Here is a 144,179-nt window from a genome sequence, read left to right on the forward strand (position 1 = left end):
GCCATCCTCTTGGGGGAGGCTGTGCCTGGAACATGTCATGCACAGTACTCTGCCGCAGGATAAAGGCATCGTGGCTGCTGCCTGGGAAGCTGGCATTGACTGCCATGATGCGCTGCTTGTGGTCACAGACCAGCTGCACATTCAGAGAATGGTAGCCCTTCCTGTTGCGATACTGCTCGCCATGCTCCAGAGGGGCCCGCAAAGCCACATGCGTACAGTCAATGGCGCCCTGCACCAAGGGGAATTCCCCGAGTCTGGAAAATCCCAATGCGCGCTGATGCTGGCTCTCCAGGGCCATGGGGAAGGAGATGAATTGGCTTCTCCTTCTGAACAGTGCTTCGGTCACCTGGCGGATGCAGCGATGCGCGCCGTACTGGGAGATGTTTGCTATGTCCCCAGCAGCGTATTGGAAGGAGCCGGTGGCATAGAAGTTCAATGCCACTGTCACCTTCACTTCCACCGACAGAGACGTCCTGCACCTGAGCTTTGGCCGCAGATCTCGGCGAAGCAGGTGGCAGATCTCTGCAATCACCCCCTTCCGGAATCGGAGCCTTTTAACACATCGCGCGGCACTCATGTTTAGGTAGGAGCGCTGCTGGCGGTATAGCCTGACTGGGTAAGGCCTACGTGGCCGACGCCTGTAGCCCCCTCTGCCTCTAGCCAGGGCTGCCCCTCTCACAATGCGTCTGCGAGCCCTACGGACATGGAGCTGCAGCTCCGCGTTGGCACCCCATGCAACCCCCATCAAATCCTGGCAAACACTCTAATTTCCAAATGGCCACTTGCAGCGCTGTTGCCTGAGTCCAAAAATACCTGGCTCTTGCTGCTTGAAACCAGTTAGCTATCCTCCTTGTTGTGTCTCCAGAAATGCGTTGCACAAGACTGTTTTCTGAAATAATGGATGGCCTTTATACTGGAGAGGACGTTCCCTTTAATTAGCGCCCCCCGGGGCCCGCGCTGGTTGTGTTGCGTTCCTTTTTCCAAACGCTCCGGCCGCCCGCCGCACAATGGGGCGGTCCGACTGAAGTTTGCAATCGGGGCGGCCAAAGGGCGTTGCACGAGGATGTGACGTCATTTTCTGCGCGCGCATCCGGGCGGGCGCTAAACTTTGCGCCGGCGCTAACGGGCAACTTAATTTGGGGCGGGGCGCAAACTGCGCTGCGCCCGGGCGCTACACGCATAGCGCCCGGAAATCACTTCTCTTAAGGCGCTAACTGCTGGCGCAAGCAACTGAAAATCTAGCCCTTGATGCCTTACCCCATTCCTTTTCATAAATCTTCGAAACTCTTCGGACACAAACTGTGGTCCGTTATCAGAGCAAATCTGCTCTGGCAAGCCGTTCCTGGCAAAAATGGTCCGTAGGACTGCAATAGTTTTCTCCGTGGTGGTGGAGGACATTTTGATCACCTCAGGCCAATTCGAGTGTGCATCCACGGCTATTAAAAACATTGAGTCCATGAATGGACCAGCAAAATCAATATGCACCCGTTGCCATGGAGATGAGGGCCACTCCCATGGGTGTAGAGGGGCATGTGGTGGTGCATTTTGGACCTTCTGGCATCCTGAGCAGCTCTTTGTCAGATCCTCGATTTGCTGATCGATCCCCGGTCACCACACATAAGCCCTAGCAAGGCTTTTCATTTTCACCCCTCCCAGATGACCTTCGTGAAGCTCATTGAGCGCTCTCTCCCTTAACTTGGGTGGAATTACCACTCGGGATCCACACATCAAGGTCCCCTGGCATACTGACAGCTGTTCTCTTCTGGATGAGAATGCTGGCAACAGTGAGTCACCATGTGCTGGCCATCCCTTCACCGTCAAATCATATACCCGAGACAGTGTCGGGTCATTTCGGGTCTCCTTCTCTATGCCAGTGTTAGTTACTGGCAAGCATTCAATTATAGTCGAATGAAATATTTCAACAGAATCCACTGCTGGTGCTTCCTCCGCAGTAGGCAGTGGCAGGCGTGATAGCCCATCAGCGTTTCCATGCTGTTTCGTGCCTTTATACTCGATTTCATATTGGTGCGCCCCTAGAAAAAGGGACCATCTTTGTAGCCGTTGCGGAGACAAGTGGTTGGTGGTCAGTCAGCAAGGTGAACTTCTGCCCGTGCAGATAGTGGTTGAACTTTTTCACTCCCCACACTAGGCTGAGGGCCTCCCTGTCAATCTAGGCGTAGTTACGCTCGGCTGAGGTTAGTGACCGAGACGCAAAGGCTACTGGCCTCTCCGAACTGTCCAGGAATTTGTGCGACAGCACCGCTCCAATGCCATAGGGTGATGCATCACACGCCAACCCAATTGGTAGTGCTGGGTTGAAATGAGCCAACACCTCTTTTGATGTGATCAATTCTTTGCTCTTCTGGAAAGCTCATTTACATTCGTCATTCCACTTCCATGGTACCCCTGTTTGCAGTAGGGTGTTCAGTGGGTGTAGTACTGTAGACAAATTCGGCAAGAACTTATGGTAGTAGTTCACCAGCCCGAGGAACGACCTCAGTTGTGACACATTTTCTGGTGCCGGAGCCTTGACTACTGCCTCAATCTTTTCAGGGGACTTATGTAACCCCTCTTTATCAATAACGTGGCCACAATACGAGATCTGCTTCTGGAAAAACTCGCATTTGTGGCGATTAGCTCAGAGCCCATATTCCTTCAATCTAGTGAGCACCTGCTCCAGGTTGGCGAGGTGATCACTGTCATTTTCGCCCGTGACCAGGATGTCGTCCAAATAACACTGGGTCCCTGGAATCCCTTGCAGGACTTGATCCATTGCCCTTTGCCAAATAGCCAGAGCTGATGCTACCCCGAACACCAGCCGGTTGTATTGGTAGAGACCTTTATGAGTGTTGATCGTGAGGTACTGTTTCGAGGCTTCTTCTACCTCCATTTGCAGGTGCGCCTGGGCCAGATCAATCTTAGTGAAGTGTTTCCCTCCAGATAGCGAGGCGAAAATATCTTCAATCCGCGGAAGCGGATATTGTACAGTGTGAAGGACTGGGTTCACTGTCACCTTAAAGTCCCCACAGATGTGAACCTTCTTTGGTTCCCCAGGCGTATTACTCAACGATCTCTTCATTACAGGAACGATGGGTGTAGCCCACTCGCTCCAGTCCACTTTGGACAGTACTCCTGAATGTTCCAAACCTTCCAGCTCTGCTTCGACGGCTGGACGGATCACATAAGGTACTGGTCTGGCCTTAAAAAACTTTGGGCTTGCATTTTCCTCTATTTTGATCATCGCTGTTATGCCTTTTAGTGTTCCGAGTTCCTGCTGGAACACTTCTTGTACGTCAGTTAGCATTTTTGACAGTCGTCTAGGTGTGACGTCGTCATCCTTTTTGGCATCTACAGTCAGTGCTTGTATGGAATGCCAATCTAGCTGTATCTTCCGGATCCATTCACGTCCTAGTAGTGGTGGTCCTCCACCTGGCAATACATATAGGTCCATTTTTGGTGTTTCCTTGCCGTTATATATAACGTTCACCCTTATTTTTCCTTTGGGGGTAGATTTTTTGCCCCATGTACGTCGTCAAGACAATCTTTGTATCTCTCAAGGGTATATGTGAGAATAGCCGCTTGTAGTCCCTTCGGTTTATGACTGTTAGGGCTGATCCTGTGTCCAATTCCATTTTCACTTGGACTCCTGCTATCTTGAGCACGACCCAGATAGTTTGGTGATCCTCCGTTTTGATCACATTATGTAGTTTCAGACAACCCAGCTCCTTGCTTCCGGAGTCTGTATCACTTTTCTGTTCGTCTGAACTACTCTCCGTCACCTTATGTACCTTCTTGTTCTTCTCCTGTGGAGATTTCTTGCTGCTGGTTTTCTTTCCCGACCTGCAGACTCTTGCTATGTGTCCTACTTTTCCACACTGTCTGCACACTTTGTCCTTGAACCAGCAATCCTTATGGTCGTGTGTTGTTCTGCCGCAGCGATAGCACTTCACTGTTCCGTATGACATTTCATTTGTGCCATATTCTTGCGGTCTCCGTTGTATCTCTGCTGCGCCCCGTGCTGCTGCTTCATGTGATACTGCCATGCTGAAAGCCTTGTCCAGCGTAAGATCCTTTTCTGATAGAAGCCATTTCTGGGTTCCTTCACTTTGAAGCCCACACACAATCTTGTCCCTTAAAGTATCTACTAGTCCCGTTCCAAACTGGCAGTGTTTCGATAGCTTGCACAGTTCCGTTAAATACTCAGCATTACTTTCATCTTTATGCTGGTTCCTTTTGTGAAACTTAAATCTTTCCGCTATCAGCAGCGGTATGGGGTCTAAGTGGTCCTGTAGGATTGACACTATGTTTTCAAAATCCTTTTCCACTGGCTTCTCTGGGGTTACTAGGTTTCGCAGTAAGCCATACGTTTTTGCACCCACTGAATTCAACAATACCAGCGCTTTCCTGTCATCTGGCACTTCATTTGCCTTGCAGTACACTTCCATGCGTTCGACATATGTCGTCCAATCTTCGACTTCATTGTCGAACGCTGTGACACTGCCACTCTTCGGCATCCCTGGGTGTGGTTAGACTGGCTCAAAATGGCGTCTCCCGCGCTCTCCCTTCTTCCCCGCTGCGGCTCAAAATGGCGTCTCCCACGCTTTCCTTTCTTCCCCGCTGACGCTGCTCGGCCCTTGAACACCGGCTGCGCTCTGCGCGTTTTCCTGCGCGCCTCTCTCTCCCGTTGACGCTGCTCAGCCCTTGAACACCGGCTGCGCTCTGTGTGCTCTACCCTCTCTCTCTCCCCTGTCGACGCTGCTCGGCCTTTTTCTGTGCCGTCAGTCGGCTCTAGCCGCCGCTGTCCGGGAAGGGTCTGCGCAGTACCTGTTGCCAGCCCGTTTCGCTGGACCACCATGCTGGAAAGCCAAGCCTGGCTCTCGACAGCCTCCCCTGCGATGCTCAATCTCCGCTGGATGACTGGGGGGTTTCCCGTGGTCGACGCCCGTGCTTCTGGACTCGGCCTTCTTCCACTGTTCTCCAGGAGAGAATCCCTGGGAGGTGATGCAGAGTTGCAGGTAGGTTTGGATCTGCTCGTCGCCAATGTTAGATCCGTGTATCTTGATGTTGTGTCCTTCAATAATTAGACAAGAGACTGCAGGGAACAATCAACAGGTGTTTACTGAATGAGGGTTACTCTAGAACTAACTGTACAGATCCCTACTCAGGGTTTATATACAGGTGTGGTCACTGCCGGTACTACAGTATACAGGAGCTGTAAAAAGGAGTTCTCCCCTTAAAGGTACATACATTACAACTTGTGCCTTGTAGATGGTGGAAAGGCTTTGGGGAGTCACGAAGTGAGACACTCACCGCAGAATACCCAACCTCTGACCAGCTCTTGTTGCCACAGTATTTATGTGGCTGGTCCAGTTAAATTTCTGGTCAATGGTGTCCCCCAGGATGTTGATGGTGGGGATTCGACAATGGTAATGCCGTTGTATGTCAAGGGGCGGTGGTTAGATGCTCTCTTGTTGGAGATAGTCATTGCCTGGCACTTGTGTGGTGCAAATGTTACTTGCCACTTATCAGCTCAAGCCTGAATGTCATCCAGGTCTTGCTGCATGCGGGCATGGACAGCTTCATTTTCTGAGGAGTGGCAGATGGAACTCAACAGTGTGCAATCATCAGCGAAATTCCCCACTTCTGACCTTATGATGGAGGGAAGGTCATTGATGAAGCAGCTGAAGATGGTTGGGCCTAGGACACTGCCCTGAGGAACTCCTGCAGCGATGTCCTGGAGCTGTGATGATTGGCCTCCAACCACCACAACCATCTCCCTCTGTGCTAGGTATGACTCCAGTGGAGAATTTTCCCCCCGATTCCCATTGACTTCAATTTTACTAGGACTCCTTGATGCCACACTTGGTCAAATGCTGCCTTGATGTCAAGGGCAGTCATTCTCACCTCACCTCTGGAATCCAGCTCCTTTGTCCATGTTTGGACCAAGACTGTAACGAGGTCTGGAGCCACGTGGTCTTGGCGAAACCCAAACTGGGCATCAGTGAGCAGGTTATTGGTGAGTAAGTGTCGCTTGATAGCACTGTCGATGACACCTTCCATCACTTTGCTGATGATTGAGAGTAGACTGATGGGGTGGTAATTGACTGGATTGCATTTGTCCTGCTTTTTGTGGACAGGACATACCTGGGCAGTTTTCCACATTGTCGGATAGATGCCAGTGTTATAGTTGTACTGGAACAGCTTAGCTAGAGGCGCGGCTAGTTCTGGAGCACAAGTCTTCAGCACGACAACCGGAATGTTGTCGGGGCCCATAGCCTTTGCTGTATCCAGTGCGCTCAGCCGTTTCTTGATATCATGTTGAATGAATCGAATTGGCTAAAGAATGGCTTCTGTGATGGTGGGGACCTCAGGAGGAGGCCGAGATGGATCATCAACTCAGCACTTCGGGTTGAAGATGGTTGCAAATGCTTCAGCCTTGTCTTTTGCACTCGTGTGCTGAGCTCCGCCATCATTGAGGATGAGGATATTCATGGAGCCTCCTCCTCCTGTTAGTTGTTTAACTGTCCACCACCATTCACAACTGGATGTGGCAAGACTGCAGAGCATTGATCTGATCCGTTGGTTGTGGGATCGCTTAGCTCTGTTTATAGCATGCTGCTTCCACTGTTTAGCATGCATGTAGTCCTGTGTTGCAACTTCCCCAGGTTGGCACCTCATTTTTAGGTATGCCTGGTGCTGCTCATGGCATGCTCTTCTACACTCCTCATTGTACCAGGGTTGGCCCCCTGGCTTGATGGTAATGGTAGAGTGAGGGATATGCCAGGCCATGAGGTTACAGATGTGGTGGAATACAATTCTGCCACACAACACAATGGAGGGTGTCCTCAGTGTGAAGATGGGTCTCCACAAGGACTGTGCGGTGGTCACTGTTACCAATGTTGTCATGGACTGATATATCTGTGACAGGTACATTGGTGAGGACGAGGTCAAGTAGATTTTTCCATCGTGTTGGTTCTCTCACCACCTGCCACAGGCCCAGTCTGGCAGCCATGACCTTCAGGACTTGGCCAGTTCAGTCAGTAGTGGTGCTACCAAGCCACTCTTGGTGATGGACATTGAAGTTCCCCACCCAGAGTACATTCTGTGTCCTTGCTACTCTCAGTGCTTCTTTCAATTGGTGTTCAACATGGAGGAGTACTGATTCATCAGCTGAGGGAGAGCGGTAGGTGGTAATCCGCAGGAGGTGTCCTTGCCCATGCTTGACCTGAAGCCATGAGACTTCATGGAGTCCAGACTGAGGACTTCCAGGGCCACTCCCTCCAGACTGTTTACCACTGTGCCACCACCCTTGGTGGGTCTGTCCTGCCAGTGGGACAGGGCATACCCAGGGATGGTGATGAAGGAGCCTGGGACATTAGCTGAAAGGTATGATTCTGTGAGTATGACTGTGTCAGGCTGTTGCTTGACTAGTCTGTGGGACAGCTCTCCCAATCTTGGCACAAGTCCCCGGGTGTTGGTGAGGAGGACTTTGCAGGGTTGACTGGGCTGGGTGTGCCGTTGTCATGTCCGTAGCCGGTGCCGAGTGGTCCGTCCGATTTTATTCTTATTATTGTTTCCTGTAGTGATTTGTTACAACTGAGTGGCTTGCTGGGCTATTTCAGAGGGCAGTTAAGAGTCAACCACATTGCTGTGGGTCTGGAGTCACATATAGGCCAGACCGGGTAAGGGCGGCAGATTTCCTTCCCTGAAGGACATTAGTGAACCAGATGGGTTTTTACGACAATCCGATAGTTTCATGGTCACCATTACTGACACTAGCTTTTTATTCCAGATTTATTTAATTGAATTTAAATTCCCCAGCTGCCGTGGTGGGATTTGAACTCACGTCTCCGGATCATTAGTCCAGGCCTCTGGATTACTAGCCCAGTAACATTTTACATCCACCTGAGAGGGCAGACGGGGTCTTAGTTTAACATCTCATCTAAAAGACGGCACCTCTGACAGTGCAGCTCTCCCTCAGCATTGCACTGGAGTGTCAGCCTGGATTTTTGTGCTCAAATCTCTGGAGTGGGACTTGAACCCACAACCTCCTGACTCAGAGGACTGCCATGCAGAGGAGCGGTTGCAGCTACAGAGCGAGACCATTGACTATGACTGCCCTAATGTGCAATCTGAGAATGCTGATACTCACTGACATGGTGAGGCTGCGTAATATTATCCAACTGGGCTGGATGCAGTCAGTGTAGTAGGTGGTCCATCTGCTGATCATATGAGTGCAAAACCAGCAGCCTGTTCCAGGTTACCCTGAGATCTACCCATTCACGGGTCCCTTGAGTCATTTTGATGGCCTTTCTGGGGAAGGGGTTTATAGCATTCAATTCTTCTCTGGCTCAAGTGGCTCCCCCATCCAGGGTACCCCTCTGCCCCTCTTTGAGCACGAGGCCAAAACCCGTTCCTTTACTTAGTAAAAGTCCGACAGAATATGTGTACAAAACTTAAGTGTGGTTTGCCTTGTAAGCACATAGAAATCAGAGGGCAAAATGAAAAGGACAAAAATGGGACTGCACACAAGCAAATTGCTGTAATGCCCTTGGACACTTGAGGGTACTGAGGGAAATAGCGGTTCTCATTGTGTGCTTAGAGTAGGTCATTAAAGACTATTGGGTAATTTAAAAACTGTATCTGTGATGGAAAGTGGAAAAGTACCCTTACAAAGAAAGGGCAACTTGAAATGTAACTTCTCAGCTAAGGTAATATTTTCAGTCACTTATCAGTTGATCTTAATGTGGAAAAAAATCGTCATGGAAAGCCAAAAACGTCCCGTGTCTTTCTTGTATAAGATCTTATCTTCCTCACTTGGCAGCTCATCAGGTGGTGATGTACTGATTACTGGAGGACAGCAAATTATTGATTTAATGAGACATGAAGTAACATGAAGTGTCAGCTGTGGCTCAGTGGGTAGCACACTTGCCTCTGAGTCAGAAGGTTTTGGGTTCAAGTCCCCCTCCAGGGACTTGAGCACATAATCTAGGCTGACACTCCAGGGCAGTGCTGCGGGAGTGTTGCACTGTCGGAGCTGCCGTCTTTCGGATGAGATGTTAAACCAAGGCCCCGTCTGCTCTCTCAGGTGGACGTAAAAGATCCCATGGTGCTATTTCGAAGAAGAGCAGGGGAGTTCTCCCCGGTGTCCTGGCCAATATTTATCCCTCAACCAACATAACAAAAACAGATTATCTGGCCATTTATCAAATTGCTGTTTGTGGGAGCTTGCTGTGCGCAAATTGGCTGCTGCGTTTCCCACTTTGCAACAGTGACTCCACTTCAAAAGTACTTCATTGGCTGTAAAGTGCATTGGGACATCCAGTGGTCATGAAATGCACTATAGAAATAGAAGTCTTTCTTTCTCCTTACAATTGTCTGTCTGTCCATCAGACTGTTGTAGTTTCACTACTTTATCCAATAAATGGGAAGAAAAAAAAATGGATCTTAATCTGTCCACATTGAATTATCTTTCTCTTTATTTGCTTGTGTTCGCTCACTTGACACTGATAAACTTACAAAGACAGACGGGAAAAGATCATCTGGTCCATCAACCACCCAGACATCGTTCAGTCCATGTACAACATCAACCTCACCCCACCCCGTCACGCAATGTCCTGGGGAAGGTGAGCAAAACCTTAGACTGTTGCACCCTACAACAGAAGGGGAAGAATTGAAAAGCCTATAATAGGATTCTCCTGAGATCTCCCACTTGCTGCATGTTTCTGAAACCCTTTCTCCTCTTCTTAGGTTATCCCATTTCATGTCCCAGACATCCTTCCTCTTCCCTATATCTCTAAATCCTCCACCTTTTATTGACTGCCTCTGAGATCTCACCAACCATACTTCCTCCTACTAACTGAAAACCAAAGGAAATAGTCTTTCCCTATTCACACCCCTTCATAAATTTAAAAACCTCAATTGAATCTCTTCTTAGCCATGTCTTCTCCAGTGGCAATAGTAGGCAGTATCTCAGTCTCTCTTCATAACTCTCTGCTCTTTTAAGTAGTGATCTGTAGTAACATCCACTTGAAAAACAGGCAGAAGGGACTTCCATTGAGCTACCACCGAGCCATGGCTAACATAAAGCATATTGCTTTGGAAAAGCATGCTTGCTCCTAGAGCTTGTCAACTGAGCAGCTTGGGAATGCCCCAATTTCAATTTCTAGCCCAATGTTGCGTTAGCTGATCTCGAATGGGGACAGTAGGAATGCTACAGTTGCCCTCGGAGACCCTGGGAAAGGAGAGTCGGGCGGGGTATAAAATGGGCAGCCAATCCACTACCACCAGTCTTCCGTCTGGCGGTGAAAGTTACGATCTACCCCGTGTTGTCCTTGTTGTAGCCTCCATCGTACGAGTTTTGTTTGAGGGAGGACATAGCGTCAGGAGGACACAGAAAAATGTAACATGTCAGAGATCTTTTTACTCTTGTGTGTCAGCTATGACTTAATTGGTAGCACTCCTGCCTCGGAGTCAGAAGGTTGTGGGTTCAACTCCCACTCTAAGGAGTTGAACACATAATCCAGGCTGATGCTCCAGTGTAGTGTTGAGGGAGTGCTGCACTGTCGGAGGTGCCGTCTTTTGGATAAGACGTTAAATTGAGGCCCTGTTTGCCCTCTTAGGTGGATATAAAAGATCCCATGGCACTATTTCGAAGTTCTCCTCGGTGTCCTGGCCAATATTTATCCCTCAACCAACACCTAAAAACAGATGATTTGGTCATTTTCACATTGCTGTTCGTGGGAGCTTGCTGTGTGCAAATTGGCATTTCCTACATTACAACAGTAACTACACTTCAAAAATATGTACTTCACTGGCTGTAAAGCACTTAGGGATGCCCTGAGGTCATGAAAGGTGCTATATAAATGCAAATTCTTTCTTTATTACCTGAGAGTGTTTGCTTCTGAAGCTCAGTGCCAGGAATGGATTACTCAGCATTAACGCCCTTAACCTTGATGAGCATAAAAACATATATTTGCCTCCCTCTGGGAGTTGAGATGTGTCACTGACCATGTTCAGGCACATTATTTGCAATGCAGTAACACAGTCGCGCGAAGAGGTTCGGTGGGCCTATTTTTATCTCAGCGAGGTACGTGTCCTATAGTGACTGCAAAGTCAGGAACAAATGGTCCTGATTTGCATCCATATGCAAAAACACCATTTTGCGATTGCAAAGCAGAAAACGATTAGTGAATTGGATTGCCTCAAGGTTAATTGGCCACCAATTGGTTGTACCTTTAGAAACCTTATATGTAGAACCCCTTTATGAAACTTTTTCTGGAAATCCAAGTACACAGGCCCGTTGAGCTACCTTTTAATTTAGTCACCTCCTGAAAGAATGCCAGTAGAATTGTGAGGCATGACCGATTCTTTGTGTCCCTAATCACCCTGGCTGCTTTCTCTGGGAATCATTCCCTTAAGGTGAACGTCTTGTCCTTGGGATGTGTGCAGGACAAGAAGCAGGCTGATGTGTAGTTAAAGGAGACATGCCAATGGGTTAATAGGATATCTTAAACTGCAACAGCAAAGACCCAACAATGTCATCTGAATTGCGCGATGTGTTGTGTCCTTGAAGCACAGTCAAGTGAGGCTGTTTCGTTTTGCTCTCACCACTCTTTCCCCCCAGTGGTGAGTGTCATGGTGGACAGTTTGACCATTGGTAATCCCTCACAATTAAATCACATGATTCGAGGTGATATCGGGCTTAATTTCATTGTGTTGTATCAGATTATTTTGTTGTTCAAGGTCAAACATTTTTGAGATATATTGTGTGACTTTTTATATTCAGAAGGACAATGGTGCATTGGAGCTCATCCAAAACTCTGCTGCCCGTGTCCTAACTCGCACCAAGTCCCGTTCACCCATCACCCCTGTGCTCGCTGACCTACATTGGCCACCAGTCCAGCAACGCCTCGATTTTAAAATTCTCGTCCTTGTGCTCAAATCCCTCCATGGCTTCACCCCTCCCTATCTCTGTAAGCTCCTCCAGCCCAATTCCTGTTCCTATGTATTTTCCTATGTTTCTTTTTCTTGCCTCTCCTCTCATGAAGGTGCTAACACATACTCCGAGATCTCTGCGCTCCTCCATTTCTGGCCTCTTGTGCATCCCCCACATCCTTTGCACCACCATTGTCTGGGCCCTAAGCTCTGGAATTCCCTCCCTAAACCTCTCCGCCTCTCTATCTCTCTTCCTTCCTTTAAATCGCTCCTTACAACCTACCTCATCACCTGTCCTAATACCTTTTTATGTGGCTCAGTGTCACATTTTGTTTGGTAATGTGGTAAACCACTGTTATCGTTCACAACCGTTCACTATTGTTACACTGTTGTTATCACTGTTTACACTGTTGTTATCACTACACAAGGTTACCTCTTGCCACGCACGCTGTTATACCTAGGCATACCTCAGCTGACTCCGCCCATGGCTCCGCCTGCTTGCCCAGGTATAAAGGTGACTGATTGGCTAGTATTCTTCCTTGTTGGAACCGATCACCCACGAGGGTGGGCTCTGTTATTTAGCCAATAAAAACCTATAGTTACTATCTTAACTCGTCGCTTTTCATGGAATGAATTGATAGGTATATCAATTTTATTGGCTAAATTTTGAAATGAATGGACTGGAGCAGCCAAACGACCAGCCAAACGGCCAGCTACAACAGCCCCAGCAGCCGACTTGGCTGTGAGCCCTCCAACCGCCGTACCTGGATCTAAATCCACAGGCAGCGAATTCAGCCCTCGACTTCGATCACTGGCTGAGCTGCTTTGAATCCTACCTGGTAGCCTCCGGCGTGCCATCGGAAGCTGACAAACTAAGAGTTCTGACCGCCCAGGTGAGCCCTAAAGTATTTGCACTCATCCGGGACCTTGCTACATATGAGGAGGCCCTTGACCTGCTAAAAGAGCAGTACCGGAGCCCAGTAAATTCAATGTATGCCAGACATCTCCTAAGATCCCGCTCGCAACAGCCAGGAGAGTCTGTAGATGAATTTTTACGGGCGCTACAAACACTCGGCAGGGACTGTGACTTTAAAGCTGTATCGGCTGCACAACATGCTGAAGGAAATATCCGTGATGCCTTCGTGAAAGGCCTTCGGTCCGACTACTCACGGCAAAGACTGCTCGAATCAAAGGACCTCGGCTTGAAAGCAGCTGCAGCCCTCGCTCGCTCCCTGGAAGTGGCCCATCGGGACCTCGAGGCGTACTCCGGGTACAGTGCTGCGCGACCCTGGGACTCGGGCCCGACTTCGGCCGCAATACCCCTCGCACCGCCGCCCCTGGGACCTACTACGGCGTCGGTGTCCCGGAATCGATCGGGACCGCCACCCTCGGGACCTGCTGCGGCAGCGGAGCCCCGCGATCGGGCCGCCAGCTGCTATTTCTGTGGCCAGGCGAGACATCAAAGGGCGCGCTGCCCTGCAAGGAATGCGACCTGCTCCGGATGCAAAAAAAAAGGCCACTTCGCAAACGCCTGCAGGAGGAAAGCCACAGACGCCAGCAGTGCCTCATGTGAGTCGTGGGGCGGCCATCTTTGATCAAGGCCACAGACGCCAGCAGTGCCTCATGTGAGTCGTGGGGCGGCCATTTTGATCAAGGCCACAGACGCCAGCAGTGCCTCATGTGAGTCGTGGGGGCGGCCATCTTTGATCAAGGCCACAGACGCCAGCAGTGCCTCATGTGAGTCATGGGGGCGGCCATCTTCTCCGCCATTTTGTTCAACTTCGACCTCGTGGGGATCCGCGTCATGGGCGCCGCCATTTTGTTCGCCGCACTCGGCCGCCATTTTGTCTCCAGACCCGACCACCGCCTCACCTGCCGACTACAGCAGCTCACTCAGCCATACACTGGCCTCCGTCACGCTTGACCAAGCTCTCCCGCATCATCTGTCCAGGTCCATGATGGACATCGAAGTAAACGGCCACGCCATGACCTGCCTGTTCGACAGCGGGAGCACGGAGAGTTTTATTCACCCAGACACGGTGCGCTGCTACTCCCTCACTGTCCGGCCAACGCGCCATCGGATCTCGATGGCGTCGAAGTCCCATTCAACAGACGTCAGCGGCTACTGTGTGGTGACCCTGTCGGTTAAGGGCACGGAATATAAAAACTTTAAACTTCTCGTCCTGCCCCAGCTCTGCGCTGCCATCCTACTAGGGCTGGATTTCCAATGCCACCTTCAAAGTGTCACTTTGGCATACGGTGGATCCCTCCCCCCACTCACAGTCTACAACCAGCAGTTTTTAAACCGCCCGCCGCGTACCACCTGCGGCCTCTCCACTCTCAAAGTCCCGCCCCCCTCCTTGTTCGCTAACCTCACCCGCGACTGTAAACCCGTCGCTACCAAGAGCAGGCGGTACAGCGCCGGGGACAGAGCTTTTATTAGCTCTGAGGTGCAGCAACTCCTGAAGGAGGGCATCATCGAGGGGAGCACCAGCCCCTGGCATGCCCAGGTCGTAGTCGTTAAGACCGGCAATAAACACCGCCTGGTCATCGACTACAGCCAAACCATAAACCGGTACACCCAGCTGGACGCATACCCCCTTCCCCGCATATCTGATATGGTCAACCAGATTGCACAGTACCGGGTATTCTCCACCATCGACCTCAAGTCGGCCTATCACCAACTCCCTATCCGCCCTGAGGACCGCCAGTATACCGCCTTCGAGGCGAATGGCCACCTCTACCACTTCCTTAGGGTTCCCTTCGGCGTCACCAACGGGGTTTCGGTCTTCCAAAGGGAGATGGACCGGATGGTTGACCAGAACGCGCTGCAGGCCACGTTTCCTTATCTAGATAATGTCACCATCTGCGGCCACGACCAGCAGGACCATGATGTTAATCTGGAGAAATTCCTCCGTACGGCCCAACGGCTGAATTTCACTTACAATAAGGAGAAATGTATGTTTAACACCTCGCGCCTTGCCATCCTCGGCTGCGTAGTAGCGAACGGAGTCATCGGCCCCGACCCCGAAAGAATGCGCCCCCTCATGGAGCTTCCCCTTCCCCACTGTCAAAAGGCACTGAAGAGAACCCTGGGGCTCTTCGCTTACTATGCCCAATGGGTGCCCAATTATGCGGACAAAGCCAGACCCCTCATGAAGTCCACCTCCTTCCCCCTGACAGCAGAAGCATGCGCAGCCTTCTCCCTCATAAAAGGAGACATTGCGAAGGCTACAATGCATGCAGTGGATGAGTCCATCCCTTTCCAAGTGGAGAGCGATGCATCCGACTTCGCCCTAGCTGCAACCCTTAACCAGGCGGGGAGACCTGTGGCCTTCTTCTCAAGGACCCTCCAGGGCCCTGAGATCCGACACTCTTCTGTCGAGAAGGAGGCCCAGGCGATTGTGGAAGCGGTACGACGCTGGAGGTATTACCTGGCAGGCAAACGATTTACCCTCCTCACCAACCAGCGTTCGGTTGCTTTTATGTTTAATAACAAGCTGAGGGGCAAAATCAAGAACGACAAGATCTTGAGGTGGAGAATTGAGCTCTCCACCTACGATTACGATATCTTGTACCGGCCTGGTAAACTCAACGAGCCCCCAGATGCTCTATCACGAGGTACATGCGCCAACGCGCAAGTTGATAGACTGCGGACCCTCCACAACGACCTCTGCCACCCCGGGGTCACTAGACTTTACCACTTCATTAAGGCCCGCAACCTGCCCTACTCCATCGAGGAAGTCAGGACCATGACCAGGAACTGCCAAGCCTGTGCCGAATGCAAACCGCATTTCTATAGGCCGGACAGAGCAAGCCTGATCAAGGCCACCCGCCCCTTCGAGCGCTTGAGCATCAATTTTAAGGGGCCCCTCCCGTCCTCTGACCGTAATGTGTACTTCCTCAACATTATTGACGAGTACTCCCGTTTCCCCTTTGCCATCCCCTGCCCAGACATGACCAGTACCACGGTCATCAAATGCCTGAATGACCTATTCGCCTTGTTCGGGTTCCCGAACTACATACATAGCGACCGGGGCTCATCCTTCATGAGCGAGGAACTTCGCCAGTTCCTGCTCGCGAGAGGTATTGCTGCGAGCAGGACCACCAGCTACAACCCCCGGGGGAACGGCCAGGTGGAAAGAGAGAACGCGACAGTTTGGAAGGCCGTCCTCTTAGCCCTAAAGTCTAAGGGCCTCCCAACCTCTCGCTGGCAGGAAGTCCTCCCGGCAGCGCTCCATTCCATCTGGTCACTGCTTTGTACTGCCATTAACGCCACCCCCCATGAGCAAATGTTTGTTTTCCCCAGGAAGTCGACTACGGGAACCTCGCTACCAACATGGCTGACTTCTCCGGGGCCCGTCCTGCTGTGGAAGCACGTGAGGACCCATAAAATGGACCCCCTGGTCGAGAGGGTGAACCTCCTGCACGCCAACCCCCAGTATGCCTATGTGGCATACCCAGACGGGCGGGAGGACACAGTCTCCTTGCGAGACCTCGCACCCTCGGGCACCCCTGAGATACCACCGTTATCCCCCACCACTCCCCCAAATCCAGCTCCTGTAGGCGGCATGCCGGAACCCCAGGAGCCTTCGTCGACCACGCAGACACCAGCATTAACATCGGATACTGCACCACCGCCGCCGCTGCTGCGCCGATCAGAAAGGCTTACGAGGCCTCCCGATAGACTGACATACACGAACTGGTAGTACACTTCACCCCGCCAGACTCAATTTTAAACAAGGGGTGAATGTGGTAAACCACTGTTATCGTTCATAACCGTTCACTATTGTTACACTGTTGTTATCACTGTTTACACTGTTGTTATCACTACACAAGGTTACCTCTTGCCACGCACGCTGTTATACCTAGGCATACCTCAGCTGACTCCGCCCATGGCTCCGCCTGCTTGCCCAGGTATAAAGGTGACTGATTGGCTAGTATTCTTCCTTGTTGGAACCGATCACCCACGAGGGTGGGCTCTGTTATTTAGCCAATAAAAACCTATAGTTACTATCTTAACTCGTCGCTTTTCATGGAATGAATTGATAGGTATATCAGGTAACGCTCCTGTGAAGCGCCTTGGGATGTTTTACTATGTTAAAGGTGCCATATAAATGTAAGTTGTCGTTGTTGGAGTGAAGTCAGACACACATGAATGGTGGAGTTCCATAATAAAATCTCTTTGTTTTTTCCCCCTGAACCTCAGCAACAGTTACCTTCAACACCTGATCAGTTAAATGGCTTTTTCTCGCCAGGAGTGCATGTCGGGAATTTGAGCGTGTTCCTGAATTGCCGATACGTGTTGCGGTTAGCACAGCTCTATGCCATGAGGACCCCATGCATTTCAAAACCAACGGCAATTAGTTTGTTAATATACAAGGCGCAAGGTACAGGAAGGAAGATCTTGCATTCATCGACCATGGCTCAATGAGTAGCACTCTTGCCTCTAAGCCTGATGGTCGTGGGTTCTGAGTCCCACTCCAGAGACTTGAGCACAATATCCAGGCTGACACTTCACTTCAAATACCTCCCTGCTTTTCAAAACTCCTTTCCAGCTATAGAGACATCACTCATGCTCATTGCCATAAACTAGATAGTTATGTGCAATTCTGCACCTCCCTCGCTAAATAAACGTCTGTCAATGAAGCATTATAAGATGGAATATAATGTAAAATATTGTGTAGGCTGCATACTTCCTGTCCACAAGCCTTATTTACTAAAACTTTTCTGGAGATGGGAGATTTACGGAGGTGGAAGTAGGTGGTCTTGGTGATGGAGCGGCTATGGCAACTGATGCCATCTTGTACGTTTTTAAGAGAGAGCCTTTGTCAACTGACTGTGGTCAACACGACAGGCAATTTACTTGTTAAAAGGAATTTTATGAGCTTCAATCGATAAGTAATAGGAGTTTATTGTATAAAGAGCCTGATAACAAAGATGCAAATTGGTACGTGTACTGAAGGACGGTTACGGTGTCAGCTGTGGCTCAGTTGGTAGCACACTCGCCTCTGAGTCAGAAGGTTGTGAAGTTCAAGTCCCACTCCAGGCTGACACTCCAGTGCAGTGCTGAGGGAGTGCTGCACTGTTGGAGGTGCCGTCTTTTGGATGAGACGTTAAACCGAGGCCCCGTCTGCTCTCTTAGGTGGACGTAAAAGATCCCATGGCACTATTTCGAAGAAGAGCAGGGGAGTTATCCCCGGTGTCCTGGCCAATATTTATCCCTCAATCAACATAACAAAAACAGTTTATCTGGTCATTATCACATTGCTGTTTGTGGGAGCTTGCTGTGCGCAAATTGGCTGCCGCATTTCCCACATTACAACAGTGACTACACTTCAAAAGTACTTCATTGACTGTAAAGCGCTTTGAGACGTCCGGAGGTCGTGAAAGGCGCTATAGAAATGTAATTCTTTCTTTCTTACCCTAATTACTCAAGGCATCCTATTGACTTTAGCTGAGCTTCAATGGCAGTATAGTGACCAAGCTTGACCTCTGAGCTTGATTTTTCAATGTGGCACCGAGCAGAATATCTGGGTGAGGCAGTGTCCCTGAAGAGCAATGATTAGTATAAGGGCAATTGATTAACAGGGCCAGGCTGCAGGGAACACTGAACCGGAACACAAGCAGACAAAGTCCCTTGTTACTTTTCACATGTCCTTAAGTGACCTGCTGGAAGCTGTCAGACTGTCAAAAAGAGTCAATGAGAGTTCAGCAAATTTGAATGGAAAATTAATCAATTTTATCAAAAAAAATGATCTGTATCTACTCGACCCTGACCTTTTATCACATAGAATATCAGTGGAAACTCTCAGGTATTTAACATAAAAGCAAAAGCTGTGAGTGGTAAAACACTTTGCCATCAACTGTCCGTCTTGGTTATCTCATTTGCCATCCACACCCCTCTCCCAATATTCCTGTCAGTTTGTCTCATTTAAATTCCACTCTTCTCCCTTCCGTTACATAGTATTGTGGTAAACCACTTTTATCGTTCACTATCGTTACACTATAGTTATCACTGTTATATCGTTACTCTATGGTTATCACTGTTCACACTGCTGTATCACTATACGAGGTCGCCTCTTGTCACGCTGTTATACCTGGGCTGACCACTGCTGACTCCGCCCACGGCTCCACCTACCTGCCCAGGTATAAAGGTGGTCGACTGGCTGGTATTCCTCCTTGTTGGATCCGATCACCCACGAGGGTGGGCTCTGTTATTTAGCCAATAAAAACCTATAGTTACTTTCTTAACTCGTCGCTTTTCATTGGATAAATTGATAGGTATATCAAGTATTACATAGAATCTACAGCACAGAACCAGGCCATTCGACCCAACTGGTCTGTGCCAGTGTTAATGCTGCACATGATCCTCCTCCCACCCCCTCTTCTCACCCTATCAGCATATCCTTCGATTCCTTTCTCCCTCATGTGTTTATCTAGCTTCCCCTTAAATGCATCTCTGCTGTTCACCTCAACCACTCCCTGTGGTAGCGAGTTCCACATTCTCACCACTCTCTGGGTAAAGAAGTTTCTCCTGGATTCCCTATTGGATTTATTAGTGACTATCTGATATTTATGGCATCTACTTCTGGTCTCCCCCCCCACCCCCACCCCGCGTCTACCCTATTGAATCCCTTCATAATTTTAAAGACCGCTATCAGACACCCTTTTCTTATCTAGAGAAAAGAGACTCAGCTTGATGTAAGACTTGTAATTCTATAGATGGACAGAGTCATTTGGATGGAGGAGAAAATCGTGTCCCGTAGCAAAATGCTAGTTTTTATAATTCTATGGCTAAAATAAAATAAATAGAATAAAAAAATGTTTTTTTCCAGTTTTATCCCCTTACACCTCTCCTCCTCAAAGTGGTGATTGATGCTGGTGTGCTGTTCCATGGGCACCAGTAGCCTGCCAGTACCCCAGTCAAATGGATACTCTTCATTACACTGGTTTCCAGTGGGGTTCCGCAGGACTCAGTACTACCCTAGGCCCCTGCTTTTTGTGATATATCAATGATTTAGATTTCAATGTAGGGGGCATGGTTAAGAAATTTGCAGATGATACAAAAATTGGCCGTGTGGTTAATAGTGAGGAAGAAAGCTGCAGACTGCAGGAAGATATCAATGGACTGGTCAGGTGAGCAGAAAAGTGGCAAATGGAATTTAATCCAGAGAAGAGTGAAGTAATGCATTTGGGAAAGCCTAGATAGAGTAGATAGGAAGGACCTGTTTCCCTTAGCAGAGAGGTCAATAACCAGGGGGCATAGATTTAAAGTAATTGGTAGAAGCATTTGAGGGGAGTTGAAGAGAAATTATTTCACCCAGTAGGTGGTGGGGGTCTGGAACTCACTGCCTGAAAGGGTGGTAGAGGCAAAAACCCTCATCGCATTTAAAAAGTACAGTACTTGGATATGCACTACAGGGCTACGGACCAAGAACTGGAAAGTGGAATGAGGCTGGATAGCCCTTTTTCAGCCGGCACAAACACGATGGGCTGAATGGCCTCCTTCTGCGCCGTAAATTTCTATGATTCTATGATTCATGGGTGAGCTGGATAGCGAGTGTTGGAAGTTTACTGAACCTTGTGGGACACCAGTGCTGATCCTGACCCTTCCTAGCGTCCATGCACTTGCACTTGCCAACAAAGGGGGTCACTGGATAGTGATCAGGACCGGGAATATTGATGAATTTTCCCCTCCCCAGTTTTGGGACACAAAGACCAATTCCATTTCACATCGGTTCGTACCCCTCACAGCAACAGACTGAGGAGGCTTTCATCCATCAACCGGGGCTGAAATTGAGTCCAGCTCCTGAAACTATTCATTTCTTCTTGTAACCCCATCATTATGATTTGGTGACATGCCTGCTATTGCCCCATACTAGAATACATCCTTGACCATCAGCACGGACTGAGATAGTTCAGGAAGCCTTCGCTTTGTCTGAGAGAAAGACAAGAAAAAGCTGGTTATCTGACAGGCAAATTCTTCTCTCTGACTGACGACAATTTTTTCGTTCTCTGTTTTATCAACAACAACAACAACAACTAGCACCTTTAACATAGTAAAATGTCTCAAGGCGCTTCACAGGAGTGTAATCAAACAAAACTTGACACCGAGCCACATAAGGAGATATTAGGGCAGATGACAAAAGGCTTTCACAGATGACGAAGTGAACTCTTCCCAAATTATCATTAGTAGTTTGGTGGTTGATTTTTTTTTTAATTCATTGATGGGGTGTGGGCGTCGCTGCTAGGCCTGCATTTAGTGCCCATCATTGCCTTTGAGAAGATGGTGGTGAGCCGCCTTCTTGAACCGCTGCAGTCCATATGGTGTAGGTACACCCACAATGCTGTTAGGAAGGGAGTTCCAGGATTTTGGCCCAGCGACAGTGAAGGAACGGCGATACAGGTCCAAGTCAGGATGGTGTGTGGCTTGGAGGGGAACTTGTAGGTGGTGATGTTCCCATGCGTCTGCTGCCCTTGTCCTTCTAAGTGGTAGAGGTCACGGGTTTGGAAGATGCTGTTGAAGGAGCTTTGGCGAGTTGCTGCAGTGCATCTTGTAGATGGTGCACACTGCAGCCACAGTGCGCCGGTGGTGGAGGGAGTGAATGTTGAAGGTGGTGGATGGAGTGCCAATCAAGTGGGCTGCTTTATCCTGAATGGTGTCAAGCTTCTTGAGTGTTGTTGGAGCTGCACTCATCCAGGCAAGTGGAGAGTATTATATCACACTCCTGACTTGTGCCTTGTAGATGGTGGAAAGGCTTTGGGGAGTCAGGAAGTGAGACACTCACCACAGAATTCCCAGCCTCTGGCCTGCTCTTGTAGCCACAGTATTTATATGGCTGGTCCAGTTCAGTTTCTGATCAATGGTAACCCCCAGGATGTTGATAGTGGGGGATTCAGCGATGGTAATGCCATTGAATGTCAAGGGGAGATGGTTAGAGTCTCGCTTGTTGGAGATGGTCATTGCCTGGCACTTGGGTGGTGCGAATGTTACTTGCCACTTGTCAGCCCAAGTCTGAATTTTGTCCAGGTCTTGCTGCATATGGACACGGACTGCGTCAGTATCTGACGAGTCTCGAATGGTGCTGAACAGTGTGCAATCATCAGCGAACATCCCCACTTCTGACCTTATGATGGAGGGAAGGTCATTGGTGAAACAGCTGAAGATGGTTGAGCCTAGGACACTGCCCTGAGGAACTCCTGCAGTGATGTCATGTGATTAAGATGAATGACCTCCAACAACCACAGCCAACTTCCTTTGTGCTAGGTATGATTCCAACCAATGGAGCGTTTTCCCCTTGATTCCCATTGACTTCAGTTTTGCTAGGGCTCCTTGATGCCACACTCGATCAAATGCTGCCTTGATGTCAAGGGCAGTCACTCTCACCTCACCTCTTGAGTTCAGCTCTTTTGTCCATGTTTGGACCAAGGCTGTAATGAGGTCAGGAGCTGAGTGGCCCTGGCGGAACCCAAACTGGGCGTCAGTTAGCAGGTTATTGCTGAGTAAGTGCCACTTGATAGCACTGTCGACGACACCTTCCATCACTTTGCTGATGATTGAGAGTAGACTGATGGGACGGTAATTGGCCGGGTCGGATTTGTCCTGCTTTTTGTAGATAGGACATACTTGGGCAATTTTCCACATCTGCTGAACTTTGCTTTCTTGTTCCTCTTAAACTCTCAATGTACCATTTTATTTACTCGTTCTCGTCCCTCCATCCTCACTGTTTGAAATCCTTTCAATTGACAGGTTTTTAAAGCCCAAGTTTGGCATCATCGACTCACTACTTCAAGGTATGGCTTGTTTTCTGTTCTGCTCTTATCAACACTTAGTTACGTCTTGTGTTATGGGCCTTGGCCCTTTGCCTAGTATTCTCAATTCACAAATTGTGGCTTGATGCCTGCTTGCTGAACGGCCCCACGAGCAAAAGGTGCGGTAAGTATTGCCGAAATCTGCAGGCTTCACTAGATCACCTGACCTGCCAGAACCTTTGACCTCACACAACAAATATGCCATCTTACCTCAGTAGAGGCAGAATGACAACAACTTTACATTGCATAATTTATGTACAGTACCTATCAAACGAATGAACTAGTACTTAATAACAGTATATTATACAAATTACCAACTAGAAGGGGGTAAGTGGGCTAGCAGTTTAACTGATTTCTGGTTTCAAGCCTCCAAGAGTAGGAAGAGCGATCCAAAGTATTGAGTGTGGGGGAGGTTGGACTGTCACTGATCAGCACATACCATTGGCCACAGGGGCTACTGATAGTGGGTACCACATCAATAGCTAACATTTTCCCCCAGCCTTTTTTCTGTTACAAAATATCTCCTCTTTGTGGCTTGAGTTAAGGGTTCCCTAAATAAGCATTGACTTGCTGCTGAGTTCCTTTTCTAGAAGATTAATATCAAAGTTACATTTTTTTGTGATTTCCCCATTGGGCTGATTGATGAATGTTCCTCCCCCTCCGCCCCCTCCTCCATCAGTGTGGAACTCAACTCTATGGACCAGGAACATTTAAGAAGTGTCAACAACTGTCTTCTTGTCCCTCCAGTGACCATACCTTCTGGTCCGTGTCACTCATCCTCTGTGAATCCTCCTTTCTGTCCCTTTCCCATCCTGATGGTTCAGTTGCCCTTTTCAGATGTCCTTAAAAGGAAGTTGAGCTGATTGGCACACTTCTTTCCGCTCACCCCATGAATTGCACAATAGTGGAAAGTCAATAAATTATTAACAAGATTCTAAGTGTTGGCAACACCGGTGGTTAAAGGCGAGAGATTAGAGAAGGATCACTTATGACGCATGTTTTTTTTAATCTTGTATCCTTGGTCTGGAATATGAGAAAGGTGCTGGAGGAGCCTTCTGGATATGGGAACAGTATTCAAGTCTTGAATGGGCTTAGTGTTATTGAGACTTAAGAGTTGCTGAAGGGGAAAGATGTGTTTGGCACAAAAGAGTAAGCCAAGTTTCCTGAAGGCAGCTTTAGCAATGGAGGAGATGGGTGAGTTCCAATTGGGATCAGAGGAAGTTGTGAGGTCTTGAATGCCAATAGATGAAGAAGTACATGTGTGTACCCATGACATGATTACTGTATTTAAAGAGTAGATGTGAAGTATGTTTATTATTCCATCCTATTTAAATAGTTTGGAGACTGGTTTTAGAATTTACAGTACTCATTTATTGAACAGGATTTTACAGTGGCTAGGCTCTACCAGGTGAACAAATAGAGTAAAGATTTACAATGCAGCTTGGATAAAAACATTAATTGTAAATTATTCACAATTTTGAAGCTGCATTCTCAATTTGCATCATAAAAATCAAATTTTGATTCAGGTTCTTACAACCTTCCCACGGCATGATGATCAAACTCTTAAATGGAAATAATTACCTGATGTTATTTTGATTTTAGAGTGTGACACAATCATAGACAACAATTCACCAACACATTCACACCAAATAATATTCTGGGACATATATAGGAGCTCATGGTACATTATAAGTTAGGTGACATATAGTGTCCCATCTCCCTGTTCAGGTGAATGTAAAAGATCCCAGGGCACTATTTGAAGAACGGCAGAGAGTTCTCTTAATGTCCTGGCCAACATTCTTCCCTGAACCAACACAAATTATCTGGTCATTCATCTCATTTGCTGTTTGTCAGACCTTGTTATGGGGAATTGGCTGTGCCCTATGCATAACAACAGCGACTGCACCTTAGAAGTAATCCATTGGCCGTAAAGCGCTTTGTGACCTCCTGAGGATGTGTAAGGCGCTATAGAAATGCAAGTTCTTTCTTTGTTTAGTGGAGCTTGGTGACAACAAAATTCAAAAACAGTTATTGAAATATAATAGAAGCCTCACTAACTTGAGGCTGGGAAATGCAGCAAAAAAAAAGTGGTATATGGGAAGAAGAACAGTTAACGTGTTGCATGAACTTAGGTTATAGATTATAGTGTTGGTCAAATCCTCGTGAAGCTATTGATGTAAGTCAATATCAATTATGCTAGTTTCCCTCATCCTTTTGTTGCGAACGGATTAAAATTCAGTCCTCACTGCATAAATCTTGTCTCCTGAAGAGGTATTACACATGGAACAAAAGGAGTATTAGAGCAGATTTCAGAGCCTGCAGGCTTTGAACATCAGGATAATTTTACCCATATCAGTGCTGAACCAGCAAGATTTTGCTTAATTCCACAAACATCTGAACAATCTTAGTTGAAACAGACACACACAAGAAAAGGCATTTGGATACAAGGCAAGTTTTTTTTAATTGTTTTCAATCTTCCAAAGACATTACCTTTACAGAGAAGGTTATACCACACATTACACAAACAACAGGCTACATCCGAATGTTTGAAGTGCTTCTACAATCCCTTCGTTATAACAGAAAGATGTCATTCATGCTGCGATCACGCTGTACAAACACGAGCCTTGTTTTTAATGTACCCTTGCAATCAAATGCAGATGGAGGTAGCGCCGTCCTGGGAGAATTTATGAGAGGACCAGGTCAACAAATTCTGTAAAATAAGATCGTCGTTAAACGCTGAGACTTCTCTGGTTCTTAAATTCAGTGGAATGCACCAGTTTTTCTAAATACATGCATTGCAATAGCATAAACAAATATAAAGAAAGAAAGGATTTATATAGCATTAATGAAGCACTCAATGCCAGAAACAAAATGATCACAAATGATTTTTGACTTTTAATGTTGTGAATTAAAGTCCCATCTCTGTTACAGCCAGCAGCTCCCCTTCAGAAGAGTTCAATCATGTTTTAAAATATAGTTCGGCAAAGATTCATCGACATACCATCAGTACCAAGTCTCCCATCACCATCTTTATCTCCCCTGGCGATGAATGACTTGGTCTCATTATCACTCAGGACTCTGGCCCCAGCAGAGAACCTCTGCAGGAAGTACCTGGAAGTGCAAAGCCAGTTAAAGGGTGAATTCAATGTTTTCTTCAAATGAGGATAATTGGCTATTTGAGAACATAACCTTCCCCACATGTACCCAAACCCACCCAGCATCTATCAGTACATTAGAGTTTGCTTTCAATGATATCTGATCTTATTTCCAAATTCAATGAAATAATTATCTTTTCCTCCACTGTTGGTACAGATCTCTACTAAAGAAGATTTTTGCATTGATTAGAGAGGATACTGCATTCTTGTGTTAATTCATTTGACATTTTTTAATCATAAAACTATTTTTTAAAATTTAGAATACCTTAATGGAATGATCAAAACATTCAATATTCCATCTGGTCACAAAGCAGAGCAATACTGTCACTGGAACTAGTCTATACTGACATATGGTGAACAATTCTTTACCCAGAGGGTGGTGAGAATGTGGAACTTGTTACCACAGGAAGTAGTTGAGGTGAATAGCATAGCTGCATTTAAGGGGACGCTGGATAAGCACATGAGGGAGAAAAGAATAGAAAGTTATGCTGATAGGGTGAGATGAAATTTAATGGAGTGCGGAGGCGCATGTGGAACATAAACACCATCATGGACCAGTTGGGCTGAATGGCCGGTTTCTGTGCTGCACATTCTAAGTAAGTAATTCATACACCCAATGATGTCCCGCTAATTGTATCCGTTATCTCTGATTCCGTACACAAAAAGGTATAGCACCAGGTAACACAGATGAGGAAAATCCCAGGTCTATGCTGAGTTAGATGATGTCTGCCAGGGTGGCAGTGATGGTTGTACAATTAGTTTGGTCTCCCCAAGCAAGGGAAAGGGGGAAATAAACGAATTAGCTAAGGAGTGGTGCTGTCCCATCACCCATGCTGGAAAGTTGTTGGTTGAGAAGAGGATTGGGTGTGGGGTAGGGGTTAGCTGCTGATATGTTTCCTGCCCCTATCTCTCATTTGAATACCCTGCCCACACCCAGTGTCTGGGCATGACATGACGGATGGCCATTTTGGACCAGGTACGGAGAGAGGGCTTGTTGTCACCTGTGGAATTATACCCCAGTATCAGTCACTTCCATGAGAAGACTGTGTGAGCCGAGGAATGGGTCTTCATAAGCGCTGAGGAGTCATTTTCTCACGAGTTATTGAAACAGGCTAATGGGTTAAAAAAAGCTGTAGGAAAGCAGTAAACACGAAAGAGTACTGCACTAAAAGAATGGAGAAGGAAAGAATTAGCATTTATATAGCACCTTTCAATGATCTCAGGCTGTACCAAAGCACTTTACATCCAGTGAAGTACTTTAAGTGTAGTCATTGTTGTAATGTGGCAGCTAATCTGTGCACAGCAAGCTCCCACAACAGCAATGTGATAATCATATGTTTTTAGTGGTGTTCGCCAAGGCACTGGGGAAAACTCTCCTGCTCTTCTTCGAATAGTGCCGTGGGATCTTTTACATGCACCTGAGAAGGCAGAGGAGACCTCAATTTAAGGTCTCATTCAAAAGACGGCACCTCCGACAGTGCAGCACTCCCTCAGCACTGCACTGGAGTATCAGCCTGGATTTTGTGCTCAAATCTCTAGAGTGGACGTGAACCCACAACCTGCTGACTCCGAGGTGAGAGTGCTGCCCACTCAGCCACCGTTGACACCATGGAACAGCAGATTATACGCCAGTGAGTCTGGAACTGAATTCACCACCATTACCGTTGAAAATCCAATGCACAGAAGTGAAAAAGAGCCCAAGGTTGTTGGTGTCTTACTTTAACTCCTCCTCTTCGATGAAACCGCTGTCGTCATCATCGATGGCTCGGAAAACTCTCCTGATTTCTTCAGCGGATTTTTTAGACAGACCACAAGTCAGAAAGAATTTCTTGCAGTTGAAGGAGTTGTTGGCTGTGAAACAAGACAGGAATTGTATGTATCAAAACCCGTCCTTCTGCCTCTGATCAAAAAATGATGCACATATACAAGCAGGAGCCTGGGATACGTTACCTTGGCATTCCTTTAATGCGGTGGAAATGTCAGCAACAGACAGAACGTCAGTGATTTCCATTGTGAAACTGCTGGGAAATGAAACACAACAGGGATTGAAGACATTTGCCCTGCATGTTGGCTCTCTCTCATTCTCTTACACTCACTCCCTCTCTTACTCTCCCTCACACACTCTCTCTCTCACACACTCATTCTCTCTCACACTCTCGCTCTCACACTTTCTCACACAGTCTCTCACACACACACACACACTCTCTCACACACATATAATAGACACAAACTCTCTCACACACACACATATAATACACACACTCTCACACACTCTTTTTCTCTCTCTCACACCACTCTCACACACTCTTTTTCTCTCTCTCACACCACTCTCACACACTCTTTTTCTCTCACACACTTTTTTCTCTTTCTCACACACTCTCACTCTCTCTCTCACTCTTTTTCTCTCTCTCACACACTCTCACTCTCTCTCGCGCTCTCTCACACTCTCTCTCTCACACACTCTCACGCTCTCTCACACTCTTTTTCTCTCTCTCACACACTCTCACGCTCTCTCACACTCTTTTTCTCTCTCTCACACACACTCTCCCACACACTCTCTCACACTCTCTCACGCTCTCTCACGCTCTCACACTCTTTTTCTCTCTCTCACACACACTCTCTCACACACTCTCTCACACTCTTTTTCTCTCTCTCACACACACTCTCTCACACACTCTCACACTCTCACACACTCTCTCACACACACTCTCTCACACTCTCTCACACACTCTCTCACACACTCTCTCACACTCTCTCACACTCTCACACACTCTCTCACACACTCTCTCACACACTCTCTCACACTCTCTCACACACTCTCACACACTCTCACACACTCTCTCACACACTCTCTCACACTCTCTCACACACTCGCTCACACTCTCTCACACTCTCTCACACTCTCACACACTCTCTCACACACTCTCTCACACTCTCTCTCACACTCTCTCACACACTCTCTCACACTCTCTCACACTCTCTCACACACTCTCACACACTCTCACACACTCTCTCACACACTCTCACACTCTCTCACACTCTCTCACACACTCTCTCACACTCTCTCACACTCTCTCACACACTCTCTCACACACTCTCTCACACTCTCTCACACTCTCACACACACTCTCACACACTCTCTCACACTCTCTCACACTCTCTCACACACTCTCTCACACTCTCTCACACACTCTCTCACACACTCTCACACTCTCTCACACACTCTCTCACACTCTCTCACACACTCTCTCACACTCTCTCACACACTCTCTCACACACACTCGCTCACACTCTCTCACACACTCTCTCACACTCTCACACTCTCTCTCACACTCTCACACTCTCTCACACTCTCTCACACTCTCTCACACACTCTCACACACTCTCTCACACACTCTCTCACACTCTCTCACACTCTCACACACACTCTCACACACTCTCTCACACTCTCTCACACTCTCTCACACACTCTCTCACACTCTCTCACACACTCTCTCACACACTCTCACACTCTCTCACACACTCTCTCACACTCTCTCACACACTCTCTCACACTCTCTCACACACTCTCTCACACACACTCGCTCACACTCTCTCACACACTCTCTCACACTCTCACACTCTCTCTCACACTCTCACACTCTCTCACACTCTCTCACACTCTCTCACACACTCTCACACACTCTCACACACTCTCTCACACACTCTCTCACACTCTCTCACACACTCTCACACTCTCTCACACACTCTCTCACACACTCTCTCACACACTCTCTCACACTCTCTCACACACTCTCTCACACTCTCTCACACACTCTCTCACACACTCTCTCACACACTCTCACACACTCTCTCACACTCTCTCACACTCTCTCTCACACTCTCTCACACTTTCTCACACTCTCTCACACACTCTCTCACACTCTCTCACACACTCTCTCACACTCTCTCACACACTCTCTCACACTCTCTCACACTCTCTCACACACTCTCACACACTCTCTCACACTCTCTCACACTCTCTCACACACTCTCTCACACTCTCTCACACTCTCTCACACTCTCTCACACACTCTCACACACTCTCTCACACTCTCTCACACACTCTCTCACACACTCTCTCACACTCTCTCACACACTCTCACACTCTCTCACACTCTCTCACACACTCTCACACACTCTCTCACACACTCTCTCACACTCTCACACATTCTCTCACACACTCTCACACACTCTTTTTCTCTCTCTCACTCTCTCACACACTCTTTCTCTCTCTCTCTCTCTCTCTCACTCGCTCTCACACACAGCACAGAAGACTAACTCCAACCATTAATGTTAGGTAGAAGACTGAAACGCTCGTTATCCGACACACACAATGCAATTGATCTTCTAAACGGCTGCTCATATATTTTATACATCGATCTCAGATGAGCTTGCAGTATTTCCAGTGTAAAATAAATATCCATTTAATCCTTGCCTTCTTGGCTTAATCACAGAGTCTTACGGCCACTCGGCCCGTGATGCCTGTGCCGCCTCATTGAAAGAGCTCTCCAGTTCGCCCCCTCTTTCCCCAGAGCCCTGCATTTCAACCTTTTCAAGTAGTTATCCATGTCACATCTAGATATTTCAACTTAATTTGAAAGCCATTACCCCAGGTTGCATTACTTGCCGCGGGGTCTCATCTCAAAGAAGGATCGGTTGGGGAACACACATAAACCAAAACAACTTCTTCCAGAAGCTCACAAGATCCGTTTTGTGGAGACTGTTGATCGGGTCTCCTGCTCACCAATTGCACTGGGATCTGACCTGTGCTACCACCCTGGCATTCACTGCAAATACACCGAGGACATTTAAAACATCTCTCCCTCTCCAACCTCCTAAAGCGTTGGGACATCTCATTGTTCGTGGGCCGCCCAAACTACTCGATGGCATCGCTATGAAACTCTAATCGCCTCCAATTTCTTTTTCAAATGGACTTGCGCTGACTTTGGAAGTCGATTTATCCTGTAAATTTCGAACAGCGAACCCCGGGAAAGCCTCACCTTGAACGTGTCTCTGGGTCTTACACCAGATGGGAGCGAAGCGCCTTGTCTGCGTGTGTCCGAATAGCGGACCTGGCTTATATGCAATCCATTAAGGTGACTCTTTACTGTACTTGGGTTGCGTCGCATGGATCAAATACACGAGTTTCACCTGCTATTGAATTTCCTACCCAGCTAATGAACTCGTTCTATTTATATCCGCCGGCACACCTGATACAGCCCCTTTCAAAGACACTTCACTCGCTCCTGAAACGTTAGATTGTTATGCGTTGTGCCGGGATGTTACTTTGCACCCATGACAAATAAGTTTGGAGATGGGACGCGCAAGATTTTAAGGAGAATATTTTTCGATGTAACAGCGACATCGACACTTCTAACATTTATTAGTAACTTTCGTTCACTCCTAGTATTCCAAACCACCCGGCATGTAACTTACCTCCCCTGTCATCCTTCAAATGATCCAACAGTGTCTGTCTTTTCCAGTATTTTTTTTTACTGGGGAATTAACTTGGCTAAATGTCAGGACAATGCTTGATAAATTAATGCGAAACGATTGTCTGCCGAGAAAGAATTTCCACCTTCCAGACTAGGCTCACAGCAGTTATTAGGTGTTTATTTGTAACCAGACTGATGTGGGGAATGGAAATATATGTTGAGTCAAAAATTCAGTGAGACTTGAGTAAACAAGGATGTCCCTGATGTCGAGATGCGCTATATTGTGACCCCGTCTTCTTTGACTGTCCCCCCTGTCCAGGGGAACTGATGGTCCCCCAGGATGTTGCATCTGGTCCTGGTTCCAAATCATAGCAAGGAAAAGGCGATATAATCATAAAAGGGGATTACAAAAAATAACCTTACATCTAATGATGTAACTGACCGTTGGAACAGGCTCCCCTGGGAGATGTTGGAAGCAGTGTGTATTGATTCAGTCAAGTGTAAATTAGATAGATTTATTTCAGAGAATAATATTTTGGAGATACAGTATATATGAGTAATTTGAGACATGACGTGTGGTGAGTGCAGCGAGCTCGGAGGAACAGGTGATTTTAGACCTCTGGTTCGCCAAGCTCTCCACCACTGGGGTGTTCCTCCGCCTCACTCTTATTACACTGCTGGATGGCAATTGCCATCACCAATTTAGGGGTAAGCATGCGCTCCCTTCTTAAAGGGGCACAACCAATAAAGACTGCAACTTAACCAAAATTAAAAGGAAACTTAAATTAAATTAGCATTCTATTTCCTGGGGCGATGATGCACGGTGCCCACCAGTCGCGATAGGCCTCCAGCGTGCCGTGGACACTGCGCGCTCCAACTCCAGGGACATCTGGGCACGAACGTGGCCATGGAACAGAGGCAGGCAGTCTGGCCCAACTTTCCTCGCCTCATGTCTGGGTCTGTTGGAGACTCATTGATAGAGTTTGATTGCTGTGATTGGTCAACAACCCCATTATCATTGTACCATGCAACTGCCAGGATGGTAGAAGGCGAACTAGATGGGCCTTGGTCTTTGTTTGTCCAGCAATTCCTATGTTCCTATAAAAGAATAAAGACTTGCTTTTCTATAGCACCTTTCACGACCTCGGGACATCCCAAAGTGCTTTGCAGCCAATGAAGTACTTTTGAAGTGTAGTCACTATTGTAATGTTTAACTAGCAGCCACTGACATCTTCTTGAGGGGATCTATAACAACAGACTCTGCCATCTCCATATTATAACAGCCCTTGCATGTACACAGCGCCTCGTCACTTCCAATTGCTTCATCGAGCAAATCTAAAATTGGGCTTTAATTAGCAGAAGTTGTTGATTGGGGCTAATAGCTCTTCCCCTTGAAAATGTTGTTGGGCATGTTGTGTTCATACTTTACTGGGCATTTGTCCTTGTACCTGTTTGTGTCAGGTGTTCTCTATTGTCAGTTGTGTGTGTGTGTAATGTATTATATTTTTCGATAAGATTACTGCTACAAAATGACTTACTTGTTGGAGTTTAGTGACTTCTTCTGTATGTAAAACGCAGTAGTTATATTTTACTCCCGTGTCACCCTTAAAGGGCAGTGGGATCGATGACCCATTCATCTCTTTACCCTTGTCGCTGGTTCTTGCACACCCGCCAGTTTTTGGATAATAAGCCCACGAATTATGTTTAAACCGAACATAAAGAAATGCAAATATAAAGGAAATCGGCAATGGAGATAGGGGTGTGAATATATGGGAGTCGGAGTCCAGCCACAAGATAGCATAGTGAGCGAGAGAGAGACTTGCAATGCTGCAGTATAATACCCAACACTTGCGGGGGGATATTGATTTTCAATAATTCTCATAGTCATCTTAATCATATTATCCCGCTGACCAAATAGGCTATAATGTAGGAATGAGTTTCTATCAGTGTTTTGAGTCATGTTAATTAATTTGAAATTAACAATTTAAAACTCTTAAAAGGGACAAATTACAATAATATGCTGGGATTGGGGGGAAATATCTGTGGCCAGATAGATCAGTTTGGAATTACTTCTGTAAGTGTAAAGTGTTTTGCATTGGTGGGAAAGCTGTAACGGCACTGGGTTTGTCAGATTCACAAACCCAGCCAGTCCCGCAGTGCACCAACTCAAACATCTGCAGCCGCATTTTTGCTTACACAGGTGCTTTCCGCTAGCTGAATGTGCGCGTGTGTGTGTGAGAGAGAGAGAGAGAGAACGACGTTGATTCGTCCAAGAACTTGGGAATTACATCCAAGGGGAGCGATGCAATCCCAATTCCCGTTGAAAAATGCCGAACCGGTTTTGAGTTTGACAGAAAATCTGGGTCAGAACCGTTGAAATATCAACAAAGTCACACCTGGAGTGCGGCGTTGAGTAATTTTAATTACCAACTTTATTTGCTTAAACATTTTTTCCCTAAATTAGAGGCTCTTTTCTCTTTCCTACTCAAGAGGGTTATGTTCTAGTTCTCCATTGCCAGCTTTTCCTGTATTTTTTTGGTTTCTATTTAACCCTCTTAGTTTTGTCAGCCCAGGATTATCTCCCAACTTCTGTAGAAGGGCCACGCCGCAAACCTCTTATTACAGCTGTGGGGTGGGGGTCGGCCAGCTGTGAACTCCCAGATCGTTCTGGTGTACAGGAGACTTCACCTTAATAGTGTGTGTCTATATGGAGCTTCCGGGCTGTCAAGAAATGCAATCGTTTGATTTGAAACTTTAATCATCTCAGATTGAGTCCCTTCATTGAACACACACGATGGAAACCCCTGGAAATTATTGGGCACTGATGTGATTTTGTTGCCATTTTTAACCATACAAGATTATTCACCAAGAAAGTGTCGCCTGAGCTAAGTTTGGGTCTGTACCATTTTATTGCTAATCTCGCTCCTTAGAAAATGCTCCCAGTAATTTCCCATCTAACAACTCCCTGGGCTCCAGTTCTCGATGCTCGTGTCCCAAAGTGAAATTTCAGTCTCGGGTTTCTACCATCAATTATTCATCGCCTGGAAAGTAATGTATCTTCCAATGGAGCTCTCTGTATAATGAATCTGCACACCATGCACAATCAGACGAGAGGACTGATGTACAAAGGACAATGTACGCGCAGCCATGCTTTATGAGACCTTAGTGCAGAAATAGCAAATTAAGGGTTTGATATGTCGAGTGTAAATGCTGTGTTGGCATCACTCACCCCAACAGCCATTGTCTCTGTGAAAGGTTAGAACACTGTCACTTCACAGAAATAACCACCAACCATCTTGGAATTATTCCATTGGCAAACTTTGGCTGCACAGATGAGTTCAGATACTAATAGGAACACAGAGGAACATAGGAACAGGAGCGGGCCATCCAGCCCCTCGAGCCTGTTCCGCCATTCACGGCTGATCTGTATTTTTACTCCATTTACCCGCCTTGGTTCCGGAACCCTTACTACCCTTGCCCAACAAAAAATTCTCAATCTCAGTTTAGAATTTTTCAATTGACCCCCCAGCCTCAACAGCTTTTTGGGGGAGAGAGTTCCAGATTTCCACTGCCCTTTGTGTGGAGAAGTGCCTCCTGACATCACCCCTGAATGGCCTGGCTCTAATTTTAAGGTTATGCCCCCTTGTTCTGGACTCCTCCACCAGAGGCAAGAGATTCTCTCTGTCTACCCTATCGAATCCTTTAATTACTGGTCAGTGAGTGGGTAAATAAGAACATAAGAAACAGGAGCAGGAGTCGGCCATTCGGCCCCTCGAGCCTGCTCCACCATTCAATAAGATCATGGCTGATCTTCTACCTCAGCTCCACTTTCCTGCACTATCCCCAGATCCCTTGATTCTCGTAACATCCAAAAATTTATCGATCTCTGTCTTGAGTATACTCAAGGACTGAGCCTCCACAGCCCTCTGGGGTAGAGAATTCCAAAGATTCACCACCCTCTGAGTGAAGAAATTTCTCCTCATCTCAATCCTAAATGGCCGACCCCTTATTCTGAAATGGTGACCCCTGGTTCTAGACTCCCCAGCCAGAGGAAGGTGTGAGTTTAATATGATCACTTAAAAAAAAGAAGGGAGTGATTAAGAGATTTATTTTTAAAGAGAGTTGTTAAGACATGGAATGCCCTGCCAGAAACAGAATCGTTTTTAAAAGGGAAGTGGATAAATATTTGACAAAACTAAAATTCTATGCTTCTAAATGAATGTGTTGTTCTGTCAGTTGTTCTGGTCTTGCAGATTTTTGGTGAGAGCTTTAACTCCGCTGAAGGTTTTCCAAATCTCACTGATCTTTTAAATGCTTAAACTGTGTTAGTTTGTACTGAGTGAGCTGGTTTGTGCTGTAACTTTGTATTGTACATTTTAAAACAATGTAACAATTTCACTGCACAGTTCACTTAATAAAGCCCACCAAAGACTTGAGCTCATAATCCAGGCTGACACTCGAATGCAGTACTGAGGGAGTGCTGCACTGTCGGAGGTGCTGTCTTTTGAATGAGACGATAAACCGAGGCCCCATCTGCCCCCTCAGGTGGACGTAAAGACCCCAAAACACTATTTGAAGAAGAGCAGGGAAGTTCTCTCAGTGTCCTGGCTAATACTTATCTCTCAACCTTATCTAAGGGAACGGTAACGTAGTGGTGATGTCACTGGGCAAGTAATCCAGAGGCCTGGACTAATGCTCCACGAGACATGACTTCAAATCCCACCACGGCAGCTGGGGAATTTAAAATTCAGTTAATTAAATAAAATTTGGAATAAAAAAAAAGCTAGTATCAGTGATGGTGACCATGAAACTATCCGATTGTTGTAAAAACCCATCTGGTTCACTAATGTCCTTTAGGGAAAGAAATCTGCTGTCCTTATCTGGCCTGGCCTATATGTGACTCCAGACCAATGGCCTAGCAAGTCACTCAGTTGTAACTAACCGCTACGAAACATAATAAGAAGGAAATTGGATGGACCACCCAGCATCGACCTCGGCACCGGCTATGGACATGGCAATGGCACACCCAGCCCAATCAACCCTGCAAAGTCCTCCTCACCAACATCTGGGGACTTGTGCCAAAATTGGGCAACAGCCTGACAAAGTCATACTCACAGAGTCATACCTGTCAGCCAATGTCCCAAACTCTTCCATCACCATCCCTGGGTATGTCCTATCCCACCGGCAGAACAGATCCAACAGGGGTGGTGGCACAGTGGTGTACAATCAGGAAGGAGTAGCCCTGGGAGTCCTCAACATTGACTCCAGACCCCAAGTCTCATGGCTTCAGGTCAAGCATGGGCAAGGAAACCTCCTTCTGATTACCACCTACTGCCCTCCCTCAGCTGATGAATCAGTACTCTGCCATGTTGAACACCACTTGGAAGAAGCACTGAGGGTAGCAAGGGCACAGAATGTACTCTGGGTGGGGGACTTCAATGTCTACTGACTGAGCTGGCCGAGTCCTGAAGGACATAACTACCAGTCTGGGCCTGCGACAGGTGGTGAGAGAACCAACACAAGGGAAAAACCTACTTGACCTCGTCTTCACCAATCTACCTGTCACAGATGCATCTGTCCATGACAACATTGTTAACAGTGACCACCGCAGAGTCCTTGTGGAGACGAAGGCCTGTCTTCACACTGAGGTCACCCTCCATCGTGTTGTGTGGCACTACCACCGTGCTAAATGGGACAGATTCAGAACAGATCTAGCAGCTCAAAACTGGGCATCCATTAGGCGCTGTGGGCCATCAGCAGCAGCAGAATTGTATTCCACCACAATCTGTAACCTCATGGCCCGACATATCCCTCACTCTATCATTACCTCCAAGCCAGGGGACCAACCCTGGTTCAATAAGGAGTGTAGAAGAGCATGCCAGGAGCAGCACCAGGCGTACCTAAAAATGAGATGCCAACCTGGGGAAGCTGCAACACAGGACTACATGCATGCTAAAAAGTGGAAGCAGCTTGCTATAGACAGGGCTAAGCGATCCCACAATCAACGGATCAGATCAATGCTCTGCAACACTGCCACATCCAGTCGTGAATGGTGGTGGACCATTAAACAACTAACGGGAGGAGGAGGCTCCATGAATATCCCCATCCTCAATGATGGTGGAGCCCAGCATGTGAGTGCAAAAGACAAGGCTGAAGCGTTTGCAACCATCTTCAGCCAGAAGTGCTGAGTGGATGATTCATATCGGCCTACTCCCGAGGTCCCCACCATCACAGAAGCCAGTATTCAGCCAATTCAATTCACTTCACGTGATATCAAGAAACAGCTGAGCGCACTGGATACAGCAAAGGCTATGGGCCCCGACATCATCCCGGCTATCGCACTGAAGATGTGTGCTCCAGAACTTGCTGCGCCTCTAGCTAAGCTGTTCCAGTACAGCTACAACACTGGCATCTCTCCGACAATGTAGAAAACTGCCCAGGTATGTCCTGTCCACAAAAAGCAGGACAAATCCAATCCGGACAATTACTGCCCCATCAGTCTACTCTCAATCATCAGCAAAGTGATGGAAGGTGTCATCGACAGTGCTATCAAGCGGCACTTACTCACCAATAACCTGCTCACTGATGCCCAGCTTGGGTTCTGCCAAGACCACTCGGCTCCCGACCTCATTACAGTCTTGGTCCAAACATGGACAAAGGAGCTGAATTCCAGAGGTGAGGTGAGAGTGACTGCCCTTGACAGCAAGGCAGCATTTGACCGAGTGTGGCATCAAGGAGCCCTAGTAAAACTGAAGTCAATGGGAATCAGGGGTAAAACACTCCACTAGCTGGAGTCATACCTAGCACAAAGAAAGATGGTTGTGGTGGTTGGAGGTCAATCATCACAGCCCCAGGACATCACTGCAGGAGTTCCTCAGGGCAGTGTCCTAGGAGGCCCAACCATCTTCAGCTGCTTCATCAATGACCTTCCCTCCATCATAAGGTCAGGAATGGGGATGTTCGCTGATGACTGCACAGTGTTCAGTGCCATTTACAACTCCTCAGATAATGAAGCAGTCCATGTCCGCATGCAACAAGACCTGGATGACGTTCAGGCTTGGGCTGATAAGTGGCAGGTAACATTCGCGCCACAGAAGTGCCAGGCAATGACTATCTCCAACATGCGAGAGTCTAACCACCTCCCCATGACATTCAACAGCATCACCATCACTGAATCCCCCACCATCAACATCCTGGGGATCACCATTGACCAGAAACTTAACTGGACCAGCCACATAAATACTGTGGCAACAAGGGCAGGTCAGAGGCTAGGCGAGTGTCTCATCTCCTGACTCCCCAAAGCCTTTCCACCATCTACAAGGCACAAGTAAGGAGTGTGATGGAATACTCTCCACTTGCCTGGATGAGTGCAGCTCCAACAACACTCAAGAAGCTCGACACCATCCAGGAAAAAGCAGCCTGTTTGATTGGTACCCCATCCACCACCTTAAACATTCACTCCCTCCACTGTGGCTGCAGTGTGTACCATCTACAAGATGCACTGCAGCAACTCGCCAAGGCTTCTTCGGCAGCACCTTCCAAACCCGCGACCTCTTCCACCTAGAAGGACAAGGGCAGCAGGTGCATGGGAACACCACCACCTCCAAGTTCCCCTCCAAGTCACACACCATCCTGACTTAGAAGTGTATCGCTGATCCTTCATCGTTGCTGGGTCAAAATCCTGGAACTCCCTCCCTAACAGCACTGTGGGAGTACCTTCACCACACGGACTGCAGTAGTTCAAGAAGGTGGCTCACCACCACCTTCTCAAGGGCAACTAGGGATGGGCAATAAATGCTGGCCTTGCCAGCGACGCCCACACATCTCATAAGCGAATAAAAAAAACCAGTATCACTAAAAACAGATTATCTGGTCATCATCACATTGCTGTTTGTGGGAGCTTGCTGTGTGCAAATTGGCTGCCGTGTTTCCTACATTACAACACTGACTGCACTCCAAAAATACTTCATTGGCTGTAAAGCGCTTTGGGACATCCTGAGGTTGTGAAAGGCGCTATATAAATGCAAGTTCATTCTTTCTTTAACGCTACTTTATACCTGAGATTAAATTCTGGAACTTGGTAACTTTTGAGTGTGGGGTGGTTTTACACCAGATGTAGACAGATAAAGGAAATTGACCATCTTTGAGCACCATGAATGAAGCCAATCATAAACCTAAGTGGTGGAACAGTCTGTTTAATACACTCGCCAGCCCTCTGATTCTCAGGTGACACTCTGGCGTCTGTGATATTACAGGGCTGAGACTGACAGCTGTGTTTCAGGTTCCAGGCAGGCACAACCCTACTCACACTGTTCCACTCATACCCGCTCAGACCATTAACATTCCTGTTTAGGAGAGAGCTCTCCCTCGTGTCTGAATACACCGGGTGCAGATGCTGTCTCGCAACTCTTAGAAATGCAAATGTTCCATAAAGTAGGTTTAAAAAGTATTAATGATGCACCATGTATGTTGAGATTGTCAGAATTACATAGAGTTACATAGAGTTACATAGAATTACATAGAATTACATCTAGTCTACAGCACAGAAACAGGCCATTCAGCATAACTGGTCTATGCCGGTGTTTATGCTCCACACGAGCCACCTCCCACCCTCTTCATCTCACCCCATCAGCGTATCCTTCTATTCCTTTCTCCCTCATGTGTTTATCCAGCCTCCCCTTAAATACATCCGTGCTATTCGCCTCAACCACGCCCTGTGGTAGCGAGTTTCACATTCTCACCACTCTCTGGGTAAAGAAGTTTCTCCTGAGTTCCCTATTAGATTTATTAGTGACTATCTTATATTTATGGCCCCTAGTTTTGGTCTCCCTCACAAGTGGAAACAACGGGGGAGAAATTCAGTTGTTAGCGCCACCCGTTAGCACCTTAAGAGGGCGATAAGTGGGGCGCGAAGCGGCTAGTGCCCGGGCGCGACGAGACCTGCGCCTCTTGCGAAATTGAGCGGACATTTAGCGGCGGCGCAAAACCGCAACGCCCGCTCAGCTGCGCGCGCAGATCCTGACGTCATTTCATGGTGCAACGCCCTTGTTGCGCCCCGAACCGGAACTTCAGTGGCACCCCCCTCCTTTCCGCCTGGCGCTCCCAGCGACTGGTTGACTGGAACGGTTCCCAGTCACTGTGGGGCTGGGTGGGTGCTATTTAAAGGGGGCTCTTCCTGGCTTCTTTGTGGTAGCCATTTTTGGACCATTCCTTCTGTGAGAGAGAGAGAGATTTGCAGAGAGACAAAGGGAGAGAGCTTTCTGCATTGAGTCAGCGCTCGCAGAGGTACTTCTGGCTTCGGCCCAGCACTTTGTAGTTGGTTTGATTTTTCACTGGCATAACCTTGAGTGGCCACATACTATGGGGGCTGCAATGGGTGGAAACGTTGGGTTTCTCCATCACATTGAGAGGGCTCAGAGACGCCGAGAGAGAGTGCCAATCATGGCCAGATGGAGGAGGGCCAACAGGCGTCGGCACAGGAGGCCTTACCCTCCCAGGGTTTTCCGCCAACAGTTCTCCTACCTCAACATGTCTGAGGAGCAGTGTTTTCGGAGGTTTCGATTCAGCAGGGAGGTGGTCACTAAGCTCTGCCACCTGCTTCAGCCAGATCTGCAACCTCAACTGAGGAGCAGGACGTCTCTGTCGGTGGCAGTGAAGGTCACAGTGGCTCTCAACTTCTATGCCACCAGCTCCTTCCAATCCGCTACTGGGGACATTGCCAATGTCTCCCAGTTCACAGTGCATTGCTGCATCCGTCAAGTCACGAATGCCCTCTTTAAAAGGAGACGTCAGTACATTTCCTTCCCCATGACCCTGGACAAGCAGCAAGAGCGCACAATGGGATTTGCAAGAATAGCGGGCTTCCCGATGGTCCAGGGCGCCATTGACTGCACGCATGTGGCTTTGCGGGCGCCGCAAGAGAATGCCGAGGATTACCGCAACTGGAAGGGGTTCCATTCGTTGAACGTCCAGTTGGTGTGTGACCACAGACAGCTGATACTAGCTGTCAATGCTCGCTTTCCAGGCAGCAGCCACGATGCCTTCATCCTGTGCCAGACTTCTGTGGCAGACCTTTTCGAAGCCCCGGCTCACCCAGGAGGCTGGCTTCTCGGGGACAAGGGCTATCCTCTGTGCACCTGGCCGATGACCCCGCTCCGTGCGCCCAGCACCCCTGCTGAAGAACGATACAATGAGAGCCATCAAGCGACCAGGAACATCACTGAGCACACAATCGGCGTGCTAAAGCAACGGTTCTGCTGTCTGGACCATTCCAGGGGAGCCCTTCAGTACTCACCTGAGCGAGTCTCCCATTTCGTTGTAGTGTGCTGCATGCTGCATAACCTGGCAATCCTCAGGACTCAGCCACTGCCACCAAACATTGGAGCACCAGCAGAGGAGGAGGAGGAGGAGGAGGAGCACCAAGACGGGAGGGAGGCACAAAGTGCAAGGGCCGTCCGTCAGCAGCTTAATGCAAGTCGGTTCTAGGCCCTCTCTGAGGGAATGGCTTGTGCCATTGAAAGAACATGAATGGAACCGTTCCGCAACCCCTGAGCCGGTCAAGGCAACAAATAGTTCAAAGAGCAAACATGCACAATCTGAATAAAGACACTTCTTTATTTAACAAACTGTGTGCCCTTCCCGCATGACAAAGTAATAGAGAGAAAACCCCAAAAAAAGCAGTCAGACACATAACTGGCTCTCACAACCTGGAGACAAGGAACAAAAGAGTAAACAAAAAATGACCACGATCCTCGGCCTTCACTAAAAAAATTAACAGCATTTTGCCACACCTCCTACTTGTTGCCGTTCGAGGGTGATCTGCATCGCTTGCGAGATTGGCCCCTTCCCACCCTGCAACTCTTCCGCAATGGGACCCCAGTGGCTGCAGCAAGGCTGGGGGAAGGCTGCTGCGTGTCAGAAACTGAGTCGGCAGATGCCCTTGAGGGATGGCCTGGACCAGCTCTGGGCCTGGAGGGCCCGGCTGCTGACTGCTCCAACTCTGCATGGGCGGCAGCAGTCTGTCCTACGGGTGGTGGCAGCTGCAGTGGAGAAGTGACAGTGTTGGCAGCAGGAATGCTGCGATCCTGACAGAGGACAGCAACTCCCTGGTCGGACGACACACTGGCACTCCCACGGGGCAGCACTGCAGCATGCGGAGCAATCTTCTGAAGCACAGACTGCTGGCCTGCTGCGGTGCGGCGAGGGCCCCGGTGATTCATGCCCGATGCAGCGAGGGTGGCAGCAGTCAGTGCTCGTGTGGCCTCAATCTGCGTCTGCATCAGACCAGCCACTGACTGCATTGCACCACTAAGCACTTGCGTGGAAGCCGCCTGTGCTGCCTGTGCTGCACCGAAGTCCTGCAGACTCCTTGCCTGTGCTGCGCCGAAGTCCTGCAGACTCCTTGTCAGTGCTGCACCGAAGTCCTGCAGACTCCTTGCCTGTGCTGCACCGAAGTCCTGGACACTCCTTGCCAGTGACTCAATGGATTCGGGCATCCTTGCCACTGCAGCCATGAGCTCAGTGTGCCTCTGCTCCGCCTGGGCACCCATTTCAGCGAGGAGCCGCACCTCTTCTGTGCTCACTGTAGCAGGACTGGAGGCCAGACTCTCCCTCTGGGGAGAAGGTCACCAAGCTTCCCTAGCCCACCCCGCGTTGCTGCAGCCCACTGGGGAGCTTCACCCTCCTCAGACCCTTCCCCCCTGCTCCCCTCCAGGGAAGACGTTGTAATGATCAATAACATGTCATTCTATAGTGGACACTAGGTGGAGCCGTAGAGCTGTATATAGCTGTATGTATATAAGACTACACTACCCAGCTGTATAGATATTAAGACTACATTACCCATGAGGCACTAGGCTACCCACAAGGCAACAGTCAAGATGGCAGCCTGCACACAGGAGCACACATGCTGCATCTCTACAGATACTGTACCTAGAGAACGTGTACTGAATAAATGACTAGCTAGAAGCTAGCTGTGTTCATAATAAGAATGTCTAGTTATTAATGAACATAAGAGACGTGTCCCCATTATGGCCATGGGCTGCCTCGGCTGAGGGTGGCACTGATGGTCCGGCTTCCTCTTCCTCATCGCCTTCAGAATCACTCACAGTGGCAGCTTGAGGGCCCGCCTCCTCACCTGGCGAATCAGCACCTGAAAGCAGGGAGGTACAAGAGTTGCTTTAGTGTGAGGACGGGGCGGCAGCGAGGGAGGCATGAGTGCTGCAATGCACTGTATTGGTTCAATAGTGGCAAAGGATGCTGGTGTGAGGCACAAGTGGAAGGAGAGAGGTCAAAAAGGTGATGACCTTACCATTGCTGTCCAGAACAGGGTCGGCATCTCCAGTGGCGACGGGGCCAATCATCTGGCCTGCCATAATGCGCTGGACTCGCTGCTCCAGATCACTGAGGTCTTGAAGGTGAGGCCGGCCTCCCCTGGTCCATTGCTGCTGCCTCCTGTTATGGGCCAGCTTGCCCTGCAAGAGAAAGGATGGGCTCTGAGTACAGTGTGAAGCCCTGATCTTGGCTGCACTGCCTCCCATGGTGGAATAGCCCTTACAGTATGAAGCCCTGATCTTGGCTGCACTGCCTCCCATGGTGGAATAGCCCTTACAGTGTGAAGCCCTGATCTTGGCTGCACTGCCTCCCATGGTCAAATAGTCCTTACAGTGTGAAGCCCTGATCTTGGCTGCACTGCCTCCCATGGTCGAATAGCCCTTACAGTGTGTAAAGTGCTGAATGTGCGTGTGAGTTTCATGAAAGGCCCATAGGTGTTGGATGAGGGCTGGCCATTGGGGCTTTCAGGACCTTTTGGCCATAAAGTGAGGTGCACATGCAGGGATGAAGAGGATACTGAAAAGGGTACTCACCCTGACGACCCGAGTGAGGTCATTAAACTTCTTCCTGCATTGCACAGGGGTCCTAGGCACCATGCTGCTGGAGGTCACTCTGTGAGCTACCTCCCTCCAAGCTTTGCGATAGTCGGTGGGCAGCGGCCTCCTGCCACTGTCCGGAAACAGGATAGATCGCCTGTGCTCCACCGCGCCAACCAGAACCTGCAGGGCCCCCTCACTGAACCGCTGCGCTCGCTCCCTGACCTTCTCCATGGTCCTAGGCGTTAGAATGTGGCAGCAGGTCTGTCCAGGCCGAGAATCAGGGCTCCGATGTGCAGGGTGTGGCTGCAATCCAAGATTGACCCTCCCCTTTAAGAGCTGACCGGCGCCAGCGTGTCTGCGTGCAATCGCTAACTGGCTGCACCTGCGCTGCGCCCGCCCTCGGTGGTAGCGCCTCGCTTCTCCAGCTTAGCGCCTTAAGACAGTCGCGCAGTGCCTGTTGTAGCACTCCAAGCACCTCCTGGGGCGAAGCAGGTCAATTTAGCAGCAGGTGGCGATAATTTGCGCCGGGCGCTAAATTTCGCGCCCGCTCGAGTATAACGCCCCAAACGTGGCGATACTGAATTTCTCCCCCATCTTCTCTACGTTTACCCTATCAAACCCTTTCATAATTTTAAAGACCTCTATCAGGTCACCCCTAACCTGTCAGTTCTGGGGTCATCCTTGTAAATCCTTTTTCCACCTTCTCCAGTGCCTCTGTATCCTTTTTATAATATGGAGATCAGAACTGTTCACAGTGCGGTCTAACCAAGGTTCTATGCAAGTTCAACATAACTTCTCGCTTTTCAATTTGATCCTTCTAGAAATTAACCCCAATGCTTTGTTTGCTTTTTTTATGGCCTTATTAACCTGCGTCGCTACTTTTAGTGATCTGGAAACTTCTATGCCCAGAAGTTAACCGAAGAGACGGGCCCTGAGTTGAGAGCTGTGTATCTGTTCCTCTATATCAGCACACATGCCGCGGAAGGAGAGAATCACTCCATGCACAGTGAGTGCGTAAAATGGGACTTCATTTTTTATCCTCAGGGCTTTCTGAGAGATTGGGTGTACGAAAAGAACACACCTTGTCCTGATGGTACAAACACTTGCTAACTATCTAAGCAGCCAACTTAACCTGTATAAATTGTATACAGTGTGTGAATCCAGCTTAGGGATGCGCAGTTTTGTGGGCAAATGGGGTGGTGGGGGGGGGGAGGGAATGATAGCGGAGAAAGTGCAAAGCTCACCTCACAGAAGATGCCCTCCAAATATTTGCAGATAGCTTGAGGTCCCAGTGAATTGCTCTTTTTCAATGTGGAGAACCAATCATGAACCAGCATAAGGTTATATGAGCTGTGGGATTCTACCACACGGGAGGTGAACGTGGGGTCACCACCTCAACTGCCTAGAGGCATACCTGAAAGGAATTTGAAGTTCAAAGGTTGAGAAGTGAGGAGGTACTACAACAACAACAACTTGCATTTATATAGCACCTTTAACATAGTAAAATGTCCAAAGGCGCTTCACAGGAGCGTTATCAAACAAAAGTTGACACCAAGCCACATAAGGAGATATTAGGACAGGTGACCAAAAGCTACGTCAAAGAGTTAAGTTTTAAGGAGCGTCTTAAAGGAGGAGAGAGAGGTAGAGAGGCGGAAAGGTTTAGGGAGGGAATTCCCGAGCTTAGTGCCCAGTCAGCTGAAGGCATGGCCGCCTGTGGGTGGGTGATGTAAATCGGGGATGACGAAGAGGTCAGAATTGGAGGAGCGCAGAGTTCTTGGAGGGTTGTAGGGCCAGAGGAGGTTTCAGAGATAGGGACGGGCGAGACCACGAATGGATTTGAAAACAAGACTGTAACCATGTATGGAAGCTGCTATTATGGAGGCTATCATAGATGATTATTAGTTGCATTGGTGTGAGCGGATTTAACTGTATACTTAACCTGAATTGATCTAGCGACCTCCTGGAATTGCTATCCTTAGGACCTAATGAAGATTTCTGATAAGGAGTAGAGCAGGCTAAAAAAAGGAAAACTTAGAAAGCTGCTGGTGAGAAGGATTATCATTAGGCACACAATCAAGTACTAGCTCTGAAATACTCAGTTAGCTCCTTGAAATTCTGTTACTAAGGCAACTTACAGTGTCTGCATGAGGCCATAAAACATGATGCCCTTTGAAATATCTAATCCAATGCATCCGTCAACTTTCAACCGCAGATAGAGTGTTAGAATTGGCAGGAACATGAAACAATGTTCAGTGCCATTCGCAACGCCTCCAATAATGAAGCAGTCCATGCCCTCGTGCAGCAAGACCTGGACAACATTCAGGCTTGAGCTGATAAGTGGCAAGTAACATTCGCGCCACACAAGTACCAGGCAATGACTATCTCCAACAAGCGAGAGTCTAACCACCGCCCCTTGACATTCAATGGCATTACCATCGCTGAATCCCCCACCATCAAATCCTGGGGGTCACTGTTGACCAAAACCTTAACTGGACCAGCCACATAAATACTGTGGCTACAAGAGCAGGCCAGAGGCTGGGTATTCTGCGGCGAGAGTCTCACCTCCTAACTCCCCAAAGCCTTTCCACCATCTACAAGGCACAAGTCAGGAGTGTGATGGAATACTCTATACTTGCCTGGATGAGTGCAGCTCCAACAACACTCAAGAAGCTCGACACCATCCAGAACAAATAGCCTGCTTGATTGGCACCCCATCCACCACCAGTGCACTGTGACTGCAGTGTGTACCATCTACAAGATACACTGCAGCAACTCGCCAAGACTTCTTCGACAGCACCTCCTAAACCCGCGACCTCTTCCACCTAGGACAAGGGCAGCAGGCGCATGGGAGCACCACCACCTCCAAGTTCCCCTCCAAGTCACACACCATCCTGACTTGGAAGTATATTGCCGATCCTTCATCGTCGCTGGGTCAAAATCCTGGAACTCCCTAACAGCACTGTGGGAGTACCTTCACCTCATGGACTGCAGCAGTTCAAGAAGGCGGCTCATCACCAGCTTCTCAAGGGCAACTAGGGATGGGCAATAAATGCTGGCCTTGTCAGCGATGCCCACACCCTGTAAATGAATAAAAAAAAACAGATTAAAACCCAATATCTGCTTCAAGGAGGTTGTCATGGAGGTCATAGGGTAGTAATCTGTATGTAGCCTGGATCATCGAATCATAGAAACACACAGCACAGAAGGAGGCCATTCGGCCCATCGTGCCTGTGCCGGCTCTTTGAAAGAGCTCTCCAATTAGTCCCACTCCCCCGCTCTTTCCCCACAGCCCTGAAAATGTTGACTTTTTAAATATTTATCTAATTCCCTTTTGAAAGGCACTGTGAATCTGCTTCCACCACCCTTTCAGGCAACGCATTCCAGATCATAACAACTCGCTGTGTAAAAAATATTCTCATCGCTCCCTGGCTTTTTTGCCAATTATTTTAAATCTGTGTCCTTTGGTTACCGACCCTCCTGCCAGTGGAAACAGTTTCTCCCTATTTACTCTATCAAAACCCCTCATCATTTTGAACACCTCTATGAAATCTCCCCTTAACCTTCTTTGCTCTATGGCGAACAACCCCAGCTTCTCCAGTCTCTCCAAATAACTGAAGTCCCTCATCACTGGTACCATTCTGGTAAATTTCCTCTGCATCCTCTCAAAGGCCTTGACATCCTTCCTAAAGTGTGGTGCCCAGAATTGGACACAATACTCCAGCTGAGGTTTAACCAGCGATTTATAAAGGTTTAGCATAACTTCCTTGCTTTTGGACTCCCTGGCTAGAAATTGGCCGCCTTAGCGCCTCTCGTTATTGCCTCCGGGGGCGATAACGGGGCGCTAATCACTTCCCAACCGGGCGCGGCGAGAAGATCGACTCCCGCTATATTCGGCGGGAGATTTGCGGCGGCAGTATGGCATTGCGTCCTGATCTCCTTCACCCGGAGATCGTGATGTCATTGACGTGTACATCGCCCCGGTAGTGACCCGGACCCGAACTTTGGTTCCACCCTCTGCAGCATCGCTGGGCGAAATCACCGGCAGCTGCAGGAGGTGTGCATCGGGAGGACGGGTGCTTCGGGGGCGATGGTTAAAGGCGAGGTGGCTGAGATAAGTAAAAAGAATTCTGATACGCTCTTTCTCTTTTTTTTCCCTTTGTCTTTGCCAGCGATTGATCAGCCTGGCACTTTGCTGCAGTACATCGGGCAGATCAGGCCGGATCGCGGCTGCCGTTGGGGACCAGGTAAGTTTTCCCCTTACAGAGCCTGCAGCGATGGCCCTTCCCTTTAAGGGAGGGAAGAAGCCGTCCAAGGCGTCAGTGCTGCTCGGCCCAGTGTACAGCGCTGCTCACCTACCGCCCGACTGTTGACTGTCGCGCTCCAGGAAGGAAGTGGGGGGCTTGATTTAGCGCTCCACTTCCTTCCTGAAGTGCAAACCCCGAATTTTTTTGAAAGTTGAAAAACATTCATGCTTGGCACTAATTTTTTCAACTTATAAACGTTAGCGCCCCAAACGGGGCTATAATGAATTTCTCCCCCTCTGCCTCTGGATGGTAGACAAGCGGGACCTGGAGGTGAAGACCATGGCCTAGAAATTCAGTTTGGGGCGCCCAGCTCGCCTGGGCGCCGGAATTGCCGCTGTGCGCGGAGCCACTTGCGCCAGCGGGATATTCAGTTTCAGCGCCCCAAGTGGAAGCCGGCCGCTAAACAAGGGTTTCGGCGCCCCGCTTGGGGCGCTGAAACTGAATATCGGCGTGCAAAGTGCCGCAGCGCCACCCGCTGCAGCACGGCAGCCTGCGGTACTGCAGGCCTTCCTCTCACTCTTAAGGGGGAGGTGCCTGCAACAGCGCGATCCCCGCTCGAGAGTGCCGGCAAATGAGCCTGGCACCAAGGAGAAGTGCCGGGCTCTCGGGAAACAGCCGGCAATGCCGCGGGGGGGGGGGGTGTAGGAGGCCGGGGACGGAGGTGCGGGCAGGCGGCCGCCGAAAAAGCGGCCGGCCGCACCTCCACCTTAACTTGCCCCACTACCGGCACAGGTAGGCCCCTGTGTACCGGTCGCTGTTTGCGGCCGGCGCGGAGGAGGTGGCAGCGACCAAATATGGCCAGCGGGGCGCTGCGCACACCGATGACGTCATCGGTGGCGGCGCAGCGCTACAGGCTAACGCCGCCATTAGCGCCCCGCTAAATATCGCGGTAGGTTTGGACAGTGGCGCAAAAGCCCTCTTTGGGCGCAAACTGGTGGCACAGGCCACTGAATTTCTAGGCCCATGTTTCTGGTTTGCGCAGTTATAATTATATACCTTAATCAGACAAAGGTGTTTCAACAGGTGTTAAGCAGTGGCTGTTGTAGAATGAACGATTCCATGTGCTATCAGTGCAGCAATATGTGCCGAGGTATCTAGACACACATAACCTGGGCCGTTTTGTCTTTTCACAGATACCCCTGAGCCTCACCAGCAAAGAGGACCACAGTGCAAATCAATGTAATAATAGTGCGAAGCAGCCCCAGCCCACATGTGCAGGGTTTTAGTGAAAGGGAGGATAGAAAAAGCACTAGCATCTCTACAGCGCCTTTCACAAACTCAGGATGTCCCAGTGACTACGCTTCAGAAAGTACTTTATTGGCTGTGAAGCGCTTTGGGACGTCCTGAGGTGGTGAAAGGCGCTATATAGATGCAAGTCTTTCTTTCTTTCAAAGCCAATTAAGCACTTTTGAAGTGTAGTCACTGTTGTAATGTAGGGAAACGCGGCAGCCAATTTGCGCGCAGCAAGCTCCCACAAACAGCAATGAGATAATTTTTTTTACTGATGTTGGGTGAGGGTTAATTATTGGCCAGGACAGTGGGGAGAACTCCTCTGCTCTTCTTCAAAATAGTGCCATAAGATCTTTTCATCATCGGCGACCACTCGAATACGAGTATGGTATGTCCTTCATCAGTCATCTACTTGTGGGTCTTCAGGTGGCTGTGGAGGCCAATCTGAGATCCACAGACTCTACTACAGTGTGGGCATGTAAGACTATTGGTAGTGACTGGAGTATGGGTTTTCTTAAGTTGTTGTCTCTCCTTACGGCGCTGGCGTTTATCCTCAGCGGCACGCTGGAGATTCTTTTCATGTAGTGCGGCACCGTTGTGGATGCATTTTCTCCAATTGTCTCTGTCCAGTGCGATTCCCTCCCAGTTATTAATATTGATATGGAACTTTTTAAGGATTACTTTGATGTTATCTTTGTAACGCTTCTTTTGACCACCAGGAGACCTCTGCCCTTCCTTCAACTGGGAGTACAGAACCTGTTTTGGGAGACGTGAGTCTGACATGCAAATTACATGTCCAATCCATCGGAGTTGATGCTGCATGATGAGCGTAGTGATGCTGTAGATATTGGCCTCTTCAAGTATACTCCAGTTGGTATGCTTGTCCTCCCAGCTGACCCTCAAGATTTTGCGTAGAGAGCGTTGGTGGTATTGCTCTAAGGCTTTGAGATGTCCACTGTACGTAATCCAGGTTTCAGCTCCATATAAAAGGGTGGGAAGGATGATGGCTTTGTATACAAGAATTTTAGTTTGGACTTCGAGGTCATGATTTTCAAAGACTCTTCTCCTCAGTTTAGAAAAGGCTGCACTTGCACAACTCAGGCGGTGATGGATTTCAGAATCAATGTCAGCTTTGGAGGATAAATGGCTACCAAGATATGGAAAGGTGTTGACATTTTCTTGACAAGATCTTTTACATCCATCTGAGAGAGCAGACGGGGCCTCGGTTTAACGTCTCATCTGAAAGACGGCACTTCCGACAGTGCAGCGCTCCCTCTGTATGCCCCTCCGACAGTGCAGCACTTCCCCTGTACTGATGCTCCGACAGTGCAGCGCTCCCTCAGTATTGCCCCTCCGACAGAGCGGCACTCCCTCTGTACTGACCCTCCGACAGTGCAGCGCTCCCTCAGCACTGCCCCTCCGACAGTGCAGCGCTCCCTCTGTACTGCCCCTCCGACAGTGTGGCGCTCCCTTAGCACTGCCCCTCCGACAGTGCGACGCTCCCTCAGTACTGCCCCTCCGACAATGCAGCGCTTCCTCAGTACTGCCCCTCCGACAGTGCGGCGCTTCCTCAGTACTGACCCTCCGACAGCGCGGCGCTCCCTCAGCACTGCCCCTCCGACAGTGCAGCGCTCCCTCAGTACTGCCCCTCTGACAGTATGGCGCTCCCTCAGCACTGCCTCTCCGACAGTGCAGCGCTCCCTCAGCACTGTCCCTCCGACAGTGCGGCGCTCCCTCAGTACTGCCCCTCCGACCGTGCGGCGCTCCCTTAGCACTGCCCCTCCGACAGTGCGGCGCTCCCTCAGTACTGCCCCTCCGACAGTGCAGCGCTCCCTCAGCACTGCCCCTCCGACAGTGCGACGTTTCCTCAGTACTGCCCCTCCGACAATGCGGCGCTCCCTCAGCATGGCCCCTCCGACAGTACGATGCTCCCTCAGTACTGCCCCTCCGACAATGCGGCGCACCCTCAGTACTGCCCCTCCGACAGTGCAGCATTCCCTCTGTACTGCCCCTCCAACAGTGTAGCACTCCCTCTGTACTGCCCCTCCGACAGTGCGGCGCTCCCTCAGTACTGTCCCTCCGATAGTGCAGCGCTCCCTCAGTACTGACCCTCCGACAGTGCAGCGCTCCCTCTGTACTGCCCCTCCAACAGTGTAGCACTCCCTCTGTACTGCCCCTCTGACAGTGCGGCGCTCCCTCAGTACTGACCCTCCGACAGCGCGGCGCTCCCTCAGCACTGCCCCTCCGACAGTGCAGCACTCCCTCAGCACTATCCCTCCGACAGTGCGGCGCTCCCTCAGTACTGCCCCTCCGACAGTGCGGCGCTCCCTTAGCACTGCCCCTCTGACAGTGCGACGCTCCCTCAGTACTGCCCCTCTGACAATGCGGCGCTCCCTCAGTACTGCCCCTCCGACAGTGCGGCGTTTCCTCAGTACTGACCCTCCGACAGCGCGCCGCTCCCTCAGCACTGCCCCTCCGACAATGCAGTGCTCCCTCAGTACTGCCCCTCCGACAGTGCGGCGCTCCCTTAGTACTGCCCCTCCGACAGTGCAGCATTCCCTCTGTACTGCCCCTCCAACAGTGTAGCACTCCCTCTGTACTGCCCCTCCGACAGTGCGGCGCTCCCTCAGTACTGTCCCTCCGATAGTGCAGCGCTCCCTCAGTACTGACCCTCCGACAGTGCAGCGCTCCCTCTGTACTGCCCCTCCAACAGTGTAGCACTCCCTCTGTACTGCCCCTCTGACAGTGCGGCGCTCCCTCAGTACTGACCCTCCGACAGCGCGGCGCTCCCTCAGCACTGCCCCTCCGACAGTGCAGCACTCCCTCAGCACTATCCCTCCGACAGTGCGGCGCTCCCTCAGTACTGCCCCTCCGACAGTGCGGCGCTCCCTTAGCACTGCCCCTCTGACAGTGCGACGCTCCCTCAGTACTGCCCCTCTGACAATGCGGCGCTCCCTCAGTACTGCCCCTCCGACAGTGCGGCGTTTCCTCAGTACTGACCCTCCGACAGCGCGCCGCTCCCTCAGCACTGCCCCTCCGACAATGCAGTGCTCCCTCAGTACTGCCCCTCCGACAGTGCGGCGCTCCCTTAGTACTGCCCCTCCGACAGTGCGGCGCTCCCTCAGTACTGCCCCTCCGACAGTGCAGCACTCCCTCAGTACTGTATAAGGTCCTGTCCATGTATTTTGTGTTAATATTTTTTTTAAAGTGTTCTAGATAAGCCACACCATAAACTTGTTTCCAAAAAGTATTTTATTTGGTAATGAGAGACTTTTCCTTAAGCACCACACAAATCAATCACACCAGCACAAAGCCTTTCTACGAGTGTACACTTCTCTTATGCCACTTGATTGCACAAAAGACATTCAGATCAATGTACGGTTGCCTCAGAAATTGTAACTGAATGCACCAGAACAACACAGCCTCTATGGATTCGTCTCTGAATTGGGTCTCAAGTCTTTTTTAAGAGTGAACTAGTCGCTGGAATTCTGCAATAAAAACACAAGGTATTATGCGCACATTGATAAATCATTAACAAGGTGAGGTGGAGCGTGATGAGTGCATGTTTAAGCTTGCCTCAGTACTGAAGCTAAGTTGTGTCAAACTGGGAGGTGCCAAGGGGAAGCTGAGGGCAAGGGAAACCTCTGAGGGGCGGTCACCATGCCTGGCTGGCCCCTGGTGCCTCTTGGAGGCCTGTTATGCATGCTTTGGTTGCAGCCTGATAGCAGAACACTTGTCCTCTCAGGTGCAAGGTGTCATAGAATGGTACAACACAGGAGGAGGCCATTCAGCTCTTCATGCCTCTGCCGGCTCTTTGAAAGAGCTCTCCAATTAGTCCCACTCCCCTGCTCTTTCCTCATAGCCCTGCAACTGTTTTCCCTTCAAGTTGTTATTCTATGATTAGTTTTCCTCTTCGAGCAGAGATAGTGAACATTGGAAATATTTCATAGATTGTAATAATCGGTTTTAAAAACATAATTGAAAGCGTTGCACAAGTAGCAAATATGCAACCACAGTGAGAGAGAGAGAGAAAGAGACAGACAGAGATAGAGAGAGAGACAGAGAGTAAGACAGAAAGAGAGAGAAGGATAGATAGATAGAGAGAGAGAAAACATCAGCGCCTCCTTTAATTCCATGTGCACGAAGAAATTTTAGCACGATGATTAAGAGATATTAATTTCAAGTAAAATGTACAAAGGGAAAAATTACAGAAACAAACATAGGGGAAGTTACCTTGAAAAATATCCTGCATTGTAAAAAAAAAATAGACTGCAAAAATAAAATCTACATTTTATAAAGAAAAAGACTTGCATTTCTACAGCACCTTTTACAACCTCAGGACGTCCCAAAGTGCTTTACAGCCAATGAAGTACTTTTGAAGTGTAGTCACTGTTGTAATGTAGGAAATGCGGCAGTTAATTTGCACACAGCAAGCTCCCATAAACAGCAATGTGGTAATGACCAGTTCATCTATTTTAGTGACATTGATTGAGGGATAAATATTGGCCAGGACACCCGGGAGAACTCCCCTGCTCTTCTTCGAAATAATGTCATGGGATCTTTTATGTCCACCTGAGAGAGCAGACGGGGCCTCGGTTTAATGTCTCATCTGAAAGACGGCACCTCCGACAGTGCAGCGCTCCCTCAGCACTGCACTGGCAGTGGCCTGGATTATGTGCTCAAGTCTCTAGGGTGGGGCTTGAACCCACAACCTTCTAACTCAGGGGCGAGAGTGCTACCCACTGAGCCAAGGCTGACAAGCAAAAAGATTTATGCTCTACCATGTTTCATCAATCCCCAAGTGAACAGTGGCCAAAACCGTTCAGTCTTCCAGGATAATGAGTACCTGGCTTTGTTTAGCTTACCTTTGGCTCCGATTTTACCATCACCGTCGTTGTCTGCAGCTGAGACAATAGACTGAGCCTCGTTATCACTCAGTATCCTGGCATCGGTGGAGAAATACTGGAGAAACAACCTGAAGCAGAGAAACATGACCAGCTGATCAATTGAACGGTTGAAGCCCAATATACAACAACAACTTGAATTTATATAGTGCCTTTAACATAGTAAAATGTCACAAGGCACTTCACAGGAGGGTTATCAAACAAAATTTAACACCGAGCCACCATAAGGAGATCTTAGGACAGGTGACCAAAAGATTGGTCAAAGAGGTCGGTTTTAAGGAGCATCTTAAAGGAGAAGAGAGCAGTAGCGAGGCAGAGAGGTTTAGGGAGGGAATTCCAGAGCTTAGGGCCTCGGCAACAGAAGGCACGGCCACCAATGGTGGAGAGATTAAAATCGGGATCGGAGGAGCACAGATATCTTGGAGGGTTGTAGGGCTGGAGGAGATTACAGAGATAGGGAGAGGCGAGGCCATGGAGGGATTTAAAAACAAGGATGAGAATTTTTAAATCGAGGCGTTGCTGGATTGAGAGCTAAGGTAGGTCAGCGAGCACAGAGGTGATGTAGTCAAGGCTTGCGATTGTCACAGAAATAAATTACAAGATGAAATTACAGAATGTGATTTCTCGCCCCCCAGAAGATCCCAGGATTCCATGTCAGAATCACATAATCATACAGCACAAAAAGAGGTCATTCGACCCATGGTGCCTGTGCCGGCTCTTTGAAGGAACTCTCCAATTTATCCCACACCACCCCGCTCTTTCCCCATAGCCCTGCAACATTTTTCCTTTTCAAGTATTTATTCAATTCCCTTTTGAAAGTTACTATTGAATCTGCTAGAAGCACCCTTTCAGGCAGCGCATTCCAGATCATAACAACTCGCTGCGTAAAAACAAATTTCCCTTATTTTGCCTTTGGTTCTTTTGCCAATTAAGTCACCTAGGAAATAACAACAGAAAACGCTGGAAAAACTCAGCAGGCCAGGCAGCATCCGTGGAGAGAGAAACAGTGTTAACGTTTCAGGGCAATGGCCCTTCGTCAGAACTGGAAAAAAGCAGGAAATGGAAAGCAAGTTTAGGGGCTGGGAAAAGGGGGAGGGAATGAAAGAACAAAAGGGAAGGTCAGTGATAGGATAGATAGCAGGAGAGATTGCAGATACCTGATCAAACACGAGATGGGAAACTGAAAGCAATGAAGATGAACAAGGTTGAAGAAACAAACGGAAATCCCGTCGAAGAGAAGAGCAGAACTAGGATGTTTGGAATTGAATAGAACGGCAACGGCTTAATTAGTTGATCTGTGCCAAGCAGTTTGAATTACCCGTGAAGACTGATGATTAATGTGTTATCCAGTCATCCATCAAAAGCATGATTCAGCAGATTGACACCTAAGACTCACCATTCTATCGATATTAGCATATTAACCTCCCTTTGTTCAAACAGGAACTGACACTCAGTCACACATTAACAGTTTTGGCAATTGTTGCAGTAGTTCTGAGGAAGTGTCTATACTGAAAAAACATCTCGCCAGCTCTCTCCACAGATGCCCCCTGACCTGCTAAGTCTTTCCAGCTCTTCTATGTTTCCTGTTCTTTTGTTTCAGATTTCCAGCATCTGCAGTATTTTTGCCCTGTGATTGTTGTTGTTTGACGGACAGCTCTGTGGCCAAGAGCTCCCAATGCAGCTTTATATATTTGGCTGCTGGGGTTAATTGGCCAATAAGTCTGAAGCTGGCAGAGGGGCTGAGCTAGAACTGGCTTCGTGGCTGCTTTTTGCCACGCTGGAAGTGAGCAGCCGTGAGCGAGATCAGTTTCATCACGGGGCATAGACACGTTACCAATTCTGGTTGGATGTGTTCCTCGAGGGTTTGGTCATGTTACATGCGATCAAGTGACTCTGTTTGCGATTTGCAAACATTATTGCATTTACCGTATAAAAGTAGGATCCCCCTGTAGCGAAGTGTCTTTGACTATGCTTTAGAAAGAAATAGCTAGATATTTGTTGGGTAAGGGTATCAAGGGCTATGGAGCAAAGGCGGCTAAACGGGGTTGAGGTACAGATCAGCCATGATCTGACTGAATGATGGAACAGGCTCGAAGGGCTGAATGGCCTCCTCCTGTTCCTAATACAATAATAATTAGAGGATCCCCATTTTGTGCTATGGGTGATAGCGAATCGGCAACATGTTTTACATCCGGCTTAATTTTCATTTCCCATTGAAGTCAACGAATAAAAAAAGGGTTGGGGTGTAAAACAGGAGGCGGATTCGCAATCACCCGTTTTGCGCTACCTCCCAATTTCACCTCCTTGCTCTCTTATTTAGAACCGCATGGCCTGTGATGGCTGTTATGAGGCAAGTTTATCTGACGGCCTGCTCCAATACATTGTCAGAAATGCACAGGATGTCACAAAGGCAGTACCGAGGAGAGTCACGATTGAAAGGTGGCCACATTCATTCAGTAGGACATTGAAGAATTTGAAGCATGGGGGTAGATTCTCATCAATGGAATGGAGAGCGGGCAGGATGCCTAACAAGCGGGCGTTGGGCTCTGCCAGATTACTGCCCGGGTGGTGAATGCTAAGATCTACCCCGTTGAATCTCATGACTTAAAGCTTTGGCATGCAACATGTTCTTACTTGAGCTCAGTCTTATCAATGTAACCGCTGCCATCCTGGTCTAGAATTGCGAAGACTTTCTTCACCTCTTCTGCGGATTTCTTTGACAGACCACACGCTTCAAAGAACTTCTTGAAATCGAACGACTCAGGAGCTGGGAAAGAAAGAAAGAAGAACTTGCATTTCTATAGCGCCTTTCACAACCTCAGCACGTCCCAAAGCTCTTCACAGCCAATTAAGTACTTTCTGAAGTGGAGTCACTCTTGTAATGTAGGAAATGCGGCAGCCAATTTGCACACAGCAAGCTCCCACAAACAGCCATGTGAGAATAACCAGATAATCTGTTTTTTTAGAGATGTTGATTGAGGGATAAATATTGGCCAGGACAATGGAATGGAAAGAAAAACGCAACAGCAATGAGACCGGCAGGAAGAGGATTGAAAACATCCCACAGTCTTTCGATTCATGCAGCACCGAAACAAGTTTGGCCCTCAGTGGCTGACAAACTGTAATGGAACACCAGGAACTCCCAAGTACTCCACAATGAGAACGGTGCTGCGTGATATTAGTAAACGCTTACTGCCTTCATTAAAATTGCAAGCAAAGGAATTTCATATAAACGTTAATGCATTCAGTACTAATATTGCACACTGTGATTTGAACCCTCTGGACTTCTGCCCCATTTGCACTGCACTTTGATGCAGTAGTAGAATTTGCAGAACACACTACAGCTGAATATAACAGTACTGGAGTTCTGAGAAGATCAAAGACCATTTTATTGTGGCGACCTTGCATCACACATGCGGCAGCGGCGGGAATCCGAGCGGTGGAGAGCTATAAAAGGTAAGCCCAAGGCGCGGGTAGGCCTCAGTGCGGCAGCGGCAGGAATCCGATCGGCAGCAGTATAAAAGGTAAGCCCGAGGCGCGGGTAGGCCTCAGTGCGGCAGCGGCAGGAATCCAAGCGGCGGCAGTATTTAAGGTAAGCCCGAGGCGCGGGTAGGCTTCAGTGCGGCAGCGGTGGGAATCCAAGCGGCGGCAGTATTTAAGGTAAGCCCGAGGCGTGGGTAGGCCTCAGTGCGGCAGCGGCGGGAATCCGATCGGCAGCAGTATAAAAGGTAAGCCCGAGGCGCAGGTAGGCCTCAGTGCGGCAGCGGCGGGAATCCAAGCGGCGAGGCTATAAAAGGTAAGCCCGAGGCGCGGGTAGGCCTCAGTGCGGCAGCGGCGGGAATCCGAGCGGCGAGGCTATAAAAGGTAAGCCCGAGGCGCGGGTAGGCCTCAGTGCGGCAGCGGCGGGAATCCAAGCGGTGGAGAGCTATAAAAGGTAAGCCCGAGGCGTGGGTAGGCCTCAGTGCGGCAGCGGCGGGAATCCGATCGGCAGCAGTATAAAAGGTAAGCCCGAGGCGTGGGTAGGCCTCAGTGCGGCAGCGGCGGGAATCCAAGCGGCGAGGCTATAAAAGGTAAGCCCGAGGCGCGGGTAGGTTTACTAATCTCCAATCTCAGAGGGAGAGAAGTAAAAAGTAATCGAGGTGTGACATCACCACAAAGCAGGTAAGTGATTGGTTGGTGAGTATTTCTCTCTTTTTTAGAACTTTAACTCTGTGGTTTATAGTTTTTTAGCTCTCTGTGGTGTAGCGGGGACAGTTTGTAAACCAGGGCCCTTAAATATATCATTTAACTGTAGTGAAATTGGTGGGATTCATTTGTTTAATTTAATTTGAATTAACTAAAGGGTAAGTCATGGCAGGACAGCCCGGTGCCGTGGTATGCTCCTCCTGCGCTATGTGGGAACTCAGGGACACTTCCTGTGTCCCTGACAACCATGTGTGCAGGAAGTGTGTCCAGCTGCAGCTACTGGCAGACCGCATTACGGTGCTGGAGCAGCGATTGGATACATACTGGACCATTCGCGATGCTGAGGGTGTCGTGAATAGCACGTTTAATCAGTTGGTCACACCGCAGGTAAAGGTGGCACAGGCAGAGAGGGAACGTGTGACCAACAGGCAGAGTAGTAAGCGCAGGCAGGTAGTGCAGGGGTCCCCTGTGGCTATCCCCCTCTCAAACAGATATACCGCTTTGGATACTGATGGGGGGGGGATGGCTTACCAGGGGAAGGCAGCAGCAGCCAACTTCCTGGCACCAGGGGTGGTTCTGCTGCACAGGACGGGATGAAAAAGACTGGGAGAGCTATAGTGATAGGGGATTCTATTGTCAGGGGAATAGATAGGTGTTTCTGCAGCCGCAAACGAGACTCCAGGATGGTGTGTTGCCTCCCTGGTGCAAGGGTCAAGGATGTCTCAGAACGGCTGCAGAACATTTTGGAAGGGGAGGGTGAACAGCCAGTTGTCGTGGTGCATATAGGTACGAACGATATAGGTAAAAAATGGGATGAGGTCCTAAAAGCTGAATATAGGGAGTTAGGAGGTAAATTAAAAAATAGGACCTCAAAAGGTAGTAATCTCAGGATTGCTACCAGTGCCACATGCTAGTCAGAGTAGAAATAGAAGGATATTTCAGATGAATACGTGGCTAGAGGAATGGTGCAAGGGGGAGGGATTCAAATTCCTGGGACATTGGAACCGGTTCTGGGGGAGGTGGGACCAGTACAAACCGGACGGTTTGCACCTGGGCAGGACCGGGACCGATGTCCTAGGGGGAGAGTTTGCTAATGCTCTGGAGGAGGGTTTAAACTAAAATGGCAGGGTGTTGGGAACCTGAGCGGAGAGACAGAGGAAAGGGAAACAAGGATAAAAGCAAAAGACAGGAAGGAGAAAAACAAAAGTGGCAGGCAGAGAAATCAAGGGTTTAAATCAAACATGGCCACAGTAAATAATAATTCTAAAAGATCTAAGAGCGTTAAAAAAACAAGCCTGAAGGCTTTGTGTCTTAATGCAAGGAGCATTCGTAATAAGGTGGATGAATTAGCTGCGCAAATAGAGGTAAACGAATATGATATGATTGGGATTACAGAAACATGGCCCCAGGGTGGCCAAGGCTAGGAACTCAATATCCAGGGGTATTCAATATTCAGGAAAGATAGGCAAGAAGGAAAAGGAGGTGGGGTAGCATTGCTGGTTAAAGAGGGGATTAACACAATTGAAAGGAAGGATATTAGCTCTGATGATGTGGAATCTGTATGGGTAGAACTGAAAAATACCATGGGGCAGAAAATGTTAGTGGGAGTGGTATGCAGACCTCCAAACAGTAATGCGGAGGTTGGGGATGGCATTAAACGGGAAATTAGAGAAGCGTGCAATAAGGACACAGCAGTTATCATGGGTGACTTTAATCTACATATAAATTGGGCTAACCAAATTAGTTACAATACTGTGGAGGAGGAATTCCTGGAGTGTATATGGAATGATTTCCTGGACCAATATGTCGAGTAACCAACTAGAGATCAGGCCATCTTAGACTGGGTATTATGTAACGAGAAAGGATTAATTAGCAATCTTATTGTGCGAGGCCCCTTGGGTCAGAGCGATCATAATATGATAGAATTCTTCATTAAGATGGAGAGTGAAATAGTTGACTCAGAGACTAGGGTCCTGAATTTAAATAAAGGGGACTACGATGGTATGAGGTGTGAGTTGGGTAGGATTGATTGGGGAATGTCACTCAAAGGGTTGACGGTGGATAGGCAATGGCAAACATTCAAAGATCGCATGGATGAACTACAGAATTTGTTCATCCCAATTTGGCATAAAAATAAAACAAAAAAGGTGACTCAACCGTGGCTAACAAGGGAAATTAGGGATAGCATAAGATCCAAGGAGAGGACATATAAATTGGCCAGAAAAAGCAGTAAACCTGAGGATTGGGAGCAGTTTAGGATTCAACAAAGGAGGACAAAGGGATTAATTAAGAGGGGGAAAATAGAGTATGAGAGTAAGCTTTCAGGGAACATAAAAACTGACTGTAAAAGCTTCTATAGATATGTGAAGAGAAAAAGATTGGTGGAGTCAAGTGTAGGTCCCTTGCAGTCAGAATATGGGGAATTTATAATGGGGAACAAAGAAATGGCAGACCAATTAAATACATACTTTGGTTCTGTCTTCACAAAGGAGGACACAAATAACCTCCCAAAGATGTCGGGGAACATAGGGTCTATTGACAGGGAGGAACTGATAGAAATCAGTATTTGTAGGGAAATGGTGTTAGGGAAATTGATGGGATTGAGGGCCGATAAATCCCCAGGGCCTGATAATCTACATCCTAGGGTACTTAAGGAAGTGGCCCTAGAAATAGTAGATGCATTGCTGGTCATCTTCCAAAATTCGATAGACTCTGGAACAGTACCCATGGATTGGCGGGTAGCTAATTTTACCGCACTGTTCAAAAAGGGTGGTAGAGAGAAAGCGGGGAATTACAAACCGGTAAGCCTGACATCAGTAGTGGGGAAAATGCTAGAGTCCATTATAAAAGATGTAATAGCAGAGCACTTGGAAAACAGTGACAGGATCGGACAAAGTCAACATGGATTTACAAAAGGTAAATCGTGCTTGACTAATCTACTGGAATTTTTTGAGGATGTAACTGGTAAAATAGATAAGGGAGAACCAGTGGATGTGGTGTATTTGGATTTTCAAAAGGCTTTCGATAAGGTCCTGCATAAGAGATTAGCGTGTAAAATTAAGGCACATGGGATTGGGGGCAAGGTATTGACTTGGATAGAGAACTGGTTGGCAGACAGAAAGCAAAGAGTTGGTATAAACGGGTCTTTTTCCAAGTGGCAGGCAGTGACTAGTGGGGTACCGCAGGGATCGGTCTTTGGACCCCAGCTATTCACAATATATATTAATGATCTGGATGAGGGAACTAGATGTAATATCTCCAAGTTTGCAGACGACACAAAGCTGGGTGGGCGTGTGTGCTGTGAGGAGGATGCCGAGAAACTCCAGGATGATTTGGACAGGTTGGGTGATTGGGCAGAGGCATGGCAGATGCAATATAACGTGGATAAATGCAAGGTTATCCACTTTGGTGGCAAAAACAGGAAGGCAGATTATTATCTGAATGGCAATAGATTGGGAGAAGGGGAAGTGCAACAAGACCTGGGCGTCCTTGTGCACCAGTCGCTGAAGGTAAGCATGCAGGTGCAACAGGCGGTTAAGAAGGCAAATGGTATGTTGGCCTTCGTAGCGAGAGGGTTCGAGTACAGGAACAAGGATGTCTTGCTGCAGCTGTACAGGGCCTTGGTGAGACCACATCTGGAGTATTGTGTGTAGTTTTGGTCGCTTTATCTGAGGAAGGATGTTCTTGCCATTGAAGGAGTGCAGCGAAGATTCACCAGGCTGATACCTGGGATGGCAGGAATGACGTATGCGGAGAGATTGAGTCGATTGGGCTTGTACTCGCTGGAGTTTAGAAGAATGAGAGGGGATCTCATCGAAACTTATAAAATTCTAACAGGACTAGACAGACCAGATGCTGGAAGGATGTTCCTGATGGTCGGGGAGTCCAGAACCAGGGGTCACAGTCTAAGGATAAGGGGTAAGCCATTTAGGACAGAGATGAGAAGGAATTTCTTCACCCAGAGAGTGGTGAACCTGTGGAATTCTCTACCAAAGAAGGCAGTTGAGGCCAATTCATTAAATATATTCAAGAAGGAGTTGGATATATTTCTTAAGGCTAAAGGGATCAAGGGATATGGAGAGAAGGCAGGAACAGGGTACTGAATTTGAATGATCAGCCATGATCTCATTGAATGGCGGAGCAGGCTCAAGGGGCCGAATGATCTACTCCTGCTCCTATCTTCTATGTTTCTATGTGCTGCAGTATAACTGCAGTCAGTGGGGAGGCAGCATATTAAGCTCTAACATTATAGTTTAAGGATAACTTGCTGCAACATCTTTAAGTTCCCAACAGTAGAAAACCTCTGTCTATCCTTCCCATTCTTTTCAAACATTCCTAATGGCCTCCCCAATTACAAGCCTGTCGAGCAGAGGTGGACGCCGACATTTAAGCCAACTTGCGAAACTTTGCTTTATCTGATTTGAGAGTGTTACATAGAATTACATGGTCCATGCCGATGTTTATGCTGCACACGAGCCTCCTCCCAGCCCTCTTCATCTCACCCTATCAACATATCCTTCTATTCTCTGCTATTCGCCTCAACCACTACCTGTGGTAGGGAGTTCCACATTCTCACCACTCTCTGGGTAAAGAAGTTTCTCCTGAATTCCCTATTGGATTTATTAGTGACTATCTTTAGTTGAGGGATAAATATTAGCCCCAGGACACAGGGGTGAACTCCCCTGCTCTTCTTCGAAATAGTGTCACGGGATCTTTTACATCCACCTGAGAGGTCAGACGGGAGCCTTGAATTAGCATCTCATCTGAAAGACGGCACCTCTGACGGTGCAGCACTCCCTCAGTACTAGCACTGGGAGTGTCAGCCTGGATTATGTGCTCTGGAGTGAGGCTTGAACCCATGACCCTCTGACTCATAGATGAGAATGTTACCCACTGAGCTATTAATGCTTTCCTCCAGAGGTAATCTCATTACTCCCATGCCCTTGTAAAATGTAAAGCTGCAATGGGCTCAGACTAAAGTCACTCATTGTATATTTAGCTAAAATCCCCTTAACGTTTTTGATTTTTTGAAGCTTAAGTCATGGAAGATAAAGACTTTACCTTTGCATTGTGAAATCGCAGAGGTGATGTCACCAGCTGCCAGGACGTCGGTGATTTTCATGGTGAAACTATCAGAGGAAGATAAAACAGGAACTTGTACAAAGGTTGTTTTTAATCTCAAGATGTGTTATGTCTGAGCAAAGAGTATTTTAACAATATTATTTTGCAGCTGTGTTCCATTTCACCAAACTTGGTTTGACAAATAGAAATGGAAGCTGAGTGGGATTCAGAGTAATCGACACCTGTAGTGACCCCACACCTGAGTGGAGTTCAGAGTGACCGACACCTGTAGGTGGCCCCACACCTGAGTGGGATTCAGAGTGACCGACACCTGTAGGTGGCCCCACACCTGAGTGGGATTCAGAGTGACCGACACCTGAAGTGACCCCACACCTGAGTGGAGTTCAGAGTGACCGACACCTGTAGGTGGCCCCACACCTGAGTGGGGTTCAGAGTGACCAACACCTGTAGGTGGCCCCACACCTGAGTGGAGTTCAGAGTGACCGACACCTGTAGGTGGCCCCACACCTGAGTGGGATTCAGAGTGACCGACACCTGTAGGTGGCCCCACACCTGAGTGGGATTCAGAGTGACCGACACCTGTAGTGGCCCCACACCTGAGTGGAGTTCAGAGAGACTGACACCTGTAGATACCTCTACACCTGAGTGGGATTCAGAGAGACTGACACCTGTAGGTGGCCCCACACCTGAGTGGAGTTCAGAGTGACCGACACCTGTAGATACCTCTACACCTGAGTGGGATTCAGAGTGACCGACACCTGTAGGTGGCCCCACACCTGAGTGGAGTTCAGAGTGACCAACACCTGTAGGTAGCCCCACACCTGAGTGGAGTTCAGAGTGACCGACACCTGTAGGTAGCCCCACACCTGAGTGGGATTCAGAGAGACTGACACCTGTAGGTGGCCCCACACCTGAGTGGAGTTCAGAGTGACCAACACCTGTAGGTGACCCCACACCTGAGTGGGATTCAGAGTGACCGACACCTGTAGGTGACCCCACACCTGAGTGGGATTCAGAGTGACTGACACCTGTAGGTGACCCCACACCTGAGTGGAGTTCAGAGTGACCGACACCTGTAGGTGACCCCACACCTGAGTGGGATTCAGAGTGACCGACACCTGTAGGTGACCCCACACCTGAGTGGGATTCAGAGTGACCGACACCTGTAGGTGACCCCACACCTGAGTGGAGTTCAGAGTGACCGACACCTGTAGGTGCCTCTACACCTGAGTGGAGTTCAGAGTGACCGACACCTGTAGGTGGCCCCACACCTGAGTGGGATTCAAAGTGACCGACACCTGTAGTGGCCCCACACCCGAGTGGAGTTCGGAGAGACTGACACCTGTAGATACCTCTACACCTGAGTGGGATTCAGAGAGACTGACACCTGTAGGTGGCCCCACACCTGAGTGGAGTTCAGAGTGACCGACACCTGTAGATACCTCTACACCTGAGTGGGATTCAGAGTGACCGACACCTGTAGGTGGCCCCACACCTGAGTGGAGTTCAGAGTGACCAACACCTGTAGGTGACCCCACACCTGAGTGGGATTCAGAGTGACCGACACATGTAGGTAGCCCCACACCTGAGTGGGATTCAGAGAGACTGACACCTGTAGGTGGCCCCACACCTGAGTGGGATTCAGAGTGACCGACACCTGTAGGTGACCCCACACCTGAGTGGGATTCAGAGTGACTGACACCTGTAGGTGACCCCACACCTGAGTGGAGTTCAGAGTGACCGACACCTGTAGGTGACCCCACACCTGAGTGGGATTCAGAGTGACCGACACCTGTAGGTGACCCCACACCTGAGTGGGATTCAGAGTGACCGAAACCTGTAGGTGACCCCACACCTGAGTGGAGTTCAGAGTGACCGGCACCTGTAGGTGCCTCTACACCTGAGTGGAGTTCAGAGTGACCGACACCTGTAGGTGCCTCTACACCTGAGTGGGATTCAGAGTGACCGACACCTGTAGATGTCTCTACACCTGAGTGGGGTTCAGAGTGACCAACACCTGTAGGTGGCCCCACACCTGAGTGGGGTTCAGAGTGACTGACACCTGTAGGTGGCCCCACACCTGAGTGGAGTCCAGAGTGACCAACACCTGTAGGTGGCCCCACACCTGAGTGGGATTCAGAGTGACCGACACCTGTAGTGGCCCCACACCTGAGTGGAGTTCAGAGAGACTGACACCTGTAGATGCCTCTACACCTGAGTGGGATTCAGAGAGACTGACACCTGTAGGTGGCCCCACACCTGAGTGGAGTTCAGAGTGACCAACACCTGTAGGTAGCCCCACACCTGAGTGGAGTTCAGAGTGACCGACACCTGTAGGTGACCCCACACCTGAGTGGGGTTCAGAGTGACCGACACCTGTAGGTGGCCCCACACCTGAGTGGGATTCAGAGTGACCGACACCTGTAGGTGGCCCCACACCTGAGTGGGATTCAGAGTGACCGACACCTGTAGGTGGCCCCACACCTGAGTGGGGTTCAGAGTGACCGACACCTGTAGGTGGCCCCACACTTGAGTGGGATTCAGAGTGACCGACACCTGTAGGTGGCCCCACACCTGAGTGGAGTTCAGAGTGACCGACACCTGTAGGTGCCTCTACACCTGAGTGGGATTCAGAGTGACCGACACCTGTAGGTGACCCCACACCTGAGTGGGATTCAGAGTGACCGACACCTGTAGGTGACCCCACACCTGAGTGGGATTCAGAGTGACTGACACCTGTAGATGCCTCTACACCTGAGTGGGATTCAGAGTGACCGACACCTGTAGGTGGCCCCACACCTGAGTGGGATTCAGAGTGACCGACACCTGTAGGTGACCCCACACCTGAGTGGGATTCAGAGTGACTGACACCTGTAGGTGCCTCTACACCTGAGTGGGGTTCAGAGTGACTGACACCTGTAGGTGCCTCTACACCTGAGTTGGATTCAGAGTGACTGACACCTGTAGATGGCCCCACACCTGAGTGGAGTTCAGAGTGACCGACACCTGTAGATGGTCCCACACCTGAGTGGGATTCAGAGTGACTGACACCTGTAGATGGCCCCACACCTGAGTGGGATTCAGAGTGACTGACACCTGTAGATACCTTTACACCTGAGTGGAGTTCAGAGTGACCGACACCTGTAGGTGACCCCACACCTGAGTGGGATTCAGAGTGACCGACACCTGTTGGTGACCCCACACCTGAGTGGGGTTCAGAGTGACTGACACCTGTAGATACCTTTACACCTGAGTGGAGTTCAGAGTGACCGACACCTGTAGGTGACCCCACACCTGAGTGGGATTCAGAGTGACCGACACCTGTAGGTGACCCCACACCTGAGTGGGATTCAGAGTGACCGACACCTGTAGGTGACCCCACACCTGAGTGGAGTTCAGAGTGACCGACACCTGTAGGTGACCCCACACCTGAGTGGAGTTCAGAGTGACTGACACCTGTAGGTGACCCCACACCTGAGTGGAGTTCAGAGTGACCGACACCTGTAGGTGACCCCACACCTGAGTGGAGTTCAGAGTGACTGACACCTGTAGGTGCCTCTACACCTGAGTGGGGTTTTTGTGTGCCTTTAATTCCTGAACTATATTCCTTAGAACAAAACCTTATGGAAGTGCAGCGCTTACATTTTTCTAATCTTCTCACATGACCACAGAATAAAATGTTAATACAAATAAACTTGGAATTTATGTCTTCTCACTATGAAATTTATAAATTTAAAAGAGCCCATTAAAAGTATATGAGACTCTAGAATAAGATGCAAGGTCCCTATTAGCTATAGAGTTGTAACTTTGTACTATTCCCCAAGGGAAGTAGTGGGAGGATTCACAGTCTGACAGGCCGCAATGTGAACACTCCTTCCATGGCTGTGACCAACTTTATCCCAGCTGATGGGGGGGTTAGTCCTACACCGTTGGAAGGTTTTATGGGCTCCTACAACCCATACGATGGGGAGGGGAAACCACCCACACCCACTGGTCGCGAGTATCCCGCTGAATGTCAACCCGGAATTCAGAGTGGGTGCTCCGGTCTCCACTTGCTGGGACTGTCTGGAGTGGGGTTCAAACCCTGAATCTTCTGACCCAAATGTGGGAATGCTCCCACTGAGCCCAATGCTGCCTCCAGCCCTCCAGCACAATGGAATGTCAGTCTGATAGAAGGTCAGTCTCTGATCTCCTGCTCTGATGCACAGAACAGGGATTACAGCAACAACTAGACCTACTCGACAAATACTGCCAAAATTGGGCTCTAACAGTAAATCTAAAGAAAACCAACATCATGATTTTTCAGAAAAGACCCAGATGTCAGGAAAACAAATACCAGTTTACCCTCAGTGATACCACTATAGGACACACTATGAGCTACACCTACCTTGGTCTAACTATTACAGCATCAGGGAGCTTCAGCATAGCAGTGAATGCACTAAAAGAAAAAGCCCGAAGAGCCCTATATGCAATAAAAAGAAAATTCTACAACATCCAAATCCCAATCAAAATCTGGCTCAAAATTTTTGACAGCATAATCCTGCCCATTGCACTGTACGGTAGTGAAGTATGGGGCCCGCTAAATCACCAAAGCTACACTAAATGGGAAAAACACACAATAGAAGCCCTACATGCAGAATTCTGCCGAAGCATCTTCGCACCCAAAGAAAAACGCCAACAAATGCATGCAGAGCCGAACTAGGCAGATACCCACTGATAATAAACATCCAAAAACGAGCACTAAACTTCCTAAATCACCTCAAATCTAGCTCCCCAGACACCCTTCATTTCAAAGCCTTTCAGACCCAAGAGCTAAACCCAGAAAAGAGTCCCCTGAGTCAGCTGCTACTGAAACTAAGTACTCAGCCGGACCCTGACCAGCCCCAGACCAACACAGCCGTCCAAACACCAATCCGAGTGAACCAAATCATTAAAAAATGCAAAGAAACCTACCTGGAACATTGGAACAAAATAACCGAAAACCAAAGCAGATTAGAATGTTACCGGGCCCTAAAAAGAGAATATAAACTGGCAGACTACCTCACGACCATCAGAGACACAAAACAGAGACAGACCCTCACCAGGTACAGACTAAGCGACCACCAACTGGAAATTGAAAAAGGCAGATACAAGAAATCCTGGCAGCCTAGAGAGAATAGAATATGCGATCAATGTCTGGCTGGCGAGGTTGAAACAGAAATGCATTTCCTCCTAAAATGCGAAAAATTCAACACATCAAGAAACATATTATTCAACAAGCTAAGCCAAACAACCCCAGATTTCAAGGAATTGGATGATCTGTCAAAATTGAGATTAGTCCTAGGAGAAGGAGACAGACCATACCTTGGGGCTAAATATGTAACAACATGTCACAACCTGAGGACTGTTTAAAAGTAAGACTGTTTAAAATTAATATTGAACGTACCAAATGAAGTAGAAAGACTGTTTAAAATTAATATTGTTTAAAAGTAATATTGTATATACCCAACAAATGTCAAATCGATTGACACCTACAGAATGTTGGAAAACTGTACCTTTTTGCTATGTAAGCTTTGGCAATATGGTTCTCTGTAAACTCTCATGCCAATAAAGCATTTGAACTGAACTGAACTGAGAAAGAGAGGGATCTAGCACCACTCACCTGGCTGTGATCTTCCTTCTTCCCCAGCAACAGCAATTTCCAAGGTAGAGAGAGCGAAGCTGAGTGGTATCTGAGGTGTGCCTGCTCCTTTATATACCCTTAATTTTGCATACTATTTGCAGAATTCAGCGTTATGGCTCATTTACAAGAGGGTGGAGACCTGTGTCAAATGAAAGCTGGTTTCTCATCATCATGCTTGGGAACAACTAATGTTTTTTTTCCCCTGTTGTGTGAGAGAGAAAGTGATTAATGCTCCTGCAGATATGGGATGATGGTGCTGGTTGGTGAATGATGGCTGATCTCAGTTCCCAGCACCCCTCCCCCTTTGGTCCCAGCAGTCGCTCCCCTTCATCACGACCCGATTATGCAGGTGCAGTCACCTTTAGAAAGACTGCCAAGTGTTTATGACAAGCCTTCCATTCAAGCTGATCTCACCCAACTGGGGCCATTCCTACCTTTTGTTATGAAGGTCTGCTTTAGAGCTCCATTTAGACAATCCAGTGATGGCTTTCAACAGTGTTAGCTCAGTGTGCACTGCACCCTGTTAATAGAAAACAGAAGGTCGATGGCCGACCTGATAGAGCTCTTAAAAATTATAGATGGGTTCGATAGGGTAGATGTAGAGAAGATGTTCCCACTTGTGCGAGAAGTCCAAAACTAGGGGCCAAAAATATCAGATAGTCACTAATAAATTCAATCAGGAATTCAGGAGGAACTTCTTTACCCAGAGAGTGGTGAGAATGTGAAACTCGCTACCACAGGGAGTGGTTGAAGCGAATAGTATAGGTACATTTAAAGGGAAGCTGGATAAGTATAAGAGTGAGAAAGGAATAGAAGTATATGCAGATGGGGTGGGAGGAGGCTCGTGTGGAGCATAAACACCGGCATGGACCAGTTGGGCCGAATGGCCTGTTTCCGTGCTGTACATTCTATGTAACACTCCTTCGAAATGAAGTACATTCAGCACATTAAAAGTTCTCCACACTGGGATCTATTGACAATATTGGTCGTGCGTTCTGGCAATGAAGATCAGTGAAGGGCTTTTTGGGCCCGAAACCTGGCCAATGAGAATGTTTGTCACTCGCCCCAATCGCACCCCACTCCGGGTTAAAATCACAGTGTTCGGGTGGGTTGAATGTTGTAAGCACTTCTATGGTTGACCCATCGCCCCTGTGCTCGCTGATCTACATTGGCTCCCAGTCCAGCAACGACTCGATTTAAAATTCTCATCCTTATGTTCAAATTTCTCCATGGCCTTGTCCCTCCCTATCTCTGCAAACTCCTCCAGCCCTATAACCCTCTGAGATATCTACACTCCTCCAATTCTGGCCTCTTGCGCATCACCAAATTCCATCGCCCACTCTCGGCGGCCGTGCCTTCAGCTGTCTGGGTCCTCAGCTCTCAAATTCCCTCCCTAAATCTCTCCACCTCTCTCTCCTCCTTTAAGAACCTCCTTAAAACCAATCTCCTTAAGACCAAGCTTTTGGCTATGGTGTCATAATCAATAGAAGGGGATGAGGAAAGGAGAGAAATAGAGAATTAAATAGCCATTAAAGGAAGCCACATAGTACTGGCGGGGTCTGACTACAGTTATGTTGCCTGTTTCACATTGATATGGGGTGATTTCGGGTGTATATCAATTCAAAAGTGGCTGTGTGACTCAGGAGAGAGGTCCTAAGTCCAGTCACACTAGGCCGAATTCTCTTCCTCAGAGTGTTGGGCGCTGGAGGGTAGGGTCTGTACCCGACCCATTTTCCTGAGTCAAAGAAAGAACTTGCATTTATACAGCACCTTCCACAACCTCAGGACGTCCCAAAGTGCATTACAGTCTATTAAGTACTGGCAACTGAGTGTGGTCACTGTTGTAATGTAGGAAACGCGGCAGCCAATTTGCGCACAGCAAGCTCCCACAAACAGAACCGTGGTAATGTCCAGATAATCTGATTTTAATTATGTTGATTGAGGGATAAATATTGGCCAGGACACCGGGGAGAACTCCCCAGCTCTTCAAAATAGTGTCTGTGGGATCTTTCACATCCAGCTGAGAGGTCAGACGGGGCCTCGGTTTAACGTCTCATCCGAAAGACGGCCCCTCCGACAATGCGGCACTCCCTCAGCACTGCACTGGAGTGTCAGCCTATAGTTTGTGCTCAAGTCCCTGGAGTGGGACTATGAACGCACAACCTTCTGACTCAGAGGCGAGGGTGCTGCCCACTGAACCAGGGCTGACACCAGAAGTGGTGCCGACAACTCAGCCCTCTCCCTCCACAAGGTTCCCGTGGTGAAGTTCACTGTGACCAAGCTCGGTATCCTTGAGCCTTGGGACTGGGAGCTGAGCGCTCCCTGCAAGTGGTACTGCTGAACTGCGGTCTGGCATGGCCTCAGGGTCCAGATCCCCTATGTTGGAGGCAAGTGTGCAAACCAACCGGGGCACATAAACGGCCTGGACCATTAAACACCGTGCAAGAGAGTGACACACACGCTGGAAACCAATTTAGAATCTGCACAACTCTTATTGTTCCAGAATGAAGGATAAATACTTCACCCCGTGTGTAACATTATAGAACACTCCCAATTCTCATTCCACAAGGAACAGGAATAGGCCATTCAGCCCCTCAAGCCTGTTCCGCCATTGGCCATTCCGCAGGGTGGGGTAAGGGTGTGGAGGGGGTGGGGAGGGTGTGCGGGGATGGGGTGTGGGGGGGGTGGGGGTGCGGGGGTGGGGAGGGGGTGCGAGGTTGGGGAGGGGGTGCGGGGGTGGGGAAGGGGTGCGGGGGTGCGGGGGTGGGGGTGCGGGGGTGGGGCTGTGCAGGGTGGTGTAAGGGGCCCAGAGTTCCAAATAATTTTTAAACTGCTTCTTATTTCCAAGGCCTCTCCCCAGCTCAGGCCCACAGGAAATGTAGTGTCTTCCTCTCTCAGTATTGACAGTGATGGATTAGATCTTGCCATGTGCAGGTGTCTCTACTGGAGACGCTGATTCTTTTCTTCCATTGTTTGGATTCCACAGGTGCTGTGAAGATGAGTTGAGATGATAAAGCGTGGGACGCAATGAGCTGCCCTCATTGCCTGGCTCTGGATAGTTTGTAGCCTCTGAATCTGTGGTTCACTTGCTGCGCTTTTCATAGACGCATACAGCACAGAAGGAGGCCATTCGGCCCGTCGTGCCTGTGCCAGCTCATCTGAAAGAGCTCTCCAATTAGTCCCACTTCCCCTGCTCTTTCCCCACAGCCCTGCAAATCTTTTTCTTTTCAAGTCTAATTCCCTTTTGAAAGTTACTACTGAATCTGCTGCCACCGCCCTTTCAGGCAGTGCATTCCAGATCATAACAACTCGCTGCATAAAACTATTTCTCCTTATCACCCCCCCATTCTTTGCCAATTAGCCAAGGCGCCGTCTTTTTGGATGAGACATTAAACCGCGGCCCCGTCTGCCCTCTCAGGTGGACATAAAAGATCCCACGGCACTATTTCGAAGAAGAAGCACGGTGGCATAGTGGTTAGCACTGTTGCCTCACAGCGCCAGGGACCCAGGTTCAAATCCGGCCTCGGGTGACTGTCTGTGTGGAGTTTGCACATTCTCCCCGTGTTTGCGTGGGTTTCCTCCGGTTTCCTCCCACAGTCCAAAGATGTGCAGGTTAGGTTGATTGGCCATGATAAAAATTGGCCCTTAGTGTTAGGGGGGATTAAGTACATGGGGTTACGGGGATAGGGCTTGGGTGGGATGGCTGTTGGTGTAGGGACTGGGTGCTAGGGTTTGGATGACCAGCCATGATCTCGTTGAATGGCAGAGCAGGCTCGAAGGGCCGAATGGCCTACTCCTGCTCCTATCTTCTATGTTTCTATGTAAGAGCAGGAGAGTTCTTGACCAATATTTATCCATCAACCAATGTTACTAACAACAGATTATCTGGTCATTATCACATCGCTGTCTGTGGGAGCTTGCTGTGCACAAAATATACTGCCACGTTTCCTATGCTACAACAGTGACTACACTTCTAAAGTATTTCGTTGACTGTAAAGTGCTTTGGGACGTCCTGAGGTGGTGAAAGGTCCTGTAGAAATGCAAGTCTTTCTTTACTCGTGGTTTATATCTAAATCTACAGAGCTTTGGCTCATAAAAACTCTGGATTTTGTTATTTTTGATATGATCCACGGCTCTGTATAAAGTTATGGGGCGAGAAATTCATTATCACACAGGAATGTTTGAGATTTAGCGGCAGGTGCCAATGAATTTCGCTGCACGCAAAATTCAGTGTCATCGCTCAAAGAAAGGATGGGAGCGCTAAATCAAGCACTAATGGCCTAGCTCAGTGGCGTTAGACTCAAAGCGCTGACCAATATCAGGTGCTGTCTAATCACAAGTCATCATTGCCACATGCTCTTTCCAGTTCTTAAAGGGGAGGTTCATTGATGCTGCAGAACTTCATTCACAGCATTGCTGGCTGTGCAGCTGCCTCAGCAAGCAGCAGCAGGTCAAGCCCAAGGAGCCAGATGAATCAAGCAGGTTTCATGATGGCAGACCCACGCCCCAGGGAGAGAGCCTGCAGATTTTCAGACCAAGCATTGGAGGAGTTGGTCTCCACTGTGGAGAGACAGAGGGCGGTGCTCTACCCGGCAAGTGGCAGGAGGCCCGCACTGCAAGTCTTCGCACCATGTGGAGGGAGGTTGCCATCAGGTCTCGGGCAGCACTGTGGTCCCCAGGACCCACACACAGCGCAGGAAGAAATTTCACAACCTTATTCGGGTGGTCAGGGTGAGTCAATGCCTCAACAAATGCTACATACCACAGTCTGCACACACTGGCCAAAGCACCACACCCCCAGCACTCAACCACCAACAATCTCCACCTACCAACACTCACACCCACATCTCACACCTTTCACACAATAGCAGCTATTCAACTATGGCAGGCACATCACCCAAACACATTGCTCCACACTCACTCACACACTTTCCTTTCTCTTGCAGGCCAAGGTCGCTCACAACCGGAGGGAGCAGGAGCTCACAGGCAGGGGACAACCTGACACCCAACCACTGTCTGCGCTGGAGGAAAGAGTGCTGGAGATCATTGGGCGCCAGGTGGTGGGCACCGTGGCCACCGGCGCCATTGACCCCCCTTGGGGACAACAACGGTATGTTCATCCCTACTCCTTCTTCTCACATCCCACTTCCCCTTCACCCCACAAGCCTTTCACACTTTCCAGCTAATCATGCTGTATGCCTGCCGTTCTCCCTTCCTGCCCCGCTCCCCTCACCTTAGCCCGTCTCTTGTGCCTTTATGCTTTCAGATAATCAGCAAGCACCGGAGCAGCCTGTCCCCGAGGGCACCGTTGAGGGCGAGGTGAGAGAAGAGAAGGAGGAAGAGCACATCGCGTCACTGCATGTCTCACCTGCAGGCACCAGCTCAGATATTGGCCCAACGCGTTCTTTAGAGGCTAGTACAGTAGTGGGATCTGCACAGGGTGAGGCACCAGGGATGAGTGAGCTGCAGCAAGGCCAGGGGTAAAGGGTAGCTCGGGGGCCAGCTCCCCGGAGGGCGAGTTCGCGCGTGAGTTCTGCTGCACAGGACTCAGATGAGGACCTCGATAGGGAGGCGTTTAGAAGAAGGGTGATGGGCATGCACACGGAGATGATAGGTGCAATGGCAAGGGTGCCTGAGAGCCTCTCAGCAATAGTAAGGAACGTGGAGGAGTCTGCCTCTAACATTACATAGAGCTCTGCACACACCATGGAGCCCATCATTTCCAGTCTGCAAAGGATGGTAGACTCCCAGAGAGAGCATAGGGACCCAGACCTGATGCCATGTGTGATGGGAGATCTGGCAGCTTCCATTGCAGCACAGGCGGAAGCGATGCAACGTCTTAGTGGTGTAATGCAGTCTATGTTTGATGCCATCGGTTCTCAGACTGCTCTCATGCAGTCTCAGCTTGATGCCACGTAAGCTCTGACTGCTGCCATCGTTGCTGGACCTACCACCGTCGACCGGGGCTTTCACAGTGTCACAGCAGGCCAGCAACCTGTGCTCCAACAGATTGCTAGGAATGCTGAGGTGCTGCCCCGGGGGAGTGGCAGTGGGTCAGTGGAGCAGGAAGCTGCTGTCCTCTCTCAGGATGACAGCATTCCTGCTCCCACCACTGGCACTCTGCCATTGCCCTTGTCGCTGCCAGTCATCCAGCCAGCCCAGGCTGCTGCTGCCCATGCTGAGGTGGTGCAGTCTACAGCCGGGCCTTCCAGATCCAGAGCTGGTCGAGAGCGTCCTGCAAGGCCATCTGAAGTCTCCCGCATGGACACTGAGCAGCCTTCCACCAGCCGTGCTGCAGCCACTGGGCCAACACTTTGTAGGAGCACCAGAGTAGGCAAAGGCACAGTAACGAGAGGGATTGCACAAGGGTGAATAGGTAATATTGTTGTAAATATGTGTTCTCTGATTATTGATAAATTTATTAATTCACTTCGGATGATTTTGTGATGTGTCTCATTTCAGCTTTGCGCTGTGATATGACCTGCGACAGGGCTGGAATGATGGGGATGTGGTGAGCAACGAGGATCTGGGGTTTAATTTACTGGAACCGCAGTCTGATGCGGCGGTCATGGACCGCCCTTCCGGAAGGCCGATTAAGTGGCTGCCTCCTCCCTCGCTCCTGTTCCCCCTCCTCATTCTCCTCGTCTTCCTCCTCCTCTCCCTCTTCCTCCTCCTGTGGTGTTCCCGCAATCCCTGGTGGCAAGGGCTCGGCCCTCATGATGGCCAAGTTGTGGAGCATGCAGCAGACCACCACGAACTGGGACTCCCGCTCAGCCCAGTACTGGAGGGCTCCTCCTGAGTGGTCAAGGCAGCAGAACCATTGCTTGAGCAGGTTGATGGTTTGCTCAATGATGTTCCTGGTGGCAGCATGGTTCTCATTATATGAGTGCTGGGCAGGAGTGCTGGGGTTGCGGAGGGGAGTCATGAGCCAGGTGGAGATCGGATAGCCCCGGTCTCCGACCAGCCAGCCGCGAGCTTGATGTGGTGGCTGGAAGAGTGCTGGCACACCGGTCTGGTGCAGGATGAAGGCATCGTGGCTGCTGCCAGGATAGTGGGCATTGACGGTGAGGATTCACTGTCTGTGGTCGCACACCAACTGCACATTAAGTGAGTGGTAGCCTTTGTGGTTACGGAAGATCTCAGGATTGTTATGTGGTGCCCGCAACGCACCATGGGGAATCCCGTTACCCTGGCAAAGCCACATGCATGCTTGTCCTGCTTCTCTCTAGTGATGGGAAAGGAAATGTAGACCCTTCTCTTACTGTAGAGAGTGTCTGTGACCTTCCGGATGCAGCGATGGACGGCGAACTGCGAGATGTTAGCGATATCTCTTGTTGCAGACTGGAAGGATCCACTGGTGAAGAAATTGAGGGTGACGGTGACCTTGACTGCCACTGAGAGAGCGCGGTCGCCCTGATTTGAGGCTCGAGGTCTGGTTGCAGGAGGTAGCAGAGTTCTGTGACCACCTCCTTGGTGAAGCGGAGCCTTCTAACACACTGCTCCTGGCTTGATTGGAGGTAGGAGAAGTGCTCTCGGAGTACCCTCGGAGGGTAAGGCCTCCTGTTGAGAGACCTGATGGTCCTCCTCCTCCCTCTGGCCACATGTTCCAGTCTTTCTCGCTGCCTCCGCTCCCTCCGCAGTAGATCCTGGAGGGTGAAGTCGACTGCCAGTACAGCCCCCATTAATGTAAGGAACTGCAGCACTTTGATATTTTGTGAGAATAAATGTAACTAATTTTTAGTAGCCACAACACTCCGGAGACTAAACAACCTTTAAACGACTGATTTAGACTGTTGCACAATGTCAAACTGATGAGGAATCAGTGAAACAGCACTAACCTGAGATCTGTGACTCATTACTCACGATCCCTTTAAGTAGCTCCCCTGGAGCCGGCTACTGACTGCTTCACGCCCCCTCTCCCTGTTGCTGTTGGGGCAAGGCACTAAGACAGGGGGCAATAATCAATTTGGCAGATCGGGCGCCCAGTGAGCATTGCCTGGCACTGAAGTCCCCGGCGCTAACACGTAGCGGCGGTGCTATGGGGGGAGGGGGGGGCTGAATTTGGCATGTGGCGCTAACTGGAGTCGCTAAGGTACCAAATTTCTCCCCCATGGAATTTTAAGAAGTAGTTATTGTATTTTGATGAGGAATCTTAATATAATACAACCAGATTCCACCAGAGGGCAGTGCTGAAACAGATGCTTACAAGGGCAACTCTTTCAAATATTATGGATTTGACAGTGCAGTTGTCTTCCCCAGTTTGTTCCCCTCTGCACCTGACTTGTACTGGGGTACAAATCCATGCATTGTCTTCCAGTACCTTGCAAAACTTGTACTTGAGCACAAAATCTAGGCTGACACTCCAGTGCAGTGCTGAGACAGCGTCGCACAGTCGGAAGTGCCGTCTTTCGGATGAGACATTAAAACCGAGGCCCCGTCTGCTCTCTTGGGTGGACGTAAAAGATCCCATGGCACTATTTTGAAGAAGAGCAGAGGAGTTCTCCCCAGGATCCTGCCCAATATTTATCCCGCAACCAATATCACTAAAACAGATTATCTGGTCATTATCTCACTGCTGTTAGTGGGAGCTTGCTGTGCACAAATTGGCTAAAGCATTTCCTACATTACAACAGTGACTATACTTCAAAAAGTACTTCATTGGCTGTAAAGCGCTTTGGGACGTCCTGAGGTCACAAAAGACGCTATAGAAATACAAGTCTTTCTTCTTTTTCACGTGTGAGCCTAGACAGTGATTGTCCATGGGCAATTCAACTACAAGGGGTGTCACAGCCGATTTGAGCAGGTGGTGTGGGCTTTCCTCCTGAGCCTCTGCCGTCTGTGTGGTGAACCTACTCCCACAGTGCTGTCAGGTTTGGGAGTTTGACCCAGCGACGATGAAGGAACGGCCGATATATATCTGAGTCGGGATGGTGTGTGACTTGGGGGGAACCTGGAGGCGATGGCGGTGGAAGGCGGGGCATCACGAGGATGGATGTGTCAGGTGGCCAATGGCGTGGGGCCTGCCGGCCGGAGGTCGTGAATCCTCCAGGAATGTAGCCATGTGGGATGTAATTGAAGTGAATAGTTAGAACACACTTAGCCCATGTGATCTCCTGAGGGGGTCGGAGATGAATTTTCCAGAGTATTTTTCCCTGATTGGCCCTGTGTCTTTTCTCTGTATTTTTGCCTCTCCCGGGATGGCTGTTGTGGATGGGGGAGACGGGAGTGTCTAGTTGCGATGGTCTGGCCATCATGGTGTGGGGTGGGGCAAGCTTGATGGACCAGCTGGTCTTTCCCTGCCTGGAGCAGGAGCAGGAGTGTGATGTAGTGGAAGGATTCTCAGGCTGATTAACAGTCTGACAGGTCATGACCATAACCATCTTTAACTCAGCCCATAAGGGGGTTAGTTCTATACAGTGGGAGGGTTTTATGGGCTCCCACAACCCATAAGATGAGCGGGGTGGGGGGGGAGGCACTCACACCCACCAGACACGAGTATCCCACTGGATGTCGACCCGCAATTCAGAGCCGGTGCTCCAGGCCTCTACTCGTCAGGACTAGTGTGGAGCTCTATTTCCCCCGGGACTGTCTGCAGCGGGGTTCGAACCCAAGCCCTTCTGATGCAGAGGCAGAAATGCCTAACCACTGAGCTAAAGGTGGGCTCCGATGTAGTGGCTATGGGGCCGAATCAGGAAACTACAGCTTGGGAGTTAACGATGGCGAGTTGTGAAATGAAAAAAGAACATAAGAAATAGGAGCAGGAGTCGGCCATTCAGCCCCTTGAGCCTGCTCCGCCATTCAATGAGATCATGGCTGATCTTCTGCCTCAACTCCACTTTCCCGCACTATCCTCATATCCCTCGATTCCCTTAATATTCAAAAATCTATCGCTGTCTGTCTTGAATATACTCAACAACTGAGCCTCTACAGCCCTCTGGGGTAGAGAATTCCAAAGATTCACCACCCTCTGAGTGAAGAAATTTCTCCTCATCTCAGTCCTAAATGGCCAACCCCTTATTCTGAGACTGTGACCCCTGGTTCTAGACTCCCCAGCCAGGGGAAACATCCTCCCTGCATCTACCCTGTCAAGCCCTGTAAGAATTTTGTATGTTTCAATGAGATCACCTCTCATTCTTCTAAACTCTAGAGAATATAGGCCTAGCCTACTCAATCTCTCCTCATAGGACAATCCCCCCCATCCCAGGAACCAGTCTGGTGAACTTTCGTTGCACTCCCTCCATGGCAAGTATATCCTTCCTTAGGTAAGGAGACCAAAACTGTACACAATACTCCAGGTGTGGTCTCACCAGGGTCCTATATAATTGCAGTAAGATGTCTTTACTCTTATACTCAAATCCAATAAATCGACCAACCTGTGGGACAGTATCGGGGGGAGGGGGAGGGGGGAAATGACCATGAAAGCTGCTGTTTATTGTTATTAAAAACCAAAGAAGTTCCTTTCAGCAAAGGGAACCTGCCACCTGTCACCTGCACCTGACTCCACTCTGCACTAAGTGGCTGACTCTTAACGGCCCCTGAAGTGGCCCAGCCTGTGTCTCTACCAGGACAACCAAGGATGGACAATAGACGCAGACCAGGCCAGAGTCACTCACAAGAACAAATAAAAACCCTTCTCTCGTCCTAATTTTAGAGTGCGTGTGTGATTTTAAAATCAAGAATTCCTACTCTAGCTGTTCCTTCTCGAGGGAGCTGCCCTCCTCCCACTCTAGAACACAAGAACATAAGAAGATAAGAGTTGGCCATTCAGCCCCTCGAACCTGCTCCACCATTCAAAGAGACCCTGGCTGATCTTCGACCTCAGCTCCACTTTCCCGCCTGATCCCCATATCCCTTGAATCCCTTGATTCCCCTAGAGTCCAAAAATCTATCGATCTCTGTCTTGAATATACTGAGCCTCCACAGCCCTCTGGGGCAGAGAATTCCAAAGATTCAGAACCCTCAGTGAAGAAATTTCTCCTCATCTCAGTCCTAAATGTTAAAGGGCTCCAATTATATCAGCTGCAGATTCCCTGCACAGGCCGCTAGCTTAAAAAAAACTTCTTGTGACTTGACAAAGCATTGTTGATGTGCTCCAGAGCTACCAGTTGAGAAAGTTATCTGCAGCCTTCTGCCACAAACTCATTTACTCAAACCTTCCAGTAGCATTTAAAGAAAATATATATATCATGGTCTGGTACCCAGTCACACCGAGAAAGAAGGGTCGACAGCTCTGGTGAAAGGCCATCAACCTGAAACGTTAACACTGTTTCTCTCACCGCAGATACTGCCTGACCCGCTGAGTGTTTCCAGCATTTCCTGTTTTTATTTCAGAATTCCAGCATCCGCAGTATTTCACTATTGTTCAAGAGTTCAGTCTGCTTTTTGGGAGAGAACATGCAACCTCCTCCTACTCCTGCCCCTGCACTATTCCTACATATAGGTCAGACCGGCAGATTTCCTTCCCTAAAGGACATTAGTGAACCAGATGAGTTTTTACAACAATCCGATAGCTTCATGATCACCATTACTGATCCAGATTTATTGGAATTGAATTTAAATTCCCCAGTTACCGTGGTGGGATTTGAACTTATGTCTGCAGATCATAGAAACATAGAAGATAGGAGCAGGAGTAGGCCATTCGGCCCCTCGAGTCTGCTCTGCCATTTAATGAGATCATGGCTGATCATCCAAATTCAGTACCCTGTCCCTGCTTTCTCCCCATATCCCTTGATCCCATTAGCCTCAAGAAATATATCTAACTCCTTCTTGAATATATTTAATGAATTGGCCTCTACTGTCTTCTGTGGCAGAAAATTCCACAGGTTCACCACTCTCTGGGTGAAGAAATTCCTCCTCATCTCAGTCCTAAATGGCTTACCCCTTATCCTTAGACTGTGACCCCTGGTTCTGGACTCTCCCGCCATCGGGAACATCGTTCCTGCATCTAGTCTGTCTAGTCCTGTTAGAATTTTATAAGTTTCAATGAGATCCCCTCTCATTCTTCTAAACTTTAGCGAATATAAGCCTAATCGACCCAATCTCTCCTCATACGTCATTCCTGCCATCCCAGGTATCAGTCTGGTGAATCTTCGCTGCACTCCCTCCATGGCAAGAACATCCTTCCTCAGATAAGGCGACCAAAACTGCACACAATACTCAAGGTGTGGTCTCACCAAGGCCCTGTACAACTGCAGCAATACACCCTTGCTCCTGTACTCAAATCCTCTCGCTATGAAGGCCAACATACCATTTGCCTTCTTAACCGCCTGCTGCACCTTCATGCTTACCTTCAGCGACTGGTGCACAAGGACACCCAGGTCTCGTTGCACTTCCCCTTTTCCTAATCTATTGCCGTTCAGATCATTATCTTCCTGTTTTTGCCACCAAAGTGGATAACCTCGCATTTATCCACATTATACAGCATCTGCCATACACCTGCCCAATCACCCAACCTGTCCAAATCATATTGGAGTTTCTCTGCATCCTCCTCACAGCACACACGCCCACCCAGCTTTGTGTCGTCTGCAAACTTGGAGATATTACATCTAGTTCCCTCGTCTAGATCATTAATATATATTGTGAATAGCTGGGGTCCTAGCACCGATCCCTGCGGTACCCCACTAGTCACTGCCTGCCACTCGGAAAAAGACCAGTTTATTCCAACATTAGTCCAGGCCCTGGCCTGCTGAGTGTTTCCAGCATTTTCTGTTGTTATTCCCCCAAATTACTAGTCCAGTACCATCTAACCACTATGCTACCGTGCCCCTGCTCCTGTTCCTGCTCCTGCCCCATGTTTCTGCTCCTGTTCCTGCTCCTGCTCTTGCTCCTGATCCAGCTCCTGTTCCTGCTCCTGCTCCTGCACCATGTTTCTGCTCCTGTTCCTGCTCCTGCTCTTACTCCTGATCCAGCTCCTGTTCCTGCTCCTGCACCTGCTCCATGATCCTGTTCCTGTTCCTGCTCCTGCTCCTGCTCCTGTTCCTGCTCTTGCTTGTGCTCCTGCCCCATGTTTCTGCTTCTGTTCCTGCTCCTGCTCCTGCACCTGCTCCATGATTCTGTTCCTGCTCCTCCTGCTTCTGTTCCTGCTCCTGCTTGTACTCCTTAACCCAATGCAGCGACTTATGCTGGCAAGTGAGCATATCTGGACTTTGCATGATGAGAGGATAGGGCGCAATCATGATGCCTGTCACAGTTCATTAGCGTATCCAAGTGTGGTGTTGAACCCCAGTATGCCTCAACAGTCTTATATAAACAGAGGGGAGATAAAAGGGGAAGCCATTGGAATAATTAATGGAAATTCATAAATTCTAATAGGTTTATTAAACTGCTATAGTTTGATATTTCAAAATTAATTTTAAACAATTAAACGTATAATATATTCCTGTTTTGTGGTAACATGGTAACATTAATCTTCATTACAAGATTCATGAGACAAGTTTATATTCACAAAATATGAATAAAGGACCTCCCCATTTGACTACATTAAAGTTCTATATTAAATCCAATAGGGATATATTAAATGCAGTTTGATTACAATTAATACAGTCCTACTGCATTTAATGCATTCATATATTAAATGCAATAGTACTATAGTGAATGCACAGGGCCACATGAAGTCTAATGATGTATTTAATCTATATATATAAAACAGTCTGTCTCTCTGTCTGTCTGTCCGGCTATACAATCATAAGTTATAGAGCGTGCCTACACATATGTTATATCAAAAGAAAGCTTATCATTAGGGGACTCTCATAGGTGTATTTACTTTTTGGTCGGACAAAAATTGTGCCGACGGTATCCAAAAAACGTTCAAAATTCCGCTCATTATCCGCTCATTAGCATCGAGTGACATGAAGGTTGACCAATCGTACAGTCGAGCGACCCGACGGTCGACCAATCGCTGCGTCACGGGGGCGGGTTCATTGCGTGTGCGGGCGGGCCATCCTAGAGTCGAGTGACGTGACGATTGACCAATCCTACAGTTCAGTGACCTGACGGTTGACTAATCGGTGCATGTGTGGGCGGGCCTAATGCTTCTGAGTTGAGGTGAGTGGCCGCCATCTTGATTCCAAACTCTTAATTTCTTTTTCCCACTTTCTGCGTGTTTCTTTTCAAATCTAGATTTCCAGCAAAAAAAAAGTTGCTTTTAAAACACAAATTGTTTTTAAAAAAGTGAATTAATTTGTAAATCTTTTCTCTAACCTCTATAATTTTCCTACCTTTCACCGCTTTTGCAGGCAGGCCTCGAAGCCTGGGCCTCTGTTGCCCAGCCACGCCCGAGCTACGCACCTCCCGTCCCGCTCAACAAGCGGCCCGCGATCGCCGCCATCTTTCTAAAGGCTGGCGGCGCGGGACTGAGGCGAGTGTAGCCATCGCCGCCATCTTAGTAAAGGCGGGCGGGCGGGAGTCAGCGCGCGCGTCAACGTCGGCCCGGAGCGCGAGCGAATCGGCGGTCTTGAAGCCGGCTCGGGTGGGGGATGGGCTCGGGAGGGCGGGAAGGGGGGTGGGGAAGGGTTACCCCGGCAACCGGGCACGGCCCTCTCTCACAGCCTCAAGCCGGCTTACGCCCGTTCCCGGGGCTTGGCTCCAGCACAGACCCAGCCGCAGTCGGCGGTCTTGAAGCCAGCTCGGGAGGGCGGGGCCCGGGAGGGCGGAGAGTGGGGCTCGGGAGGGCAGGGGGCGGGTCTCGGGAATGGGGGGAAGGGCTACCCCGGCAACCGGGCCCGGCCGTCTCTCACAGCCTCAAGCCGGCTCACGCCCGTTCCCGGGGCTTGGCTCCATTTGCGGCTGCGGCCCACTCACCCTCTCTCTCTCCTTCCCTCTGTCTCTCTCTCCTCCCCCCCCTCCCCTCTCCCCGGTCCCCTCTCCCCCCTCCCTCTCCCCTCTCTCCCCTCTCTCCCCCCTCCCCTCTCTCTCCCCCCTGCCTCACCCTCTCTCTCCCCCCCTCTCTCTCCCCCCTGCCTCACCCTCTCTCTCTCCCCCTCTCTCTCTCCCCCCTCTCTCTCCCCCCTCCCTCCCCCTCTCTCTCCCCCCTCCCTCCCCCTCTCTCTCCCCCTCCCTCCCCCTCTCTCTCTCTCCCCCCTCCCTCCCCCTCTCTCTCTCCCCCCTCCCTCCCCCTCTCTCTCTACCCCCTCCCTCCTCCTCTCTCTCTCCCCCCTCCCTCCCCCTCTCCCCCCTCCCTCCCCCTCTCTCTCCCCCTCTCTCTCTGCCCCCTCCCGCCCCCTCTCTCTCTCCCCCTCTCTCTGCTCCCTCCCTCTCCCCTCTCTCCCTCCCTCCCCCTCTCTCTCTGCCCCCTCCCTCCCCCTCTCCCCCTCTCTCCCCCCTCTCTCTCCCCCCAGTCTCTCTCTCCCCCCAGTTTCTCTCTCGCTCTCTCTCCCACAGTCTCTCTCTCTCTCCCCCAGTCTCTCTCTCTCTCCCCAGTCTCTCTCTCTCTCTCCCCCAGTCTCTCTCTCTCTCTCCCAGTCTCTCTCTCTCTCCCCAGTCTCTCTCTCTCTCTCCCCCAGTCTCTCTCTCTCTCTCTCCCCCAGTCTCTCTCTCTCTCTTCCCCAGTCTCTCTCTCTCTCTCCCCCCCAGTCTCTCTCTCTCTCTCCCCCATCTCTCTCTCTTCTCCCCCAGTCTCTCTCTCTCTCTTCTCCCCCCAGTCGCTCTCTCTCTTCTCCCCCCAGTCGCTCTCTCTCTTCCCCCCAGTCGCTCTCTCTCTTCCCCCCAGTCGCTCTCTCTCTTCCCCCAGTCGCTCTCTCTCTTCCCCCCAGTTGCTCTCTCTCTTCCCCCCAGTCGCTCTCTCTCTTCCCCCCCAGTCGCTCTCTCTCTTCCCCCCAGTCGCTCTCTCTCTTCCCCCGTCGCTCTCTCTCTTCCCCCCAGTCGCTCTCTCTCTTCCCCCCGTCACTCTCTCTCTTCCCCCAGTTGCTCTCTCTCTCCCCCTGTCTCTCTCTCTCTCTCTTCCCCCCAGTCGCTCTCTCTCTTCCCCCCAGTCGCTCTCTCTCTTCCCCCCTAGTCGCTCTCTCTCTTCCCCCCCAGTCGCTCTCTCTCTTCCCCCCCAGTCGCTCTCTCTCTTCCCCCCAGTCACTCTCTCTCTTCCCCCCAGTCGCTCTCTCTCTTCCCCCAGTTGCTCTCTCTCTCCCCCGTCTCTCTCTCTCTCTTCCCCCAGTCGCTCTCTCTCTTCCCCCCAGTCGCTCTCTCTCTTCCCCCCAGTCGCTCTCTCTCTTCCCCCCAGTCGCTCTCTCTATCTTCCCCCAGTCGCTCTCTCTCTTCCCCCCGTCGCTCTCTCTCTTCCCCCCAGTCGCTCTCTCTCTTCCCCCCCAGTCGCTCTCTCTCTTCCCCCCAGTCACTCTCTCTCTTCCCCAGTCGCTCTCTCTCTTCCCCCAGTCGCTCTCTCTCTCCCCCGTCTCTCTCTCTCTCTTCCCCCAAGTCGCTCTCTCTCTTCCCCCCAGTCGCTCTCTCTCTTCCCTCCAGTCGCTCTCTCTCTTCCCCCAGTCGCTCTCTCTCTCCCCCCGTCTCTCGCTCTCTCTCTCCCCCGTCTCTCTCTCTCTCTCTTCCCCCCAGTCGCTCTCTCTCTTCCCCCCAGTCGCTCTCTCTATCTTCCCCCCAGTCACTCTCTCTCTTCCCCCCAGTCGCTCTCTCTCTTCCCCCAGTCGCTCTCTCTCTTCCCCCCAGTCGCTCTCTCTCTTCCCCCCAGTCGCTCTCTCTCTCTCTTCCAACAACAACATGCCCTCAAAAAAGCCTCGGCACTGCCGGGCACTCCAGCTAGTATATGAATATATTAAATGTGCAGGACAATATTAAATGCATAAGATTATTTTAAATGCATAGGATTTTTTTAATGCAATAGGACCACATGAATGCAAATGGACTGTATTAAATGCAATATGATTGTATTAACTGCATAAGATTGTAATGAATATAATAAAGTCATAGTAAATGCAGGGGTTACATTAAACTTAATAGGACAATATTGAATACAACTGGAATATATGAAGTGGGATCTGTATTAACTGCATTATTTCCTTTTATTAAGTTAATGGTGTAATTTTTTTTTATACTGTTGTCTATTTTGTTTCATATTTTGTGAGTAATTTGTTTTAAAAAAAATAGAACTAAGTTAAGAATTTTAACTTGAATGATAAAAACTTCAAGCCAACTCCAAGGTAATGGGTTGAAAGACTTCACCAGCCAGAGCACTGAGCCAAGACAGGTTTAATGTCATAGGCATGGAGAGCTTCAATCACTGTGAAGCTGCGGAAAGAGTCACAGGATGAGGGTTGTTGGGCTTGTGCTGGGCAGGACAGTATACTTGCCGCAACATGTTAAACTATAAATAAGCATTCAACAGCTCAACGCTGATATTCTATATGGGCAAATTGTCAACTCCAGATCACTGCCTTGTTTGGAGTCACCGGTAGAGATTTAGCAGGTGATGATTGCGCGTAAAGAATTCAGTTGCTATTGGGTTCCATTACTTTATTTCACCAATTTCAAAGGAAGCAATGGACCGAAGATGAATGATCAACATGCAAAAGGTTCTTTCTGTTCAATCTGTATAGGATCAGAAACTCCAAAAACCTCACGTTGCTACCTTGGCCTTGTCAAAATTTATAATACTGGGCCAGAAATTGGGATTGCACCAGAAATTGGGTCCATAAGATTCAGCTCATCCAAAACTCTGCTGCCGATAGCTTAACTCGCACCAAGTCCCATTCACCCATCCTTCTTCTTCTTCTTAGGCAGTCCCTCGGAACCGAGGATGACTTGCTTCCACATTAAAAATGAGTTCGCAGGTGACTGATGAGTCCAATGCGGGACCTACAGTCTCTGTCACAGGTGGGGCAGACGATGGTTGAAGGGGCGGGTGGGTGGGGTGCTTGGGTTGACGTGCGCTCCTTGCGCTGCCTGCGCTTGGCTTCCGCTTGCTCCCGGCGAAGAGACTCGAGGTGTTCGGCGCCTTCCCAGATGCTTCTCCTCCACTTTGTGCGGTCTTGGGCCAGGGATTCCCAGGTGTCGGTGGGGATGTTACACTTTTTCAAGGAGGCTTTGCTCGCTGACCTACATTGGATCCCGGTCCGGCAACACTTTGATTTTAAAATTCTCATCCTTGTTTTCAAATCCCTCCATGGCCTCACCCCTTCCTATCACTGTAGCCTCCTCCAGCCCTACACCCTCCGAGATCTCTGCGCTCCTCGAATTCTGGCCTCTTGCGCATCCCCAATTTTCATCGCTCCACCAGCCTTCAGCTGCCTTGGCCCTAAGCATTGGAATTCCCTCTCTAAACCTCTCTGCCCCTCCACCTCTCTCACCTCCTTTAAGACGCTCCTTAAAACCTACCTCACCTGTCCTAATATTCCCTTATGTGACTCTGTGTCAAAATTCTTCTGGTAACGCTCTTGTGAAGCATCTTGGAATGTTCTCCTATGTTGAATGCACTATATAAATGCAAGCTGTTGTTGTAAAGTCAGGGTGGTATGGAAAAGTAAATGAACATTTTTGGTCATGTGCTTATAAGTGTCCTGATACCTGACCATATGATGCAAGGACCTATAGCTTGGGTTGGTCATTCCTTTTATGTGAGTTCAGTTTAGTAAAAACAAATTAGCCATTCTGAAATCAAACAGAATAAAAGTTGTCAGACTGAGACTAGGATTTTAGCAATTCCACTTTTGAAAGAAAGGAAGTACTTGTATTATAACAGCTTGAAAACTTTGGTCAGATCACCCCTTAACCTTCTAAATTCCAGGGAATACAACCATAATTTGTGTAATCACTCCTCGTAACTTAACCCTTGGAGTCCGGGTATCATTCTGGTAAACCTACCAAGGCCAATATATCCTTCCTATGATGTGGTGCCCAGAACTGCTCACAGTACTCCAGATGTGGTCTAACCAGGGTTTTGTATAGCTGCAGCATAACTTCTACCCCCTTGTATTCTAGTCTTCTAGATATAAAGGCCAGCATCCCAAAAGCCTTTTTGATTATTTTCTGTACCTGTTCATGACATTTTAATGATCTATGTACCTGGACCCCCAAAGTCTCTTTGGACCTCCACTGGTTTTAGCTTTTCACCATTTAGAAAGTACCTTGTTCTATCCTTTTTAGGTCCAAAGTGGATGACCTCACATTTGCCTACATTGAAATCCATTTGCCACAGTTTTGCCTTATTATGGGATAGGGAACCAAGGCAGGTAGATGGGGTAAGATACAGATCAGCCATGATGTAATTGAATGGCGGAACAGGCTTGAGGAGCTGAATGGCCTCCTCCTGTTCCTATGTTGCCCTACTGACCAAGTTAACCATGTGCCTTATTATGGGATGGGGTATAACCATGTGCTGGGGTATTGAGCCATATGAGACAGGAAAGGCTCAGGTTGAATCCTGGCCGGTTGTGAATTAATTGATCTCAGCTGCAGATGCCATTGGTGGGAAGGTTGGAGTGAGGGGGTAGTGGGGTGAGGGGGGAGTGGGGTGAGGGGGGATTGGGGGGAGGGAGGAGTGGGGTGAGGGAGGAGTGGCGTGGCTAGGGAGTGGAATAAAAGTCAGCCAGTCTTCCTGCTATTGAAATAACATAGCAAGCACATGGTTATTATATTACATGCCAGGAAACTGGAAACTGTTAAAGTGATGGATGCTGCCTGGCCTGCTGAGTATTTCCAGCATTTTCTGTTGTTATTTCAGATTTCCAGCATCTGCAGTATTTTGCTATTATATTCCTGCTATTGACCCCTGCTGGAGGTGTAAATGTGGATGTGAGGTGTGAACAGGATCAGCACTGATGCCACAAAATTGAAGAGTGAGCTGAGACATGTGAGGAATGATCTATTGGAGGAGATATCACTTTTGCTAGCTTGAATTCTCCCTCTGAAAATTTAATAAGTTTACAATTGGTTCCTGCTTCCAGGCCATTTATGTAAGAAATGATGGAATGGGAGTATCCTCTTCCTCGTTATATTTTACTTTAACTTGATCACATGATCACTTGATCACAGGTCTTATACCAGGTTATCTAATTGCATGTCCCATTCCCTTACTGCCTTTTTGCTTTTGTAGTCAAATTAAGGGCTGGGGAATGGCGCAGCAGGCATTCAGCATTGGCATCAAACATGGCACCATTGAATACCATGTTACAGCCGCCAGACTACACAATAGATCAGCTAGTTTAGATAAAAGTGTGAGTGTATGGGAAGAAAGACCTTGCATTTACATAGTGGATTACCACATTCGCAGGATGTCCCACAGGGCTTCACATCCACTGAATTACCCTTTGACGTGCAGTCACTGTAGTGTATATTTTGTGATTATGAAATGATTAGTAATTGTTTTTGTTTTCATTTCTAATATTTAGTTTAGGGAATTATTTGTGTATATATTGGTGTTTTCAAATACCAGAGTTAGGGCAGAAATATTCTGTGACATTATATGCAAGGTAGTGGTATATAGAAACAAGGGTGGGCACCATTTGAATCTCCGTATTCTGCACTTAATAAGTGGAGGTGACACAACACATCTGTCCCAGGTCACTAAATCCTTCAGCCTCTTTCGGTTAATATGAGCCAGAGATGATTCTCGAGAATGTGGTCAACAGGGCATCTGAACCTTCATCTACCAAAGCTGGCAAAGGAAGAAGGAAGGAACTAAACTGCTCAGAATGCCAACTGGATCAGCGCTGGGGCATTACGGAGGCATGAAAGCCTCAAGGAAGGTGGTGAAGCAATGGTGAATCAGATTCAGTATTACCATCTCCAGCTGCATGTCCAGTCTCACCGATTTAACTTGGGAATGTTTGACAATAGATCCCAAAAGTTAAAGGGAGGGGTGCCAGTTGTGGAACTTTTAAACTCACACTATGACCGCCCCAACCCTTTTTTTTTGCAAGCACAACTATTCATTCCCTTCTTGGTTGCAACTTCTAATGAAAGTTTCATCTTTGATCGCACGTAATTATTGTAGAGTTTGGGAGTGGACAATGAATCAGGAAGAAGAAAGAGACTACACACAATGAGCTGGTCACTGTGCTAGTCTGTCACTTGTAGAAAAGAATGGCCCAGAAATTCGGGCCGCCACGGGTGAGTACACATGGGGTACTCACCCGTAGGCCCAATGGAAGTGCCGGTTTCCTGCATGCACTGCGCATGCGCGGAAAACCGGCACTTCCGTTCCTCTGAACGAAGGGGTTCAGAGGTCGAACGCGTGCGCAGGAGGGGCTGCGCGTGCGCATCGAACTTCATTTTTTTTTACAAGTTTCTCTGGGAACGTAAGCCTGCAGAAGTTAGAAATGTAAAAAGCAGGCCTGCTTTTTACAAGGTAAGTGGTGAATTAATTAAAATGAAAACATTTTTTCCACAGGTTTATTATTTTTAAATACTTTAAAGCAATGTAAGTTTACTTTTAGCCCCGTTAGAAAATAAAATTATTTTTTTCAAAAATTTAAATTATTGTTTAAAATAGTTATTTCATGTAATTTATAGTTTATTTAAAAAATGTGATTTAAAAAAAAAATTATTTGAAGATTTAGTGCTGTTTTGGGGCCATAGTATTTATAAGTCTTGACAGCACTTCCTGTCAGACTTATGAATGGAGCATTCCCTGCTCCGATTGGCTCCCCATGGCCCACGTGATCCCAGGGGATGCATCGAACTAACTGCGCCCCTGGGATATGCAAGCACTGCGCGCCGGCAGCTGGACCAGGCCCTGGATCGGAATTCCACGGGGGCCCACAGCTCAACGACCGGCGCGTAAGGTAAGTGCAGGTCGGGGGCTTACACCCGCGGGAAGCCCTCGACCCGAATTTCTGGGCCAATATTTCTATTTACTTCTCACTTCAATAACCATGGTGATTAAAAATTAATTACATTGATTTCAACCTCCTCTTCATTCAAACCATTGAGAATATGTCCCTATAATCTTTAATCCCTTTAAGGCTATTTCTCTTTGAAGTTATGCTTGCCTATCTTCCCAAACATTATGTTAGAGAGAGACACATCATTCCAATCCATTTAGGAGACAAGTAAACCAGCCTGGGAAATTATTTTCAACAGTGATCTTTATTATTTTGGGAATTTGGCGATTTGAGGCTTTTTCCACAATAAATATCCATTAACCTGCACAGAAAATGTTCCGTTAAAAAGTTTCAACAAAGGAAACAACATTTAGACATTTATTAATGCCATTCAACTGTATCAAAATGTATAAATAAAAATGTGCTTGCTATGTGAGATGTTAGTAAAGGTGCCCGAACTTCTCCGCATTGAGAGAGTGACCTCCTGTTTGAGTTTCTTTATGCTTTGACCATGATCTTGAACTCTGCAGCATAAACAAAAGGTTTGAGAATGAATGCGTTTGAAATAATAAAAGTAACATTTTCAAAAGAACTTTACAAATACAAAGTTTGCATTTGTCCCAACCATTAGCATTGTCAACCTAAAGCATTGTCCCTTGCTGAAGACTTCTGATTGTAACCCACATTAATTTCCTGGCGTAGTACTGAGCTCTACACAGCTGGCTAGACCCAGATTTGATCCTTGGTCAGTTCAACTAATGGGGGTGAGGGGTGGGGGGTCATTACAATTAGACTCAGTGCCCCCCTCCCCCCAAGTTAGGGAGTGAATACACAATCAGCCAGGACTCCTGTGCTCGACCGTTATTTCAGTGATCTTTGCTGACAAGAGCACACATCTGCTAAGGGTTGGAACAAGCTTGCTCTACACAGTCAAGCAACCCGCCAATACTCAAATATTTAGCTGACAGGTAAAGAATGGCCACTTGATGGAGATACTGGAGGCCATAAAACCAAAGTCAGCACCTGCAGGGCAGGAAAATTACAAAACTGAAAGGAAAAAGGATTCACAACAGCTAAGATAAAAGTAGCCTGAACCTAGTACACACCACATTATCTTTTCTCATAGTTCAATTCTGCAGAGAAGTATGTTTTGTAAAAGTGTTTAACGCACCATCAACTCCGATCTTGCCATCATGATCACTATCTCCAGCATCAAGGAAAGCCTTGGTCTCAGTATCGTTCAGTGCCCGGGCAGTGGCAGAGAAATTCTGCAGGAACAATCTGAAACCAAGAAAAGCAACCAAATCAGTCATCTACATTACAACAGTGACTACACTTCAAAAGTAACCCATTGGTGCATCCTGATGAGAAGGTGCTATATAAATGTAAGTATTTTCTTTACTTTTCTACATTGACTATAAGTATGATATTAAATAGGCCATAATTGGGATGGCAAACAAAATTAGTGTCTTAAATATTCACACATCTATTCACCTATAATCTATTCAAAGTCGTTTGTATAGTTCTTGCAAGTGTAATGCTGTCCCCATCACACTTTGTTGGTAACACCCCTCATCGTGAGCAATGCCACGGGGACATCGGCTAGTGAATTAGAAAAGTATTGATGTGCATCAGTCACACTCCCGGTGTCACATTTTGTCATACACTGTGACACTGTAGTGCTTAAAATAGTACCAAAAAGATAGCCAATGAACAGAAAAATATCCCCAGCAATAGAATATATATTTACAATTGACCTCAGGATATTCTTAATAGTAATTAGCCTCTAATTGACCGGAAACTGGTGTGAAGCGAATTTTATTTTTTAAACTTTATATTTTAAGTCGAAAAAGTTCCAAGATGGTCTCTATTACAGTCCACTTGTCACCAACTTTATCAATCTCATCAGTCCTCTGCGTGAGTTTAAGCATACAGAGAAACTCCACATTGCCCCATCGCAGAGCATGTGGTGCAGCCAGCAGTATAACTGGTTGCCGCGGGCTGCCACCGCCCTGTAACAGGTAACCGGTGATAAAAGCCCCCGTTCGGGTTCAGTTTCCCGTTTGCCTTTGCAGCGATAGGAATGATTGAAAGCCAATGTGACTGTGGCCGAATATTTCCTCAAGTTCCCTCCTATTATCACTTCGCCTCGACGTTAGAATGTAATTTCAGGAGAAGGAAGAAAGACAATTCTGATGAGGGCGCCTCCATTTAAAAAACAAAGACTAAAGAGTGAAGACGTGAAGGGGAGGGTGCAATTCACCCAAAACAAGAATAAAGCCAAAAATGAATAGAAACGGGTCCAATTCGCCTGTTTCTCTGTTCCAAGACAGTCCAATATTCTGTTAACCAGAGTCAAGGCCCGAGGCAAGGCATCCAATACTATACATACCAGGTGCACAGATATGATGAGATCAGCAATGAGTATTCAATATGTAATCTATCAATAGACACTACTGCAAAATAAGAGTGGGTTCCTACTTCAGCTCATCCACCTCAATGTACCCGCTCTGATCCTGGTCGAGGATGCCAAAGACTTTAGCGAGATCGGCATCTGATTTCTTGCTGAGTCCGCTGGTTAAGAAGAACGTCTTGTAATTGAATGCTGCCGCTATTTAGGAGAAAACGAAAAAAAGTTGTAAGAGGAAGATACGACCAATTAGCAATGAACCCCTGAATCTACTTTTGCTAAAAAAAAACCCTCCCCGCTCTAGGGAAGGTTTGGATGGGGACTAATGCACGGTCATTCCCCTTAACCATTAACCAGAAATCAGACAACAACTTTGAAATCCCAGGTTCAACCATTGTCAATCCAACAAATCTGTTAACCTTTTGGAAATGGCGTCTCCTAGGAACTTGCCTAGGCTTTGTGTCATTTAATCTACTGACCACTTGGTTCTAGTGTACAGTTTTCTAAAGGTTGAAATAGCCATTCTTTACATGGGGTCAGTTTCAGAACAAGGTCCACGGTCTGTGAGATGTCCTTGTCTAGATCACTGGGCTTTCTGAAAAGCACCATGAAGCGCGCTATCTTTTCTTTTAAAAGAACACATATGACCAGCAATGAAGAATTGAACAATCTACTGGTTTCAGCTAAACTACTGTATAATAAAAATGAAATACTTCACCGGCACATTCAGCCAGAGCTTTGTCGATGTCACCAGCGCTGAGAACTGAGGTCATCTTAGCCATTGTGATACTGGAAAACAACAATAAAGAGGATCAATCATTCACGGTTGTCTCTTGTGCATTTCCTATGAGCACAATCAAATTTTCTTAACTTAAAAAAGACTCCTCTCTACGCCTTCTTATCAAGAGTCCCGTTATTTTGTGTTAAGAGTGAGGTAGCAGCATCGTATCTCCACTTGCTGTACGGCGTCTTGTTCAATGGAACCTTGGTTTCGTTCTACTTTCTTAGGACCAGTGAGCAGGTTCCCTTTGAATGAAGAGGACGTCGACTCTCACCACCCGACATTTTTTTTGAGGATGGATAATCAACTTTTAAAGTTCCATTGAGATGCACCAGCTTGCATTGATTCCCCACCACCAAGTGTCCAGGGTTAAATTAGTTCTGGCATTCCAAGGCAGCGAGACGGTCGGTTGAAGAGTCTACGAGGACCCAAGCAGGGCTTTTCTTGTTGATGGTGGTTGTTGTTGATTCCGCCTTGAAGAAACCTGAAGGAAGAGTGAGAGGAGTCTGGTACAACTCACCTGTTCTGTGGATCTTCTACCCTTTCAAAAGACGAGTCAGGAGGTGACGAGAGCAAGTGCAGCGTACGGCTCTTATGTGAGCGACTCTTTATATACCCTTCATTTTGCAAGGCGTTTGCAGAATTCAGATTTCAGCGTCATCACGGCTCCTCGAACATGGAGAAGGGATCAGTGTCAAATGAACTTACCAGCTAATCACTTTTTCAAAATCTATTTTTATCTGGACAGAATTTATATTTAATAATGATCAAAAACACCATCCAGCGATTCTTTCCCAAAGTCTGACGGGGTGGGGGGGGGGGGCTTTGTATTTTGCCAACTGATACAAAATAAAATGAAATAGTATATATTTTTAAAAAGGATAAATAAACAGAATGAAATGCTATCTGGAATTCTCGCTAACTGGATACTACTTTAAACATTGCACCACCGCACACCATCAACTCAAATTATACATAAAATTAGGGGGAAAATGAATACTTTTTTGGATTACCAGTTGGAATTTCCATGCAAAGCAAATTTGCTGCACCATGCAACTTTTTGTTATAGAACATGTCCTTCCGCCAAATCCTGGTTTGGAAGTGGGATTAGAGTGTAATTGAGTTGGATTCGTCAGCAGCTGTATTGCTGTACGGCCGTGTTTTCAATTCAATTCAAATCACAGAATGACACAGCACAGGAGGAGGCCATTCGGTTCATCGTGTGCTGTGCCGACACTGTGAAAGAGCTCTCCAATTAGTCGCCCCCCCCCCCCGCTCTTTCCCCATAGCCCTGCACATTCCCCCCCCCCCAAGGTTTATACAATTCCCTGTTGAAAGTTACGATTGAGTTTGTTTCCACCCCCTTTCAGGCAACGCATTCCAGATCATAACAACTCATAAAAAAATTCTCATCTCACCTTTGGTTCTTTTGCCAATGACCTTAAATCTGTGTCCTCTGGTTACCAACCCTTCTGCCACTGGAAACAATTTCTCCTTATTGACTCTTATCAAAGCCCTTCATAATTTTGAACACCTCTATTAAATCTCCCCTTAACCTTCTCTGCTCTGAGGTTATTGAGGTTTTGAAGCTGGTACCAGTCAGTTCTTGGTTTTGACATTTTCAATTGACCCTTAGCCTCAACAGCTGTTTGTGGGGAGAGAGTTCTAGATTTCCACCAGCCTTTGTGTGAAGAAGTGCCTCCTGACATCATCCCTGAATGGCCTGGCTCTAATTTTAAAGTTATAAACCCCTTGTCTGGACTCCCCCACCAGAGGCAAAAGTTTCTTTTTATCTACTCTATTGAACTCCTTTAATCATCTTAAACACCTCATTTAGGTCATCCCATAATCTTCTATACTCAAGGGAATAGTGTATGTGAGTAAATGAGAGAGAAAACAGACTAGATAGAATCATAGATTTGTAGAACGATACAGCACAGAAGGTGACCATTCAGCCCATCATGTCTATGCCAGCTCTCTGAAAAAGCAATCCAATTAATCCCACTCCCTTGCTCTTTCCCCATAGCCATGTAATTTTTTTCCCCTTCAAGTATTTATCCAATTCTCTTTTGAATGTTACTGTTGAATCTGCTTCTACCTTCCTTTCAGGCAGTGCATTCCAGATCATAACAACTCACTGCGCAAAAAAAAAGTTCCCTCACATCGCCTGATGTGTGAATGTATGTGGGAGAGGAACATTGAGCAGCCCAGTGTATTTGTGTAGGTGTGCACTACAAAAAAGAAAGACTTGCATTTATATAGCGCCTTTCATGACCACCGGACGTCTCAAAGCACTTTACAGCCGATGAAGTACTTTTTGAAGTGTAGTCACTGTTGTAATGTAGGGAAACGCGGCAGCCAATTTGCGCACAGCAAGCTCCCACAAACAGCAATGTGATAATGACCAGATAAGCTGTTTTAGTGATGTTGATTGAGGGATAAATATTGGCCAGGACACCGGGGAGAACTCCCCTGCTCTTCTTTGAAATAGTGCCATGGGATCTTTTACGTCCACCTGAGAGGGCAGATGGGGCCTCGGTTTAATGTCTCATCCAAAAGATGGCACCTCCAACAGTGCAGCACTCCCTCAGCACTGCACTCCACAATTATGTAGACTTATTGAGGCACGTGTGTCCAATCTCCCTATCACTGCTCACAGTCTCTCTCATTCATTTCTTATCAATTGTATCTCTCCCAGCCTGTTTAATTTCTCCAATTCTTTGATTAAAATACCATCTCTAGGGCTAAAAGGACAAGTTGCATAGACTAGCCTTGTATTCCCTTGAGTTGAGCTGTTGAGACTAGGTCAATCAAATATTTCAAAAACTGAGATTGGCAGATTAGGTAAAGGTATTAAAAGATACAGAACCAAGGTGGGTAGATGGAGTTAATATGCAGATCAACCATGATCTAATTGAATGGCGGAACAGGCTTCAAGGGGCTGAATTTCTGCTCCGGTTCCTATGTTCTGTGAAACTTAACTCTGTTACTTACACAAATTGAATTAACTTACTTTACTGAAAAATAAACTTTAAGTGCCAAGCTCCCACATTTGATAAACAGAATATCTGCCCCTGTATCTAGTTACTAGCACCAATGTATCTTGCATTATTTGATCCACAGAGTATGAAGCCAAATTTGAGAGTGGATGTGTTCTTGTTACTGATAGCAGCCATTAACAACCTTGGAATGATTGTTAGCAAATATTTAGCTGGCAATTGATAGAGCAATGTTCCTTGCTGTTAGCCCAATCTACATACTGATCAGAGTTCTGCATCTTTTTGAGTTACTTTCCTTTTTTTAACAAGTTTTGCAATAACATAATTATTGTCAGCTGTGGATCAATGTGTAGCACTCTCACAAATAACAACAGAAAATGCTGGAAAAACTCAGCAGGCCAGGCAACATCCGTGGAGAGAGAAATAGAGTCAAGACAAAGGGTTTCGACCTGAAACGTTGACTCTATTTCTCTTTCCGCGGATGTTGCCTGGCCTGCTGAGTTTTTCCAGCATTTTCTGTTATTTCAGATTTCCAGCATCTGCAGTATTTTGCTATCGTGTAGCACTCTCACCTCTGACTCAGAAGATCATAGGTTTGAACCCCTCTAGAGACTTGAGCTCAAAATCTAGAGCGACACTTCAGTGCTGTACTGAGGGAGTGCTGCAGTGTTGGAAGTGCTGAAGTCATGAAAGGTACTATCATAGAATCATAGAACAGTACATCACAGAAGGAAACCATTTGGCCCATCGAGTCTGCGCTGGATCTTTCGAAGAGCAATCCAGTTAGTCCCACTCCCTCTGCTCTTTCCCCATTTCCCTGCAATATTTTCTCCTTTCAAGTATTTATCCATTTCCCTTTTGAAGGTTACTACTGAATCTGTATCCACCACCCTATCAAATCTCCTCTTATCCTTCTCTGCTCTAAGGAGCCTCTCCAATCTATTCACTTAATCCCTTATCCCTGGAACCATTCTAGTAAATCTCTTTTATATAAATGTAAGTCTTTCTTTCATTCTATAATTTGAGCAGAAGCCCTTTGGTTCATCTAGCCCGACCATCCAACATCCACTCTCTTTCCTGTAATATATTGAATTCATTAAATTGATCCCTTGAGACAACAGGAATATATCTACTTTCTGTTTGAAAGCCTGTATAATTTCTTGTTTAACCACCTACATGGGCAATTTGTTCCATATGCTGATCATCACCCTTTTGCACATTAAAGAAAGCTGCACATTTAATCTGGTTCTTTTAATTTCAATCTGGTTCTGGAATTCTGCCAGTGACAGAAGAATGTGTCTACTTCCAACTTACCAAACCTTGTCACGATCTTAGCAATTTCAGTGAACTCACCCCATAGACTTTGGTGCCTGATTTTTTAACTTTGGCATGAAATGGGTGGTTGGCAGGCAGAGCTTGCCCATCACCCATCACGCATATGTTGCTGCTACCTTGATCCACTCAGCCAGATTAACACCTGTGTGGTGAAGAGGAAAATTTACCCATTGTCCTTTTTTTTTAACAAGAGCTCTGCCTTGGTGCTGTAGAGTGTGAGACCACACTAGCAGCTGTGGGTTTGTGGTGTCAGCTGCGTCTCAGTTGGTAGCACTCTCACCTCTGACTCTAGGAGATTGTGGGTTCAGAATCCCATGCCAGACACTTGAGCACATAATCTAGTCTGACACTTCAGTGCAGTACAGAGGGTAGTGCTGCACTGTTGTCTTTTGGATGAGATGTTAAATTGAGGTCCCATCTGCCAATTTGTGCACAGCAAGGTCCATGAACAGCAATGAGATAATGACCAGAGATAATCTGTTTTAGAGATATTGGTCAGGACACTGGGCAGGACTCACCTGCTCTTCTTCGAAAAGGGCCGTGGGATCTTTTATGTCCAACTGAGAGGGCAGACAGGGCCTCAGTTTAATGTCTCATAATAAATGTTCTTGGATAGAAAAAGCAGGTGACATAAATATAACTGTCAATGGCTGTAGGTGTGAAACTGACTTTAATCATTCAATCAGTAACATTGTACTAGCTCAGCTAGCGAGTTGATGCATGTGGTATTGGAGCATGTTTGATGAGACAGAAACTGTGGAGCAGACTGATGGTGGCACTGCATAATGAACTCATAATTAAACCATACTGTTGTTATCCTTGCAGGGGAAATTCATCTTCCCAACCAGGAAAGAGAATGAGGAATGCTTGTGATGAGCCACAAATAAGAGGCTTTCCTGTCTACAAAGAGGCAGCTGCCACCATCATTGGCAGGGAGACAACAGAGGGTGTTGGCAATGATAAAGCTGGCAGATGGGTTGAACCGCTGATTTGTAGCACGATGTTCATGTAGTGCAGTGTTGCCAAGAAACGTTACAATCATCTGGTGACAGACAGTGATTGAGGAGCATTGTGGTCCTCCTGGATTTACTGAGATAGAGATGAATATCTGAAGACAAAACCTTACATGTTTATGTTACAGAGCTTGGGCCAGGTTTAGTATTACTAAAAGAGTTAGCAAAGTGTTGTGCCTTTTGTTATTATATTTATATATCCAAGTAGGTTTAAGTTAAAGATTCTATAGCCAAGTGACATTTGTTCTATTGATTTTCTGTTAGTCTGATAGTTACTTGCAATAACCTTGATTCAAATCCCTCCATAAGAACATAATAGGAGCAGGAGTAGGCCATATGATACGGCCCCTCGAGCCTGCTTTGCCATTCAATAAGATTGTAGCTGATTTTCTACATCAACTCTTCGGCAGCACCTTCTAAACCCATGGGCCCAGAAATTCGGGTCTCCACGGGTGAGTACGCACGGGGTACTCACCCAAAGGCCCAATGGAAATGCCGGTTTCCTGCATGCACTGCGCATGCGCGGGAAACCGGCACTTCCGTTCCCCTGAAAGCAGGGGTTAAGAGGTCAAACGCGTGCAAGGGGGAGGTTGCGCGTGCGCATCGAAATTCATTTTTTTTTTTTTTTTTAACAGGTTTTCCCGGGAAGGTAAGTCTGCAGAATTTAGAAATGTAAAAAGCAGGCGTAAGGCCTGCTTCTTACAAGGTAAGTGGTGAATTAATTAAAATGAAAACATTTTTACCACAGGTTTATTATTTTTAAATACTTTAAAGCAAGGTAAGTTTATTTTTAGCCCCGTTAGAAAATAAAATTATTTTTTCAAAAATGTAAATTATTGTTTAAAATAGTTATTTCATTTAATTTATAGTTTATTTTAAAAATGTGTTGTTTTTTTAAAATTTATTTGAAGATTTAGTGATGTTTTGTAAGAAGGGCCCGTAGTATTTCTAAGTTTGACAGCACTTCCTGTCAGACTTATGAATGGAGCATTCCCTGCTCTGATTGGCTCCCCATGGCCCACGTGATCCCAGGGGACGCTTCGAACTAACTGCGCCCCTGGGATACGCAAGCACTGCGCGCCGGCAACTGGACCAGGCCCTGGATCGGAATTCCACGGGGGCCCACAGCTCAATGGCTGGCGCGCTAGGTAAGTGCAGATTGGGGGCTTGCACCCGCGGGAAGCCCTCGACCCGAATTTCTGGGCCATTATCTCTACTGCCTAGAAGGACAAGGGCAGCAGGTGCATGGGGACACCATTACCTCCAAGTTCCCCTCCAAGTCATTCATCATCCTGACTTGGAAATATATCGCTGTTCCTTCATCGTTGCTGGGTCAAAATCCTGGAACTCCCTCCCTAACAGTACTGTGGGAGTAGCTTCACCTCATGGATTGCAGCGGTTCAAGAAGATGGCTCACCACCACCTTCTCAAGGGCAATTGGGGATAGGCAATAAATGCTGGCTTTGCCAGCGACGCCCACATCCCATAAGCAAATAAAAAAAACTCAATTTTCCCACCCTATCCTAATATCCCTTGACTCCCTTAGTACCCAAAAAGCTATCGATCTCAGTTTTGAATACACTCAATAACTGAGCATCCACAGCCCTCTGAGGTAGAGAATTCCATGACCTCTCTCCCTCCCTATCTCAGTAACCTCCTCCAGCTCTACAACCCTCTGAGATCTCTGTGCTCCTCCAATTCTGGGCTCTTGTTCATCCCCCACTTCCTTCGCCTTCAGCCGCCTAAGCCAAAAGCTCTGGAATTCCTTCCCTAAACCACTCCACCTCTCTCTCTTCCTTTAAAACCCTCCTTAAAACCTACCTCTTTGACCAAGCTTTTGGTCACCTGTCACCCTTCTTTGTCTCGGTGTCAATTCCTTTTGTCTGATAACGCTGCTGTTGAAGTGTCTTGGGATGATTTACTACATTAAATTGTTGTATAAATGCAAGTTGTTGTTGATTTGTAGTAAATAGCCTCACTCACATGGTCTGAAAGAGTCTTCATAGTTCTTTTGTCCAAAGACTAGGAGAAACACAAGGGAGCTTGTGTCAATTCAGTAAGTTTCAAAGGAACAACCCCTAGGCAGTGTACATTACCAAATACTGTACATATAAAATCACACTCTGGCTCATGAGGACTCGCTTACTGGAGTGGTCTTTTGCAACCAGCATGAGAGAAATATCTGAGTAAAGCCTAAGAATGTAACAGCTCTGTTTGAATTGCAAAACACTGGGCTTAGGTAGCTGAGTGTATGCATGTGTGTGAGTCAGTAAGTAGGGAGGTAAGACTTGACAAGCGCAGGATGGTAGTAGCCCTAAGCTCCAGCTTCACCCTCCCCTACTCCCTGGATGTTCTCATAGTCAATCTAAGTTGGCCTCCTCAAAGGGAATCAAGGACTTGGGGTCACTTGTACAATTTGTTTCCTTTTATTATGTGCTGTAGCCTTGATAATCTGTCATTGACCACTTAGCAACTGCAGTGGAGGCACCTCAGATATCTGTTCAATGAGTCTCGTGGTCCACCATGCGCCTCACGGTAGTTCTGTTTTAGAGGGGTATGGTTAGGGGTGATGTCCAGGTGTTATGAGTCATGGTTGCAACACGTAAGAAAGCGCTTCCTGAAGATAACCTTCCCACAAGGTCTTCCATGGGTTGGGCAAGGTATGATTGCCTGAGAATGGAGGTGTTTTGAGCCCTTCCCCAGGAAGCATGCATTCATGAGGACGATTTTCATGTGATGATCACATATACATTCACAAATGCTGCAAACTAGAGCCCTTTGCCAAATTAGAAAGAAAGAACTTACAATTCTATAGTGCCTTGCATGACATCCCATAGCGCTTTACAACCAATTAAGTATTTTTGAAGTGTAGTCACTGTTGTAATAAGAACATAAGAATTAGGAGCAGGAGTAGTCCAGATGGCCCCTCGAGCCTGCTCCGCCATTCAATAAGTTCATGGCTGATCTTCAACCTCAACTCCACTTTCCCGCTCGATCTCCATATCCCTTGATTTCCCTAGAGTCTAAAAATCTATCTATCTCAGCCTTGAATATACTCAATGATTCAGCATCCACAGCCCTTTTGGGTAGCGAATTCCAAAGATTCACAACCCTCCGAGTGAAGAAATTCCTCCTCATCTCAGTCTTAAATGGCCGACCCCTTATCCTGAGACTATGCCCCCTAGTTCTAGACTCTCCAGCCAGGGGAAATAACCTTTTATATGTTTCAATGAGATCACCTCCCATTCATCTAAACTCCAGAGAGTATAGGCCCAATCCACTCAATCTCTCCTCATAGGACAATCCTCTCATCCCAGGAATCAATCTAGTGAACCTTTGTTGCACCCCCCCTAAGGCACGTATATCCTTCCTCAGGTAAGGAGATCAAAACTGTGCACAGTACTCCAGGAGTGGCCTCACCAAAGCCCTGTACAATTGTAGCAAGACTTCCTTATTCTTGTACTCCAACCCCCTTGCAATAAAGGCCAACATGCCATTTGCCTTCCTAATTGCTTGCTGTACCTACATGCTAACTCTCTGGGCTGGATTTTACCAGCCCTGAGGAGGAGGGTTTGGAAGCGGGACTGCTGGGAAAGTCAAAAAGAATGGGAGCGGGTCCCAAACCTGCTCCCAACCCGCCTCCAACCAAACTTCCTGGGAGTCAGGTCCCTGATTTGCGCAGGGACCTGACTCCTAGCGGCAGGAAGAGGATTATAGCCACTTAACTGCCTGTTAACAGGTAGTTAACAGGCAGTTAAGAGGCTTTTTCCCATTTTGAGACTTCTGCTGCGGGCTTCCCGACACCGTGAATCCCGCCAGGGTAAGTGAGGCGTGCTGTGGGTCTGTTGTTATGTTGGTGTATAGATGACAGCTGCAGAAGTGGTGTGAAGGATGCAATGGGACACTGGTGAGTATCAGAGGTAAGGAAATGTTGGGAAAGTCATTTTTAATGTGTTTAGATTTTTCTGTAGGAGACAACTTTGAAGTGTTTGTATGGCCTCACCTTAAATGGGAGAAGAGACAGATTGCTTCTGTACCCTCACCTGCAGCTGCCATCTGTTTTATCCTAAGGAGAGAGTTATTGGAGAGCCTGGATGCAAGGGCTCACCTGTGTACAGTGGTTGTCAGTGTTTGACAGCACCTCAATGCTGTCAAATCATCTGTCAAAAATTTATGGTTCATGTGCCTTTAAGAAAACCGGCAGATGAAACATCATCAACTGACGTCACCTGACACCAGCTTTCTCTTAATTAGCCGGCAAGCCCACAGGGCGGGCTTAACAAGGCCAATCAGGGGAAAATAGCGTCTCTGCTTCGGACGTCGCTGTGGGCGGGACTGGAACCTGGAAGGCAGCTGTCCTGCCCCCAATGCGTCTCGGTGAGTAAAATCCAGCCCTCTGTGTTTCCTGTATGAAGACACCTAAATCTCTCTGAATACCAACATTTAATAGTTTCTCACCATTTAAAAAATATTCTGTTTTTCTATTCTTCCTACCAAAGTGAATAACCTCACATTTCCCCACATTTATACTCCATCTGCCAACTTATTGCCCACTCACTTAACTTGTCTATTTCCCTTTGCAGGCTCTTTGTGTCCTCCTCACAGTTTACCTTCCCACCTAGCTTTGTATCGTAATGTAGGAAACACAGCAGCCAATTTGCACATAGCACGTCCCACAAACATCAATGAGATAAATGACTAGATGATATGCTTGTTTTTAGTGATGTTGGTTATGGGAGAAATATTGGCCAGGACACCGGGGCAAACTCCCTGTTCTTCTTTGAAAAGTGCAATGAGATAGTTTATGTATAAACATCCACATTTTATAAGGAAGGAAAGACTTGCATTCATATAGTGTCTTTTACAACCTCAAAGTGCTTCACAGCCAATTAAGTTCTTTTGAAGTGTAGTCACTGCTGTAATGTAGGCAGCGCAGCAGTTAGTTTGTGCACAACAAGGTTCCACAAACAGCAATGTGATGATGACCAAATAATCTGTTTTAGTGATGTTGGTTGAGGGGTTAAATATTAGCCAGGACACCGGAGAGAACTCCCCTGCTCTTCTTCGAAAAGAGCAATGAGATAGTTTACATACAAACATCCACATTTTAACGTTAACTTTTTGTGTTTTAGAACAAGTTTTCAGTGAAGGAAATAGTGAAATGGTTGTGAAACCATTGTGCACTTGACTGCATGGTGGTTGCAAGAGGGTGTCATGGATTAATTAGAACAGTGATATTGGAGCTTGGGAACAAGATGAAGAATAATGGATGGCTGGATAAGACATGAGAAAGGGGAAATCTTTGCAGGTATTTCACTCTGATTCAGGTTATGAAGTAGGTTGATGGTTTGTTTTCAGTTGATAAGTGCACTTTTTAAGTTGGTGAGAGATAAGGCCAAGAGAGAAATTCATGTTTTTTTAAAGAATTGTTTTATCTAATCACAAATGTTTCATCTGGAGTTGATTCAATCCACACGTGGAACTTTCCATAAACATTCAGACAGTGCTAAAGAAGTGGAATGGCTGTTTGTTGTGACTGATACAAAATAGTCTGATATAAAGGGGATGACATTTGACTGCAAAATAAATGATCTGCTTTGAAAAGTCTGTTCCCATGAGCTTGGCCTTTGGTCCTTTATGCTCACACCAGGGCAAGGAATAAAGTGTACAATTTGAATTAGAATCATTTGAGTTACAATTTGGAAGAAGGTACAGATGATTGTCACAAAGTACATTAGGAGAAATTAGCTTTGATATTCCATTACTATGAAAATATAAGGACTATTCCTATTAAGTTAAGGGATTTAATGAACTGCAGCATTACTTTTTTATTCAGAATGAATCTGATTGGACAAGTTAAAAATGTGATACTAATTTGCAAAGGTTATTTTGTAAATTGATTAACGTGCCAGCAATTTTAACCCTGTCTGTATCTCTGGCCATAAATAAAGCATTAGCCTCAGCCACCCTGGCACCAGAGGAGAACCTCTGCAGGAACAGGCTGAAATCAGAACAATATTGTTAGAATAGGAACATAGGAACAGGAGTTCGCCATTCAATCCCTTGCACCTGCTCCGCCATTCTATTAGATCATGGCTAATCGGTACTTGAACTCCATTTACTTCTCTTTCCTCCACATCCCTCAATACCCTCACCTAACAAATATCTATCAATCTCAGTCTTGAAGCTTTCAATTGACCCCCAGCATCCACAGCCTTTTGGGGGAAGAGAGTTCCAGATTTCTGTACTATTTGTGTGATAAAGTGCTCCCTGATTCCACTCCTAAACGGTCTGGCTCTAATTTTAAGATTATGCCCCCCTTGTTCTGGATTCCCCCACCAGTGGAAATAGTTTATATCTACATTATCAAATCCCTTTATCATTCTAAAGACCTCGATTAGATCACTCCTCAACCTTCTAAAGTCAAGAGAATAGAAACTAAGTTTATGTAACCTGTCCTCATAATTTAAGCCTTTAAGCCCTGATATCATGCTGGTGAATTGGCGCTGTACCCCCTCCAAGGCCAATATATCTGTCCTGAGGTTCAGTGCCCAAAAATGAACTCCAGATGGGGTCTGACAACTGGAGCATCATTTTCTCACTTTTGTATTCCAACGCCCTTGACATAAAGGCCAACAGTCCTTTTCTGCTCACGGACCAGTGACTTAGCAAATTGGTTTGCATGCTCATTCCTACTGTCTCAAAAAAGTCTTTGTAAGGAAGCACAGCTCCTAGAACAAAGAAAGAAATGGGCACTTCTAGTGAAAACTAACAGTCAGATAGCAGAAGCTTGTCCATGCAAGTTTGTAGAAAAATATAATGTAGTCAAAATCTACATACATTAGCACTCAGTGATCTCAACCAAGTGAAAAGATTTAGGAAAATATTCCAGTGCAAGAGATGAAATAAGTGGATAATGGTGAATGATCAGAGAAACATTAAAAAATATATATTTTTTAAACACTACTTTTTTGGTACATTTGCCATGTTGTCTTTGGGTTACTACCAAAATAAAGTAAAGTGATCCAGAGTGCATCATTGTTGCTGTTTGAAATAAAAACAGAAAATTCTGGAAACACTCAGCAGATCAGGCAACAACAACAACAAGATCAGGCAGCATCTTTTTTTTATTCGCTTATAGGATGTGGGCATCACTGGCAAGGCCAGCATTTATTGCCAATCCCTAATTGTCCTTGAGAAGGTGGTGGTGAGCCGCCTTCTTGAACCGCTGCAGTCCATGTGGTGAAGGTACTCCCACAGTGCTGTTAGGTGGGGAGTTCCAGGATTTTGACCCAGCGACGATGAAGGATCGGCGCTATACATCTAAGTCAGGATGGTGCGTGACTTGGAGGGGAACTTGGAGGTGGTGGAGTTCCCATGCATCTGCTGCCCTTGTCCTTCTAGGTGGAAGAGGCCACGGGTTTGGGAGGTGCTGCCGAAGAAGCCTTGGCAAGCTGCTGCAGTGCATCTTGTAGATGGTACACACTGCAGCCACAGTACGCCGGTGGTGGAGGGAGGGAATGTTTAAGGTGGTGGATGTGGAGAGAGGCACAGGACTACTGTTCATAAGAACATACAAAATAGGAGCAGGAGTAGGTTATACGGCCCCTTGAGCCTGCTCCACCATTCAATAAGATTATGGCTGATCTTCTACCTCAACTCCACTTTCCCGCCCAATCCCCATATCCCATATCCTTTGATTCGCTTAATGTCCAAAAATCTATCAATCTCTGTCCTGAATATACTCAATGACTGAGCATCCACAGCCCTCTGGGGTAGAGAATTCCAAAGATTCACAACCCTCAGTGAAAAAAATTCTCATCAGTCCTAAATGGCCAACCTCTTATCCTGACACTATGACCCCGAGTTCTAGAGTCTCCACCAGGGGAAACAGCCTCTCAGCATCTACTCTGTCAAGCCCTCTAAGAATTTTATACGTTTCAATGAGATCACCTCTCATTCTTCTAAACTCCAGAGAATATAAGACTATTCTACTCAATCTCCCCTCTCATCCCAGGAATCAGGAACCCTCTCATCCGAGCAAAACTGGAGGCCATCAATATAATATAGTCGCCAAGAAATCCAATAGGGAATTCAGAAGAAACTTCTTTACCCAGAGAGTGGTGAGAATGTGGAACTCGCTACCACAGGGAGTGGTTGAAGTGAATAGTATAGATGCATTGAAGGGGAGGCTGGATAAGCATATGAGGGAGAAGGGAATAGAGGGTTATGCTGATAGAGTTAGATGATGAAAGACGGGAGGAGGCTCAAGTGGAGCATAAACGCCATGGACTGGTTGGGCCAAATGGCCTGTCTCTGTGCCATATATCCTGTGTAATCCTATGAATCAATCTAGTGAACCTTTGTTGCACCCCCTCTAAGTCAAGTATATCCTTCATTAGGTGAGACCAAAAATGTACACAGTATTCCAGGTGTGCTCTCACCAAAGCTTTATATAATTGCTTCCTTATTCTTATACTCCAACCCCCTTGCAATAAAGGCACTGCTTGCACTGGTAGAGAGATAAGATGTTAATTTGAGCTCCATCTGCCCTTCTGTTGAGCTAGGCTTCATGGGGTGGTGGTGGGGGTTGATGGCTAACTCATAAAACTTACTGCTAGAGTGCGGCATCTCGTGGCGTGCCCCTTTAGCTAGACCATTTAGGATTTAACATTTTTTGCCCACAAAGTTGCTGGAAGTATGAGCTGATAACGTCACGGTGAGGGCAAAGGGGCATCTGGGTCCTTGGTGAAGAACAGGACAAACAGGGTACCTCCTTAACCAATGAGATTTAAGGATTGAGAAATAAACAGAGGAAGAGCTGAGAAGTAGGATGAATTAGAGCGGGTGAATTCAAAGTCAAATCAGGTACAGAAAGAGAAATAAAGGGAGGGAAATAAAGATTGGATTACAAGAGAGAAAAGAAACAGAAAGGAAATGTAAGAAAAATAAATGTAAAATTTGATATTTTAAAAATCTCCAACAATTTGAAGGAATCGGACTCCGCCGTTTTAATTGTTCACTTTCTGGGCCAGAGAGGTTGATTGGGAGTCAGTAACAATTATCACATCATTAAAAGGGTACCCTATTCATTACTAGACTTAACTTTCTGTGGCGAAATTAATGGACAATTAATGTGCAAGGCAAATGCAAATCAGAGTATAGTGTGTGTGTTTTAAGCAATGCGGAAGAGAAGCGCGCAATTTGATCGGACGGTTGAAAGCATTTAATTCAGGGACGGTCTGAAATAGTGCAAGAATGTGCGGAGCCAGTTAAATCGGTGTAATCACAGCTGGGCTCCTGAAACCATATAGCGCCCGTCCAAGCTTTCACACAAGTGATAATTATTGCAGTCACTATCTGGTCTGGGAATTAGCCCGGACAAGGATAGTTTTGGCCGCTGGCGCTTTCACAGTCACCGAGAGGTCAGGCTTTTGGAGGGAGGGGAAAAAAATCACATTGCTATATAGAGTGAAAAATACATGTCACAACACCAATAACTGGGGATTAGAAGCACACACACATTGCTATATAGAGTGAAAAATACATGTCACAACACCAATAACTGGGGATTAGAACCACACACACATTGCTATATAGAGTGAAAAATACATGTCACAACACCAATAACTGGGGATTAGAACCACACACACATTGCTATATAGAGTGAAAAATACATGTCACAACATCAGTAACTGGGGATGAGAACCACACACACATTGCTATATAGAGTGAAATACATGTCACAACACCAATAACTGGGGATTAGAACCACATACACATTGCTATATAGAGTGAAAAATACATGTCACAACATCAGTAACTGGGGATTAGAACCACACACACATTGCTATATAGAGTGAAATACATGTCACAACACCAGTAACTGGGGATTAGAACCACATACACATTGCTATATAGAGTGAAATACATGTCACAACACCAATAACTGGGGATTAGAAGCACACACACATTGCTATATAGAGTGAAAAATACATGTCACAACATCAGCAACTGGGGATTAGAACCACACACACATTGCTATATAGAGTGAAAAATACATGTCACAACACCAGCAACTGGGGATTAGAACCACACACACATTGCTATATAGAGTGAAATACATGTCACAACACCAGTAACTGGGGATTAGAACCACATACACATTGCTATATAGAGTGAAGTACATGTCACAACACCAGTAACTGGGGATTAGAACCACACACACATCGCTATATAGAGTGAAATACACGTCACAACACCAGTAACTGGGGATTGGAACCACACACACATTGCTATATAGAGTGAAAAATACATGTCACAACATCAGTAACTGGGGAGCAGAACCACATACGCATTGCTATATAGAGTGAAAAATACATGTCACAACATCAGTAACTGGGGATTAGAACCACATACACATTGCTATATAGAGTGAAATACATGTCACAACATCAATAACTGGGGATTAGAACCACACACACATTGCTATATAGAGTGAAATACATGTAACAGCATTAGTAACTGGGGATTAGAACCACACACACATTGCTATATAGAGTGAAATACATGTCACAACATCAGTAACTGGGGATTAGAACCACACACACATTGCTATATAGAGTGAAATACATGTCACAACATCAATAACTGGGGATTAGAACCACATACACATTGCTATATAGAGTGAAATACATGTCACAACATCAGTAACTGGGGATGAGAACCACACACACATTGCTATATAGAGTGAAATACATGTCACAACATCAATAACTGGGGATTAGAACCACACACGCATTGCTATATAGAATGAAATACATGTCACAAAACCAATAACTGGGGATTAGAACCACACACACATTGCTATATAGAGTGAAAAATACATGTCACAACATCAGTAACTGGGGATTAGAATCACACACACATTGCTATATAGAGTGAAAAATACATGTCACAACATCAGTAACTGGGGATTAGAACCACACACACATTGCTATATAGAGTGAAAAATACATGTCACAACATCAGTAACTGGGGATTAGAACCACATACACATTGCTATATAGTGAAATACATGTCACAGCATCAGTAACTGGGGATTAGAACCACACACACATTGCTATATAGAGTGAAATACATGTCACAGCATCAGTAACTGGGGATTAGAAACACGCACACATTGCTATATAGAGTGAAATACATGTCACAACATCAGTAACTGGGGATTAGAACGACACACACATTGCTATATAGAGTGAAATACATGTCACAACATCAGTAACTGGGGATTAGAACCACACACACATTGCTATATAGAGTGAAATACATGTCACAACATCAGTAACTGGGGATTAGAACCACACACACATTGCTATATAGAGTGAAAAATACATGTCACAACACCAATAACTGGGGATTAGAACCACACACACATTGCTATATAGAGTGAAAAATACATGTCACAACACCAATAACTGGGGATTAGAACCACACACACATTGCTATATAGAGTGAAATACATGTCAAAGCACCAGTAACTGGGGATTAGAACCACACACACATTGCTATATAGAGTGAAATACATGTCACAACATCAGTAACTGGGGATTAGAACCACACACACATTGCTATATAGAGTGAAATACATGTCACAGCATCAGTAACTGGGGATTAGAACCACACACACATTGCTATATAGAGTGAAATACGTGTCACAACATCAGTAACTGGGGATTAGAACCACACACACATTGCTATATAGAGTGAAATACATGTCACAACATCAATAACTGGGGATTAGAACCACACACACATTGCTATATAGAGTGAAATACAAGTCACGACACCAATAACTGGGGATTAGAACCACATACACATGGCTATATAGAGTGAAATACATGTCACAACATCAGTAACTGGGGATTAGAACCACACACACATTGCTATATAGAGTGAAATACATGTCACAACATCAATAACTGGGGATTGGAACCACACACACATTGCTATATAGAGTGAAATACAAGTCACAACACCAATAACTGGGGATTAGAACCACATACACATTGCTATATAGAGTGAAATACATGTCACAACATCAATAACTGGGGATTAGAACCACATACACATTGCTATATAGAGGGAAATACATGTCACAACATCAGTAACTGGGGATTAGAACCACACACACATTGCTATATAGAGTGAAATACATGTCACAACACCAGTAACTGGGGATTAGAACCACACACACATTGCTGTATAGGGTGAAAAATACATGTCACAACATCAGTAACTGGGGATTAGAACCACAAACACATTGCTATATAGAGTGAAAAATACATGTCACAACACCAATAACTGGGGATTAGAACCACACACACATTGCTATATAGAGTGAAATACATGTCACAACATCAGTAACTGGGGATTAGAACCACACACACATTGCTATATAGAGTGAAATACATGTCACAACATCAATAACTGGGGATTAGAACCACATACACATTGCTATATAGAGTGAAATACATGTCACAACATCAGTAACTGGGGATTAGAACCACACACACATTGCTATATAGAGTGAAATACATGTCACAACATCAATAACTGGGGATTAGAATCACATACACATTGCTATATAGAGTGAAATACATGTCACAACATCAGCAACTGGGGATTAGAAGCACCCACACATGGCTATATAGAGTGAAATACATGTCACAACATCAGTAACAGGGGATTAGAACCACATACACATTGCTAGAAAGAGTGAAATACATGTCACAACACCAATAACTGGGGATTAGAACCACACACACATTGCTATATAGAGTGAAAAATAGATGTCACAATACCAACAACTGGGGATTAGAACCACACACACATTGCTATATAGACTGAAATACATGTCACAACACCAATAACTGGGGATTAGAACCACACACACATTGCTATATAGAGTGAAATACATGTCACAACATCAGTAACTGGGGATTAGAACCACACACACATTGCTATATCGAGTGAAATACATGTCACAACACCAGTAACTGGGGATTAGAACCACATACACATTGCTATATAGAGTGAAAAATACATGTCACAACATCAGTAACTGGGGATTAGAACCACACACACATTGCTGTATAGAGTGAAATACATGTCACAACATCAGTAACTGGGGATTCGAACCACACACACATTGCTATATAGAGTGAAAAATACATGTCACAACACCAATAACTGGGGATTAGAACCACATACACATTGTTATATAGAGTGAAATACATGTCACAACACCAATAACTGGGGATTAGAACCACATACACATTGCTATATAGAGTGAAATACATGTCACAACACCAATAACTGGGGATTAGAACCACACACACATTGTTATATAGAGTGAAAAATACATGTCACAACACCAATAACTGGGGATTAGAACCACATACACATTGCTATATAGAGTGAAATACATGTCACAACATCAGTAACTGGGGATTAGAACCACACACACATTGCTATATAGAGTGAAATACATGTCACAACATCAATAACTGGGGATTAGAACCACATACACATTGCTATATGGAGTGAAATACATGTCACAACATCAATAACTGGGGATTAGAAGCACATACACATTGCTATATAGAGTGAAATACATGTCACAACATCAATAACTGGGGATTAGAACCACACACACATTGCTATATAGAGTGAAATACATGACACAACATCAATAACTGAGGATTAGAACCACATACACATTGCTATATTGAGCGAAATACATGTCACAACATCAGTAACTGGGGATTAGAACCACATACACATTGCTATATAGAGTGAAATACATGTCACAACATCAGTAACTGGGGATTAGAACCACACACACATTGCTATATAGAGTGAAATACATGTCACAACACCAATAACTGGGGATTACAACCACACACACATTGATATATAGAGTGAAATACATGTCACAACACCAATAACTGGGGATTAGAACCACATACACATTGCTATATAGAGTGAAATACATGTCACAAAATCAATAACTGGGGATTAGAACCACACACATATTGCTATGAACAGTGAAAAATACATGTCACAACACCAATAACTGGGGATTAGAACCACACACATATTGCTATATACAGTGAAAAATACATCTCACAACACCAATAACTGGGGATTAGAACCACACACACATTGCTATATAGAGTGAAAAATGCACGTCACAACATCAGTAACTGGGGATTAGAACCACACACACATTGCTATATAGAGTGAAATACACGTCAGAACATCAGTAACTGGGGATTAGAACCACACACACATTGCTATATAGAGTGAAATACATGTCACAACACCAATAACTGGGGATTAGAACCACACACACATTGCTATATAGAGTGAAAAATACATGTCACAACACCAATAACTGGGGATTAGAACCACATACACATTGCTATATAGAGTGAAATACATGTCACAACATCAGTAACTGGGGAGTAGAACCACACACACATTGCTATATAGAGTGAAATACATGTCACAACATCAGTAACTGGGGATTAGAACCACACACACATTGCTATATAGAATGAAATACATGTCACAACATCAGTAACTGGGGATTAGAACCACACACACATTGCGATATAGAGTGAAAAATGCATGTCACAACACCAATAACTGGGGATTAGAACCACACACACATTGCTATATAGAGTGAAATACATGTCACAACATCAGTAACTGGGGATTAGAACCACACACACATTGCTATATAGAGTGAAATACATGTCACAACACCAATAACTGGGGATTAGAACCACACACACATTGCTATATAGAGTGAAATACATGTCAAAACACCAATAACTCGGGAATACAATCACACACACATTGCTATATCGAGTGAAATACATGTCACAACTTCAGTAACTGGGGATTAGAACCACACACACATTGCTATATAGAGTGAAATACATGTCACAACATCAGTAACTGGGGATTAGAACCACACACACATTGCTATATAGACTGAAATACATGTCACAACATCAGTAACTGGGGATTAGAACCACACACACATTGCTATATAGTGAAATACATGTCACAACACCAATAACTGGGGATTAGAACCACATACACATTGCAATATAGAGTGAAAAATACACGTCACAACATCAGTAACTGGGGATTAGAACCACATACACATTGCTATATAGAGTGAAATACATGTCACAACATCAATAACTGGGGATTAGAACCACACACATATTGCTATGAACACTGAAAAATACATGTCACAACACCAATAACTGGGGATTAGAACCACACACATATTGCTATATACAGTGAAAAATACATCTCACAACACCAATAACTGGGGATTAGAACCACACACACATTGCTATATAGAATGAAAAATACACGTCACAACATCAGTAACTGGGGATTAGAACCACACACACATTGCTATATAGAGTGAAATACATGTCACAACACCAATAACTGGGGATTAGAACCACACACACATTGCTATATACAGTGAAAAATACACGTCAGAACATCAGTAACTGGGGATTAGAACCACACACACATTGCTATATAGAGTGAAAAATACATGTCACAACACCAATAACTGGGGATTAGAACCACATACACATTGCTATATAGAGTGAAATACATGTCACAACATCAGTAACTGGGGATTAGAACCACATACACATTGCTATATAGAGCGAAATACATGTCACAACATCAGAAACTGGGGATTAGAACCACATACACATTGCTATATAGAGCGAAATACATGTCACAACATCAGTAACTGGGGATTAGAACCACATACACATTGCTATATAGAGTGAAATACATGTCACAACATCAATAACTGGGGATTAGAACCACATACACATTGCTATATAGAGTGAAATACATGTCACAACACCAATAACTGGGGATTAGAACCACACACACATTGCTGTATAGAGTGAAATACATGTCACAACATCAGTAACTGGGGATTAGAACCACATACACATTGCTGTATAGAGTGAAATACATGTCACAACATCAGTAACTGGGGATTAGAACCACATACACATTGCAATATAGAGTGAAAAACATGTCACAACATTAATAACTGGGGATTAGAACCAAACACACATTGCTATATAGAGTGAAATACATGTCACAACATCTGTAACTGGGGATTAGAACCACATACACATTGCTATAAAGAGTGAAATACATGTCACAACATCAGTAACTGGGGATTAGAACCACATACACATTGCTATATAAAGTGAAATACGTGTCACAACATCAATAACTGGGGATTAGAACCACATACACATTGCTATATAGAGTGAAATACATGTCACAACATCAGTAACTGGGGATTAGAACCACATACACATTGCTACATAGAGTAAACTACATGTTACAACATCAGTAACTGGGGATTAGAACCACATACACATTGCTATATAGAGCGAAATACATGTCACAACATCAGTAACTGGGGATTAGAACCACATACACATTGCTATATAGAGTGAAATACATGTCACAACATCAGTAACTGGGGATTAGAACTACATACACATTGATATTTCGAGTGAAAAATACATGTCACAACATCAGTAACTGGGGATTAGAACCACATACACATTGCTATATAGAGTGAAATACATGTCACAACATCAGTAACTGGGGATTAGAACCACATACACATTGCTACATAGAGTAAACTACATGTTACAACATCAGTAACTGGGGATTAGAACCACATACACATTGCTATATAGAGCGAAATACATGTCACAACATCAGTAACTGGGGATTAGAACCACATACACATTGCTATATAGAGTGAAATACATGTCACAACATCAATAACTGGGGATTAGAACCACATACACATTGCTATATAGAGTGAAATACATGTCACAACACCAATAACTGGGGATTAGAACAACACACACATTGCTATATAGAGTGAAATACATGTCACAACATCAGTAACTGGGGATTAGAACCACATACACATTGCTGTATAGAGTGAAATACATGTCACAACTTCAGTAACTGGGGATTAGAACCACATACACATTGCTATATAGAGTGAAATACATGTCACAACATCAATAACTGGGGATTAGAACCACATACACATTGCGACATAGAGTGAAATACATGTCACAACATCAGTGACTGGGGATTAGAACCACACACAGATTGCTATATAGAGTGAAAAATACATGTCACAACACCAATAACTGGGGATTAGAACCACACACACATTGCTATATAGAGTGAAAAATACATGTCACAACACCAATAACTGGGGATTAGAACCACACACACATTGCTATATAGAGTGAAAAATACATGTCACAACACCAATAACTGGGGATTAGAACCACACACACATTGCTATATAGAGTGAAATACATGTCACAACACCAATAACTGGGGATTAAAACCACACACACATTGCTATATAGAGTGAAATACATGTCACAACACCAATAACTGGGGATTAGAACCACATACACATTGCGACATAGAGTGAAATACATGTCACAACATCAGTGACTGGGGATTAGAACCACACACAGATTGCTATATAGAGTGAAAAATACATGTCACAACACCAATAACTGGGGATTAGAACCACACACACATTGCTATATAGAGTGAAAAATACATGTCACAACACCAATAACTGGGGATTAGAACCACACACACATTGCTATATAGAGTGAAATACATGTCACAACATCAGTAACTGGGGATTAGAACCACACACACATTGCTATATAGAGTGAAATACATGTCACAACATCAGTCACTGGGGATTAGAACCACACACACATTGCTATATAGACTGAAATACATGTCACAACATCAGTAACTGGCGATTAGAACCACACACATATTGCTATATAGAGTGAAATACATGTCACAACACCAATAACTGGGGATTAGAACCACATACACATTGCTATATAGAGTGAAATACATGTCACAACATCAGTAACTGGGGATTAGAACCACATACACATTGCTATATAGAGTAAAATACATGTCTCAACATCAGTAACTGGGGATTAGAACCACACACACATTGCTATATAGAGTGAAATACATGTCACAACATCAGTAACTGGGGATTAGAACCACACAAACATTGCTATATAGAGTGAAATACGTGTCACAACATCAGTAACTGGGGATTAGAACCACACACACATTGCTATATAGAGTGAAATACATGTCACAACATCAGTAACCGGGGATTAGAACCACATTCACATTGCTGCATAGAGTGAAAAATACACGTCACAACATCAGTAACTGGGGATTAGAACCACATACACATTGCTATATAGAGTGAAATACATGTCACAACATCAATAACTGGGGATTAGAAACACACACACATTGCTATTTTCAGTGAAAAATACATGTCACAACACCAATAACTGGGGATTAGAACCACACACACATTGCTATATAGAGTGAAAAATACACGTCACAACATCAGTAACTGGGGATTAGAACCACACACACATTGCTATATAGAATGAAATACATGTCACAACACCAATAACTGGGGATTAGAACCACACACACATTGCTATATAGAGTGAAAAATACGTGTCACAACACAAATAACTGGGGATTAGAACCACACACACATTGCTGTATCGAGTGATATACATGTCACAACATCAGTAACTGGGGATTAGAACCACATACACATTGCTATATAGAGTGAAATACATGTCACAACACCAATAACTGGGGATTAGAACCACACACACATTGCTATATAGAGTGAAATACATGTCACAACATCAGTAACTGGGGATTAGAACCACATACACATTGCTATATAGAGTGAAATACATGTCACAACATCAATAACTGGGGATTAGAACCACACACACATTGCTATATAGAGTGAAATACATGTCACAACATCAGTAACTGGGGATTAGAACCACATACACATTGCTATATAGAGTGAAATACATGTCACAACATCAATAACTGGGGATTAGAACCACACACACATTGCTATATAGAGTGAAATACATGTCACAACATCTGTAACTGGGGATTAGAACCACATACACATTGCTATATAGAGTGAAATACATGTCACAACATCAATAACTGGGGATTAGAACCACACACACATTGCTATATAGAGTGAAATACATGACACAACATCAATAACTGGGGATTGGAACCACATACACATTGCTATATAGAGTGAAATACATGTCACAACATCAGTAACTGGGGATTAGAACCACATACACATTGCTATATAGAGTGAAATACATGTCACAACATCAGTACCTGGGGATTGGAACCACACACACATTGATATATAGAGTGAAATACATGTCACAACACCAATAACTGGGGATTAGAACCACATACACATTGTTATATAGAGTGAAATACATGTCACAACACCAATAACTGGGGATTAGAACCACATACACATTGCTATATAGAGTGAAATACATGTCACAACACCAATAACTGGGGATTAGAACCACACACACATTGTTATATAGAGTGAAAAATACATGTCACAACACCAATAACTGGGGATTAGAACCACACACACATTGCTATATACAGTGAAAAATACACGTCACAACATCAGTAACTGGGGATTAGAACCACACACACATTGCTATATAGAGTGAAATACATGTCACAACACCAATAACTGGGGATTAGAACCACATACACATTGCTATATAGAGTGAAATACATGTCACAACATCAGTAACTGGGGATTAGAACCACACACACATTGCTATATAGAGTGAAAAATACATGTCACAACACCAATAACTGGGGATTAGAACCACACACACATTGCTACATAGAGTGAAATACATGTCGCAACACCAGTAACTGGGGATTAGAACCACATACACATTGCTATATAGAGTGAAATACATGTCACAACATCAGTAACTGGGGATTAGAACCACACACACATTGCTATATAGAATGAAATACATGTCACAACATCAGTAACTGGGGATTAGAACCACACACACATTGCGATATAGAGTGAAAAATACATGTCACAACACCAATAACTGGGGATTAGAACCACACACACATTGCTATATAGAGTGAAATACATGTCACAACATCTGTAACTGGGGATTAGAACCACATACACATTGCTATATAGAGTGAAATACATGTCACAACATCAATAACTGGGGATTAGAACCACATACACATTGCTATATGGAGTGAAATACATGTCACAACATCAATAACTGGGGATTAGAAGCACATACACATTGCTATATAGAGTGAAATACATGTCACAACATCAATAACTGGGGATTAGAACCACACACACATTGCTATATAGAGTGAAATACATGACACAACATCAATAACTGGGGATTGGAACCACATACACATTGCTATATAGAGTGAAATACATGTCACAACATCAGTAACTGGGGATTAGAACCACATACACATTGCTATATAGAGTGAAATACATGTCACAACATCAGTACCTGGGGATTGGAACCACACACACATTGATATATAGAGTGAAATACATGTCACAACACCAATAACTGGGGATTAGAACCACATACACATTGCTATATAGAGTGAAATACATGTCACAACATCAGTAACTGGGGATTAGAACCACACACACATTGCTATATAGAATGAAATACATGTCACAACATCAGTAACTGGGGATTAGAACCACACACACATTGCGATATAGAGTGAAAAATACATGTCACAACACCAATAACTGGGGATTAGAACCACACACACATTGCTATATAGAGTGAAATACATGTCACAACATCAGTAACTGGGGATTGGAACCACACACACATTGCTATACAGAGTGAAATACATGTCACAAGACCAATAACTGGGGATTAGAACCACACACACATTGCTATATAGAGTGAAATACATGTCACAACACCAATAACTGGGGATTACAACCACACACACATTGCTATATAGTGAAATACATGTCACAACACCAATAACTGGGGATTAGAACCACATACACATTGCTATATAGAGTGAAAAATACACGTCACAACATCAGTAACTGGGGATTAGAACCACATACACATTGCTATATAGAGTGAAATACATGTCACAACATCAATAACTGGGGATTAGAACCACACACATATTGCTATGTACAGTGAAAAATACATGTCACAACACCAATAACTGGGGATTAGAACCACACACATATTGCTATATACAGTGAAAAATACATCTCACAACAGCAATAACTGGGGATTAGAACCACACACACATTGCTATATAGAGTGAAAAATACACGTCACAACATCAGTAACTGGGGATTAGCACCACACACACATTGCTATATAGAGTGAAATACATGTCACAACACCAATAACTGGGGATTAGAACCACATACACATTGCTATATAGAGTGAAATACATGTCACAACATCAGTACCTGGGGATTGGAACCACACACACATTGATATATAGAGTGAAATACATGTCACAACACCAATAACTGGGGATTAGAACCACATACACATTGCTATATAGAGTGAAATACATGTCACAACATCAGTAACTGGGGATTAGAACCACACACACATTGCTATATAGAATGAAATACATGTCACAACATCAGTAACTGGGGATTAGAACCACACACACATTGCGATATAGAGTGAAAAATACATGTCACAACACCAATAACTGGGGATTAGAACCACACACACATTGCTATATAGAGTGAAATACATGTCACAAGACCAATAACTGGGGATTAGAACCACACACACATTGCTATATAGAGTGAAATACATGTCACAACACCAATAACTGGGGATTACAACCACACACACATTGCTATATAGTGAAATACATGTCACAACACCAATAACTGGGGATTAGAACCACATACACATTGCTATATAGAGTGAAAAATACACGTCACAACATCAGTAACTGGGGATTAGAACCACATACACATTGCTATATAGAGTGAAATACATGTCACAACATCAATAACTGGGGATTAGAACCACACACATATTGCTATGTACAGTGAAAAATACATGTCACAACACCAATAACTGGGGATTAGAACCACACACATATTGCTATATACAGTGAAAAATACATCTCACAACAGCAATAACTGGGGATTAGAACCACACACACATTGCTATATAGAGTGAAAAATACACGTCACAACATCAGTAACTGGGGATTAGAACCACACACACATTGCTATATAGAGTGAAATACATGTCACAACACCAATAACTGGGGATTAGAACCACACACACATTGCTATATACAGTGAAAAATACACGTCACAACATCAGTAACTGGGGATTAGAACCACACACACATTGCTATATAGAGTGAAATACATGTCACAACATCAGTAACTGGGGATTAGAACCACATACACATTGCTATATAGAGTGAAATACATGTCACAACATCAATAACTGGGGATTAGAACCACACACACATTGCTATATAGAGTGAAATACATGTCACAACATCTGTAACTGGGGATTAGAACCACATACACATTGCTATATAGAGTGAAATACATGTCACAACATCAATAACTGGGGATTAGAACCACATACACATTGCTATATGGAGTGAAATACATGTCACAACATCAATAACTGGGGATTAGAAGCACATACACATTGCTATATAGAGTGAAATACATGTCACAACATCAATAACTGGGGATTAGAACCAAACACACATTGCTATATAGAGTGAAATACATGACACAACATCAATAACTGGGGATTGGAACCACATACACATTGCTATATAGAGTGAAATACATGTCACAACATCAGTAACTGGGGATTGGAACCACACACACATTGATATATAGAGTGAAATACATGTCACAACACCAATAACTGGGGATTAGAACCACATACACATTGCTATATAGAGTGAAATACATGTCACAACATCAGTAACTGGGGATTAGAACCACACACACATTGCTATATAGAGTGAAAAATACATGTCACAACACCAATAACTGGGGATTAGAACCACACACACATTGCTACATAGAGTGAAATACATGTCGCAACACCAGTAACTGGGGATTAGAACCACATACACATTGCTATATAGAGTGAAATACATGTCACAACATCAGTAACTGGGGATTAGAACCACACACACATTGCTATATAGAATGAAATACATGTCACAACATCAGTAACTGGGGATTCGAACCACACACACATTGCTATATAGAGTGAAATACATGTCACAGCATCAGTAACTGGGGATTAGAACCACACAAACATTGCTATATAGAGTGAAATACGTGTCACAACATCAGTAACTGGGGATTAGAACCACACACACATTGCTATATAGAGTGAAATACATGTCACAACATCAGTAACCGGGGATTAGAACCACATTCACATTGCTGCATAGAGTGAAAAATACACGTCACAACATCAGTAACTGGGGATTAGAACCACATACACATTGCTATATAGAGTGAAATACATGTCACAACATCAATAACTGGGGATTAGAAACACACACACATTGCTATTTTCAGTGAAAAATACATGTCACAACACCAATAACTGGGGATTAGAACCACACACACATTGCTATATAGAGTGAAAAATACACGTCACAACATCAGTAACTGGGGATTAGAACCACACACACATTGCTATATAGAATGAAATACATGTCACAACACCAATAACTGGGGATTAGAACCACACACACATTGCTATATAGAGTGAAAAATACGTGTCACAACACCAATAACTGGGGATTAGAACCACACACACATTGCTGTATCGAGTGATATACATGTCACAACATCAGTAACTGGGGATAAGAACCACATACACATTGCTATATAGAGTGAAATACATGTCACAACACCAATAACTGGGGATTAGAACCACACACACATTGCTATATAGAGTGAAATACATGTCACAACATCAGTAACTGGGGATTAGAACCACATACACATTGCTATATAGAGTGAAATACATGTCACAACATCAATAACTGGGGATTAGAACCACACACACATTGCTATATAGAGTGAAATACATGTCACAACATCTGTAACTGGGGATTAGAACCACATACACATTGCTATATAGAGTGAAATACATGTCACAACATCAATAACTGGGGATTAGAACCACATACACATTGCTATATGGAGTGAAATACATGTCACAACATCAATAACTGGGGATTAGAAGCACATACACATTGCTATATAGAGTGAAATACATGTCACAACATCAATAACTGGGGATTAGAACCACACACACATTGCTATATAGAGTGAAATACATGACACAACATCAATAACTGGGGATTGGAACCACATACACATTGCTATATAGAGTGAAATACATGTCACAACATCAGTAACTGGGGATTAGAACCACATACACATTGCTATATAGAGTGAAATACATGTCACAACATCAGTAACTGGGGATTGGAACCACACACACATTGATATACAGAGTGAAATACATGTCACAACACCAATAACTGGGGATTAGAACCACATACACATTGCTATATAGAGTGAAATACATGTCACAACATCAGTAACTGGGGATTAGAACCACACACACATTGCTATATAGAGTGAAAAATACATGTCACAACACCAATAACTGGGGATTAGAACCACACACACATTGCTACATAGAGTGAAATACATGTCGCAACACCAGTAACTGGGGATTAGAACCACATACACATTGCTATATAGAGTGAAATACATGTCACAACATCAGTAACTGGGGATTAGAACCACACACACATTGCTATATAGAATGAAATACATGTCACAACATCAGTAACTGGGGATTCGAACCACACACACATTGCTATATAGAGTGAAATACATGTCACAGCATCAGTAACTGGGGATTAGAACCACACAAACATTGCTATATAGAGTGAAATACGTGTCACAACATCAGTAACTGGGGATTAGAACCACACACACATTGCTATATAGAGTGAAATACATGTCACAACATCAGTAACCGGGGATTAGAACCACATTCACATTGCTGCATAGAGTGAAAAATACACGTCACAACATCAGTAACTGGGGATTAGAACCACATACACATTGCTATATAGAGTGAAATACATGTCACAACATCAATAACTGGGGATTAGAAACACACACACATTGCTATTTTCAGTGAAAAATACATGTCACAACACCAATAACTGGGGATTAGAACCACACACACATTGCTATATAGAGTGAAAAATACACGTCACAACATCAGTAACTGGGGATTAGAACCACACACACATTGCTATATAGAATGAAATACATGTCACAACACCAATAACTGGGGATTAGAACCACACACACATTGCTATATAGAGTGAAAAATACGTGTCACAACACCAATAACTGGGGATTAGAACCACACACACATTGCTGTATCGAGTGATATACATGTCACAACATCAGTAACTGGGGATTAGAACCACATACACATTGCTATATAGAGTGAAATACATGTCACAACACCAATAACTGGGGATTAGAACCACACACACATTGCTATATAGAGTGAAATACATGTCACAACATCAGTAACTGGGGATTAGAACCACATACACATTGCTATATAGAGTGAAATACATGTCACAACATCAATAACTGGGGATTAGAACCACACACACATTGCTATATAGAGTGAAATACATGTCACAACATCTGTAACTGGGGATTAGAACCACATACACATTGCTATATAGAGTGAAATACATGTCACAACATCAATAACTGGGGATTAGAACCACATACACATTGCTATATGGAGTGAAATACATGTCACAACATCAATAACTGGGGATTAGAAGCACATACACATTGCTATATAGAGTGAAATACATGTCACAACATCAATAACTGGGGATTAGAACCACACACACATTGCTATATAGAGTGAAATACATGACACAACATCAATAACTGGGGATTGGCACCACATACACATTGCTATATAGAGTGAAATACATGTCACAACATCAGTAACTGGGGATTAGAACCACATACACATTGCTATATAGAGTGAAATACATGTCACAACATCAGTAACTGGGGATTGGAACCACACACACATTGATATATAGAGTGAAATACATGTCACAACACCAATAACTGGGGATTAGAACCACATACACATTGCTATATAGAGTGAAATACATGTCACAACATCAGTAACTGGGGATTAGAACCACACACACATTGCTATATAGAATGAAATACATGTCACAACATCAGTAACTGGGGATTAGAACCACACACACATTGCGATATAGAGTGAAAAATACATGTCGCAACACCAATAACTGGGGATTAGAACCACACACACATTGCTATATAGAGTGAAATACATGTCACAACATCAGTAACTGGGGATTGGAACCACACACACATTGCTATACAGAGTGAAATACATGTCACAAGACCAATAACTGGGGATTAGAACCACACACACATTGCTATATAGAGTGAAATACATGTCACAACACCAATAACTGGGGATTACAACCACACACACATTGCTATATAGTGAAATACATGTCACAACACCAATAACTGGGGATTAGAACCACATACACATTGCTATATAGAGTGAAAAATACACGTCACAACATCAGTAACTGGGGATTAGAACCACATACACATTGCTATATAGAGTGAAATACATGTCACAACATCAATAACTGGGGATTAGAACCACACACATATTGCTATGTACAGTGAAAAATACATGTCACAACACCAATAACTGGGGATTAGAACCACACACATATTGCTATATACAGTGAAAAATACATCTCACAACACCAATAACTGGGGATTAGAACCACACACACATTGCTATATAGAGTGAAAAATACACGTCACAACATCAGTAACTGGGGATTAGAACCACACACACATTGCTATATAGAGTGAAATACATGTCACAACACCAATAACTGGGGATTAGAACCACACACACATTGCTATATAGAGTGAAAAATACATGTCACAACATCAGTAACTGGGGATTAGAACCACATACACATTGCTACATAGAGTAAACTACATGTCACAACATCAGTAACTGGGGATAAGAACCACATACACATTGCTATATAGAGTGAAATACATGTCACAACACCAATAACTGGGGATTAGAACCACACACACATTGCTATATAGAGTGAAATACATGTCACAACATCAGTAACTGGGGATTAGAACCACATACACATTGCTATATAGAGTGAAATACATGTCACAACATCAATAACTGGGGATTAGAACCACACACACATTGCTATATAGAGTGAAATACATGTCACAACATCTGTAACTGGGGATTAGAACCACATACACATTGCTATATAGAGTGAAATACATGTCACAACATCAATAACTGGGGATTAGAACCACATACACATTGCTATATGGAGTGAAATACATGTCACAACATCAATAACTGGGGATTAGAAGCACATACACATTGCTATATAGAGTGAAATACATGTCACAACATCAATAACTGGGGATTAGAACCACACACACATTGCTATATAGAGTGAAATACATGACACAACATCAATAACTGGGGATTGGAACCACATACACATTGCTATATAGAGTGAAATACATGTCACAACATCAGTAACTGGGGATTAGAGCCACATACACATTGCTATATAGAGTGAAATACATGTCACAACATCAGTAACTGGGGATTGGAACCACACACACATTGATATATAGAGTGAAATACATGTCACAACACCAATAACTGGGGATTAGAACCACATACACATTGCTATATAGAGTGAAATACATGTCACAACATCAGTAACTGGGGATTAGAACCACACACACATTGCTATATAGAGTGAAAAATACATGTCACAACACCAATAACTGGGGATTAGAACTACACACACATTGCTACATAGAGTGAAATACATGTCGCAACACCAGTAACTGGGGATTAGAACCACATACACATTGCTATATAGAGTGAAATACATGTCACAACATCAGTAACTGGGGATTAGAACCACACACACATTGCTATATAGAATGAAATACATGTCACAACATCAGTAACTGGGGATTAGAACCACACACACCTTGCGATATAGAGTGAAAAATACATGTCACAACACCAATAACTGGGGATTAGAACCACACACACATTGCTATATAGAGTGAAATACATGTCACAACATCAGTAACTGGGGATTGGAACCACACACACATTGCTATATAGAGTGAAATACATGTCACAACACCAATAACTGGGGATTAGAACCACACACACATTGCTATATAGAGTGAAATACATGTCACAACACCAATAACTGGGGATTACAACCACACACACATTGCTATATAGTGAAATACATGTCACAACACCAATAACTGGGGATTAGAACCACATACACATTGCTATATAGAGTGAAAAATACACGTCACAACATCAGTAACTGGGGATTAGAACCACATACACATTGCTATATAGAGTGAAATACATGTCACAACATCAATAACTGGGGATTAGAACCACACACATATTGCTATGTACAGTGAAAAATACATGTCGCAACACCAATAACTGGGGATTAGAACCACACACATATTGCTATATACAGTGAAAAATACATCTCACAACACCAATAACTGGGGATTAGAACCACACACACATTGCTATATAGAGTGAAAAATACACGTCACAACATCAGTAACTGGGGATTAGAACCACACACACATTGCTATATAGAGTAAACTACATGTCACAACATCAGTAACTGGGGATTAGAACCACATACACATTGCTATATAGAGCGAAATACATGTCACAACATCAGTAACTGGGGATTAGAACCACATACACATTGCTATATAGAGTGAAATACATGTCACAACATCAATAACTGGGGATTAGAACCACATACACATTGCTATATAGAGTGAAATACATGTCACAACATCAATAACTGGGGATTAGAACCACACACACATTGCTATATAGAGTGAAATACATGTCACAACACCAATAACTGGGGATTAGAACCACATACACATTGCTATATAGAGTGAAATACATGTCACAACATCAATAACTGGGGATTAGAACCACATACACATTGCTATATAGAGTGAAATACATGTCACAACAACAGTAACTGGGGATTAGAACCACATACACATTGCTATATAGAGTGAAATACATGTCACAACATCAGTAACTGGGGATTAGAACCACATACACATTGCTATATAGAGTGAAATACATGTCACAACATCAGTAACTGGGGATTAGAACCACACACACATTGCTATATAGAGTGAAATACATGTCACAACATCAATAACTGGGGATTAGAATCACATACACATTGCTATATAGAGTGAAATACATGTCACAACATCAGTAACTGGGGATTAGAACCACACACACGTTGCTATATAGAGTGAAATACATGTCACAACATCAGTAACTGGGGATTGGAACCATATACACATTGCTATATAGAGTGAAATACATGTCACAACATCAGTAACTGGTGATTAGAACCACAAACACATTGCTATATAGAGTGAAATACATGTCACAACATCAATAACTGGGGATTAGAACCACATACACATTGCTAAAAAGAGTGAAAAATACATGTCAGAACACCAGTAACTGGGGATTAGAAAGGCACACACATTGCTATATAGAGTGAAATACATGTCACAACATCAATAACTGGGGATTAGAACCACACACACATTGCTATATCGAGTGAAAAATACATGTCACAACACCAGTAACTGGGGATTAGAACCACACACACATTGCTATATAGAGTGAAATACACGTCACAACATCAGTAACTGGGGATTAGAACCACACACACATTGCTGTATAGAGTGAAATACATGTCACAACATCAGTAACTGGGGATTAGAACCACATACACATTGCTATATAGAGCGAAATACATGTCACAACATCAGTAACTGGGGATTAGAATCACATACACATTGCTATATAGAGTGAAATACATGTCACAACATCAGTAACTGGGGATTAGAACCACACACACATTGCTATATAGAGTGAAATACATGTCACAACACCAATAACTGGGGATTAAAACCACACACACATTGCTATATAGAGTGAAAAATACATGTCACAACACCAATAACTGGGGATTAGAACCACACACACATTGCTATATAGAGTGAAATACATGTCACAACACCAATAACTGGGGATTAGAACCACATACACATTGCTATATAGCGTGAAATACATGTCACAACATCAGTAACTGGGGATTAGAACCACATACACATTGCTATATAGAGTAAAATACATGTCTCAACATCAGTAACTGGGGATTAGAACCACACACACATTGCTATATAGAGTGAAATACATGTCACAACATCAGTAACTGGGGATTAGAACCACACACACATTGCCATATAGACTGAAATACATGTCACAACATCAGTAACTGGGGATTAGAACCACACACACATTGCTATATAGAGTGAAATACATGTCACAGCATCAGTAACTGGGGATTAGAACCACACAAACATTGCTATATAGAGTGAAATACGTGTCACAACATCAGTAACTGGGGATTAGAACCACACACACATTGCTATATAGAGTGAAAAATACATGTCACAACATCAGTAACTGGGGATTAGAACCACATACACATTGCTACATAGAGTAAACTACATGTCACAACATCAGTAACTGGGGATTAGAACCACATACACATTGCTATATAGAGCGAAATACATGTCACAACATCAGTAACTGGGGATTAGAACCACATACACATTGCTATATAGAGTGAAATACATGTCACAACATCAATAACTGGGGATTAGAACCACATACACATTGCTATATAGAGTGAAATACATGTCACAACATCAATAACTGGGGATTAGAACCACACACACATTGCTATATAGAGTGAAATACATGTCACAACACCAATAACTGGGGATTAGAACCACATACACATTGCTATATAGAGTGAAATACATGTCACAACATCAATAACTGGGGATTAGAACCACATACACATTGCTATATAGAGTGAAATACATGTCACAACAACAGTAACTGGGGATTAGAACCACATACACATTGCTATATAGAGTGAAATACATGTCAGAACATCAGTAACTGGGGATTAGAACCACATACACATTGCTATATAGAGTGAAATACATGTCACAACATCAGTAACTGGGGATTAGAACCACACACACATTGCTATATAGAGTGAAATACATGTCACAACATCAATAACTGGGGATTAGAATCACATACACATTGCTATATAGAGTGAAATACATGTCACAACATCAGTAACTGGGGATTAGAACCACACACACGTTGCTATATAGAGTGAAATACATGTCACAACATCAGTAACTGGGGATTGGAACCATATACACATTGCTATATAGAGTGAAATACATGTCACAACATCAGTAACTGGTGATTAGAACCACACACACATTGCTATATAGAGTGAAATAAATGTCACAACATCAATAACTGGGAATTAGAACCACATACACATTGCTAAAAAGAGTGAAAAATACCTGTCAGAACACCAGTAACTGGGGATTAGAACCGCACACACATTGCTATATAGAGTGAAATACATGTCACAACATCAATAACTGGGGATTAGAACCACACACACATTGCTATATCGAGTGAAAAATACATGTCACAACACCAGTAACTGGGGATTAGAACCACACACACATTGCTATATAGAGTGAAATACACGTCACAACATCAGTAACTGGGGATTAGAACCACACACACATTGCTGTATAGAGTGAAATACATGTCACAACATCAGTAACTGGGGATTAGAACCACATACACATTGCTATATAGAGCGAAATACATGTCACAACATCAGTAACTGGGGATTAGAATCACATACACATTGCTATATAGTGTGAAATACATGTCACAACATCAGTAACTGGGGATTAGAACCACATACACATTGCTATATAGAGTGAAATACATGTCACAACACCAATAACTGGGGATTAAAACCACACACACATTGCTATATAGAGTGAAAAATACATGTCACAACACCAATAACTGGGGATTAGAACCACACACACATTGCTATATAGAGTGAAATACATGTCACAACACCAATAACTGGGGATTAGAACCACATACACATTGCTATATAGCGTGAAATACATGTCACAACATCAGTAACTGGGGATTAGAACCACATACACATTGCTATATAGAGTAAAATACATGTCTCAACATCAGTAACTGGGGATTAGAACCACACACACATTGCTATATAGAGTGAAATACATGTCACAACATCAGTAACTGGGGATTAGACCCACACACACATTGCTATATAGAGTGAAATACATGTCACAGCATCAGTAACTGGGGATTAGAACCACACAAACATTGCTATATAGAGTGAAATACGTGTCACAACATCAGTAACTGGGGATTAGAACCACACACACATTGCTATATAGAGTGAAAAATACATGTCACAACATCAGTAACTGGGGATTAGAACCACATACACATTGCTACATAGAGTAAACTACATGTCACAACATCAGTAACTGGGGATTAGAACCACATACACATTGCTATATAGAGCGAAATACATGTCACAACATCAGTAACTGGGGATTAGAACCACATACACATTGCTATATAGAGTGAAATACATGTCACAACATCAATAACTGGGGATTAGAACCACATACACATTGCTATATAGAGTGAAATACATGTCACAACATCAATAACTGGGGATTAGAACCACACACACATTGCTATATAGAGTGAAATACATGTCACAACACCAATAACTGGGGATTAGAACCACATACACATTGCTATATAGAGTGAAATACATGTCACAACATCAATAACTGGGGATTAGAACCACATACACATTGCTATATAGAGTGAAATACATGTCACAACAACAGTAACTGGGGATTAGAACCACATACACATTGCTATATAGAGTGAAATACATGTCAGAACATCAGTAACTGGGGATTAGAACCACATACACATTGCTATATAGAGTGAAATACATGTCACAACATCAGTAACTGGGGATTAGAACCACACACACATTGCTATATAGAGTGAAATACATGACACAACATCAATAACTGGGGATTAGAATCACATACACATTGCTATATAGAGTGAAATACATGTCACAACATCAGTAACTGGGGATTAGAACCACACACACGTTGCTATATAGAGTGAAATACATGTCACAACATCAGTAACTGGGGATTGGAACCATATACACATTGCTATATAGAGTGAAATACATGTCACAACATCAGTAACTGGTGATTAGAACCACACACACATTGCTATATAGAGTGAAATACATGTCACAACATCAATAACTGGGGATTAGAACCACATACACATTGCTAAAAAGAGTGAAAAATACATGTCAGAACACCAGTAACTGGGGATTAGAACCGCACACACATTGCTATATAGAGTGAAATACATGTCACAACATCAATAACTGGGGATTAGAACCACACACACATTGCTATATCGAGTGAAAAATACATGTCACAACACCAGTAACTGGGGATTAGAACCACACACACATTGCTATATAGAGTGAAATACACGTCACAACATCAGTAACTGGGGATTAGAACCACACACACATTGCTGTATAGAGTGAAATACATGTCACAACATCAGTAACTGGGGATTAGAACCACACACACATTGCTATATAGAGTGAAATACATGTCACAACACCAATAACTGGGGATTAAAACCACACACACATTGCTATATAGAGTGAAAAATACATGTCACAACACCAATAACTGGGGATTAGAACCACACACACATTGCTATATAGAGTGAAATACATGTCACAACACCAATAACTGGGGATTAGAACCACATACACATTGCTATATAGCGTGAAATACATGTCACAACATCAGTAACTGGGGATTAGAACCACATACACATTGCTATATAGAGTAAAATACATGTCTCAACATCAGTAACTGGGGATTAGAACCACACACACATTGCTATATAGAGTGAAATACATGTCACAACATCAGTAACTGGGGATTAGAACCACACACACATTGCCATATAGACTGAAATACATGTCACAACATCAGTAACTGGGGATTAGAACCACACACACATTGCTATATAGAGTGAAATACATGTCACAGCATCAGTAACTGGGGATTAGAACCACACAAACATTGCTATATAGAGTGAAATACGTGTCACAACATCAGTAACTGGGGATTAGAACCACACACACATTGCTATATAGAGTGAAATACATGTCACAACATCAGTAACCGGGGATTAGAACCACATTCACATTGCTGCATAGAGTGAAAAATACACGTCACAACATCAGTAACTGGGGATTAGAACCACATACACATTGCTATATAGAGTGAAATACATGTCACAACATCAATAACTGGGGATTAGAAACACACACACATTGCTATATACAGTGAAAAATACATGTCACAACACCAATAACTGGGGATTAGAACCACACACACATTGCTATATAGAGTGAAAAATACACGTCACAACATCAGTAACTGGGGATTAGAACCACACACACATTGCTATATAGAATGAAATACATGTCACAACACCAATAACTGGGGATTAGAACCACACACACATTGCTATATAGAGTGAAAAATACATGTCACAACATCAATAACTGGGGATTAGAAACACACACACATTGCTATGTACAGTGAAAAATACATGTCACAACACCAATAACTGGGGATTAGAACCACACACACATTGCTATATAGAGTGAAAAATACACGTCACAACATCAGTAACTGGGGATTAGAACCACACACACATTGCTATATAGAGTGAAATACATGTCACAACACCAATAACTGGGGATTAGAACCACACACACCTTGCTATATACAGTGAAAAATACACGTCACAACATCAGTAACTGGGGATTAGAACCACACACACATTGCTATATAGAGTGAAATACATGTCACAACACCAATAACTGGGGATTAGAACCACACACACATTGCTATATCGAGTGAAAAATACATGTCACAACATCAGTAACTGGGGATTAGAACCACATACACATTGCTACATAGAGTAAACTACATGTCACAACATCAGTAACTGGGGATTAGAACCACATACACATTGCTATATAGAGCGAAATACATGTCACAACATCAGTAACTGGGGATTAGAACCACATACACATTGCTATATAGAGTGAAATACATGTCACAACATCAATAACTGGGGATTAGAACCACATACACATTGCTATATAGAGTGAAATACATGTCACAACACCAATAACTGGGGATTAGAACCACATACACATTGCTATATAGAGTGAAATACATGTCACAACATCAGTAACTTGGGATTAGAACCAATTACACATTGCTATATAGAGTGAAATACATGTCACAACATCAGTAACTGCGGATTGGAACCACACACACATTGCTATATCGAGTGAAATACATGTCACAACATCAGTAACTGGGGATTAGAACCACATACACATTGCTATATAGAGTGAAATACATGTCACAACATCAATAACTGGGGATTAGAACCACACACACATTGCTATATAGAGTGAAATACATGTCACAACATCAATAACTGGGGATTTGAAGCACATACACATTGCTATATGGAGTGAAATACATGTCACAACATCAATAACTGGGGATTAGAACCACACACACATTGCTATATAGAGTGAAATACATGACACAGCATCAATAACTGGGTATTAGAACCACATACACATTGCTATATAGAGTGAAATACATGTCACAACATCAGTAACTGGGGATTAGAACCACATACACATTGCTATATAGAGTGAAATACATGTCACAACATCAGTAACTGGGGATTAGAACCACACACACATTGCGATATAGAGTGAAAAATACATGTCACAACACCAATAACTGGGGATGAGAACCATACACACATTGCTATATAGAGTGAAATACATGTCACAACATCAGTAACTGGGGATTGGAACCACACACACATTGCTATATAGTGAAATACATGTCACAACACCAATAACTGGGGATTAGAACCACATACACATTGCTATATAGAGTGAAAAATACACGTCACAACATCAGTAACTGGGGATTAGAACCACATACACATTGCTATATAGAGTGAAATACATGTCACAACATCAATAACTGGGGATTAGAACCACACACATATTGCTATGTACAGTGAAAAATACATGTCACAACACCAATAACTGGGGATTAGAACCACACACATATTGCTATATACAGTGAAAAATACATCTCACAACACCAATAACTGGGGATTAGAACCACATACACATTGCTATATAGAGTGAAAAATACACGTCACAACATCAGTAACTGGGGATTAGAACCACACACACATTGCTATATAGAGTGAAATACATGTCACAACACCAATAACTGGGTATTAGAACCACACACACATTGCTATATACAGTGAAAAATACACGTCACAACATCAGTAACTGGGGATTAGAACCACACACACATTGCTATATAGAGTGAAATACATGTCACAACACCAATAACTGGGGATTAGAACCACACACACATTGCTATACAGAGTGATAAATACATGTCACAACATCAGTAACTGGGGATTAGAACCACATACACATTGCTACATAGAGTAAACTACATGTCACAACATCAGTAACTGGGGATTAGAACCACATACACATTGCTATATAGAGCGAAATACATGTCACAACATCAGTAACTGGGGATTAGAACCACATACACATTGCTATATAGAGTGAAATACATGTCACAACATCAATAACTGGGGATTAGAACCACATACACATTGCTATATAGAGTGAAATACATGTCACAACACCAATAACTGGGGATTAGAACCACACACACATTGCAATATAGAGTGAAATACATGTCACAACATCAATAACTGGGGATTAGAACCACACACACATTGCCATATAGAGTGAAATACATGTCACAACATCAGTAACTGGGGATTAGAACCACATACACATTGCTATATAGAGTGAAATACATGTCACAACATCAGTAACTGCGGATTAGAACCACATACACATTGCTATATAGAGTGAAAAATACATGTCACAACACCAATAACTGGGGATTAGAACCACACACACATTGCTATATAGAGTGAAAAATACATGTCACAACACCAATAACTGAGGATTAGAACCACATACACATTGCAAAATAGAGTGAAATACATGTCACAACACCAATAACTGGGGATTAGAACCACATACACATGGCTATATAGTGAAAAATATATGTCACAACACCAATAACTGGGGATTAGAACCACATACACATTGCTATATAGAGTGAAATACATGTCACAACATCAGTAACTGGGGATTAGAACCAATTACACATTGCTATATAGAGTGAAATACATGTCACAACATCAGTAACTGCGGATTGGAACCACACACACATTGCTATATCGAGTGAAATACATGTCACAACATCAGTAACTGGGGATTAGAACCACACACACATTGCTATATAGAGTGAAATACATGTCACAACATCAGTAACTGGGGATTAGAACCACATACACATTGCTATATAGAGTGAAATACATGTCACAACATCAGTAACTGGGGATTAGAACCACACACACATTGCTATATAGAGTGAAAAATACATGTCACAACACCAATAACTGGGGATTAGAACCACATACACATTGCAAAATACAGTGAAATACATGTCACAACACCAATAACTGGGGATTAGAACCACATACACATTGCTATATAGTGAAAAATACATGTCACAACACCAATAACTGGGGATTAGAACCACATACACATTGCTATATCGAGTGAAATACATGTCACAACATCAGTAACTGGGGATTAGAACCACACACACATTGCTATATAGAGTGAAATACATGTCACAACATCAGTAACTGGGGATTAGAACCACATACACATTGCTATATAGAGTGAAATACATGTCACAACATCAGTAACTGGGGATTAGAACCACATACACATTGCTATATAGAGCGAAATACATGTCACAACATCAGTAACTGGGGATTAGAACCACATACACATTGCTATATACAGTGAAATACATGTCACAACATCAACAACTGGGGATTAGAACAACACACACATTGCTATACAGACTGAAATACATGTCACAACATCAGTAACTGGGGATTAGAACCACATACACATTGCTATATAGACTGAAATACATGTCACAACATCAGTAACTGGGGATTAGAACTACATACACATTGATATTTCGAGTGAAAAATACATGTCACAACATCAGTAACTGGGGATTAGAACCACATACACATTGCTATATAGAGTGAAATACATGTCACAACATCAGTAACTGGGGATTAGAACCACATACACTTTGCTACAGAGAGTAAACTACATGTCACAACATCAGTAACTGGGGATTAGAACCACATACACATCGCTATATAGAGCGAAATACATGTCACAACATCAGTAACTGGGGATTAGAACCACATACACATTGCTATATAGAGCGAAATACATGTCACAACATCAGTAACTGGGGATTAGAACCACATACACATTGCTATATACAGTGAAATACATGTCACAACATCAACAACTGGGGATTAGAACAACACACACATTGCTATACAGACTGAAATACATGTCACAACATCAGTAACTGGGGATTAGAACCACATACACATTGCTATATAGACTGAAATACATGTCACAACATCAGTAACTGGGGATTAGAACTACATACACATTGATATTTCGAGTGAAAAATACATGTCACAACATCAGTAACTGGGGATTAGAACCACATACACATTGCTATATAGAGTGAAATACATGTCACAACATCAGTAACTGGGGATTAGAACCACATACACTTTGCTACAGAGAGTAAACTACATGTCACAACATCAGTAACTGGGGATTAGAACCACATACACATCGCTATATAGAGCGAAATACATGTCACAACATCAGTAACTGGGGATTAGAACCACATACACATTGCTATATAGAGTGAAATACATGTCACAACATCAATAACTGGGGATTAGAACCACATACACATTGCTATATAGAGTGAAATACATGTCACAACACCAATAACTGGGGATTAGAACCACACACACATTGCTATATAGAGTGAAATACATGTCACAACATCAATAACTGGGGATTAGAACCACACACACATTGCCATATAGAGTGAAATACATGTCACAACATCAGTAACTGGGGATTAGAACCACATACACATTGCTATATAGAGTGAAATACATGTCACAACATCAGTAACTGCGGATTAGAACCACATACACATTGCTATATCGAGTGAAAAATACATGTCACAACACCAATAACTGGGGATTAGAACCACACACATATTGCTGTATAGAGTGAAATACGTGTCACAACATCAGTCACTGGGGATTAGAAGCACATACACTTTGCTATATAGAGTGAAAAATACACGTCACAACATCAGTAACTGGGGATTAGAACCACACACACATTGCTATATACAGTGAAAAATACATGTCACAACACCAATAACTGGGGATTAGAACCACACACACTTTGCTATATAGAGTGAAAAATACACGTCACAACATCAATAACTGGGGATTAGAACCACACACACATTGCTATATACAGTGAAAAATACATGTCACAACACCAATAACTGGGGATTAGAACCACACACACTTTGCTATATAGAGTGAAAAATACACGTCACAACATCAGTAACTGGGGATTAGAACCACACACACATTGCTATATAGAATGAAATACATGTCACAACACCAATAACTGGGGATTAGAACCACACACACATTGCTATATAGAGTGAAAAATACATGTCACAACACCAATAACTGGGGATTAGAACCACATACACATTGCTGTATAGAGTGAAATACATGTCACAACATCAGTAACTGGGGATTAGAACCACACACACATTGCTATATAGAGTGAAATACATGTCACAACATCAGTGACTGGGGATTAGAACCACACACACATTGCAAAATAGAGTGAAAAATACATGTAACAACAACAATAACTGGGGATTAGAACTACATACACATTGTGAAATAGAGTGAAATACATGTCACAACACCAATAACTGGGGATTAGAACCACATACACATTGCTATATAGAGTGAAATACATGTCACAACCTCAATAACTGGGGATTAGAACCACACACACATTGCTATATAGAGTGAAAAATACATGTCACAACACCAATAACTGGGGATTAGAACCACATACACATTGCTATATAGAGTGAAATACATGTCACAACATCAGTAACTGGGGATTAGAACCACACACACATTGCTATATAGAGTGAAATACATGTCACAACATCAATAACTGGGGATTAGAACCACATACACATTGCTATATAGAGTGAAATACATGTCACAACACCAATAACTGGGGATTAGAACCACACACACATTGCTATATAGAGTGAAATACATGTCACAACATCAGTAACTGGGGATTAGAACCACATACACATTGCTGTACAGAGTGAAATACATGTCACAACATCAGTAACTGCGGATTAGAACCACATACACATTGCTATATAGAGTGAAAAATACATGTCACAACACCAATAACTGGGGATTAGAACCACACACATATTGCTGTATAGAGTGAAATACGTGTCACAACATCAGTCACTGGGGATTAGAAGCACATACACTTTGCTATATAGAGTGAAAAATACACGTCACAACATCAGTAACTGGGGATTAGAACCACACACACATTGCTATATACAGTGAAAAATACATGTCACAACACCAATAACTGGGGATTAGAACCACACACACTTTGCTATATAGAGTGAAAAATACACGTCACAACATCAATAACTGGGGATTAGAACCACACACACATTGCTATATACAGTGAAAAATACATGTCACAACACCAATAACTGGGGATTAGAACCACACACACTTTGCTATATAGAGTGAAAAATACACGTCACAACATCAGTAACTGGGGATTAGAACCACACACACATTGCTATATAGAATGAAATACATGTCACAACACCAATAACTGGGGATTAGAACCACACACACATTGCTATATAGAGTGAAAAATACATGTCACAACACCAATAACTGGGGATTAGAACCACATACACATTGCTGTATAGAGTGAAATACATGTCACAACATCAGTAACTGGGGATTAGAACCACACACACATTGCTATATAGAGTGAAATACATGTCACAACATCAGTGACTGGGGATTAGAACCACACACACATTGCAAAATAGAGTGAAAAATACATGTAACAACAACAATAACTGGGGATTAGAACCACATACACATTGTGAAATAGAGTGAAATACATGTCACAACACCAATAACTGGGGATTAGAACCACATACACATTGCTATATAGAGTGAAATACATGTCACAACATCAATAACTGGGGATTAGAACCACACACACATTGCTATATAGAGTGAAAAATACATGTCACAACACCAATAACTGGGGATTAGAACCACATACACATTGCTATATAGAGTGAAATACATGTCACAACATCAGTAACTGGGGATTAGAACCACACACACATTGCTATATAGAGTGAAATACATGTCACAACATCAATAACTGGGGATTAGAACCACATACACATTGCTATATAGAGTGAAATACATGTCACAACACCAATAACTGGGGATTAGAACCACACACACATTGCTATATAGAGTGAAATACATGTCACAACATCAGTAACTGGGGATTAGAACCACATACACATTGCTGTACAGAGTGAAATACATGTCACAACATCAGTAACTGGGGATTAGAACCACATACACATTGCTATATAGAGTGAAATACATGTCACAACATCAATAACTGGGGATTAGAACCACATACACATTGCTATATGGAGTGAAATACATGTCACAACATCAATAACTGGGGATTAGAACCACATACACATTGCTATATAGAGTGAAATACATGTCACAACATCAATAACTGGGGATTAGAACCACACACACATTGCTATATAGAGTGAAATACATGTCACAACATCAATAACTGGGGATTAGAACCACACACACATTGCTATATAGAGTGAAATACATGTCACAACATCAATAACTGGGGATTAGAACCACACACACATTGCTATATAGAGTGAAATACATGTCACAACATCAATAACTGGGGATTAGAACCACATACACATTGCTATATGGAGTGAAATACATGTCACAACATCAATAACTGGGGATTAGAACCACATACACATTGCTATATAGAGTGAAATACATGTCACAACATCAATAACTGGGGATTAGAACCACACACACATTGCTATATAGAGTGAAATACATGTCACAACATCAATAACTGGGGATTAGAACCACATACACATTGCGATATAGAGTGAAATACATGTCACAACATCAGTAACTGGGGATTAGAACCACATACACATTGCTATATAGAGTGAAATACATGTCACAACATCAGTAACTGGGGATTAGAACCACACACACATTGCTATATAGAGTGAAATACATGTCACAACATCAATAACTGGGGATTAGAACCACATACACATTGCGATATAGAGTGAAATACATGTCACAACATCAGTAACTGGGGATTAGAACCACATACACATTGCTATATAGAGTGAAATACATGTCACAACATCAGTAACTGGGGATTAGAACCACACACACATTGCTATATAGAGTGAAATACATGTCACAACATCAGTAACTGGGGATTAGAACCACACACACATTGCTATATAGAGTGAAATACATGTCACAACACCAATAACTGGTGATTAGAACCACATACACATTGATATATAGAGTGAAATACATGTCACAACATCAGTAACTGGGGATTAGAACCACACACACATTGGTATATAGAGTGAAATACATGTCACAACACCAGTAACTGGGGATTAGAACCACATACACATTGCTATATAGAGTGAAATACATGTCACAACATCAGTAACTGATGATTAGAACCACACACATATTGCTATATAGAGTGAAATACATGTCACAACACCAATAACTGGGGATTAGAACCACACACACATTGCTATATAGAATGAAATACATGTCACAACATCAGTAACTGGGGATTAGAACCACACACACATTGTTATATAGAGTGAAATACATGTCACAACATCAGTAACTGGGGATTAGAACCACACACACATTGCTATATAGAGTGAAATACATGTCACAACACCAATAACTGGGGATTAGAACCACACACACATTGCTATATAGAGTGAAATACATGTCACAACATCAATAACTGGGGATTAGAACCACACACACATTGCTATATAGAGTGAAGTACATGTCACAACTTCAGTAACTGGGGATTAGAACCACACACATTGCTACATAGAGTGAAATACATGTCACAAGATCAGTAACTGGGGATTAGAACCACACACACATTGCTATATAGACTGAAATACATGTCACAACATCAGTAACTGGGGATTAGAACCACACACACATTGCTATATAGTGAAATACATGTCACAACACCAATAACTGGGGATTAGAACCACATACACATTGCTATATACAGTGAAAAATACACGTCACAACATCAGTAACTGGGGATTAGAACCACATACACATTGCTATATAGAGTGAAATACATGTCACAACATCAATAACTGGGGATTAGAACCACACACATATTGCTATATACAGTGAAAAATACATGTCACAACACCAATAACTGGGGATTAGAACCACACACATATTGCTATATACAGTGAAAAATACATGTCACAACA

The 144,179-nt window shown here is 45.3% G+C and overlaps 3 protein-coding genes and 1 pseudogene across 7 annotated transcripts; 1 reads left to right on the top strand and 3 right to left on the bottom strand.

The window, feature by feature from the left end:
• Nucleotides 1-25,194: 25,194 nt before the first annotated feature.
• Nucleotides 25,195-31,455, bottom strand: LOC147110786 (parvalbumin, thymic CPV3-like). 5 transcript variants are annotated; one of them, XM_086001121.1, is made up of 5 exons: nt 31,386-31,455; nt 27,858-27,928; nt 27,626-27,758; nt 25,754-25,863; nt 25,195-25,462 (listed from the first exon to the last, which is right to left on the bottom strand). In XM_086001121.1, exons 2-5 carry the CDS (start codon nt 27,916-27,918, stop codon nt 25,437-25,439), a joined length of 330 nt encoding a protein of 109 aa, XP_085857247.1. In that variant the 5' UTR covers nt 27,919-27,928; nt 31,386-31,455; the 3' UTR covers nt 25,195-25,436. The 5 variants fall into 5 exon arrangements, with proteins under 5 accessions (XP_085857247.1, XP_085857249.1, XP_085857246.1 ...); XM_086001123.1 differs by lacking the exon at nt 31,386-31,455 and adding an exon at nt 31,120-31,140; XM_086001120.1 differs by lacking the exon at nt 31,386-31,455 and adding an exon at nt 30,950-31,111 and having other exon boundaries at nt 27,858-27,925.
• A 3,024-nt stretch (nt 31,456-34,479) lies between these two features.
• On the top strand, nt 34,480-38,128 carry LOC147110787 (uncharacterized; annotated as a pseudogene).
• A 14,903-nt stretch (nt 38,129-53,031) lies between these two features.
• On the bottom strand, nt 53,032-64,253 carry LOC147110788 (oncomodulin-1-like). Its single transcript, XM_086001124.1, has 4 exons — nt 63,941-64,253; nt 57,329-57,461; nt 54,656-54,765; nt 53,032-53,278 (listed from the first exon to the last, which is right to left on the bottom strand). The coding sequence occupies exons 1-4, from the start codon at nt 63,999-64,001 to the stop codon at nt 53,253-53,255; spliced, it is 330 nt and encodes a 109-aa protein (XP_085857250.1). The 5' UTR covers nt 64,002-64,253; the 3' UTR covers nt 53,032-53,252.
• A 27,377-nt stretch (nt 64,254-91,630) lies between these two features.
• On the bottom strand, nt 91,631-95,205 carry LOC147110789 (parvalbumin beta-like). The gene is made up of 5 exons (XM_086001125.1): nt 95,096-95,205; nt 94,513-94,583; nt 93,866-93,995; nt 92,556-92,665; nt 91,631-91,908 (listed from the first exon to the last, which is right to left on the bottom strand). Exons 2-5 carry the CDS (start codon nt 94,574-94,576, stop codon nt 91,883-91,885), a joined length of 330 nt encoding a protein of 109 aa, XP_085857251.1. The 5' UTR covers nt 94,577-94,583; nt 95,096-95,205; the 3' UTR covers nt 91,631-91,882.
• Nucleotides 95,206-144,179: the final 48,974 nt, after the last annotated feature.

This window comes from Somniosus microcephalus, chromosome 11 (genome assembly GCF_052327205.1).
Source record: "Somniosus microcephalus isolate GS21.2 chromosome 11, FLI_Smic_1.0, whole genome shotgun sequence".
Lineage (NCBI taxonomy): Eukaryota > Metazoa > Chordata > Chondrichthyes > Squaliformes > Somniosidae > Somniosus > Somniosus microcephalus.

What these genes read in the sequence shown, in the direction of transcription:
- LOC147110786 (XM_086001121.1), bottom strand. Translation starts at nt 27,918, where the DNA reads ATGGAAATCACTGACGTTCTGTCTGTTGCTGACATTTCCACCGCATTA. An exon ending in CGCATTAAAGGAATGCCAAG is followed by an intron (nt 27,759 to 27,857) that starts GTAACGTATCCC and finishes CTTGTTTCACAG; the next exon opens with CCAACAACTCCTTCAACTGC. An exon ending in ATCGAAGAGGAGGAGTTAAA is followed by an intron (nt 25,864 to 27,625) that starts GTAAGACACCAA and finishes TTGCACTTCCAG; the next exon opens with GTACTTCCTGCAGAGGTTCT.
- LOC147110788 (XM_086001124.1), bottom strand. Translation starts at nt 64,001, where the DNA reads ATGAAAATCACCGACGTCCTGGCAGCTGGTGACATCACCTCTGCGATT. An exon ending in TGCGATTTCACAATGCAAAG is followed by an intron (nt 57,462 to 63,940) that starts GTAAAGTCTTTA and finishes TTTCTTTCCCAG; the next exon opens with CTCCTGAGTCGTTCGATTTC. An exon ending in TGGTAAAATCGGAGCCAAAG is followed by an intron (nt 53,279 to 54,655) that starts GTAAGCTAAACA and finishes TTTTTATTGCAG; the next exon opens with AATTCCAGCGACTAGTTCAC.
- LOC147110789 (XM_086001125.1), bottom strand. Translation starts at nt 94,576, where the DNA reads ATGGCTAAGATGACCTCAGTTCTCAGCGCTGGTGACATCGACAAAGCT. An exon ending in ATTGAGGTGGATGAGCTGAA is followed by an intron (nt 92,666 to 93,865) that starts GTAGGAACCCAC and finishes TCTTGGTTTCAG; the next exon opens with ATTGTTCCTGCAGAATTTCT. An exon ending in TGGCAAGATCGGAGTTGATG is followed by an intron (nt 91,909 to 92,555) that starts GTGCGTTAAACA and finishes TTTATGCTGCAG; the next exon opens with AGTTCAAGATCATGGTCAAA.